Source organism: Eimeria tenella, genomic scaffold, assembly GCF_000499545.2.
Source record: "Eimeria tenella Houghton genomic scaffold, Eth_scaff71, whole genome shotgun sequence".
NCBI lineage: Eukaryota > Apicomplexa > Conoidasida > Eucoccidiorida > Eimeriidae > Eimeria > Eimeria tenella.
In genome coordinates, this window is record NW_013543441.1 from 1 (window position 1) to 144,179 (window position 144,179).

Consider the following 144,179-nt stretch of genomic DNA (forward strand, 5'->3'; position numbering starts at 1 on the left):
ACTACACGGACGTGTCGTTCTCCATTGTGGGCGCGTCTGCCCAAGTAGCGCGCCACAGACCAAAAAGACTAACCACTCTGCCCAGGACAACTGAAAGCAAGAATATGCACGCCACGCGCTCAAACCTGCCCGCCTCTCAAACGCATCGCTGCCCAACACTCATGACCCACCACAGCCCACGAAACCTCGCACTCCATCACTCCATAGCTCCACTGCCGACAAAACACCCATGCAAAGTCTCCACAACGGTCTTGCAGAAACATCACTGTTAAGACTTCACACAAGTACACCGCCAAACACGATCACCACAACGCCCTACTACTCATCTCAACATTCCCCTTACCCAAGCGCAACGCAGACCAAACTGCACCCGTAGCTTGCATTTGCTCCCGGAAAACACCCCCGCAACAAACAAATATACATTGGCACTAGCAGATACACACGTACACAAACACACTCTACGTGTGAATGTTATCGCGGCGAACGAAATAACAGACGCCGCCCGCGCTCTCGTTCGCGCAATGTCAAACACTCCTGCGCCACGCATGCGTCCCTGCTCTAACGCTCTCGCACAGCACGCTACGCATACATCCTGCATCGTAAAAGCGACGACCAACCAAGCGTTAGCATAGCGGAGATGCAGCCGTGTTGTGTTGTCACGATCACGAACTCAAAGCACTACACGGACGTGTCGCCATCCATTGTGGGCGCGTCTGCCCAAGCAGCGCGCCACAGACCAAAAAGACTAACCACCCTGCCCAGGACAAATGAATGCAAGAATCATCACAGAATGTCAGATACAATCCGAATTTGGAGGGACAAAAACCCGGCGATTCAGGAACCTCGGTGACACATTTAGGGCTCTTGGCCTGGCAGATATATGCATAGCAAAAGCGCAAGCCCATGAGAAGCGCTCACTTATTAGCGCCAGTTGTACCTATCCACAGCAGGCCAAGCATCCTTTGTCCCAGCAGCTGCATGAACGTCACTGCCACGCCGCACTATGACCACAGACCCCTTGAATCACTAACGCCCGCTCTCACCTCAACGCGAACAAAAGCCCTTCGACAAGGCGAGGAACATATGCTTATTCTACGGCGCGTCTGTTTGTGCTGTACATTGTATGCTGGTGCAGCATGCCGCCCAAGCCAGCTAACCACTCGGCAGGGAGTGTCACATGCAAGCATAAGCTCTCATCGAACGCACCGGCGCAGCCTGAGAAGCGGCTGTGTCCTTAGCAGGGAGACGCGATGCATCGTCACCATTATGCACGACTCTACATGGTCTACCGGTACATTAATCTCACCAACACTGCAGGCGCATTGAGACTGAAAGCCAGATTACCCACAAAGAGGATAAGCAAAAGACACTGCCCCAATTCCATGTGCGACACGCGCAGCCGTGCAAGCACATGATGAAGCCATAGGTATCAGTCCTTGTAGGAATCCGTCTCACTGAACAGAAAAGCAGACCGGCCTAGAGCTCGACAGAAAGAGGATACTCAAAACGCACTGGTGCGATCCCATGTGCTACATGCGCAGCCCTCGACGCACGACATGAAGTTGCAAACCTCAATCTCTCAAGACACCTTTTTCCAAAATAAACTGATACAACAATCACAGCCTCCACTGATGGCATGTCGCCGTAGCACGAATGCACAAGATCAGTGGCCATCTGGTACTAGTAACTATTGATGACCTAGCGCGTCGCGCCAGCGCGTCGTGCCAAAACGCCCTCACGTCACTCAGAAAACTGAAACTTACGAGGCAAGGGCTTTGCCCGCCTTCTGCCATATTGCGTTTTTGTTGTCCCGGCAGTCCGTTAGGACTGTGGCCCTTGATTGAACTGTAGCAACGAGCGCCAAGAAACCCGACAATTGTCGCGATCAGTAAGGCGAGGCTTGAGACTGCAGGCAACATGCCAGGCCGGCGTCTCGATGAGGGCAAAATATATTGGTGAATAGCTCGAGGTGTTCCTTCTGAAGAGCTTGCAGTCTCTGCTCCAAGAAGGGCGCCGGCCGTGATGGCAATTAAGATTAGAGAGTGTAGCGCGTGCATTTTTCACACAATAATTATGGGGTTGAAAAACTTGCGTGTTACCCGTGAGCTTTTTAATGCTGTCAGAGCAGAAACTTTGCTTGCCTCCGCCGTGTTTGCTTGCTGTGACCAGCAACAGGCCGATAGCACTCACGGGTGGTGCACTATTTGAGTCAATGTCAAGCTCTCAAAGTAGATAAACACCAGCTAAGAACATCTGCGAAAACTTGAGCTGTAACGTGAACAGTCTGCCTCGTCGTCGAGACTAGGGAGTTGTCTAGAACAGTTACACACATGCACTTTCCTGGAGTGCTCTGCCCCGTGCACCAGGTCTACTGATGGTAGTGCGCACAGGATTACGCACGAATTAGAGCAACTGGAAGATATCTTTATTAAAAGAACAGTGAATGTTTTGGTGTTCATTTTGGTATTCATTTACGTGGATATGAGACGGGCACAACACAATGTAGCAGCAGATTAGGAAGGGGGCCGACGGAACAGTAGGCCCGTGGCGAGCGGAGCAAAAGCTTCACCAATTCAAAACAGATTTGGCCAAAAACATTTATTTTTTCAGGCAAAGGCACATATGTGGTTGTTCGTGTGTTGTTTCGATGGAAACAGATCTGCAGCACGCGAACGCACCTGGCAATGGCTCGTGATTTTTGGAACATACTCACCAAATAATGAGCTGGCCGCTGCCAAGGTGGCAGGCGTTTCTTTTTGAAGGCGCTGCACGCGAGTAGATATTCGCCGACAAACAAAGGCGAACATGGCATTCCAACACTGGGTCAATGCTGATTTGAAAAGCGTTTTAGTTATTGCTTACACGTTCGGGCTTTTGCAGCGGTCGAGCAAGACACAGCCCCGTGAACTAGGGTTGATGTTTCCCTGATATGCCAGAATTAGTTCAGCAGCAAGCAGACGGCTGAGACTCACGAACGCAGCAGTTGGAACCTTGAGGTGCAGCGGTAATCCGGCATGATGGATTTGGTAGATAGAGTGTGGCAGGAGCTGGAGTCAGGCACTAGCTGGAGTGCAGCACCGCCAGACTGCAGCCGTTCCCTGTCCAGTTTCAGGTTTCCAAAGGTCAATTTTCGCAAGAAAAGGCCATTAGCATTCACCAGAGCTCTGCAGTTCCCTCACAAAAACCTCCAGATGAGCTCATTTCTGGGGAGGGTTTGGCTTCACAACCGCCAGGGAGCAGAACAGCCTACAGTCTTGAGAGCTGGAAGTCTGTGTCCTGCAGAGTGCAGCGGCAGGCAGATGTGCTGAAGGAAGAGTGCAGCAGCAGCCGCAGGTACGACGCTTGCGGCGCTGGAGCAGGTCTTTATGGACGCCTCAGTGCCCACCCTTTTTTACGAAAGATCATTTGCTTTGCTGTTTGATCAGCTGCCGCTGCGTCTTTCGCAGCCCGCCGAAAAGGTATGGCTCCTCGCAGCCAGTCTCCTCTTTAAGCTTCTCTGCGAAGCAGCAGCAGTGGACGAAGCGCCGGGCGAAGTGCTGCGGGCGCTGACTGCCAGCTTTGGCTCCGAAGACATTGAAAGAGTGTCCCCGGTGATGCGCCAAGACCCTGAGTAGAAGCCCCTGCAGCTGACGCCCATAGAAAAGAGCGGCAAAATGCGGCAGAGTCTGTTCAAGGTGCTGCAGCTGGCGCCGAACAGAAGTTCAGATGAAGCCGTTTTGAGCCACCTAGTCTTGGCCGTAGGCCTGCTGCGGGCCGACGAAATGGATGTGTGCCCTGAGGTGAAATCTTTGGCTCTGGATGTCGTCGTTGAGTTTTGCAGTCGGCACCAAACATGCTGCTGCACTTAACTGAGCCGCTGGCGAGGTCACTGCTTTCCTGTGTTGTGCACGAGCACTCGCAAATCCGAATGAGAGCTCTTCGCGCACTCACACTGGTGCTTTCTTGTGGCTTGTACAAGTACAACGGCGAAATCATTCACATGTTGGCTGGCTAGCGGGACTCCAACATAGTTCCGATCCAGAGTTTGTACGGAGTCACAGGGACCCCAGAGTTTGAATGAAGCAGCCGCGGTAGCCAAAAAACAGGCCGCCGTTGTCTTTCTAGAAACCCAAAGAGAACAGGCGATCGCTGCACTCACACAGCTTCTCAAACTCTTTGAAACTGTCTGCCCCAGCGCTCTTCAAGAGTGCCTTCGTCAGTATGAGGCTCCAGGCCACTTCAGCCGCTAGGAGCTCTTAAGCTGAATCTTTAAAGACACCAACAGCTCGCTTTCTGACAATTAATGGGGCCTTTTGCAGTCACAAATTGAATTTTCCCCCTGAAACCCTCAAAAGACCCTAGAAACTTAGCAATTTCAGCGTTTTGTCCTGCTCGCATTGTTCCTTTGGCTCTTAAAACCCGGCAAATGATTTTGAACTAAGAAGGTATTTCTGCTGCTAATGTGGGGACTTGCTCAAGTAGACACTATCAATGAGGTGAACTTTTGGCTCAGCTACGGATTACCTCTGCTGCATCCGCTCCGCAAACGTCAGGAGTGAATTTGAGTTGCTCTGGGGCTATAGGCTCAAGGTTATCATTCGAAACGTTAAAAGAAATATTTTTCTTGATAAATTCACGACATAGCCCTTGGCGGTTTGGGCTGGAAAGGCTTAATGGCTTTAACAAGGTTGTCGCAACTTTTTGAAAAATTGGCTGCTGGCCACCTAAATACTGTGAATACGTTTTACCTGCGCCTCCCGCCGCGCAGCAGATCTAGACCATTTTTGAGCGCCTGTGTCCTTCGATTTCCGTAAAGCCGCTGGAGCTGCTTGGTGGCATTAAACTCTTTTAACAATATCGCCCTAACGGGATCAGCCTAGAAGCGTGCGGAGGAAACAGTGCTGTGCATGCATGCCTCACTCTCTGCCAATGCGAAGCAGTGCGGGCTACTGGCGCGCCACTGCTTCCTGCTGCAGCAGTAAAAGCAAAAGGCTGCTCCAGCATAACGCTAGCTAGCCAGCTCAGACGAGCCCCGCGCTAACGCTGCGGGAAGCCTTCTGTGCTTGTTTTACTTTCATGCCTTGCAAGAAGGGCCTCTGGCGGCCTGAGAAGGGCGAAAACACCTACCACCAGGCCGCCAGAGACCCTTTTTGCATGCCATGAAGCTGAAGCAAACACGGAAGGGCTTTGCAATTTGCCACTTGAATATTGATTCTGGCCTCAGCTTACCCTTTGTTGCACATTATCAACCAATAATTAAAAAGACTTTCAGAAAGTCGCGGGAGCTGAGCTTTCGTGCTGAGAACAAAAAAATTGGGTTTTTTCAGGCAGCAGAAATAAAATGCATTTCGTCGTTTTTGACAACAGATATGCTTCGGTGTCTCAAAACATGCATGCAAATTGCAAACTTTAATCAATTTCAGTACTTCAACAGCTGAGAGCAGCTGCTGGCTGCGAAGCGCAATGCACCTAAAGCTAGCAGAAACGCCGCAAAGGCGACCTGCTTTTCTTTCCAAAAGGAAAGCTGCTGCTGCTGCTCTTGCTGTTGCTGTTGCTGTTGCTGCTGCTGTTCATAAAGTGGAGCCCAGAACTCAAAGAACAAAAGATTGCTTGACCAGCTGAAATACGGCTTCTGAGTTGCTCTTCCATTTCGTGCGCGTTTAAAGTTCAAATGCGGCGTTCTTCCCTCTTACGGAAAGAAACAGCAAATGTCCTGAATAAAACAAATTTTATAATAAGGGAATAAAACTTTGCCTCAGTTGATTCAAGCAGTTTGTCTTGTTGCTCAGTATGCATGCATGCGTTTCTGTTGGGAATGTCAAGAGCCGGGCTTATTTGCAGATTTTGGGTTTTTTCTGAACTCTTTCGCCGCGGTTTCTTGGCGTCGTGAGTTCCCTTTATGTCAATATTTAATGAGTTACCAATTTGAACCTCTTCTGTCACTAGTTTTTGGATTTGAATTCAAGTCCTAGTTGAAGATTCAAAGTTCCTCCTTGAAGGCTGCAGCAGCGAGGAGAAAGTCGCCGAACATTTCCACTATGGGGGGCCCCATGTAGATGCGCCTGAGGTAGAGGGCCTGCGGTCACTCGGGGTATAGCGCGACGGCGGGCAATTTGGACTTGGGATCGAAGTCAATGAGATCATGAAGTTCTGCGTTGAGCTGGGCAAAGAGGAGGCTGCCGCGGGGCTGCTACTGCTGGCTGAAGGCAGCAGCAACTTGCTTCCAGGCGTCGAGGAAGATTTCGCAGCCAGGGCAGCGGGGCTCGTAGTAAAGAACTGCGAAGGGGGTCATTGCTGATGCACGCAGAGTCTGGAGGAACTAGTGGTGACTCAGCTTCTTCACAAGATCCCCCGAATTCGCTGCACTTAGCCGGTGAGACCTGAAGTGCAGCTCTCGACCCCCTCGGGACCACTGCTCAAGAAAGGCCTGGAGGCTGCAGTAGCTAAGCGGCATGCCCAAGAAATACTGAGAAAAGGGGGTGGCCTCTCTTAAGAGCCCAGTGGCCAGCTGGCAAGCCCATGGGTTGGGCCTGGAGTTTTTGACGGCAGCCCCGCTCCAGCGGGTGCTGAAAGAGCGCCTCGGCCCTGGCGGCCTCTTTGAGGCTAGTGCAGGCAATCTGGAAGACCAGCAGGGATTTATATTCCTCGTAAAACTTCATCAGCGGCTCCGCACTGACTTGAAAGTTTTTAAAGCGTCTCACCTGTACAGACAGCAGCACCCGGTGGCCCAGCAAAAGGCCCGCAGGCACTTCGCTGTAAAACATACACAGCCTCCAGAAGCAGCACCAGCACTGCCTGCAGCCCCCAGAAGGGTTTGGGGGAGCTGAGAAAAGTTTTTTCGCCCAAGTCGAATGGCAGCAGCTATCGGTACATGTGGAGTTCTTCTTTCTCACTGCACTTTGAACAGAGTTGACTTTGACAGCAGCTACTGCCGCTGCTGCATCCGCTGTGCCAGTAGCAGCGCCCCCGCGCTGCCCGGGTGCACCCACGCGTGGACCACTGGTCCAATGGGCGAGGCCTGCGGCCCCCCTTCCTGGGCTTCGCCTCATCTTCTGCAGAAAACTCTGCTGCCCGGCCTTCCTAAGCCAACACCCAATAAGCAAATTCTGCAGCAGCCACGTCGGGGCCCCCGTAGCTGCTGAACGGAGCGCTGCTGCTGGCCTTGCCCCAGGGTACAGCTGCAGCACGGGGTCCTCCTTGGAAGCACCCCGGTAGGCCACCAGGGGGATGGGCAGCAAGAGTCCGGAATTCCTCGCGGAACTCCGGACTCTTGCTCAGCGGCAGTGCCACCACCCGCGCCAGGCTGCCCCAGTCCCGCAGCAGCCGCTGCGCCTTGGGGCTCTCCCGCATCGCCTCTTCAGACAGCGGGCTGCGGGCAGTCAGCAGCAGCAAAAACTGCCAATAGTGGGCTTCCTTTGGGCCTAACGGCCCCCACGTCCTCCACAGAGAGAGTCTCTAAAGGGGGCAGCTCTTCCTCTCTAAAGATTACCCTTCGGGAGCCTGTGCCTTCTCGAAGTGGGCTCTGGCGTCGGGGCAGCTCCAGCTCTCCAAGGGGTGTGCTGTAGCGGAGCACCTACTGTTTTTGCTCCTCTAGGGTTCGTGGCCTTCGCAGGGCTAATAAAGAAGCCTTTTGGGTGAAACACATCAAATAGATGCGCAAATACTCGGAAAAATGAAACAAACGCACTCGCACTGCCCCTTCCGCAGCCGTCGAGCAACAGGCAGCTCCAAGCCGCAGCACCCAAGAAAACTGAGCGGCATACTTAATTGTCGCCGAAGTTTGTACTGCCCTTTTCTTTTAGTTTTCATAAATGCAGTTGTATTTAAGAGAACTGCGCATTAGGCGGGCTTCGGCTGATGAGAGACACCTAAGAAGGTCGTCATGAGACGCTATGGGCGTGGAGCAGCTAGAAGATTGAACAGAAGAGAGCCTTCTAGAGATCAGAGACTGAATAAAAAGCTGTTTTGCGCTTTTTAAACAATAATGTATATTCGGAACATTAATGAACGGACTGAAAGCATTCAAAATCGCGGGAGGAGCCTGAAGCCGTAGTGCAAGGCTGGGATATCTGTCCGAGCAGGTGTTCCGTTTCCAAAGCAGCTTAGTCTGCCCCCGCTATAAAAGTCAAAAGCACATAAATGAAAAGTTGATTAAATTTACTTCTTTCAACGTTTCTGGCTCGCGAACAAAGCAGATACCACGAAGACACCAAAGTCACTGATGTGGGATACTACTCTTGGCGGCGCGGCTGCAGCGCTGCGAGCCCTCCACACAAGGCTGCTGAAATATTTCCAAGTTGTCCTATGTAATTTAAATGTATTTAAGGTTTAATTCCACATCTTAGAGGTAACTTTTGCAGATATCCGACACCGCTCCCCGCTCAATTGTGTGGATTCGAAGGATAGGTGCATCCTTGATTACCTCTGATTAACATGAATTGTTTTATCCTAAATAAACCTAAATAATTTATTGTTTCTAATATACAGCGGAAGCCCGAAAGTTTGCGACAGGAGCAGCAGCATCGTTCATCACCTGATGCAGCTATCGGCTCGATGCCGACCATCGTCCATGATGTCTTTGCATTTCCTTAACGCGATTTTTGCGAACTAAAACAAAAATCTTTAATTCTTTATTTTAAAATTGATTTTACGTCTCAAAGGACATTGAATGCAGTGGATGCAGAGCAGCCTGAACCTCCTTGCCATCTGATGAAATTCACGCCAGGATCGACCCAATCTAGGAGTGCACGCGGCGGTGCAGAACGGGCCCTTTTTGTTTGCCGTTGAATAACATTTTCTTGCATCATTCCCAAGAGTCATATCGTATGAAGGTGTGCTGGAGAATTGTTCAGCGTTGTGTTTCTTAGCGACGAATTTCGGGCTGAGCAAGGCCTGAAGCCGAAATTCACGTAACATTTGAAGCTTAAAAGTGCGTGGGAAGTGGTCTTCATTTTGGTCAGAAGAGCACATGTCACCTGAATATTCGTTAGCGGCGAAAAAGTACTTGGAATTACCCAGAATGATAGGTACGATTCTGTGCAAGTACACATAGTGGGATGATGTGAAGGCGGTAGATGAAAGTCATAAAGATGAGACCTTAAAACGTCAGGGTCCCGTCAGGGTTCGCGAATCTGCGCTCGACACTGTGAGGTCCTCGTTGCTGTCTCCCGGCTTGACGCCTCATGCGTATGAGGCTTCCGTGAATTTGATGCTGTTGAAGGGTTCGCAACGCAGTTGCAAGTAAGGTGCGGTTTTTCTTCGAGACGCACAGTTTGTGTAGGAGCACAATTGTTTTGCATTCCTGCCATTGCAGCCCACACGCAGGTAGAGCGATCATTTCGTGATGATTGGCATTCATGACGTAATCTCCATCACACAGGCCCTGGTTCCTAGTTTTGAGTCAGTGTATGTGATGCCGAGCTTTGCACTGTATCTGGAATACTTCTCAACGCAGACAAGTGCTAACGCGAAACTTGCACTTACTGACGGCGGGATGAGACTTTCTTCGGGAGGCGCAGACTGTGTGTGACAAGCAATGAGTTGCTTGCATACCTTGTGTTACCCTCATCACGGTAACTAGGCGGGCGTGTTTCCCCGATGTTAACAGTAAAACGCAGCACAAAAGTGAACTATCCCTGAGCAGTTTGATAAATGCGCGTGAAATGATTTGTGTGGAACACTTCTACGCTGGTTCTGCCTGAATACGCGCTGGTGGTGTACACCCTGCTTGGGCCAGGCACACGGCATGGATACCCGCCCTCCATGGCACACGGCTAGATCGAGTTTCACCGAAATACTAATGCATGGTTGCTGTCTGTATTTGCTCGCTTTTTCAAGATGTACAAGGGCAGCGATGGTTATTGCGTGCGGAGGTCATCATGGCACGAGCTTTGTTTCCCAACGCTACTGCTTTGCGACTATGCATGTGTTTTTACAGTGCTCTTTTAGCGTCGTGGAAAACACTTACATTCTTTCGTGCCATGAAGAGGCACGTGACAATATATTGCTTACTCACTTGCCGCGTCATCGGAACGTCAGCAACACAAACATCAGCGGCAATGAGGCGTAACCGTTTCTACAAAACAAGAGACGCTTCATTTTCACTCACGCCTGAACACGGTCTAGCCCACGTCTTTGAGCAATCTTCAGTACAGTTATCTGGCGCGTTGAGCACTTCGGTGCTTGTTCTTTTGGGGATATTATTTGGCGTTTGCAGTTTTGTAGGATGTTCGCCGTGCGAAACTGCCGCTCGATGGCGGCGAATTGAGACTTGGGTTCAAATCTTTTGAACGATTCACCGGAGTCGTCACATATATTTGCCCAAGAAGGCATAGCACTAGAGGTATGTATCCTTCGAACCATTCGCCGTTAGTTATGGCGGTTCTATGTTGTTGAGTGCGTCCATGTGCTGTGCCTGTCTCAGTAGCCCCAACAGCTGCCTTCATCTTGTTCTTTTGTTGGTGTTTAGAATTCCGCCCACAGGGCGAGAGCTTCCGCAGTGCGTACTGAAATGCGAGAGGACCTCCGTTCTTGTTGAGACCCAGTTTCATTAATCTACCTTGCTTCCGTGCTGTCCAGGCTGTACGTGGCATGTGAAGCCTGGCGACGGAACGCGTGTTTCTGAAGACTTCTGGAGCATGATGCTCGGTTGTGTTGGTTTTCGAAGCTCGATTTCACCTTTTACGTTCTTCCGTTTGCGAAGAAGAAGCATGCTTCTGGTTGTTAAATGCGGGGACGTTTCCAGTGGCTAATGCAGCTGTTTATGCCAATTTCAGGGTTCAAGGGCCTTTAAACCGAGCAGTTAGCGGTTTCATCGTTTCTTTTTCATGTAAGGATCCATCTAGTGCCTCGTGCGCCACGCTCAAACCCTGTCTAAAGTTCTGTGGTGCGCGGCATTGTTTGCATTGCTTGTATTGGGTGGGAAAGCTCTGTTTTTGCTACTTTGCGGTTGGCTTTTTGCGTATTGCCGAGGCCAGTAACTCAGCAGATCTAGGCTTTAGTTTTGTACCGTTGCTTTGTTTAGAGCCTGCCGAGTGCTGGGATTCTGTGAGGACCCACAACATTTATTGTGGTCTGCTGCTCACACCCAGTTGTTGAGGAGGCTCTGGTTGTTTTTCGAAAAGTTTATTTATTAGCCAACGTGCAGTGTATGCGTCAAGAATGCCATAACTCGTTGACCTGCTAAACCTATAAGAGAACGGACGTCACCTATTAGCGCAGTCTTGGGAATTACCCCGAAACATGATTCAGTCTGTTGAATGTTTGTGTCTGCTTGCCGACCTTTGAATCTAGTTGTCAAGTGCATGCTAGCCATAGTGTTAGGAGCAACAGCCTACTGATGGTGGTCGTAAGGGCGACGCCACCTATGCTGCTTCGTGTTTTTTGATAGCTGTAGAATCATGGCTTCAAGAGGCGCTGTATATGAATATGAAGGTTCGAGCTATTTGTTGCGCGCCGAAATGCAGGCTGTAAGTAGAACAAGATTATTTTCCATGCTGTGTTTTGCTTTTTAAGGCATTCGAGGGAGGTCGGCATTCACACTGTGGGTATCTGTGCTGCGCGACTTTTGGCTTTGCTTTCCTGGCTGTGTTGTTTACCGCAGGGCTCAGTTTTCTGTGCACTCGGGTGTTTCGGTGTTCATTGCTAGGTCGTCGTCTTATTTAGGTTATAGCACGTAATTGTTCTCGAAATGAGAACGCTACGCTTTCGCGCTGCACTCCAGTGTAAAGTGGTAGGAAGTGTGGATTACGATAACAAAGTTGCTGCGAGTGCGTCTTGAAGTCATCTTGTTTTGTTAATTGGTTAGGATGTTGAACAGTAGAACACCGCCTTGATGGCGCGATGTGCATTAAGGATTGATCGTCATGTTTTTTGGTGTCTCTCAGCGATAGAGAACTCTCTCTTGGGATTGGATTTTGCTGTGCATCTATGTTGCATTGTCCAGGGAGGTTCTTTTGAATGAAATGTACAGCTGTCCGCGACTGTCCGCCTGCAAGTTGAATTCTTCCTTGTAGGCAATGGGCGTTGCCCTGAAGGGCTTCATGAGAGCTATGCTGTATGCGCATGGCTGTGATTTCCATTCTGTTTTATTTGGGAGGTCCAACGTTGAGAGTTTACAGATTCTGAACGTTTGTGAATATGCATTGCTGCCATCGCCATGGTATATGCAGGAACTTTAGGAAATATTTTTTGAACCTACATGCAGCCTGTCAGTTGCATAGAATATCTCCCCACGCGTGCTTGGCATCTTTGTTCTTTGGAGGACAATCGGCATTCGCCTTCTAGATTTGCTGAGTGTTCTAGAATATGCGTTGCTTCCATTACACACGCTGCGCTGCGTGCGGTGGATAGAGATTTCTTTGCCGTGGTTGTTCCTGTTTCCACGTCCTTTGTCTTGCCACCGTGCGGAGTAGAGGCATTTTGTGGTACTTGGGATTAACATTTTATTTTGGTTGGGCTTGTGATGACCTGTTAAATGTATAGGAATTCATTCTAGAGGCACAGTACACATTTGTATTATATTCAGGCCATCGTGCACCGGCTTTCGAGTGCTATCCGTTTGCTTGTATACTAGCATCGCGGTCCCAGTGTGGATTGATTTCACGATATCCAGGATGTGTGTAAGACGTTAAATATTGAACAAACAAATGTGGTTTGTCAGCCTACAGCCTATGTTACGCTTCGATTAAACAGTCGAACTATTGCCGTCCGATCCAGCTCTGAAGCAGCAGTCCTGCTGATGCAGGCCAGAGGCTACAGCGCTACGATTCGACAGAATGCCCAATAAACACTGAGTTGGCAGCAACACGTCAACATTTTACCCAACAGCTGTAATTGCACTGATGCCGCCTTGCTCCAACAACACACCGGGGCTCCCGTTGTCTTTCACAGTTTCGAGGGAGGTGCTCACTGTGGAGTTTGACTAACGGTCATAGCTGTGGCCTCAAGCAGCAGTCTATTTTGGTTTCGCATTATGCAGGACGTACGTAGTGAGAGAAAATTTCGATTTAACCATTTTAGTTCTCCAGCGCCTGATTCATTCTTTGGCTTTGCAAGGCTTTTGCTGTTTCTAGTTAACGCCTAACCATATCCATTTCATGGCTTGAAAAGGATCTTTGTTCGTTGCCAACTAGAAGAACGATGGCGCTAACGAAAGCAATTAGGCTGCCCTGTATCCGGACGCCGACGGTCTACCGACAACGTTTTGTGCTAGTTGTGGTAAATGTGTGCTCAGCTGTACCGGCATGCTTTGCTTTGGCGATTCACAGCCAAGTTGCTGTATGCGGTGGTGGTGATGTTCGTCAAGAAGTGATTTTTGGTTGTGATAGATGTTTATGTGGCGGCTCCTAGATGCTTTGCTTCGGCAACTGGCAGCCTGTGAGGCATTTGAAGTGTTTCGTAGTGCGAGTTGTGGTCTCTACTGCCACAAGGTGAAAGTTGGAGTTCATTTGTGTGATCTGAAGAACGTTTCAGTGGCAGTGCGCCACACTCTAGAATGTGCTGACCGACGTAAATGGCACAGGCTCTGCCTTCTACGGTTGCGGAGCCTTGCTTTCGGCTCATTTTGTCAAGTATATTTGTGTAAGATTTGGTTCTGCTTGGAGTGTCGCGGCCTACAGTTGCCGTGCTGTTACCTTTGTGTGTTATCGACAGCCCGCCATGTACAGGGCTAATTGCAGCATGTGTACAGCTCTTGCCGATCTTCTGCACAGTTTAGACACTCCGTAATGAACATATGACCCCTTAGGATGTATCTTATGGATTGCTGAGTAAAGAGGCGAATGCCAGCGATATGTGATTGTCTTACCAACCTACGTAGACGGTGAGTCGTGGAGGATGTGGCACTGTGGCACTGTTTTCCTACGTCCAGCCAAGAAGGACAGACACGCATCAGGCGGTTTCATCGAAATTTGAATAGTGAATTACACCTTTATGCTTTGGTGTGTACTATAAAGTGGGGTTTATGTGTTCAACTCGATAGATGGATTCGTGGCGTTCCCCAGGAGCTTGACAACGGCATCAGCCTGAGGCACGGAATGCTGGGCGGCGTCTGTATCTGTAGAAAACGAAACTGTTTTGGTCGACTGGAAGCTCAAAGAAACGGTGGTGGCCAGGGTTGCCTTCTGCCAGATTGTGAGAATAAGGAGGCATATAACTGAATGCGCACTCGGTTCATCCTAACGGAATCGCAGTGAATACTCATTAACCTGGTTTACAGGATATTTCAGTGTGTACTCGGCACATCACGCGTTGAATATGTCCTGCAAAGCTACAGCATTCTGGTCGGGTTTTGAGTATTGGATCGAAGCGTTGCACTTGTCGTTACACGTACTCAAGGAGGCACCACGCTGAAGGAATCCTCCAAAACCATTCGGCTGTGGCTGTGACTGCACTGTGTTGTTGGCTGCGTGGACGTGGTATGTTCCGCGCTGTATTGACGACAGCTCGTGTTTCTTGGTCGTTTGTTAGTGTCTAGCACTATTAGTCAGCAGCATCGACCTTTCTTACAATCTCGCCGTGCAGAAGATACGCACATATGAAGCCTGGTAGCGCATTGCCCGGTTCTGAAAGCTGCAGAAGCATGATGCATATCTGTTGTCTCTTCACTTTTTCCAGCGTATTTAGGTCACCTTTTAACTTCTGCCCTTCGCCGTGCGAGTGCACAGTTCCACCTGCTAAGCGCGAAAAAGCCTCCAGTGTCTGGCGCAGCTGCCTTTGCGCACTGAAAGCAGCAGTGCTTCTTTCGCCAAGCATCTGATGGATTCTGTGTTGCTTATCTATGCGCGATGTTTATTTGTTGCCTCATGCGGCATTAGGACTGCAACGCTCTACGTTTGTTTTGGCGTTTCGCAGCCCGTGCGTTTTGCGTGGAGCGTGTGAACGCGAGTTCGGGTTGTTAAAGCTGCTGGATTGCATGCGACACGCTTTCATCAAACGTTCTCAACATGAGAGTTCCCGACCAATCCCATTTGAATCGTACGTCGTAATCTGAATTAGCTGAAGCTGTTTGCATTGAGGGTGAAATGCCTGCGTTTGCTATGTTGTTGCTCTCTATCCGCATATTTTCGGGAAGCGATAGACGTGAGCGAGCGAAACTGGGTTTCATGATGGAATGAGTGCGTTGTGGTAATGCCTTCCAGCTGCAGAGATGCTCGTATTAGCTGCGCTTTTACGCTAGTCTACTGGTAGCATGCAGTGGTTAACCAAGCTCTGGTTTGTTTTGGATTATTTCCACTATTAGCAATTGTGGCTTTTCAAGAGCTCAGGGTGGAGCGAAAGCTGCGCGAATTTATTTTTTTTCGCAACATGCAGGTTGTGCGTCAAGAAAAAGAGTTCCACAAGTTCTTGGCGTGGCACAACTGCAAGAGAATCGACGACACCTATTGGCCTAGTCTTCGAAATCATTCTGAGACATTGATTCATTGCGTTGGATGTTTGTGTCTGCTTGTAGATCTTTAGGTTTACTTGCCAAGTGCATGCTAGCCATAGTGTTAGAAGCAACCCCCCACTTCTGGTGGCCATAAGGACGGCGTCGCCTTTGCTGCTTCATGTTTTTTGGCGGTTGTAGAATCATGGCTGAGAGAGGCGCTGTATATGAATTTGAGGGTTTGAGGTATCTCCTGCTCGCCGTAATGCAGCCAGTGAGTAGCACAAGATTATTATTCATGCTTTGTTTTGCTTTTGAAAAGGCGTTCGAGGGAACTCGGCATCCACACTGTGGCTATCTGTGCTGTGCAAGTTTTGGCTTTGTTTTGCTGACTGTGTCGTTTGCCCCAGATGAAGCTGGAATCGTTGAGAAGTGGTATCGACGACTGTCCGCCTGCAAGCCGAGTGGTTGACTGTTCGTAGGCAATGGGCGTTGCCTCGAAAAGTCTCATGAGAGCCATGCTGCGTGCGCAAGACTTGTCTCTCTTGTAACCTTTTACTTGGGCTCTCCTGCGTTGAGCGTCTACTGACTTCAGTAGAGAATATGCATCACTGCTTTCGGCAGGGTATATGCATGAAACCTGCAGGAAGCACTTTCCATCATGCATGCCTCCTGTCAGTTGCACAGAATATCTCGCCATGCATGCTTGGCGTCTTTGTTCTTGAAGGGCTATCGGCATTCGCTAACTCTCTAAAGATGCTTAATTGCCCGAAGAGGCATTGGCGTGTGAAAGCTTTGGTGGGAATGTCGACAGTTGCTATGTTTGAAATTGTCAGTGGTATTTGGTGAGATTGTGGAGGTAATGGGGGTTCTGAGGAGTTTGCTGGTAGCTGTTTAGTGTGCACATTCATGGTTTATTTTTCGATTTGGGTCAATCATCATTGAGCCCTTGACGGATTATGATACCTGTGAAGTTGAGATATAAGCTGCAATGCACATACACTTTTAGACGGCAAGCAATATTTTGTAAACTTACGTGCAGACTGTGAGTGTAGCGAAACAGCTAGCCGTGTTTGCATAGGCTTCAAGAGTCTTCAAAACTCAGTCGGTATCTGCACATAGGGTTTTGCACTATTGTAGAGCTCGCGGGGTTCCCTCTATTTACGCTTTCCTCGGTGAAACAAGCTTCTTTTTCGCTGGCTGCTCGCGCGCGTTTGTGTATATTGCTTGGGTCTTGCTGTTTGCTGATTTTTGGATCGGCCAGTGCCTCATGAGGCGGATCTGTTATCAGTAGCTGTGCGATGGCCTATATGGCTCATCGGGTGTTTGGAATCGTTAAGGGTATTGTGCTTTCGGTTTTTGACGACATTGAGCTTACCGCCTATACTCAAGCCTGTAGTGCAACTTTAGGGGAGTGGAAATTCGCAATATGATATGTTTTTACAACAGCAGCCAGTAGGTAGCATTTGAAAGCTTTGAGCTGACAAATTCAGTTTAGCTGGAGTAGCTGCTATGCTCTTCTTTTGTGTGGATGTCGTCTGTATAGTTAATGTGACATACTCTCTCTCCGATTTCCAGCGTTCATCTTGAGAGCCTGTGTTTTTGCGTGCCAACTATGGTGATGATTGCGGTAACTGAAGCGAACAGTTTTGCCCGTGCTGAGCTTATACATTCTGCAGCCAGCATTTAGTGACTTTGTTGATGTTTGTCTAAAAAATTGCTTTGATAGCCTTACATGTATCCTTGGAGACAAGGAATTTCGCTTTGGAAAACGGCAGCCAGTACGGCATGCGTAGAATATGCGAGTGAGGGGCTGACATTGTTACGGTGCGGGTGTAGTCTCTACATTCTTGCTCTGGCAGTAAAATACAGAGACTTTCGTGTCAGGTTGCGCTGCTTGACGTAGATTTGGTATGTGTTGCCTGTGTGTCATGTGGAGTCCCCCACTTGTACTGTCTTGGCGGGACGTGTGCATGCTGGTTGTAATAAACGACATGAAGCTGCGTATTCGTATCTTGCACATACATTAATGCGCTATCGACAGCATGCCATCTCCACGCATTCTTTCCCGCCTGCGGCATTCCTTTTTGGTCTGTTGCCTTCAGGCAAATCAAAATGAGCGTGGGGTTTCATGCTTGTTAGGAAGGACTTACGCCTATTCAGTCCAAAGTTGATTTGAGGTTGCGTATCGTTCTTTCTTCGCAACTTTCAGGTTGTGCGTCATATTGAATTTCGTCAGGGATGGCGTGTTTCTGCTTTAGAGCCGCTGACCCAAGTTAGACCGTTCACCTGAATGTCCCGGTGCTATTATTCCTTTATGTATGGTGTTGTTCGTCGGAAGCAGTTCCGGATGCTCGCATGCAAACAGCGTGAGCATTTCTAGTGGTACGAGTAACTGCTTGGTCCACATATGGAACATTCTATTCCACTGTTTGATACCTTGTGACCTCTAAATTATGCCCTTCAGCGGCTTTTCACAAACAATCAGTCAATCCAAGATAGTTTATTGGCTATGTTCACAGGCAGTACGTAGCGTGGAGCATTCGGGTGCCTTGAAAACACAAATTGCATTCGCATTCTACTTTTGCGTTGTGCTCGAGTTGTCATGCATGTTTGTCTGTTGTCTCGCTTGGCGATGAGATTAGGCTCCCGCGTATGCCCTCTTGCACTTCGTGTCCACGGCTTCGAACTTGCCAGGTCGCTGATTCTGGAGCAGTTTGTGCCTCCTGTGAAAAACTTGTTTTGGCTGTGTTCTGGACATCCGGACATGTCTATTGTGGAAATGGTTTAGTCCGAGAGCTGTAGGTGAGATACTGTCAAGGTCCCAGGATATTTTGATTTCGCAACACACAGGTAGTATGTTGCGCGGGACGCCTTTGCATACGCGTTCAGAATCATTGAGTTTCTGACCGGCGCTCTGGAGGCGCACGCATCGCGTTTAAGAGTCTTAAATGCTACTTATTCAGTAGACAGTCTTTTTACTTGCTACCTATGGGCATTCCTGAAGTAAATGTGGTGACGACACTTGGTTATTGTAAAGATCAAACATTGCGCACTTCCGGTGTATCGGCTCTAGCCATGTCCGTCTGAATAATGGCTATGGCTGCTCCACTTACTTGGCGACATTGCAAAGCCTTGCTCAGCCTTGCTCTGGCAATTGATAGCAAGTGCGGCATACGCGTACGAGATGCTAGCGGTTGAAATTTAGACGATTAATTTCAGCATGCACCCTCTGGGTCTCTGGGAAGTTCCATTAGCCGTTATGTTTCTTGCATGAAGTGCAATTTGCCTACAGGCTGCTAAATGTTTTTGTGTTGCTTCTCAATCTTTTTTTAGCCTGCTTGTTCCGTACGCGCGATTGAGACTGCAACAGATTTGCGCAAGCAACCAGCCGTAGGCAAAATGCATGAGTCCTCAAGATTAACTCTGAAAGTTAAGTGGGCACAGCTTGTGTTCTTATAATGAAAGTTTATTGCAGTATTGCCCTTGTCCCATGTTTCTTTAGTGGCGCGCACAAGATCTGAAACTAGTTTGAGGCAAGTGAATGCACGCACTGAATATTGCGTACTTCGACATGTTTTCCTCAGTGTTGTATGTGACTCGAAGATTGTTTCATACATGAAGCATTCTCGATTCTCTTCTCGATCATCTGCGTCATTACAGGGTGGTTGGATACGTTATTCGGACAGATATTTCCTTACCGTCGTATGCCACGACGTATGCCATTTGGTAATACCATTGTACAATCGCACTTGTTTCACTGTTGAGCGGGCACCTGCTTTTAGAAAAACATTCTGCAAATGCCGCTACTTGTGTGTAAGTAAAATTTGCTGACGCATGTGCCTGGTGGTCTTGTTGCCTAGCATAAGACAATTTTTCCAAACAAGAAATGGTGTATAATGTTGCCTTTTGGGACCAAGGTGGTTGTTCCGCGGTTTCCCTGGCATAAGCAGTGGCAATCAACTTCATGTTTTATGCCAAGGATAAGGGAGATCTGGTGTAAACTCGCAGTAACTGCGGTATTTCATCGAACTATAGGGTTGTACCCGAAGTGGGTAAGCTATGACATACGTGCTTGACGTAGAAGGCAGCATCGTGTAGGCACAGCTGAGGCTTGCTAAGGAGAGGAGAGGAAGCCGGTAGATTAGCTTGGGCTGCGCAGTACGGTGCAGTGTCATGTTTTGCCGTGAATATCAAGGCAGCATATGATCCGTCGAGTTGCATGGCGCATGCTAACAACCAGGACATGGCGTCGTCTTTGATCCACATCTTACCTGCACTATGTGGAAAATAGTGTTCGACTGTGGCATGAAATTGCATGCGAGCGTTTGTAAGGAGAGGCTGCTTAGCCAGCAGCATACTGTGGCAGTACGTAGCGCTCCAACCTTGATTGGAGACGCCGTTTGTTCATATGCTGTGGATGTATCAGAAATGCATGGACATACTATCAGTGCTTGATGACAAAGGACGGAGTTTGTTGCTTACACCTTCAGTTGAATGAGAGCAGTAAAAGAGCTTCATTCATTGGGGAGTACTACTACCGTGTATCAAGTGCTCACAGTTTGTACGTGTTTCATGAATTGAATATGCTCTTGTGGAAGGGATAAATACATTGTATCCCTTCTGTCAGTGCAAGTGCTGTATACAGCACAACGCCGCTGTGGATTGAAGCGGTTCCAAACTGAAGTTCATTATTTTGGATGTGGGCAGCTGTAGGCAACTATGACTGACATCACAGCATGTCGTTGTTGTGTTGCTGTTACATGCAGACAGTGCGTCAGAGCATTGATCATGCGCCCTGTAGAGATGAGCTCATACCGTGGCATGCAACGAGGGTGCTTTGAATTCCCGGGATGCGTCATTTTGCTGACTCCCGCTGGCTTTTATCCTTTGGCTTACTCTGCGTTCAGACACTGTTCAACAAGCAAATGATGTCAGTGGAAGACCCATTTGGAAGTGCTTATATTTGCAGCTTAAGATGCTTCGGCACCTAGGTAAAGGTTGTGCTTGGATTTGTGTAGGACAGGGCTAGCGAAAAGTACCAGCTCTCTTTTTCTTTGCGTGTCCACAATTCTTGCTTCAAATTGTCGCTCCTTTGATGGAAGCGAACGTGCCATTGTGTCTGCCGCCTGAGTGACGCGGGGTGTTTTTCATTCCTTGCGGGTAGATAGTTTTTTGTCGAGTGCGGCAGGATTCCTTGGCTTTTACAGTTTGGTTCGGGTGTTTTCAGCGCACGTCAATGCTGTGCTGGCTCGTTACTCATGCCGTTCGATCTATGATGTGGCATTTCATATTTGAAAAGACGTTGCTTTCACTGCGTTAGGTAACCGAGACATGCATTTTGTAACGATTTGCCGCCCCAGTGCTTGCTGGAGCTCTCGCACCTGTCCAAGTCCATGTTGCACGGCGTTATTTTAGCGACAATGATAACTTCCGTTAGACTGAAGCTGAGAAATCGGCGCGTACGGTGCTGGGATGGCGAAGTTTTGCCGCGCGAGGTACTGCGTGTAGCGTGGAGGTCCGTGTTTAAGGGTGCGCCCTCAGACTTTGTGCTTGCCATAATACTTTGGAATAAAATTGCGAGGTCCCTTTCCCACTTATTGGGCTGCTCAGCAAAAGCTGCACCCCTTTTTCCTGGTTTCGTGGGCTGTTGATTTAATTTGCACCAGTGCGAATCGCGTTTCAAGCAATTCTTTGGACGCAGCAAAACAATTAGTTGACTTCACTGCACGGCGCGTCTGTTAATGCAGTGGAATGTTGGCGTTTTGCTGTCACCTCAGGTGGCCGTCAGACAATGATTCCTTGCAAACAGACGCTGCCAGTGCACCAATTTCATGCCTTTTCTTCAGCCACCATTTACAAAAAGTGTAGCGTATGGCTTGCAAATCGTGGGGTACATCTACGGCGCTCTGCGTCTGGAGGTAGTGTATGTGCATTCGCTTGAAATGCCGCGTGGTATGTTTATACCTCAGCACATTCTTGTGCTCAGAACTAGTACAGATGGTGTGCTTAGCGCGTATGAACCAGCGACGAATGCGCAGCCTGGCAAGAAAGCTTATGTTGCGCACACTATGTGCGGGCTGACCAGATCAGTACTTTGCTTTCGCGTCCTTTGGACACTGAGCACATTAAAAGCGCTTGAATATACTTTTGGTAGGGGCGACGTTGCGCCTTTATTTTGATGGTGACGAACACAGGCGCCGAAAGTTCCCGGTAACGCCTACGGCTGAAGCGAGCTGACGTTCAAACACCTCCCAGTTCGCGTGAATCTTCCGTTGCCTGTCGTAGATTCTATTCCGCTGATTCTGTTCTTTGGGAACGTAACGATTCATTTTGCTCCACTTCCTTACGAAGTAAATAATGCACAGCTAACGCTCATCAACGAGCCTGCATGTTCAAAAGCGCTATGCTGCCTGACGTGTTCAGGTTGTATGTTTCAACTTGGAGCATTGGCAACCCATATTTCCAGCGCTGCAGTGCTGTTGCTAAAACGGAGATGAGCAAAGAATTGCAGGTTTCGTGTCACTAAGTGTAGTGTGCGAGTGTAGAGTGCAAATTTCCATAAAGCCGCTGCACAAAAGCCGTTTTTCATACTGCGAATTTAGTGACCGGCGCTTCTAAAGGGGGGAGGCAAAAAGTTGCTTGGATAGTCGAGGAAGGATTTGGCATTTGATTTTGATTGAACAGTAAAGTATCTGAGCTTGCTAAATGCATGTTCCTAAGTTGGCGAACACGGTTAATTACAGTACAAGCTACATCTGATTCATCTGGGCAGAGTTGCGAGATGTGAACAAGAGATTCATATCAGAATAATCCAGACAGCACTGTACTTGCTGAAATTCCAATGTCAACTGCTTTACACCAACGCGATTAGAATGAAATTTGTCTGTCCACTACTAAAAGCTAGGCCACGCCTGCATGAAAGAGAAAAGAATGCTTTTCCCTGTGGAATTCAAGAATTTCGTACAGCAACTCGGCAGCTTCTGCATTCGCAGGCTGAGAGAACAAAAGCTCCACTCACATGGCAGCTCACAGTTAAAACAAATATGTTGACACAAAGTCCAAATAATGCGAACAACAGCATGGTGGTATTTGCTACGATCAGTAGAGTTTCGCAGCAAACAGCCGAAAAACCATGCTAAGTCCCGAATACGGATAACCATGCAGAAAACACCGTACGTGCTGAAATTCCAATGTCAACTGCTTTGAGGCTAGGACGATTAGAATGAAAGTCCTCTGTCCACTATCAAAACCTAGGCAGCCTGCATGACGGGGAAAAGAATCCTCTTCTTTGTCGAATTCAATAATTTCCTGCAGCTACTTGTGAGCTTTCGCATTGGCAGGCTAAGATAACAGGAGCCCCACTCACATAGCATATTCGAACTAAAACAAATATGCTGACACAAAGTCTTAACTTCGCGAACAACAGCATGGTGGTACTCCCTACAAGCACTAGGGTCTCGCAGCGAACCGGCGGAAAACCATGCTCAGTTCCGAATACGCATAATCGTGCAGAAAATAGCGTACCACCTGGAATTCCAATGTCAACTGCTTCGACGCTAGGACGATTAGAATGAACTCCTCTGTCCACTATCAAATACTAGAGCACTTCTGCATGACAGAGAAAAGAACACTTTTCCCTATGGAATTCAAGAATTTCGTGCAGCAACTCGTCAGCTCCTGCATTCGCAGGCTGAGAGAACAAAAGCCCCACTCATACAGCTCATTCAAGCTAAAATAAATATGCTGACACAAAGTCCTAATTATGCGAACAACAGCATGGTGATATACGCTACGAGCACTAGGGTCCCGCAGCAAACAGGCGGAAAACCATGCTCAGTTCCGAATACGCATAATTCTGCAGAAAACACCGTACTGTCTGAAATTCCAAAGTCAACTGCTTGGGGCTAAGGTGATTAGAATGAAACTCCCCTGTCCACTTTCAAAACCTAGGCCACCCCGTCATGTCAAAAACATGAATGCTTTTCTTGGTTGAATTCAAGATTTTCGTGCAGCTGCTTGTTAGCTTCTGCATTAGCAGGCTGAGATAAAAAAAGCCCAACTCACGTAGCAGCGCCAAACTAAAACAAATAAACTGAGACAGAGTCCTGATCATGCAAACAACAGCATGCTTGTACTCGCTACAAGCGCTAGGGTCTCGAAGCGAGCAGGCGACAGAATGGATTTAGAGTCGAATTGACAAACTCATGCAGGAAACAACGTACCCACTGAAATGCGAATGTCAACTGCTTGAGGCTGAGGTGATTAGAATGAAACTCTTTTGCGCATTATCGAAAACTAGGCCACCGCGGCATGTCAAAAGCATGAATGCTTTTCATTGTGGAATTTAAAAATTTCGTGCAGCTCCTCGTCAGCTTCTGTATCCGCAGGCTGAGAAGAAAAGCCTCACTCACATAGCATCTCCAAGCTAAAACAAATAAACTGGCACAGAGTCCTGAACGTGCAAACAACAGCATGCCGGTATTCGCTACGAGCACTAGGGTCTCGCAGCAAGCAGGCGAAAGAGCATCTTTGGGGTCGAAAAGACATACTCGTGCAGAAAATACCGTACCACCAGAAACTCCAATGTCAACTGCTTGACGCGAAGGCGATTAGAATGAAACTCCTATCTGCACTATCGAAAACAAGGCCACGCCTGCATGTCAAAAACATGAATGCTTTTCTTCGCGGAATTCATGAATTTCGTGCAGCTACTCGTCAGCTTCTGCATTCGCAGGCTGAGAGAACAAAAGCCCCACTCACATGGATGAAGGCAGAACTGTGAAGGCGTTTTGCCTATCCAGACTGTGAGCTGGATAAAGCATAGGTTCCAAGTACTAAAGAAATCGAAATGTGCACCTTTGTGTGTGGTGAAGCAAGTGTTGCTGATGTGACGCTACCTCGCTTTTTTTTTGTCAGTGTTGTATGAGGCTGCAGCTTCAAGAGAGTGGAAGTTGTTCAGAATGCGGGGAAACATAATGTTAATCTGCTTCGCCTCTTCAGTTGATGCTGTTGCACTAGGTTTGCTCTATGCCATCTGCAGTCACCCAGCTGCGAAACTACGCTGAGTGCGCAATAGAACGTTCGCTGCATGATACGCACTTCGGTTGTCTGTTGTCTCCTCAATGATTAGCATGTACGTCTCCCTTTTAGGTATAAGCAGACAAAAGTCAAGTCTGTTGACGATCCTGGAGACACTTGAGTTGTCCCGTAAACTGCATCAACCCGTGGTCGCATGTTACATGCCAAAAGTGCGAACAGAGCATTTTTCTTCTTGCAGCATTCGCACGATGTTGTTGTCCCGGAGCTTAAAAAATATGTACGTGTGAAGGAAGTGAGTTTAGCACGTTAATATCCGTAAGGATTCGCGAGAATATATGTTGAGCCCAATTCATATTGGGCACTGATCAAGGGCTTATTGTGCTGACTAAGGAGCGGCTTACTATCGGCTTTTACAAATTAGAACTGCTGCGCTGCGAGAGCACGCTCCATGACATTGCTTGCTGTGCACCAGAATGTGCGTGTCATCGAGCACCTAGTCTGTCGTGACCATCGTGACTATAGTTACTATAGAGCGTCACTCGCGTGTAAGTTTGAATTATTGGTCAGTAGATTTAACGCTTACACACCGTCTGGAGAGATGACTACGCCACATTTGCGAGGAATCTGTATGGGTTTTTTTGAATGTGTACCAGTATGTGAGCCTTCTAAATTGAAATATCTCACCAAGACTGTGCTCTTTAGACCCCCAAAAGTCGTTTTCTGTCGTATTTTACTGTAAATGTGCTATGCTTCAAGCATTCGTTCAAAGTACTGCCTAAGTCTCGTACTTATGCGACATCCCATCATGAATTCTTTACCTAATCAATACAGCGCTTGGGCCTTCGACAATTATTTGGCATGGGGCTCATACTCTCTTCTACTTGCCTGCTGTACTTTATTTTTAGTAAAGACTAGCTCGAGTATTGTCTTTGTTGCTGTGGCATTAGCGCGTGACAGGGCGCCGGCCTTGTTAGGAAGTGTGCGTTTCTACACTTGCTACTGATAGAGTCCTTTTTGTCTCAAATCGCGGATTGTTGGCGTAAAACTGTACGCACCATGGTCGTTTTTCGTGGTGAAAATAAAGCGCCCTCCAGAAATTAGATCTAAATTGCTATTATGGTCAAACAATAACAGTGCTTAGCTTGAGCACGCCAAGGTGTCACACAGAATGGACCCGTGCCCATTTAATAGACATGCGAATCTAGGTGTACTTTGCTGTAGGGGATTCTGAGCGCGCTTTGGCACGCCTGGTTGCTATCAAGGCTTTTGCAGCATTTTCAACTCATTGATATGTGTTAATAACTTTCAATATGTGCTCTCTCCCTGTTGCGTTTTTCATAGCTAATCAGGCGACAACAAAACGACTCGTATTGATGATGCGACATGCCGTTGATTGCCGAAAAATAATGTGGTGCTCAGTTACTTGAAAGAAAACCTTTGCGCGGGTAATTTGCCGAAACACTTTGGCGCTACGACTCAGCAGCAGGAAAACAAAGCGACTTATGGAAGGAAGCGTTTCCTAGTTCTTCTCAACCATTATATGGTGCGATTTTGGGACCACAGGTAAACCCTGGCTTACTTTCAGGGCCAGACCTGACTGAAGTACACGACATTTGATTACCCGCTGAGCCCTGCATCCACAATTTTGTGGCTTCCTAACCCATGGTGTAACACACTGTGGATTTTCTCCGTAGTGTGTTTGTTTCACCCACGTATCACAGCTTCGTATTATGGCTTGAAAACGCCGTAATATTAACAGTTTGCAGTTGCCAGTAGTTCTAGATGCTAGTATGCTGTTGGTGATTCCCGCTCAATACGTGGATCGCCACTTATTGCTGGCTCAGTCCTGGCAACACCGGTTGCTTGACGCATACTTCACGTAAGTTAGACACAGTGGCTCAATCAAGCGTTTAGATGCGTCTATACTTGTAACCTGCCTGATTTAAAAGTTGGAGGGAGATCTATTGAGTCTTGGAGACACAAAACACTTTTTCTGCTGGACAGAATGCCAAACATTTCAGTGCTGTCCATTAGCGCTGCAGGGAGTGCCTACACGCTGTAACTTGCTGCTATTGTCAGTGTGATGTCTCACGTGTTGTGATTGTGCATTATCGTAATCTCCACAAGATTTGTTTTCATAGATACACTTGGCGTTGTGTCATTCTTCCCGCCTCACACACTTGAAGAGTGTGACAGTACTGGTGGCAAATAAAGATGTCGCTGTGTGAGTTGTGATTTATGTTGCACTTCGACCAAAAGAGACATGTCTGAATGGCAGTAACGTTTGCGTTACTTCTTTTTCAAGGGTGAGATGCACCTGTTGGTTCGCAGTATGTGCGCAGCAGCTCAGACGCGTGCACGTAATGCATCGGGCAGCTACATCAGCTCAGACGGTTATGCTGGCCAGCTCGGCGAAATGCACTGTAGATTCCACGGTTAGGTTTGAATTATATCGACGCCAAGGAACCTTCTTTGTTGAAATGCTTGCAATACGCATGTTCACTTTAGCTAGTAGATTGATTTTTACCTTGGTCAGTGAGACGGGATTTCAATTTTTGTTGAATGTTTTGCTGCGCAAGAAGGCATTTGAGACTGTTTGTCACATAATCAAGGTTTTGCTTCGCCTCCATATGGAGACATATGAATTGTTCGAACCAAATGTCAGAGGTTTGTGGGCGCTTCTGGTGAGGGTAATACACTTAGTTTCTACGTATGAAGCAGCACTACTTTTGCATGCCAAAAAAGAGGCCAATAAGTCCACATTGTGGTGAAGACACGTTATGTTGTCTTTCACACAACATGATCATGTGCAATAAGTCCACATTATGATGAAGACACGTTACGTTGTCTTTCGTACAACATGAACATGTGTAAAGCACTTTTTGTGATTAAAACTTTATTTAAGACAAATATAACAGCTTGATGCATGAGTAGCCGCAGGTGTGCTCGCGTGTTGGAGAGTGTTGCCACGGTGTGCTTGCTCTGTGGTGATGCTCTTGCACCTGGGATGTTTTTTCACAATACAGCTTTAAATACTCATCATGCGTTCACCTTTGGACGTGTACGAGCCATTAGCAGCATTTCCCGCGTCTAGAATAACAAGGCAAAAAAATATGCATGCGGTTGGTATTGTTTGCCAGTGACATGCTTGTCTGTCAACTCGTGCGGCGATCGCCCGACAAGGACACAGATTTGAAACAGAGTTTTTACTATCAGTCTTCCGAAACTAGGCATGTAGGGATATATAATGCATTTCTCTTAACGTGTTCTGCACGATTCCCAGCTTGTGAGATTTGTCATGCCCCCGATAAAGGCCAGCTCGCTAATTTGTCAATTTCGTTGACCTAGACTGCATTTACACTATTCAAGAAAACACTCGTTTTATATGCTGGACGAGTGCAAAAGTGTGTCCGGAGAACCTATCCTGGACTTTTGGGTAGACGGCTGTGAGCTTTGTTCACCTATTACTAGCACGTAGGGAGCTTTTTCTGCAGGCAGACAAACCCTTTGGCCCCGTGCGTTTCTCACCGCTCTACACGCGAACTTACACGGTCATGCGTTTTGAAAGTCCCTGCTGTCATTTGAATCATTTGCATGATGAAAATGATACTGGACGCAAGTGCTTTTCAAGTGGTGTAAAGATCTGTAGGTGCATTTTGCGGCGAGTAGCTTCGCAACAACCAGAGCCACACTATCGTGAAGATGTTGTTCTCCTCTTTGTAAACTCTTAGCCTGGCTGCCGCTGTATGGACGTGTAGAAATTCCACAAACAAATGCAGAGACGCCGTTCTGAACATCGGCAGCAGCGGTGTGTGGCAACCCAGTATTTCGGATTTTGCCTTGACGCACTTGCGACACGTGACTTGCGAATGTTTAACGTTTCGTTGTTTAAATTAGTGATAAGTGTTTTATTTAATGAAATCGTGATGCGAAGATGATATGGGACGTGCTCGATTGAATTGCTGGATCTTTGAGTTTAACAGCATCCCATCAGCACTTTGCGGGCTATGCTTGGATATAAGACACAACAGTCTGAGTTTGCTTAATTCATTGCCTTTTCAGCCTAAACGTCTTATTTGTTTGGTGTGGCAAGTCAGAAGTGTGAGCTTATCCTTGCAGTCGCTGTTTCTCAGTATCTGCACGCCTCTCACGTTGTCGACCGCGTTTCGTTGTTGTGGAGCTTCGTAAGAGCCAGATAATTGAAAGGCCCTGTTTTTCATGGAGGCGCTATTTTTCGCATAAAGCCGAAACAGCGGCGGAAGTTACGTGGCGCATTCATGCCCTGGAAAGCGTGCGCGTTTTGAACAGTCCCAGTTTCGTACGCATGATGCGGACCAGCAGCCAAAGGGCAGCGACTCAGTAGCTTTACAATCAACGAAGACTGCATTGCACACTTTACATTTGGGATTGCAGTAGGTTGCTTGTTACGGAAGAAATTGCCCCAACAGACTTTGTCCAGGAACAAGAGAGTATCCTGAGAACAGAGGGCTGTACCGATAGGATTGTTAACCAGAACTTCAGTGTTGATGGCTGGTAGGAAAATTCTACCAAAAAAGTTGTTTACTGTTGATGGCTGGTGCGATGTGCCATTTTACTGGTTTCAGTAGAAAATGTTCACAAAGCCGCTCTCGCACCATGCCAAATGCAAGCATACAGCTTTCGCTGTGTAACGGAAATCTTGAAATAGCACATTTTCCGCAACAGCGTGATTTCTCAAACATATGAGAACTACGAAATTTTTCTCTGCAGTTTTCCCAAAGCATGCCAAAAGTAAGGCGTTCTGACTGCCTTGCTTTTGGCGTGTTTTCGGAAAGCTGCGGAGAAAAATTTCCTAGTTCTGAACTTGCTGATTTTTGGTGAAAAGGCGCAGATTGAACGTAGTATATGCACTATAGATACTGCTGATCGACAGCGTTTTGGGTTTTTCTGATGTAAAACCTATGATTGCAATTTTCTCTCCAGTGCAGCTGAGCTGCGACATCGATTTACAAATGGTGTAAGTGCACTAACCTGCTCCTTCGTTTCACGAGAGACGCATTCGTACGAAACGCTTTCAGGACGACTTTCTCAAATGAGATGCACGGCAGAACGTGTAGCAGCTTTAGAACCAAGTGTAGAAGAAAATTTTGGAGTCCAGATGCAGCAGCATAAAGCTGCGAAGGCAGTCGAACCTGCTTTGGGGGTAAAGTAAGAACTGTGCATTCGCCAGCGCGTAAGACATGCCAGGGAACGCTTGGAAAGCCCGCAGCTGCTTTGGCTTAATTGACTTGCAATCATGCGAAGGAATTGGCTTTCCCTCGTGATTGAGATGCCTCCTGGTGCAGCGTTTCGGAAGTTCGCTGCTGCCAGCTGTTTTTTCACTTTCATGCTTCTCGTTCTCCATGTACGAGCTTTCGCACCGTTAGCTTAACGGCAAATTTCGCACTGGCCTTTACAGTGGCCTAGACGGAGTGTTTCAGTGTTGCAGTCCACGACTCTACTACGATATGCACAACGGGCATCCGCAACATGGTCCAGCGCGTGCGTGATTAATTCTTATCAAGGCCGGATATTGTACTACAACCAATTAAATTGCATCTGAGGAAGCATCTGTTCTGCCGACCTTCTTAAACTTTGAAGCGGCTACAGTTAGAAGAGAAAATCTTTGCGGCGATCAGGAGGTATGCCGCATCATAGTCGTTTTAGAAAGAGCACAAGGCCACACAGGTCATAATTGTCGCTGTAAAACTGGGGTGCATTGCTTTAGCTCTGCTGAAGATTTTCATGCTCTGCGTTTCTGCCAGCTCACTTTACGTGCAAAAGAGCCAAAAGCGCTTTCCTTAGCGCTGACGGCTGGATTTCGGTGCACCGAAAAGCCAGCAGAAAGTTCAACGTTCCCTCAGGCTCCTAAAGGTCCCCGTCTTAGGCGAAAATATATTGTTTGCTGAAGGTCTGTTACAGGTGTCTTTTGTATGTGGGCGTCAACACAGTAAATTGTGCGTGAACAAAACAATAGCAAGGCGGTTATGATCTTAGAAATTGGGGGTGAGGGAGTGTCGCTACCTGGGTGTTCTCCGATATATAAAGTACGCTTCACACTCACAGCCAGCCCGTGTTTCGAGTTAACAAGTTGTTGCCACGTGATGCCGGGTTGCAGCGTTGCAGTCATCTCTTTTCCCCAAAGGCGCGTCTACTTCATTGTGGAGTTGCCATATTGTGGATCCAATATGTTCATTTTATTCGCAATCAGTCCGTTCCATCTTCGGTAAGGCGGTGGAACTGGAGCTTTTTCGCGCTCACTGGGGTAACTGTGGGGTCAAAAGATGGTTTGTTTTGAACTTTTCATAACGTGCGTGCGCTATAGCAGGCCCTCATCGACGACGTGTTTGTTTGGCAGTGCTGATGGCGGTCTCCATTTAGCAATTTCGAGCGCTCTCGTCTTGTGCCCTTGTAAACTTTGCGATCTATGGCTCAATTTTAATCTTTCATGAATGCCGTTGGGGAAAATTTTCAAGCAGGAGAGAGGCCACCCGTTTCTAAAGGATGCGTTATATCTGCTGTGCTGGCGATGACTGGCGGGCATCTTACCTGATACTTGGAGTGGCACTAGTAGCTTATGTCCCGTAGTTGTTGCGATGCGCTTTGTCTGCCGCCCACCAGGGTGTTAGTTCTGTATGACTTCCATTGCACGCTGCCGACAGCACGTTTTGACAGTCTCAGGTCCAATTTGTAATTGACTCAAGAGGCTTACAAAGCTAGGTCAACCGTGACCTGTTTTGCACCGTCGTGCTTTTCGTTTTGTCTCTCGAAAACATTTTCCTGTGAAAAGTAATGATTCCCTTATCTGTGCAGTTCAGTACCTGATGTGCAGTGAATTAAATGTCTACAGCGCTCTCACTGCGGCGAATCCAGTCCAAATTTTAATTCTAAACCCAGCTTGATGATCGTATCTCCTCGTTTCAGGTTACCGTGAGCAAGTTTGGAGGTCAGGCCCGAAAGAAGTATAACTCCTATATAGCTCTATGTAGTCTGCCTGAACGTTAACAAGGTGGTAACATCAGCGTTAATACTTTAAAGAAGCCGATTTGGAATAACATATGCACCAGGAAGATGCATACATATCACCTGCAGTGACGAAAAAATTAACGTACAATAAAATTGTAGCTGTTAATGTGAAGCCGCTGCCAATACAAAAGTGCCGCTGTGTGGCTCTTACATTGCAAAAACTCGGATATTTTTGCCCGTAGCAGGGCGATTCAAATGCAGAGGATGGCGAATATTCATGAATCCCTTCGGTCTGAATTTATTCTTTTTTCAAGTGTGTAAGATAATATTTAAAAAATCCTCAGTGTAGTTCTGTGCTTGCAGTCGTGTCTGTTTGTTTCTGGACTTGACATGTTTTATGTAGTGCGTCACCCGTGCAGCGAGCTGCAGTAGAAGGCATGCAGGGACATCGCTCATTCGACAGTCCTTGCATTCTCAGGTTGTGCGCCTCACAAGAATGGGTTTTGTAGAATGTACCAGTTCACAGCTGTGTTACGTCTTGTTCTGTTCCTCGTCGCAAATATTATGCAGGAGACGTGACACACTTGTTCCGTCTACAGTGTAATATGTGTTCTTGGTGGCGTTCTGTGAGCGCAGTCACACAAGAGATCTCATCTTTTCTGTACAGGTTGTGAGCGTCGTATTTTCCTTACTGGCGTGGGCGCTTGATTGCGTGTCGTATGTTCCCTTTAATCGCACTGGTTTAGTCCCCCTCAGTGCTAGTATTTGCTTATTTCGAAACTGTTTACCGATTTAATCGAGATCTACTCAAGAAGGAAGCAACGAATGAATTAGGGAGGTCCCTGCTGGGTTATCCTTATGATTCCAGAACAACCCTGTAGAGCCTGTAGCTGCACCATTCTATAGCCACATGGGTGCTCACTAGTACCAGGCAGCTGCGTGGAGCCTGCCACTAGTAACAGGCAGCCTGCGTGGAGCTCGTCCATACTTGTTTGCGCACAGTGATAAATACGAACTCTTGGACTTTGCCTAAGTGCTGGCGTCATTGGAAACTGCGTGCTTACCTTCATTTAAAGTTCGTACGTCTCGTGCACTCCGCAGAGTCATTTAGCAATGCCAGAGCCTGGCATGTTGCTTTCTGAAGAAGTATACTTACTTGTACTTGAACTACGTGCGTCTATTGATATTCTTCGAGCTGCAAAACGACACGTATCACTTCAGTGCTCCCTTTATCTTTTCCATTTGTGTTTGGGAACGTTTCTTTGTGGTAGGTTCCATTGTCTGTCTTGGCGACTGCTTTTATGTTCTTCGTGACACAATGAATAATACGAGATTTGGCGGTATTTCTTGGGTTACAAATGAGTTTAATACTCTCTAGGGCGTGCGGTTCTCTGACAACTTAAGATTCTCGGTAAAATGAAAGTGCCATTGGCCGTGCACTACGAGATAAATATCAACTTTTCCGACACATCTTGTTCTCGTGGGAGTGGTATGATCGAATATAGTTTTGTTTAGCTGCGTGCTGACGTGACATTCCGACGAAGACTGGCAGTAGCATACTCTCGTGCTTGCAATCAGTGGGTCTCAGGTGCATTGCCTTGGCGGCACAGGAAGCCGTGCGTTTCTTTTCATAACAGTGGAGACTAGACGTTGCACACGGCAGTATCAAATTGCGTATGATTTTGACGGAAGTAGGAATAACGTGATATGGGCAGTTGGTACGTCTCTTTTTTTTGAGAGGCACATAGACGCAGATCTCCTAAAAAGTGGCTGCGACTTCGCTATAGAAGAATCTACGATATCGCGTTATATACTGGGACAACTGATGCGTCCCTAGGAATACCTTGTTAATTTTGTAGCTCCACTTTCACAGACTAGCCTTTAGTTCCTTCGGGAAACTGTTTGTGAAGCTTTCCTTTTATTTGGTGGGAAACGTAAACAAGGTTTGCTGCAATTGATGAGCTCCCCTCGTCAATTACAGTACTGTTTCTGGTCTCCTTATGTCCACTTTTAGGTAGGTGCTGCACAGAATGACAGCAATTACAAAAGAACGGCTAGTGGTTGGTGCAATCCAGTACGATACAACAGCTTTTATTATCAGTTCGCCACACTTTCACAAGTGTTACATAAAAGACTGGAGCTGCACGCATGAAATCACGCCTTCAGAAACTTGCTTTTCAATGACTAGACTGTCCGTTCCGGCACTCATCATCAGGAAAGCGCACAAAAGCCTCTACATTGCCTTTTCGGAGATCTCAGCGCATACTAAAGAAGCTTTCAATATTATTGCTGTGTATGCAGTGCGTGAGTGTAATACGTGTGAAAAGAGTCTTTCATTGGCAACACAAAGAGTGCACTCAACGTTAGCCGCTCTTTCTTAAAACGCTCCTTTACGATAGTTGGAACCAGATATCCTGATATGTTGGGTGCGAACCCACATCTTCTGCATGGAGCATGGTTTTGAATTCAGGCATGACTTTGCATTCATCTGACAACTAGGCCGTATCCGCGCATCTGTTCTAGCAACTTGGGATACACTCAGGCGGATCGAAAGGGCATGTCACGTGAGTAACGGGAACGCTTTGCGTGTTCGTGGGGGATAATGTCTCAGATTGTCCGTTTTCTGAACGGCGGTTCTGAGAATTAACATTGCTCATCCGCAGTGCGTGTCTACTTCGCGACTGAGGACATCCTGGTGAGTTCATCTCATCAGGATAGTGCCACTGAATTCGAGCAATTATATGGACTCAGCATGATTTTACTGTGTTTGTCAGGTGCTACTATGAATCACGCGAACAACAAGCACGGTTAGGATTTTCCTGATAGTTAGGATTGGGTCTGTAGAGGAGATTAGAGGTTAGTGATCGAACGGAGCCCATCACGTTCAGGCGCTAGCTCCGCATTTCGATAACTTGTATTTACAAGCTGGTGCGCCTCACGGAGTATGAATACAACTGAACAGTATACCATAGGTCATCCTCAGAGCCAGATCAACATTTTGTGGCGCGTCGGCCTCTGAATCGCAAGTTCAAAACTGTGCGGCTTTCCCAGTGCTTAGGCTTTTGCGTGGTACGCTAGCAATCTGAGTGGTATATGCACGAAGAAGCCCGCGACTTTGTGTTTCGGCGTGCTCGTGGCGGATTCGCAAGTGCCGTGACTCTTATTCTGTACATCTGCACGCTCACTGTTTGAGGCAAGCATAGGCGCGGGCATGTGAGTGAGAAGGAGTTTTCTTTTTGTGCAAAGCTGTTCTGCGCAGACGCACGGGTGCACTGTCTTCTTCCTTCCACGTTCTAGTGCTCCCGTCTTTGACCCTCGCCAAAGTGACCCTGCGTGTGCGTTCTAATTGCCTAACTCTCGATACACTGTCCCGCCCTGTGTCACTCAGAACGTCCAAGAATAACACTGCACAGCAATATTCTGCCTTTAGATGTTGAACTGCGCGTTTGAACAAAGCTGCAGGAAGGATGTGGCAGTCTGCAGCCAGATGGGTATTTCTGGCAGGGAGCTGGCAGTAATGCTTGGAGTGACGTAGTATTCTAGAAGTGCGGTTTCTCGCTTCCATGCAGCGAATCGCTGCATGCTCAAGCAATTGCAGTCAGGAGCTTGTTGGAGTTTTGTGGTGAGTGGGAGAAATAGCGGCAGAGGAGAAGCTCTTGGTTATGTTCGTTTTGTTTGCTAGTATCATTTTGGCGTTTTCTGGCAGTGCTCATTTGTGTTTGAACGCGTAGTGCCTGCTCGGCAAGCGTGTGCTGTTAGGACCAAAAAACATGCCAGGTGGAGTGTTGGTTTGGCTCCTGCTGCGACGTGTATCGCGTGTCCGGAGAAAATAACGCTGCATATGCCTGTTGGTCGTTTTTTATTTTGATCCGTTTCTTCGTGGAGGTCGGAACTTCTAGCCGCCTGTGCAAGTCATTGACCGAACGACACCAAATTTGGCAACTGTGCATTAAGAGGACGGAGCAGTGCACATTTTGGTCTCCACGGCTTGCTATCATCCGCATTATTTGGCGAGACCTTGTGCTTGGAAGCTTGAGTTTGTTCGGATGCTAGAGAGAGAGAGTTTCGCCTTCAAGGGATTCTATGCTAGCATTCTTGACACCGAAATTGCTGTCGACAGCGGGTGCCGGGGAGCAAAAGTGTTGTTGCCATCGATAGTAAAAGATTCCGCAGCCGAGCTAGGTCCATCACGGACAATGGCAACATGGCAGATGCGGGCGGTATCGCCCGACCAAAAGCGGAGTGCAGCATGCATCATAAACATGAATTCCTCAAGATCTGATTACGTCTCACTGTTGGCATACGTCGCAGAAGCAGCTCCAAAGCCCGTTGCGTTGGCTGTAGTATCACGCGCGCTTTCACCTAATGGACATCGCTTTCGATGAGATTGTTTTCATGCTGTTGTTCGCATTATTAAAACTTTGTGTCAGCATATTTGTTTTAGCTTGGATCTGCGATGTGAGTGAGGCTTTTGTTCTCTCAGCCTGCGAACGCAGAAGCTGACGAGCAGCTGCACGAAATTCTTGAATTCCACAATAAAAAGCATTCCTGTTTCTGCCATGCAGGCATGGCCTAGGTTTTGATAGTGGACAAAGGAACTTCATTCTAATCACCCTGACCTCAAAGAAGTTGACATTGGAATTTCAGAACGTACGGTGCTTTCTGCACGATTATGTCTATTCGGCGGTAGAGCCGCTCTTTCGCCCGTTCGCTGCGAAGCCCTAGTACTCGTAGCGAATACCACGATGCTGTTTCTCGCATTATTAAGACTTTGTGCCAGCATATTTGCTTTAGCTCGAATCAGCTGTGTGAGTGGGGCATTTGTTTTCTTAGCCTGCGAATGCAGAAGCTGACGAGTAGCTGCACGAAATTATTGAATTCAACAAAGAAAAGCATTCCTTTCTCTGTCATACAGACGTGATCTAGTATTTGAAAGTGGGCAGAGAAGTTTCATTCTAATCACCTTGGCCTCAAGCAGTTGACATTGGAAGTTGCGTGGGCACGGTGTTTTTTGCATGAATTTGTCTATTCGGCGCTGATGCCGCTCTGTCGCCTGTTCGCTGCGAGACCCTAGTGCTCGTAGCGAATACTACCATGCTGTTGTTCGCATAATTAGGACTTTGTATCAGAATGTTTGTTTTAGCGCGAATAAGCTGTGTGAGTGGGGCTTTTGTGCTTTGCGAATGCAGTAGCCGGCGAGTAGCTGCACGAAATTATTGAACAGCATAAAGAAATGCATCGACGTTTCGGCGATGACTCTGTAAAGAGGTTATGGAGGCTGACGTGGTAGCGAACTCGCCATCACTGCATTCTACCGCGATTGTTTGAGTGGACAATGGTCCATTAGAACGGTCTAGAGTAACGGATCGTTCGTACGTGGCTCCAGATTCAGCATGCATTTTATGATGTCATTCGGGTTGTAGGCGTTCTGCTATGTACCGAAAATGTGCACGGGGTAAAAGCGCATCAATATGATGCTAAGCCGAAAACTAAAGAAAAGAGTACAGTGCCTTCCGCATGAAGTTCTCAAAATCATGACAAGATCGCTATTTTTGGTGGGTGACCGTGAGGAAACCCCCACTGGCCTTTACAGATCACAGTTGCATCTGATAGCTGCACATTGATGCACGCTGTTTATCTTTTTCACGCACATGCCTGTCAGGAATGGTAGTGCCATCCCATACAAAGCCTTCCTGGTCCGACTGGCCACAGATTAGTATTTTGTCAGTGGTCAGCTTTAGAGAATCGTTTTCTTAAAAGTCCTTACAGTGGCGGCATTTGAAGAAGGTATCTCGTATGTGTGTGGAAATTCCTTTTAGGAGAATGTTGATGCATTGTGTGGCTACAGTGCGCGGCATTCTACAGAGTGAGGTACGAACTTTTCCTGCGCGCCTCATGAGGCGTAAGCATTTCTTCCTCGGTCAAAGCGGTTTTGCGAACATTCGCTTACGGCGATATTTCTTGTCGCACGTGAGGAGAAAGTGTATGTGACGGGAAGTCACATGCGCAGTTGACTTTACAGGGCTAGGTAGATATGGATAAATCTTGCATTTTTCTGCTTTGTGATTAAATTCATTGTTTAATGCTTGCACAATTGCACGCTTATTGAAGCGGTCGTAGTATCGGGAGGCTTGGCAATGAGCTACCCGGCTTAGACTGCCTTTTATTCGCAATCCCGTTAAATGTGCTCAAGAGGAGCGTTATATTCTCGCGCTAATCACCTTAGCCAGTGCATTAATCGTTTAAATTAATGTCCTGCACTCATGATAGGCAATTTCTGCAGTTTCAGCTACCGCTACTTACAGCTCCGCTGGATGGGCGATTCTGATTCAAAAGAAGTAAGTAGCTGGAAATATTTCCAGTAGCGTTTTAACAACGCAACCGCAGTATTTACTGTTGAGAGCATTTGTTGTAGAACCATTTTTCTAAAGAAGTCTCTGCAAGGCGAAGGTCTAACTACCTAGTAAGATAATCTTCATACAGTCTGCACTGGTAGTTTATGCGTTTTCTTGCGTTAGCTGACTGGTTTGAACCGACTTGGGAACGGTGTGCCTCCACATTAGCGCATTGAATTGAGGCAAGCATAGCTCTTGAAATATACAAGTATGTGTATCTGTTTTGGACGGCCGTACCAGTGAACGTATGTAAGAGTCAGATTGCATATATCGCAGTTTGTGAGTAGATAAGAAGGTGCAGAAGGTATGACAGTAGGATGAGAGAACACAGAGTGCAAGGAGCGGATGGTTTTATGTATTTGTAGTCAAGTGATTTTTCCACATATGCGTTGCAGCTCCCTACACTCGTTGTAGCGGTCTGCACGCTCAGTAATGAACGATGGTGGTGTAAAGAATTCTTGCGTCGCCTGCCATGAAAGCGATAAATATGTCTACTGCTGATTAACAGTGAGGGCGCAGCCTCTGCAATTACAAAGCAAGCGTGTAAATAGTACTGTTTGGTGTTTGTAATGTGTGGCAGCGCGGGGCAGCTACCTCATGTTAGTGCTAATAAATATCTGTGCAACTCTTCTTTGATGGATACTTAGTATGTGGGTCTTTTTGAATCTACTGGGCTGCGTATCCTTTTTTCACCTTCTCCTAATTCTGCATAAGGCCTCGCAGGGCTTGTGGATTGTCACATACAGGTTGCTTTTTAATTCGTACTCATGCGTTTCTATGGCCACCGTGTTTATAATCACTTTTGATCTCAAAAAGGCACACGTGCGGCTATACTGATGCATCAGTATGATTCAGAATGCACCCTGCATTGGACATTCGACAAACCGTAAGCAGGACTCACAGGACGGACGACTGCCCTTTCGAATAGATAAACAGTCCATCACTACACCTACCTACATTTTGTCTGATGACGCCGATGCACTTCCCGTTATATAAACCAAATATTCGAATTTCAATGGTTTTCCGCGGTGTTTAGACAAGCAAGCAGACTTCGTATGTGCTGTGAGAGTGCATCGTGTTTTGTGTGATGGACAAATGAATCAATCAGAAACTCTCAACTTGCCTGCGACGCTTCGTTTCAACCTCTTTGGGCGCTGGGTTTGCTCAAACATGTCATTTTCACCCATCTAGTTACCTACCGCATAGCTTTGTAGACTTTGGGACATTATTAATCGTTTAAATTTATTTCCATGCAGCTTTCTGTGCAGTACAGCTTCAAACACAGGCTACAGTCTAAAGTGCCATCTTTCCGCTCTGTGCTTTTGTCGGCTATGTCTAAGAAATTACTATAGCCACTTACATATTCTGTTGTGCTGCTCACCACTATGATGCCGCTACGCTTAAATAATTGTTGGAGTTTGACATAAAATGAAGAATGCCGTCTGTGACCATGCTATACGCAACCACACGTGGTCTGTACAAGACGTAGTCGCTTCGCTTCGAACAGGGCAACTATTTTGCAAGACTACTGCTTTCGCTGTACTAGTTAGAGACTACAATTCTCTTCTACACGTTAGTGAAAATTAGTGAGGATGCTCTCCACACTCTGTTTTCTTAGGTGGTCAGAATGGATCATCGCTGTTCATGAAGCATTTACTGTAACTCACAGCGCAGTACAGCACCTTTGGCATCAAACCGCGGTGACGAAAACATGGCTACACAGCAGGTCAATATGCACTGCGTTCACTCATCGTCACAAAAGGCCTTCACCTTACATTAACTCAGCGTCGAATAGTTGAATTCGGAATTTCAGAGGCTACGCAGCCTTGAGCATGCCTGTGTCTATCCAGAATCGTGGATAGTGAATATGCTGCTTGTTTGGCGCAGATTCCTAGAGATTCTAGAGGGTAGCAGCTTGCTGTACACATTTGTTTTGGCGTTAATGCAGTTCAGAATGAAGGTGTGTTGAAGGCGTCCGTTGTGATGTTTTCATGAGTATACGGCAATACTCTGTAGTTATGTCAGACCATGGTGCGAAACGTATGGTGCACATTCAGCCGTGTCGTCGGTTTTCCATACTGCGGAGATGAGTTTTATTCTGATCGTCTTGGCGTCCAGCAGTTGACATTGGAATTTTAGGACGTACGGTGTTTTCTGCATGATTATGCGTGTTCGGAACTGAGCATGGTTTTCCGCCCTTTCACGGCGAGACCCTAGTGCTCGTAGTGAGTACCACCATGCTGTTACTCGCATTATTAAGACTTTGTGTCAGCATATTTACTTTAGCTTGGAGCTGCTAGATGAGTGGGGCTTCTGTTATCTCAGCCTGCGAATGCAGAAGCTGACGAGTTGCTGTACGAAATACTTGAATTCCACAAGGAAAAGTATTCATGCTTTTGGCATGCAGACGTGACCAGGTTTTGATAGTGGACGGAGAAGTTTCTTTCTAATCGCCTTGGCCTCAAAGCAGTTGACATTGGAATTTCAGAAAGTACGATGTTTTCTGCATGATTACGTCTACTCGGCCCTAAAGCCGCTCTGTCGCCTGTTTGCTGCGAGACCCTAGTGCTCGTAGCGAGTACCACCATGCTGTTGAGACTTTGTGTCAGCATATCTGCTTTAACTTGGAGCATCCATACAGAGAAGACTTAGGGAAGCTGTCATCATCTAAAAACACCATTTATTGAAGTGCTATGATTAGCACTAAGCCATGACGCCCACACGCCTTGTGTGATCAGTCTGCGCACCAAAACACATTGTAGTGTTGCCATATCCTCTAATGACATTGCCGTGGGGTCTTAGTACCATAATACTGATTACTTCATCTAGGCCAGCATTCGGACACAGCAGCTGCGTTATTTCTCAAGCTTTCAGTCTAGTGAGCTTCTTGTTAACAAATCGTTGCTCATATGGGCTCGACAATGCTACTAGCGGCGATGCACAAAGCGCACTTTCTGTTATTGGGAACCTTGTGGCATTTCAGGGCGGAATCGCTACCTATGCATTAATCACAAAAATGGCCAGAAACTCCAAATAGCTATGATGCCTAGCTCCTCGGCTAAACGCTCCGCGTGTGACATGAGACAAAAATAACACAATTCAAATTTTATGCTCTCTACGAACTCTGAATAACATTCGGGCTCCCATGAATTGGTTTTCGTCGTAATTCAGCACTTAAGGAAAATCAGAGCCGTCACTGAGTACTCTAGTGCGTGACACACTAGCTTTATAGAATGGCAGCAAGTTTTTAAATACGTTCATTTACGCAAGGACTACAAAGCGCTGCATTTTTGCTGGCGAGGTGAAACAGCCCTGAAGATCATTGCTTATTCATTCTAGCTAACCATCCAATTAACGTACATACTAGGTAATTAAAAAATGACTCCGCAACTCGAGTGCTCTCTGTCCTTGCCGTATAATCATAAGGCCGATAAAAAGCGATAATATGAAGGCCACTGTGCAATCTTCAACCGCGTTAGACGTAGCAGAAAGTTCAGATATCATGTAGTTTTGCTTCACGTTTTGCATGAGCTTCAAACACGGGATAGGTCACGCATCGCTGCGTGCAGCTGTCAAACGAATGCTTCAAAACGCAACTGTTTACATGGCTGGGAATTATACACAAACGCAGAACGACACTCAATCCTCAGAAAGTCTCAAACGTAACGACAGTCCCGTTATGCCCCATTTTCCTGGTATCACTCACTAACTGGTCGGGGAAAGAATTGTTGTAGAAGCCTGTGTCCTATTAAAAATAGAAAAAGTTCCCCGCGTGTCTTGTTTCTTCAGCAGATGCGTCACGCTTTTGCTCCTAACCTATTTGCGTCAATGTTCATGGAAAAGGAAAACTCCACTTAGCCTGTAGTTGCTGCAGATCTACCGGTTTGCAAATTCACACGATACCTGAGAGATTCACATTAACATTAGCATATTGCTGGACAAAAGCCAAAGGCTATGTTGTGAGAACCAAGCCCTGGATCAACTATGCAACCTTTCTTTGAGGCCTGCTTTTCTTTGATCCAGAACCTATTAGCGGTACCCGATTTGGAACGAAGGAATCTGCAACAAGCTCAAACCAACCATAATGTACTTCATGATATGTAGTAGAGTAAATTGGCTTGAGCCAATTTAGGTTTATTTGTTCAACACTCACGTGCATAATACGAAGTGTTGTTACAATTGTATTCCCCACAATCTAAAAAGGCAATTTTGGGTTCCTCATAATAGGCAAGGACACCCTTAATTAGGACATTTTCACAGAAAGTGGATACAGCACTTGTTTATACTACCAGCTTCAATGCATCTCTTCGCTTTCAGCAAAGCCATCATCCTGATGGAAAATTTGCGGCTCCTCATTGTAACTGACGCATGCAATTAGTATTGTTTTTGGCTCACACTGGTTTATCCAGGGCCTACATCTCTTTGCGTTATTTCCGTACACCTTGAAGGACACTAGCAGGCGAAAACTGCAAGAGCCTCTCTCAGCGGCGGTAAATGACTCAGAGGATTTGAAGCAGAATGTGCGTTTCGGGAGAATGTGGTGGCGACAGTGGCTGTCTTCAAAGTGCGATCTCTGCATAGTGCAAATTTGGCAGCTCTGGGCACACTTGCTTTGACTGCCAGGCAGCTTTGCCTCCAAAAATTGAGCTTTTTGATGACTGCTTATGTATAAAGTGTCTGGTGCGCAACAGAGTCTCAACAGATTGTTGGTGCCGACACTTTTCAAGTAGCGGCATGATCATAAAAGGTAGCCGGAGTCTGAACCGACACCGAGCTGTTTCCAAGGAGAGTAAAAGATTCTCGGCATTAAGAAGGAAGCTACATCAGGTCGGAAACTTTACCCACGTTTGCTATTCTGTTCTTGTGTGACACTCTGCTTGCTAATCAATGAAAAGAATCTCGAACTCGATAAAAGTACTATTCAAGCGTATGCTAGGGACAGATGAAGCGATTGGTTGTGTTTATTGCTCAAAAAGTTAGTGTGGGGCTCATGAGAGATTGTCGACCCTGAAAAGGGGTGGCGGCATTCATGAAGCGTGCTCGTGTGCTACAGGGATGTGCAGATGATATATCGAGATCTGTAGAAGTAGCCACTAACTTATACTATGTAGCAACGCATTAGGGCCTTTAGTTTGGCCAAACAAGTGAACTTGCGCTGTTTCGACGTTTTCGTGATGCTTTCTCTCCTGGGACAGTTTTGCTTTTACGTTTGCAGGGAGAGATAAATCAGCAACATAACATATCAGGAAGTAAAATTTTGCAGTTCATAAATACCAGCGCATATGACAAGTATACACCCTCAGGGAAGCGGTTTACTGAGATTCATTGCGAAGTTGTTTTTCAGAGTATTATTCGTTTGGCACGGAATTTTCGGTTGCGTTCGACGGATCTTGGTGTACCCCATTTCTACTTCGTTGTTATCACTCAGGAGTGCCAGTCCAGTTGCCGTGAAAAGGCACAATTGTTTTACGGCGTTCGGCAAAGAACGTACAGACTTTTGACTCACGCTTATGATTTTAAGGTTTAGGGCTTTGGGATGGGCTTTTCGGCTGTAGAGTGCAGGCTTCAGAGGTCTAAGCGTACAGTTAAGGGTTTATTGCTTCGCCACAATGCTTCTTTAGACCTTAATGCCAATGTCTGTGCTGGGGCCTAGGGTTTAGGGTTTAAAAGCGGAAACTCTAAATCCTAAACCCTAAACTCTAAACCCAAAACGGCGCGCGACCTTCTTCGCCGTTTGATTCGGATATGTAGCAAAACAGGACTCAGGAAAAACGTTCACTGCTGTACTTCTTTACCTGAAGAGGATTCACTTCTGCGCATCTAGGGTTTAGGGGTTAGGGTTAAGAGTTTAGGGGGATATAAATTTTGCCGAAAACTGGCTAGGCCTAGGGATTATGGGCTTGCAGAATATTGAACAGAAGCATGCAGCCTTGCACCCCAACTACTGAAAACTGGATCCTACACCCTAAACCCTAAACCGCAAACCTTAAACTGTAGTTGCTGAAGCCAATCAACCAGTACGGAGACAGAGGAGTGCAGCCTTGATTTACTTTGTGAATATTAAGCCCATATTTATTTCATTTTATGTGAAAATGAAATAAATATGTGCTTAATATTCACAGTTCAATGTTTGTTCAATGTTTACTACCTGGTTTCATCCGCAGGCAGGGAGGCTTAGGCAGCTCTGCACCCACCGCATTCAATGTATTTTGCGACAGAAAAACACTTTTACAATTAAAAAAATAAAACTTGTTGTTTTCTTTTACAAACAGCGTGTTTAGGAGATGCAAAGGCATCGTAGATGACGATTGGCAACGTTGGAGGCAGGAACGGCAGCAGCGCTCATCAAGTGATAAGCGCTGCTGCCGTTCCTGTCTCCAACTTTCAGGCTTCCGCTGTATATTTAAAATTAAAAATCGTTTAATTTTATTCACATTTTGGATAAAGCAATTTATTTCAATTTAGAGACACTCAAGGATGCACTTATCCTTCGGATCTGCAGAATTGAGCGGCTGCGGTGTCGCGCCATCGGCTCTCCTCCTGTCCTGCAGTACCCCGATTCGGATCTTTGCACAAATTGTCTCTAAGATGTGCAATTAAACGTTAAATTCATTCAAATTAAATACGACAAAGTGGAAATATTTCAGCAACCTTGTGTGGAGGGCTCGCAGTGCTGCCGCCGTGCTGCGAAGAGCAGTGTCGCGCTTCAATAACTTTGGTGTCTTTGTTGTATCTGCCGTGTTCGCGAGCCAGAAATAATGAAAAGAGTAAATTTACTCAATTTTTCATTCACTTGCTTTTGAATTTTCCAGATACGGGGGGAGGTGATTAAGCTGCTTCGAAGACGGAACAACCGGTCATACAGACATCCCAGCCTTGCACTACGGCCGCAGGCTCCTCCTGCGGTTTTGAATGCTTTCAGTTCGTTTATTAATGTTTTAAATAAACATTATTCTTTAAAAATCGCACAACAGCCGCTTATGGCATATCTGATATCTAGAAGCCTTTATTCTGTTCAATCTTCTAGCTGCTCCAACCCCATAGCGTCTCACGGCAGTTTTAGGTGTTTCTCAGCAGCCGAAGTTCCCCTAATGCGCAATTCTTTGAAATATAGCTGCATTTATCAAAGGTAGAAAAGCTGCAGTACAAACATTGGCGATAATTAAGTATGTTGCTGAGTTTCCTTTGGTGGTGGGGCCTGGAGCTGCTTGTGGCTCGACGGCGGCGTCGGGGGGCAGTGCGAGTGCGCTTGCTGCATGTTTTGGGGTATTTGTGCATTTGTTTGATATTGTTCTTTCCCCAAAGCTTCTTTATCTCCCCTGCGGAAGCTACAAGCCCCCGAGGAGTAGAAAAAAGTGGAGTTCCAGTGCAGCACCCGCTAGACGAGCTGGAGCTGCCTGGACGCCAGAGCCCCCTGCAAAAAGGCTCAGGCTCCCGGGGGGGAATATTTAGAGAAGAAGACCTTCCCCCCTTAGATACTCTTTCTGTGGAGGACCTGGGGACCACTGGGCCCCTAGGAAGCCCCCTATTGGCTGTTTTTGCTGCTGATTGCCCGCCGTCTGAAGAGGCGTTACGGGAGAGCCGCAAGGCGCAGCAGCTGCTGCGGGATTGGGGCAGCCTGACGAGGGTTGTGGCAGTGCCGCTGAGCAAGAGTCCAGAGTTTCGGGAGTTGCTGGAAGCTAAGGAGGCCCCCCAGGTGGTCTCCCAGGGGACCCCCAAGGAGGCCCCAGTGCTGCGGCTCTACCCTGGGGGCAGGGCCAGTAGCAGCGCGCTGTTCAGCAGCTACGGAGGCCCCGACGTGGCTGCTGCAGAAATTGCGTATTGGGTATTGGCTGAGGAGGGCCGGGCAGCAGAGTTTTCTTCAGAAGATGAGGCGAGGCCCCGGGAGGCGGCTCGGGAGTTGCAGGCCTCGCCCATTGGACCAGTGGTCCACGCGCGGGTCCACCGGGGAAGCGCGGGGGCGCTGTTGCTGGCGCAGCTGGCGCAGCAGCGGCAGCAGCTGCCGTCGAAGTCGACTTTGTTCAAAGTGCAGTTTGTGGAGGCGGCGGAGAAGGAAGAACTCCGGGTGTACAGACAGCTGCTGCCCTTCGACTTGGGCGAAGAAACTTTTCTCAGTTCCCCCGAACCCCTGTGGGAGCTGCGAGCAGTGCTGGCGCTGCTGCTGGAGGCTGAAAACAGGAAAGTGTTTTACGGCGAAGTGCCTACGGGCCCTTTGCTGGGCCGCCGCGCGCTGCTGTCCGTACAGGTGAGTCGTTTTGAAAACTTGCAAGACATTGCGGAGCTTCTGATGGAGTTTTACGAGAAATACAAATCCCAACTAGCCTTCCACATTGCCCGCACGAGCCTCAAAGAGGCCGCCAAGGCCGAGGCCCTCTTCAGTACCCCCTGGGGCGGGGCTGTCCTCGAAGACCCCAGGCCCAACCCCTGGGCCTACCAGCGGGCCTCTGGGGTCTTAAGAGAGGCTCCTCCCTTTTCGCAGTATTCCCTGGGCATGCCTCTTAGCTTCTACAGCCTCGAAGCCTTTCTTGAGCAGTGGGCCCGGGGTACTCGAGAGCTGCACTTCAGGTCTCACCGGCTAAGCGCTACGAGCCCGGGGGGACCTGTGAAGGAGGTGAGTCACCACCAGTTCCTCCAGACTCTGCATGGAGCACCAAGGGCTCCTCTCGCAGTTCTTTACTACGAGCCCCGCTGCCCTGGCTGCGAGCTGTTCCTCGACGCCTGGAAGCAAGTTGCTGCTGGCTTCAGCCAGCAGCAGCAGCTCCGCGGCCGCCTCCTCTTCGCCCAACTCAACGCAGAACTTAATGATCTCATTGACTTCGACCTCAAGTCCAAACTGCCCGCCGTCGTGCTATACCCTGAGGGGCCCCAGGCCCTCGACCGCAGGCGCCTCTACATGGGGCCCCCCATAGTGGAAATGATCGGCGACTTCCTCCTCGCGGCTGCAGCCCCCAAGGAGGAACTTTGAATCTTCGACTGGAACTTGAATTCAAATCCCAAAAGTAGTGAGAGAAGAGGTTTAAATTGAAAACTCATTAAAAAATTGACAAAAGGGAACTCACGACGCCAAGAAACCGCGGCGAAAGAGTTCGGAAAAGACCCAAAATCTGCAAATAAGGACGCCGGGCTCTTGGCTTTTCCAACAGAAACGCGTGCATGCATTCTGAGCAACAAGACAAAGTGCTTAAAGCAACTGAGACAAAGTATTATTCCTGTCTTATAAAAATTGTTTTATTCAGAGCATTTGCTGCTTCTTTTCGCAAGAGAGAAAGACGCCGTCTCTGAACTTTAAATGCGCACGAAATGGAAAAACAACTCAGAAACCGTGTTTCAGTTTGTCAAGCAATCTTTTGTCCTTTGAGTTCTTGCCTGCAAACGGGGCTTCACCTTATAAACAGCAGCAGCAGCAGCAGCAGCTTTCCTTTTGGAAAGAAACGCGGGTCGCCTTCGCGGCGCTGCTGCTAGCTTTAGGTGCATTTCGCGTCGCAGCCAGAAGCCGCTCTCAGCTGTTGAACTACTGAAATTGATTAAAGTTTGCAATTTGCATGCAAGTTTTGAGAAACCGAAGCATACCTGTTATCAAAAACCACGAAATGCATTTTATTTCTGCCGCTTGGAAAGCCCCAAATGTTTTGTTCTCAGCACAAAAGCTTAGCTCCTGCGACTTTCTGAAACTCTTTCTCCACTTATTTGCAGATGGTGTCCAACGAAGGCTAAGCTCAGGCCAGAATCAACATTCAAGTGGCAACTTGCACAGGTCTTCCGTGTTTGCTTCAGCTTCGTGGCATGCAAAAAGGGTCTCTGGCGGCCTGGTGGTAAGTGTTTTTGCCCTTCTCAGGCCGCCAGAGGCCCTTCTTGCAAGGCATGAAAGTGAAACAAGCACAGAAGGCTTTCCGCAGCGTTAGCACGGGACTCGGCTGAGCTAGCTAGCTAGCGTTTTGCTGCAGAAGTATTTTGCTTTTACTGCTGCAGCAGGAAGCAGTGGCGCCCCGGCAGCCCGCACTGCTTCGCATTGGCAGAGAGTGAGGCTTGCATGCACAGTACTGCTTTCTGCGCAGACTTCTAGGCTGATCCCGTTAGGGCAATCTTGTCAAAAAAGTTTAATGCCACCAAGCAGCTGCAGCGGCTTTACAGGTATCGAAAGACATAGGTGCTCAAAAATGATCTAGATCTGCTGCGCATCGGGAAGCGCAGGTAAAAAGTATTCACAGTATTCAGGTGGCCAGCAGCCAGTTTTTTAAAAAGTTGGAAAAACCTTGGTAAAGCCATTAAGCCTTTCCAGCCCAAACTGCCAAGGGCTATGCCGTGAATTTACCAAGAAAAATATTTCTTTTAACGCTTCGAATAATAACCTTCAGCCTACAGCCCCAGAGCAACTCAAATTCACTTCTGACATCTGCGGAGCGGATGCAGCAGGGCCAAAAGTTCACCTCATTAATACTGTCTACTTGGGCAAATTCCCCAATTAGCAGCAGACATACCTTCTTAGTTCAAAATCATTTGCTGGGTTTTAAGAGCCAATGGAATGATGCGAGCAGATTAAGCCGCCGAAACTGCATAGTTTCTAGGGTTTTTCAAGGGTTTCAAGGAACAAATTCAATTTGTGACTGCAAAAGGCCTCATTAATTGCCCGAAAGAGATCCATTGGTGTCTCTAAAGATTCGACTTAAGAGCTCCCAGCGGCTGAAGTGGCCTCGAGCCTCATACTGTCGAAGGCACTCTTGAAGAGCGCTGGGGCAGACAATTTCAAAGAATTTGAAAAGCTGTGTGAGTGCACTGATCGCCTGTTCTTTTTGGGTTTGTAGAGAGACAACAGTGACCTGTTTTTTGGTGGCTTTGGTGGCCCTGTGATTTCGTACAAACTCTGGATCGGCACTGTGTTGGAGTCCCGCTAGCCAGCCAACATGTGAATGGTTTCGCCGTTGTACTTGTACAAGCCACAAGAAAGCACCAGTGTGAGTGCGCAAAGAGCTCTCATTAGTATTCGCGAGTGCTGGTGCACAACACAGGAAAGAAGTGACCTCGCCAGCGGCTCAGTGAAGTGCAGCAGCATGCTTGGTGCCGACTGCAAAACTCAACGACGGTCTTCATAGCCAAAGACTTCACCTCAGGGCGCACATCCATTGCGCCGGTCCACAGCGGGTCTACGGCCAACAGTTGCTGGCTTAAAACGGCTTCATCTGAACTTATGTTCGGCACCAGCTGCAGCAACTTGAACTGCCGTATTTCGTCGCTCTTGCCTATGGGCGTCAGCAGCAAGGGCTTGTACTCAGGGTCCGGGCGCATCACTGGAGGCACTCTTTCAATGTCTTCGGAGCCAAAGCGGGCAGTCAGCGCCCGCAGCATTTCGCCCAGGGCTTCGTCCACTTCTGCTGCTTCGCAGAAAAAAATAGAACTGGCTGCGAGGCGCCGTGCCTTTTCAGCGGGCCCCGAAAGACACAGCATCAGCGGATCAACCAGCAAAGCAAACGCTCTTTTGTAAAAAAGGCTGGGCACTGAGGCGTCCATAAAGATCCCCTTCAGCGCCGCAAGAGCGTTGTACCTGCGGCTGCTGATGCACTCTTCATTCAGCACATTTGCCTGCCGCTGTACTGTGCAGGACACAGACTTCCAGCTCTCAAAACTTAAGACTTTAGACTGTTATGCTCCCTGGCAGCTGTGTAGCCAAGCCCTCCTCTGGGGCGCCAGCACTTTCTCTGTGTGAAGTGAGCCCATCTGCAGGTTTTTGTGAGGGAACTGCAGAGAACTGGTGAATGCTAATGGCCTTTTTTCCTGCGAAAGTTCATTTTTCTTGACCTTTGGAAACTGGAAACTGGACAGGGAACGGCTGCAGTCTGCAGTCTGGCGGTGCTGCACTCCAGCTAGTGCCTGACTCATTCAGCTCTTGCCACACTCTGTCTACCAATGCCATCGAGCTGCACCACCGCTGCACTACTTCAAGATTCCAACTGCTGTGTTCGTGAGCTTCAGTCGTCTGCTTGCTGCTGAACTAGTTCTGGCATCTCAGGGAAACATCCACCCTGGTTCAGGGGGCTGTGTGTGGCTCAGCCGCCGCAAAAGCCCGAATGTGTAAGCAATAACTCAAAAGCTTTTCAAATCAACATTGGCACAATGTTGAAATGCCATGTTCACTTATGTTTGTCGTTGAATATCTACTGGCGCGCAGCTCCTCCACAAAGAAATGCCTGCCACCCTGGCAGCAGCTAGCTCATTATTTGGTGAATATATTCCAAAAATTACGAGCGATTGCCGGGGGCGTTTGCGTGCTGCAGATCTGTTTCCATTGAAATAACACACTAACAGCCACATATGTGCCTTAGCCTGACAAAATAAAATTTTTCGTCCAAATCAGTTGTGACTTGGTCAAGCTTTTCCTCAGCTCGCCACAGGGCTACTGTTCCACCGGCCCGCTTCCTAAACTGCTGCCACATTGTGTTGTGCGCGTCTCATGTCCACGTAAATGAATACCAAAAGGAACAGCAAAACATCCACTGTTCTTTTAATAAAGATATCTTCCAGCTGGTCTAATTCTTGTGTGATGTTGTGCGCACTACCATCAGTAGTCCTGGAGCATGCGGCAGAGCACTCTACGGGAGTGCATGTGTGACAGCTGTAAACAACTCCATAGTCTCGACGACGAGGCAGACTGTTCACGTTACAGCTGACGTTTCGCATATTTTCTTAGCTGGTGTGTATATACTTTCAGAGCTTGACATTGGCTCCAATAGACCTTTCCAAATAGTTTCCCAGCGGTGTGTGCTGGCGGCCCGTTGCTGGCCACAGAAAGCAAACAGGGCAGATGCACGCAAAATTAATGCTCTGACGGCATTAGAAAACTCACGGGTAACAAAAAACGCGTCCCAACCCCATAATTATTACATAAAAAATGCGAGATGCCGGCCTGGCATGCTGCCTGCATTTTCAAGCCTCGCCTTAGTGATCGGGACGATTGTTGGGTTTCTTGGCATTCGTTGCTACACTGCAATCAAGGGCCATAAACCTAACGGATCTCCCGGACAACACAAACGCAATATGGCAGAAGGCGGGCGAAGTCCTTGCCTCGTAATCTTCAGTCTCATGCGTGACGTGAGGGCTTTTTGGCGCGACGCGCCGGCGCGACTCGCTAGGTCATCAGTAGTTTTTAGGATCAAATGGCCGCTCATTCTGAGTGTGACCTAGGCGCGAAGTTGATTAACTGCACTCGGAATGCTTTTCCTAGGCTCCTAAGTGTCCTGTCGGGTCCCGTGCATTCGCGCTACGGCGACATGCCGTTAGTGGAGTCTGTGATTATTGTGTTAATGTTTTTTGTAAAAGGTGTCATAGGAGACTGAGATTTGTGACCTCATGTCGTGCGTCGAGGGCTGCGCATGTAGCACATGGAATCGCGCCAGTACGTTTTGCGTTTCCTTTTTGGGTCGAGCTCTTGGCCGATCAGCTTTTCTATTCAGTGAGGATTCCGCCCAAGACTGACACTCGTTGCTTTATTGTGCGCTTCGACCGCTTTGCGTGTGGCGCATGGAATTGCGCCATTGTCTTGCGCTTATCCTCTTTGTGGACAATCTTGCTTACAGTTGCAATGCGCCCGCAGTGTTGGTGAGATTAGTGTACCAGAAGACCATGTACAGGCATGCATGGTGCTGACGATGCATAGCGTCTCCCTTCGAAGCGCAAAGCCGCGCCGCACGCTGCGCTGATGGGTTCGATGAGAGCACTTGCTTGCATGTGCGTGCCGTACACATGCTCTGCCAAGTTATTAGCGATTAGCTCGCCTGGGGGGCGTGTTGCACCCGCATACAATGTACAGCGTAAACAGACGTGCGGAGGAGTGAGCAAATGGTGGTTCCCTCGTCGGAGGGCTTTTTGTCTGCGTTTGAGGTGAGAACGGGCGTCAGTGACTCAACGGCGTTGTGTTCATAGTGTGGCGTGACAGTGACGTTCGTGCAGCTGCTGGGACCAAGGGTGCTTGGCGTGCTGTGGATAGCTACAACTTGCGCTCATAAGTGAGCACACCTCATGGGCTTCCGCCTTTGCTATGCATATATCAGAACCCTAATGATTTCACCGAGGTTCGTGAATTGGCGGGTTTCTATCCCTTCGAAGGTATCTGACATTCTGTTGCGTGCGTTGGGGAGCTCGAGTTCGCCAGTGGAGATCGCGGAAAAGCTTAAGTAAAGCCCGGACTTTATTGGTGTGTACCACTGCCAGGCTATACAGGGCGTCAGCGTCGCAGCAAAAGATATGCGATCTAATGAAAATGTGCTGCTCAGCACGGCCGTACCCTAGGCGTGCGGCTGTTGTTCAATAGTGGATGTACCAAGCTTCAGTTTTTTACCTAGTGCTCAAAAATGTAAACTTCCGACCGTCACGAACGTGGTGAACATACTTGCCTCATTCCCCCAACAGCCTTGCAGGCTGTGGTGGCAGGTGTCTGCATAGCAGTCACGTTCATGTGTTACCGTGGATGGAGCAAATGAACATGATGTGCATGCGTGCCGCATTCCCCCAGTAGCTTTGCATGATCGAGTTGCGGGTTTCTGCATGGCAGTCATGTCCACGTGTTACCGTGAATGGAGCAAATGAAGGAACGCCTTGTTGATTGCTAGTGCTTGCTTGTAAGCTTGCTTGTAAGGGGGGTGAGAGCTGTGGGCATTGGCAACGCGAAGGTAGCGCGACGTGCGTGTTCATGTGTTTGTCGTGCCGAGGCGGTTTGTACCGCCACGGGCAAATAGGCTGCTCTCTTCGACTGCATGAGAGTAGCTTTGGTGCATTTGCACTGGCGCTGTGGGCATCTTGTGCTCAAGCATTATTGAACGCCTATGGAGGATGGTGTTTGGTGGGTTGTGAGTAGAGTATCAGTACTGGGTTGAGAGCGCCCGACGGTGGAGCAGTGCTTGGGCGCTAGGTGCGCGGATTCTCACCAGGCGAAGTGCGAACAGTGCTTTGGCGCCTTTTTTCTGTGTTTACGCGGTGCAACAGAACCTGTGTACACCATGACTAAGAGCAGCATCCTGATGTTTCTGCTTTCAGTCATCCTTCGTTCGATTGCATCGCGTAGCTGCGTCAATTCGCCCGTGCACCTGCCTTTCAAAAACAGGACAATACTTTCTGCAGAAGAGACGCGGAGCAGCAGAGCGTGATGGCGCGGCGGGGTCGTTTCGTATCAAACAAACAACACTGCATGTGGAGATGACTGGTTAATACTGCTCCAACGATTTTACGTGTCCAAAGGACTAATGGCGACGCGTCGTTATTTGAGGCTCTAATCCTTTGCCACGCTAGTGACACATGGCAAAGTGCCTGTCAGTCTGTCACAACACAATGCAGCGCAGTGTCTTGTGTAGGTTGCGTGAGGCCTTCGACAGCTCCAAAAAACCTTGCTAAAAGGGCCATGCGCTGAAGCTTTTGTGGCCATATAGTGATGTACTGAGTTTTAGTTAGCTATGAGTAGAGTACAGGTCTTGGAAGGAAATGCGTTTGAGAGGCGGGCAGTTTGCAGAAGGGGGCGTGCATATTCTAACTTTAACTTATCCCGGGCAGAGTGGCTAGTCTTTTTGGTCTGTGGCGACTTTGCGGTGCTTGGGCAGACGCGCCCACGGTGGATGGCAGCATGTCCGTGTAGTGGTTTGCGTTCGTGATCGTGACAACACAGCACGGCTGCATCTCCGCTATGCTAGCGCTTGTATAGTCGCTGCTTTTACGTTGCAGGACGTATGCATAGCGTGCTGTGCGGGGGCGTTAGAGCAGCGCCGCATGCGTAGTACAGGAGTGTGAACGTGGGCGGGGCCGGCGGTTGTTGTTTCGGTCGTCGCGACAATGTTTCCTGAGTTATGTAGTGTGTGCTTGCGTACGTGCGTATTTGCTAGTGCCAATGTGTGTTTGTTTGTTGCGGGGATGTTTTCCGGGAGCACATTCAAGTCACGGGTAGCTTGCAGTGCGGTTTGTGTTCCTCTTGGGTAAGGAGAATGTGGAGATGAGTGGGACGTCTTGACGATAGCTTTTGACGGTGTGTTTGTGTGAGATCTTAACATTGATGTTTCTGCAGGAGTGTTGTGGAGACGTTGCGTGGGTGTCTTATCGATGGTGTAGGTGTGAAGCGATGAAGTGCGAGGTTGTGTGGGCTATGGTGAGCCATGAGTGTTAAGACGCGAAGCGTTTGACTGGCCAGCATGTGTGAGCGCGTGGCGTGCTTATTTAGTCGTTCGTTTTTCGTGGGCAGAGTGGTTAGTGTGTCTAGTCTGCGCCGCCTTTTTTGAACTCGGTGGACGCACTTATGTTACATTAAAAGACTCTTCGGACGCTTATGGCGTTATTTTGTGGTTATGATTGCATTTTATGATCCTAGTGTAATTAATCTTGATTCAATTTTTTTCCTACTGCACAGAATATAACTCTAACGTGGTTCGTTGCGCTCATGGAAAAGCGAAGCGTGCCTGGACTATGTTGGCTCCGTATCTGGGTAAATATGCTGGGTTTTGATTAGCATGTCACAGACGTGTTCACGTGTTACCACTAGCGAATGGACTCATTTTGTCGCTGCATCGCATTTGCCTAACTACAAGGAGGGGCTTGGAGAGGACCAATGCGGTGTGGATAAGGGGTTACTGGCGGCCCATTGTAGAGCAGTAATATTGGACCTGCTGCACAATTGTTGTTGCAAGTCGGCATTGAGGCCTGGGTGTTTGCCGGGCGATAAACTGTCCAGTTCGGTTGACTTTTTTATGGTTTGGGAGCTGAGTGGAAGAATTTTACACGCTCTGGCGCTGAGTGAAGCTCGAACCTTCGTTGCTGTTACGTTTTATTTCACGCAGGCACGCCGCAACGGGGGAAAGCGCAGATACTTGCAATATGTCGGCTGCGGCAGCCTGCAAGCTCTGCGATATTCACGTACGGCGCTGCGTTGTGGCGTAGTGGTAGCTCAATTTAGTGATGTGTAGGTTCTTCGAAATGATTCTGCGCTGTTATGGATGATTTTTAGTGTTAATGCCTGGAACAGCGCGGAGGGGGAAGTGTTGCGTCTGCGCCGTGATTTGTTTTGAAAACTGCATTTGCTTGCTACCCACGAACGGTACAGATGTCCGCTCCTACACTTAGGGTGCTGTGCAGAGCAGCGGAGTGTGGACATCTGGTTAGTTTGAAAGCGTGATGAGCTTGCATTAGCCAAGAAATAGTAGGCACTCGCCCTACGTGTTGTGCCACAGAAAATATGTTAGGATCATGTGTCAGAAGAGGTCTTGGTAGACTGAATAGCTTATTACGGCTCGAGCTGGAAAGGAGCCTTGTGCGACATCGGTATTAATGCAGCTTTTTTCCTTTCGAAGTTTTCTGGTAGCATTCCGACCTGAAGCAGGGGCACACGACGAAGCGTTTCAACAGAGCTGCAATTAAGTGCAAAAGGAAAGCTAAACCTAGTTTTGCTGTACCTTTTTTCTGCCTAGTTTCCTCGCGTTCCGATAATCCAGAAGGTAAGAATCAGCAGGTGCTGCTCGAGACACTCTTCTGCTGCGTGCAGAGGCTTGACGTGACTCAAGTTGATGTTTGCCTAAACTGCTTAGGATCTGGTTTGGCGACTTCGGTTTGTTTCTAAAATGTGGCGCTGTCGGCTCCACGCTATGGTTGGGGCAGTTTGTATGTCGCTCCTCTTCAGCGTCGAAGTGTGTTTCTGCAGGGTTCTGGGGTGTTTTCTAGTATGTCTTGCAGCTCGCTCAGTTCATTTTAACAGATTTTTCTGCTTTTTCCGATTGACGACTCAGGTGCTGTTTTTCGATGTATGACGCTATGTTATGCTCATTGCGACACTTGGAGCATCAACATTACGGCTGCTACGTTTAATTTCATAACTGTGATTGACGTTCTGATTTCTCAAAGCCGCTGCAATATATTTGATGTGCATTTTTCAGGTGTTTGAAATGCTCCAAAGTGTTGGAAAAATCCCGTCTTAAGTTTTGTGCTGTTTGGAATTGTCGGCATTGCGTGCATTGGTTAGAAGAGCTCTGTTCTCTCAGTAGGAAGCTAGAACGAATGCTGTAGGTATGAAAAGCACTTTTGCAGTTCATGGAGTTTTCAGCACTGTATTGGGCCGGCTGAAGTGAAGCATCAAAGCTAGGCCTTAGGGTCGTTAAGAGCATGAACTGCAAAAGTACTTTTCATACCTACAGCATTCGTTCTAGCTTCCTACTGAGAGCAGGTACTCAAAGCAAGCAGCTGAAGTCATGTGACGAAGGTAGGACCGCAACACTGTCTGGATCCGCCTGATAGCCGGCTAGTGCCAGCGTGCTTTGTCTAGGTAACTTGCAGAGTGTGAGACGTGGTAAACCTATTAATAAGTTGCTAGCTTCCGTGAGTCACTGGAAATCAACTGGCAGGCATCTGCCCTCTCCAGGTAGCATGTCGTTAGTTGACGTATCATCGATTGTACTGCAATTTTCTCTTGAGTGTACGTTTTGACTATTAAGGCTGACGTGGTGTCAGGATAACGCATTCTGGAATAAATGTTCGAAGCTTTTTGCTGCCACGTCTCGCCTGCGGCCAGTTGGTAAGTATGGAGAGACGCTTACGTCTACGTGATCGTGTGCCTTTAGACTCTTCAGAATATGGTTGGCATTCACTTAATTGCTGCGAAGGATTTTGTGATGGTTGCCATATTACAGGTGGAGAACCACCTTTGACAGCTGTGCGTTGTGGGTTAATGCTTTGGTAGTGGCCTATGTGCCATTGTAGTTTCATGCACTACTCAAGAGTGAGGAACATTCAAGAATGCCGCCAGATCATCCTTTTGCATCTTTTTGCACTAGTTATTGTGCTGCTTACTAATTTTTTACAAAAGGGGTGAAGCTCGTTGAAGCTGCTTTGTTGGCTTGTTGTGTTGTATCTTCAGCAGATAATTGTGTTCAGTGTGAGAAAGTATTTTTGATGCTCCTGCAGTGCGGTTTGTTGAGCGTTGTGAGAGCCGGACAGCTGCACTGGCCCGCCACCGGAGTCAAGCTTGAGGTGAACGTAAAGGGTTTCCTGTGCATACTATCGCTGTGGAGAAAATGTTTTGGCACTTGTCCTAATATGCGTTTGTGTAGGAAGTGGGGACATGCATAACGGATGAGAACAACGCCCAGTAGATTGGGCTGCGGTTCTGGCACAGGCCAGTGCATCTTCTAACCACAGTCTGTGTCGCCAAGTGGGCGGCGGCTGTATTTTAAGAGGAATTTCCACATAGGTACAAGATACCTCATTCAAATGCAGCCACTGTAAGGACTGTTTTAAAATGTCCACTGATGGAATGCTAATATGTGACTAGTCGGACCAGGAAGGCTTTGTAGGGGATGGCACTACCGAAACAAGTTCCCGGCAGGCATGTGCGTGAAAAAGATAAACAGGATGCTTCAATGCGCAGCCATCAGATGCAATTGTGATCCGTAAAGGCCAGTGGGGGTTTTCTGACAGTCACCCATCAAAAATAGCGGTCTTGTCATGATTTTGAGAGCTTCATTCCATGCGGAAGGCACTGTACACTGGTCATCGGCAAAACATTAATCCATTTCTTTGTGGCGTTCACCAATTTCATGCAGCTACTCGTCAGCATCTGCATTCGCAGAGAACAAAAGCCCCACTCAAATAGCAGATTTAAGCTAAAACAAATATGCTGACACAAAGTTCTAATTATGCAAACAGCAGCATCATGGTACTCGCTACAAGCACTAGGGTCCCGCAGCGAACAGGCGAAATACAATGCTTAGTTCTGAATAGACACAACCATGCAGAAACATCGTACCGGCTGAAATTCCAATGTCAGCTGCTTGACCCCAAGGAGATTAGAACGAAACACCTCTGTCCACTTTCAAAACCTAGGCCACCCCGTCATGTCGAAAACATGAATGCTTTTCTTTGTGGAATTCATGATCTTCGTGTAGCTGTTTGTCAGCATTAGCAGGCTGAGATAACAAAAGCCCAACTCACGCAGCCAATTCGAGCTAAAACCCATATGCTGGGACAAAGTCCTAATTATGCGAACAACTGCATGGTGGTACTCGTTATGAGCACTGGGGTCTAGCAGCAAACAGGCGAAAGAGCGGCTTTACCGCCGAATACACATAATAATCCAGACAGCACTGTACTTGCTGAAATTCCAATGTCAACTGCTTCACACTAACGCGATTAGAATGAAAGTCCACTACTAAAAACTAGGCCACGCCTGCATGACAGAGAAAAGAATGCTTTTCCCTGTGGAATTCAAGAATTTCGTACAGCAACTCGGCAGCTCCTGCATTCGCAGGCTGAGAGAACAAAAGCTCCACTCACATGGCAGCTCACAGTTAAAACAAATATGTTGACACAAAGTCTAAATAATGCGAACAACAGCATGGTGGTATTTGCTGCGATCAGTAGAGTTTCGCAGCAAACAGCCGAAAAACCATGCTAAGTCCCGAATACGGATAACCATGCAGAAAACACCGTACGTGCTGAAATTCCAATGTCAACTGCTTTGAGGCTAGGACGATTAGAATGAAAGTCCTCTGTCCACTATCAAAACCTAGGCAGCCTGCATGACAGGGAAAAGAATCCTCTTCTTTGTCGAATTCAATAATTTCCTGCAGCTACTTGTGAGCTTTCGCATTGGCAGGCTAAGATAACAGGAGCCCCACTCACATAGCATATTCGAACTAAAACAAATATGCTGACACAAAGTCTTAACTTCGCGAACAACAGCATGGTGGTACTCCCTACAAGCACTAGGGTCTCGCAGCGAACCGGCGGAAAACCATGCTCAGTTCCGAATACGCATAATCGTGCAGAAAATAGCGTACCACCTGGAATTCCAATGTCAACTGCTTCGACGCTAGGACGATTAGAATGAACTCCTCTGTCCACTATCAAATACTAGAGCACTTCTGCATGACAGAGAAAAGAACACTTTTCCCTATGGAATTCAAGAATTTCGTGCAGCAACTCGTCAGCTCCTGCATTCGCAGGCTGAGAGAACAAAAGCCCCACTCATACAGCTCATTCAAGCTAAAATAAATATGCTGACACAAAGTCCTAATTATGCGAACAACAGCATGGTGATATACGCTACGAGCACTAGGGTCCCGCAGCAAACAGGCGGAAAACCATGCTCAGTTCCGAATACGCATAATTCTGCAGAAAACACCGTACTGTCTGAAATTCCAAAGTCAACTGCTTGGGGCTAAGGTGATTAGAATGAAACTCCCCTGTCCACTTTCAAAACCTAGGCCACCCCGTCATGTCAAAAACATGAATGCTTTTCTTGGTTGAATTCAAGATTTTCGTGCAGCTGCTTGTTAGCTTCTGCATTAGTAGGCTGAGATAAAAAAAGCCCAACTCACGTAGCAGCGCCAAACTAAAACAAATAAACTGAGACAGAGTCCTGATCATGCAAACAACAGCATGCTTGTACTCGCTACAAGCGCTAGGGTCTCGAAGCGAGCAGGCGACAGAATGGATTTAGAGTCGAATTGACAAACTCATGCAGGAAACAACGTACCCACTGAAATGCGAATGTCAACTGCTTGAGGCTGAGGTGATTAGAATGAAACTCTTTTGCGCATTATCGAAAACTAGGCCACCGCGGCATGTCAAAAGCATGAATGCTTTTCATTGTGGAATTTAAAAATTTCGTGCAGCTCCTCGTCAGCTTCTGTATCCGCAGGCTGAGAAGAAAAGCCTCACTCACATAGCATCTCCAAGCTAAAACAAATAAACTGGCACAGAGTCCTGAACGTGCAAACAACAGCATGCCGGTATTCGCTACGAGCACTAGGGTCTCGCAGCAAGCAGGCGACAGAGCTGCTTTATGGCCGAATTGACACAATCATGCAGGAACACCGTACCGGCTGAATTTCCAGTGTCAACTCCTTGAGGCCAGGGTGATTAGGATGAAACTGCTTTGTGCACTTTTAAAACCTAGGCCATCCCCCATGTCAAAAAAAAAGAATGCTTTTCCTTGTGATATTCAAAAATTCCGTGCAGCTACTTCCAAGCTTTTGCATTCGCAGGCTGAGAGAACAAAAGCTCCAGTCACATAGCACATTTAAGCTAAAACAAATATGCTGACACAAAGTCCTAATTATGCGAACACCAGCATGGTGGTATCCGCTGCGAGCGCTAGGGTCTCGCAGCGAACAGGCGAAAAGCCATGCTCAATTTCGGATACGCATATCCTGAGAAAACACCTTACGTGCTGAAATTCCAATGTCGACTGTTTCGAGGCTTAGGTGATTAGAAAGAAAATCCTCTGTTCACTATCATATACTGGAGCACGCCTCCATATCAAAAACATGAATGCTTTTCTTTGTGGAATTCAAGAAATTCGTGCAGCTACTCGTCAGCTTCTGCATTCGCAGGCTGAGATAAAAAAAGCCCAGCTCACATAGTAGCGCCAAGCTAAAACAAATAAACTGAGACAGAGTCCTGATCATGCAAACAACAGCATGCCGGTATTCACTACGAGCAATAGGGTCTCGCAGCAAACAGGCGAAAGAGCATCTTTGGGGTCGAAAAGACATACTCGTGCAGAAAATACCGTACCACCTGAAATTCCAATGTCAACTGCTTGACGCGAAGGCGATTAGAATGAAACTCCTATGTGCACTATCGAAAACAAGGCCACGCCTGCATGTCAAAAACATGAATGCTTTTCTTCGCGGAATTCATGAATTTCGTGCAGCTACTCGTCAGCTTCTGCATTCGCAGGCTGAGAGAACAAAAGCCCCACTCACATGGCAGCTCCAAGTTAAAGCAGATATGCTGACACAAAGTCTCAACAGCATGGTGGTACTCGCTACGAGCACTAGGGTCTCGCAGCAAACAGGCGACAGAGCGGCTTTAGGGCCGAGTAGACGTAATCATGCAGAAAACATCGTACTTTCTGAAATTCCAATGTCAACTGCTTTGAGGCCAAGGCGATTAGAATGAAACTTCTCCGTCCACTATCAAAACCTGGTCACGCCTGCATGCCAAAAGCATGAATACTTTTCCTTGTGGAATTCAAGTATTTCGTACAGCAACTCGTCAGCTTCTGCATTCGCAGGCTGAGATAACAGAAGCCCCACTCATCTAGCAGCTCCAAGCTAAAGTAAATATGCTGACACAAAGTCTTAATAATGCGAGTAACAGCATGGTGGTACTCACTACGAGCACTAGGGTCTCGCCGTGAAAGGGCGGAAAACCATGCTCAGTTCCGAACACGCATAATCATGCAGAAAACACCGTACGTCCTAAAATTCCAATGTCAACTGCTGGACGCCAAGACGATCAGAATAAAACTCATCTCCGCAGTATGGAAAACCGACGACACGGCTGAATGTGCACCATACGTTTCGCACCATGTTCTGACATAACTACAGAGTATTGCCGTATACTCATGAAAACATCACAACGGACGCCTTCAACACACCTTCATTCTGAACTGCATTAACGCCAAAACAAATGTGTACAGCAAGCTGCTACCCTCTAGAATCTCTAGGAATCTGCGCCAAACAAGCAGCATATTCACTATCCACGATTCTGGATAGACACAGGCATGCTCAAGGCTGCGTAGCCTCTGAAATTCCGAATTCAACTATTCGACGCTGAGTTAATGTAAGGTGAAGGCCTTTTGTGACGATGAGTGAACGCAGTGCATATTGACCTGCTGTGTAGCCATGTTTTCGTCACCGCGGTTTGATGCCAAAGGTGCTGTACTGCGCTGTGAGTTACAGTAAATGCTTCATGAACAGCGATGATCCATTCTGACCACCTAAGAAAACAGAGTGTGGAGAGCATCCTCACTAATTTTCACTAACGTGTAGAAGAGAATTGTAGTCTCTAACTAGTACAGCGAAAGCAGTAGTCTTGCAAAATAGTTGCCCTGTTCGAAGCAAAGCGACTACGTCTTGTACAGACCACGTGTGGTTGCGTATAGCATGGTCACAGACGGCATTCTTCATTTTATGTCAAACTCCAACAATTATTTAAGCGTAGCGGCATCATAGTGGTGAGCAGCATATGTAAGTGGCTATAGTAATTTCTTAGACATAGCCGACAAAAGCACAGAGCGGAAAGATGGCACTTTAGACTGTAGCCTGTGTTTGAAGCTGTACTGCACAGAAAGCTGCATGGAAATAAATTTAAACGATTAATAATGTCCCAAAGTCTACAAAGCTATGCGGTAGGTAACTAGATGGGTGAAAATGACATGTTTGAGCAAACCCAGCGCCCAAAGAGGTTGAAACGAAGCGTCGCAGGCAAGTTGAGAGTTTCTGATTGATTCATTTGTCCATCACACAAAACACAATGCACTCTCAAAGCACATACGAAATCTGCTTGCTTGTCTAAACATCGCGAAAAACCATTGAAATTCGAATATTTGGTATATATAACGGGGAGTGGACGGAAGAAACATCGGCGTCATCAGAGCAAATTGTAGGTAGGTGTAGTGATGGACTGTTTATCTATTCGAAAGTGCAGTCGTCCGTCCTGTGAGTCCCGCTTACGGTTTGTCGAATGTCCAATGCAGGGTGCATTCTGAATTATACTGATGCATCAGTATAGCCGCACGTGTGCCTTTTTGAGATCAAAAGTGATTATAAACACGGTGGCCATAGAAACGCATGAGTACAAATTAAAAAGCAACCTGCATGTGACAATCCACAAGCCCTGCGAGGCCTTATGCAGAAAGGATGACTGACTGCTCTGTCTACTGAGTATGCTTTCAGAGCCTTCAAAGTCTTCAAGTCAAATACGGCGTTGATTCTTCGAACCAGATGCGCCCGATTGTACAGTCGGCTCCCTCACCTAGATGTTAGCAATTTTAGTTAAGATCAAGGGGAGGCTTCAGCTGCCGGCTCCATGGAGTGAGGCGAATCAAGGTGTAAGACGGAATCTGCTTAGAAAGATAATTCTGTAACACAACACAGACATGCAAGCGCCCGAGTCAATATTTAATACCGTGTGCTTTGGGCTGACTCGCGCAGCATCAGTTTCAAATGTTCTCCTGATAAGTGAATACAGGACTACAGAATGCTCGCTGTAGAACGGCCTCGAAGGAATGCTGCCACAACATATGCTACAAAATTTCCAGCGACTCCCTTTTCTGCTTCTTTATGCATCAAAGGGCTCACCAACTGGATGTTGTGCATGTCACGAAATTGATACGATGTTCTGCTATTCAAAGATGCGATCACGAACACAACTCTACGCCGAACTCATCGATGTGCTGCCCGTTAATGTTCAAAGCCACGGATACAGAAACATCTCTACCTTCCTTTTTCTTGTAGCTTGAGGCTTCACACTGGTAAAACGTGCACTGCTATGTTTGGTCTTCGAGCTGACCACGTCGTGGCGCGGCGCAAGTTGAATGCTAATGAAGTAGAATAGCTTTCGCGGTAGAGGCGCAGCTAAGTCGTGGTGAACAGATATCGGTAAGCAGAAGTCATGCACTTTCAAATTACGTTGGACACTCCAACATCGGCAGAAAGAAGACTTCAAATACAGATTTTCGGTGCAAACTAGGAAAATCGCAAAACAATGACGGGCACGAGACGTGAAGAGGGCGATTGGCGACAGTTCTGCTATGGCCGAGGGGACGTGTCCCGCAAGTCCGTCTATACATTTCAACACATTTCAGCAGAAAAAGCGCAATGCGCTTAGCAAGATTTCTATCAGAAGGACTCACCGACTGCAGATGAATACACCGTAAACTAGCGGTTTATCATCCTCATTGCACCTGATAAAACATTTACCACAACGTGACGGCTTCTTTGATGCGCGACTGCTACGAATGCACGATCTGCAAGATTCGTATTCTTCGAAATTATGAATTGCTTTATTTCTTGTCAATTAATCTCTGCATGGGCACAGCAGTGACTGGTTCCTGAAGGCGCAGAATCAAGGTAAAAGCATACCAAAAGTATAGGTGTGCCATGATTCCACGTAGTACTGCCGCTCCAGAAAAACGTATGGGAATGTGAAAGCGGTGGCTGTTTCTAGTTTTTCGCACCTTTTATTGCAACGGGTATAACAAGCAACAAACGTGGAAAGAGGCTGCCGAGTGCTTGACAACTGCAAGACAACTCGCGTGCTTGTACAGTGCTCTTCACTAACCAGCTGTGCTTAGGTTGGGACTGATTTCCGTTCTGTGGTTGCTAAGAAGTAGAATATTCTTGTGGATCGGACGTGCGCTTGCCCCTGGTATCTCACAATCTGACGTTGTCTCGGATCGCCACGTCCGTTTTGTTCCCAGAGATGTGCAGAATTGCCTTGCCTTTCGCGTTTATGTTTGCCGTGCTCCAACTTCGCTCACACCATCGAGTGCAAAGTACTCGCCTGTGCAAAACTCGACTAAAAGATACTTCAAAGTACCTTGATGCATACGAATGCGTACATGGCAGATACAATGGAAAATGATTCGCGACTGCAATCCGCTGATGAGTGTGTTCAGTCTTGATGAACAGGGACATCCCAACTGCCTGTCATGCAAAGTAGGAACGAGGTGCGCGACCAGGAAGCACTTTCCGGTAGCTACGCCGAATAGCTGGTGACTTGTTTTGCGGGACGCACAACCTGGTTCGGAAAATACGTTTCCGCAAGTGTTTGATACATTGTATTAAATCTGTGCTTCAAAGTACGGCGTTTACGCAGGTACGACAAAACAACATATCGCACATGAAGCGGCTCTTGTAGATGCACCTTTGTTGAAGCCACGGTTATAATGCCGTTTCAAGGTCATGAAACGAACGTGATTGTATTTGCTAGGCAATTGATGCTTGCTAAAGAAAAAATTACCACCACTTTTGAAAGATTAATTTCAGACAAAACCACGCAAGAATCGTCAAGCGAAGTAGAACCAGCTTTGGGTCGTCAATGCAAGTCAGCTTATAATTTCACCAGACACGAAGCGCACCTCCTGCACATTACCAAGTACACACAAATGATTAAACCCTTGTTTTCACTTGCTAAAGCCTAAATATCGAAATTTACGTATCACGCAAGAGAAACACACATTTTTTGCTAAACGTACCCTCTAAAACACCATAAACACACCAGAGGCTCGAAAAGATGCATGAGTGTACTGAAAAAGTTGAAATGTGGCTGGGTCTTCGTCTTTTCGCTCCAGGGAGAGAAACATTTCTGAAACCATTTGTGAAAAACATGCGCTCCCACAAAAGCATTCTTTACATGATTCAAATATTCTAATGCTACAGCTGCCCTTTTGAGCTACAGTGGCAAACGTTATCGTCCCTCAGATAAGGTGCTAGTGGAAACTTGTGGGAGCTACTCAGTGATGCTTAGCGCCCGCCAGTAAGGGCTGTGGCTGCTCAGCATCTTGACAGTGCCACAGATTTTTTTCACATAGCACAAGAAACCTTTCAGGGAAAACTCATCCACTGATAATATGCAACTGAACGCCATAAAATTTCTTTTAGCAGGAATGCTAACACAGGTATGTTACTCATGGCCTCGAATAAGCGAGAATGCTGGATACAAAAAGCGCCCACAGGCAACGTGATCCATCAAACTGCAAACCGTTCCGATGGAAAGTGTCGCACTGCATGAACTACCAAGCCAAAGTGTGTGTATAAGCTGTATTTACCAATGTTCTGGTGGTGCGGTTCTTTAACCTTATCGAGGCTGTTGCGGAGGATGATTTTTCAAGGCAGCTCAAGTAACCCTGAAAGGTCAGCTGCATGCCAGCTATTGTTTTAGATGACGAATCGCCTGTGCATTATTGAACAAGGCTTTGCACAATTCTCAGTTCTATTGAGATCATTAGTACGGCTTTCACGCCTTTGACAAAGCTTCAGAAATTTCAAGATTGCTGAAGTGCGGGTGTAAAAAGCATAGTTTCTCAAACAAACGGCACATGGCTTACGGCTTCATTGTGAAGGCACATATAAAACGTACCTTCTTGGTAGCAAGAAAATTTCATAGTGCTAGGCAATTCTGTTTGTCTTTCATAAAATATCGCAACGTTTTCTTGTCTCTGTCCGTTAGAAAGATGGAACCATAGCGTCCGTTGAGTTGCTTTCGACAGTGGCGTTCCAGCCCCCGACAAGAGCGCTGTTATGAGCTTAGCAACTGGGCTTTCGCAGGTGGCTCTTTGCGTGACATCACAAACCTGCGAATGCTTCAAAGAGTAGCACTGGTTATATATTTACTGTATCCCACAACCGCAGTTCAACTAAAATCGCGCGGATAGATTGTTTTTCATATTTGTTGCATGAGCCTCACCAGCTTTCCATAAATCCATGATTCGGGTACCTTGTGAATATGAATTCCACAATTTGCAACGACCTCCTCGCAAAGACAGCTTGCTATGGCTGCACCTGTTGTCTAAGCAGACATGTGACCGGAAACAAGCAAACAAGAAGTCACATGCGCGTCAAACCCACCCAACTGAAACATGCCAACATTCGGAAACTAAGAAACCAGTGACATCACAGCATCAACTCAGAAGACGCCTTCGGTTGTTCGCAAAAGCGTTTTCGTCTGCCAGCATAAAAGACAGCGCTATAGACACATGCTTTACGAATATCGTGCTTATTTGTGGAACGCACCCACTAGAGTGGATGCGATAAACACCTAAAAGCACCTGTTTGATAGCCATATTTCCTAAAGGCTTGGACAGAATATTAGCTATGGCGAAGTGTACCTGAATCTCGACAGCGTAGGGGAGATTGAAGTGATACAACAGATCTGGAAGCATCACTTCATACGACTAACATCAGCCGGGTACATTTGCACAGCACGAAGCCAGCTCGTATGCATGATTTGAGACCCCGCACATGCGCAGTAAGACACTGTTCGCATATGCCAGGCCACCAAGGCACCTTCGGTGTGGGAAATCTGTGCGTAGGTCTGGAGACATTTCTGCGGCGACGCTTCAATGAGGATGCCAAATGTCACGCGGTTTCAGCTGTGCCGTCTCAGTCTAAGCAAAAACGAGCTTCTTCACGATGCCGCATGAAACACACCGGCTGTAAAATTACACTGTAGCTATGGGGTCTTCAGAAAGGAGGCAAAAGTGGAAGTTTTTACAATGCTACACACGCTCACGCGTAGACTGCGAGGCTGAGTGTTGTTCGAGTCAACGTTGCCAAAGCGTTACTTCAGCGGGAAACGTACTTCCTAGATACGCAGAATGAGAAAATTATCATCCACCGCTTCCAAATTACAGTAAAGACTGCAAAAACCTTTTTATGGCCCATCTCCCCCAACCACCAGGCGATATTATTGGTGTCTGCTTGCACATTAATAGGCACAGCAAGCACAGAAAAACAGGTAATAATAGTTCGCATTCATTTTGCATTTGTGCCTAAATCATCTTACTCTACGAAGCATCACGGGAAAAAAGCCCGTTTGTGCAGTGCGCTTCATGCCCGGCCACCAATCTTACAAGAAATGATTCAGTTGCCAGCAATAGTATTAGTTAGTCATCGTCTAGTCCCTCTTGTGATGTACTGGTGATTTGTAAAACTAACATGGCTGCTTCATGTATCATGTTCGCATTAGATATAAATCACATCGTTTAGGGACCACAGGACATATAGGGCAATAACAAGTTCCAACACAAACCGCGGTAGTCTTGAATGCATCCCAGGGTAGTACTGCCTGCTTCCCTACGTGGAAACAGTCGTCAGAACTCCACTGAGTGCAAAGGTTCAAGCCAAATTCAACGTGATGGTGATGTAGCCACACCTTCGGCTGTGTGCTTAGCTGTTTACCAGTGTCTTTGGAGATCTCCGCAATGCTTCTATAGACAGGTGCTTCGGTGATCAATTGACTTTTACACTTAACGTAACTCCTTGAAGGCACATCCTGCTGGTTCCAAGTGCTCATCAGTGCCGACAATCCGTGGAACCCGTAAACGCATTTTTTTGCATACGATCATGAGATAGGGGGGAGGGATATAAACAATACGACGCAGAAGTGTATACGAAAGCCCTGTGGCACGCACAACGTTCTTGCTGACAGTACTTGCGAATACAAGCAAACGTGCGCTCTCGCAGCTAGTAAGTTTGGCTTGACGAAAGTCTAGCACCACGCCCCCTTTTCCAATAGCATGGAAAGCTTGCCGTCGTCATATGAATCGATTAAATAGCAACAGCCTGAAACCTGGGAGCATCATTAGAGAAACAGATAACAATGATTGCGTTCCACGTTTGAGGAACGCCATCGATGTATCATATCATCCGAAAGTGACACAAGAGACGCACCACCTCCAAAACGCCGTGGCACGCTGCTGCGCAAAATTCGAATCACATGAAAAATGGCACAAAAAAGTGCTTCAAAATTTTGAAGCGCACTGCAGTAAAAATCGCAAGAAACGGAAAGCGTTTAGGCGATAAAGACAGCGGTGCTAGCAACGGGAGGTCCTTGGCTGACGGAAGTGACCTGGAGAGCCGATGCCTACTTCCTGGAGATTCAACGATGCGGCAAGCAAAACGTCATGTGCAGGGTTGACCATGCCAGGACAATAAACGCCACCAGTTTATGCCTGCGTTTGTAAACGGTCGGCGACAAAAACGGCCCTTACCATGATTACATAACTGCTTCCTCCTGATTAGCGCCAATGTTTCATGCGTCTTCGAAAATTACCAAGCGTTTTAATATTACTTGTTCTATAGTTCTGTTCCGTATTACCCATTTTGCTTGGCTTGATCGCTGGAAAGTGCTTCCACAAGGAACTAAAAGGCGCCACGAGACATTTGGGGCAGCTTGCAGTTGCATATGGCGCAGCACCCTCAGCCAGCATACACGGACAGGGGAGATCGCCTCGGCTTCTACAATTACGTGAAGACATTCACAGCATTCACTCAAACGGCAAAAACCGTAATGCACATCCGCCGGATCCCTGAAGCGCCTAGGAAGTCAATAAAAATGGGCAATACACTGTTGGCGTACTCTGGCGTCGAAAAGCATACAAATGAGAACAAATGCAACGACACAAGCGTGCGTTTGACAGAAAAACGTCCTGCTTCATGCGTATACTGTCTACAAGGGCTTCAACAATAATTCACACTCGCAACCCTGCGGTACCGCGTCCAGGCACAACCTGTAAATCAGATTTTTTGCAGGCTAAACAACCCAAGCGGCTCACGGGCTGAACAAAAATCGAGTTCCGGATCTTCAGTGATGGCGATAGATAGACCGCAACGCGGATACGATAGAACGCCAAATAATACATCTCAGTAGCAATGCTGACCCATTATCTTTCCTTCACAGTAAGTGAACCAATTTGAAGGCACTGCATGACGAAATAACTTCAGAGATAATAGTGTTGGGCGTTGTATCAATGCTCGCGACTTCCTTCATTAGGCCTTTTCGAAACGTACTATCTAAACACAGAGCAATGTAGCGTACCATGACATTGAGCAAAAGAAAGTACAGCGAACCACCAATCTTGGAATGCCACTTCAAGATTGCTGTAAATATTTTCGGCGTCCAGATAAGATGGCGCAGCCTCCAGCTACAAGCGCAACGACCCCATGAATCTTAGCGTTCACGCATTAATACCAGCAGTACACTACACTTTGTTATCTGCAAGTAAGCAAGCGATCACTTTGCGACCCTCTCTCGGAGATCAAAAGTGTCACTGTTGCTATTGCGCAAAGTGGATACGTGCTTTACCTTTGAGCTGGCACTTACCCCTCAGTGCCTGCATCACATGTATCTATGCAAAAATTTCAATACTTCTAGACATTTTTCGTACTGTGCATTACACTATACTAGAAGTATTGCGAGCTGCACGCTTTCGCTCTCTATTCGCGCTTAAGTATAGCCATCACAACGAGCCATCACGACACAGTCAGATGCCTTATTGGCTCCCGCCAGCAACCAGCAGATGCTACATTGCCATTTGTCATACACTGATGCGCTCATATGTGACGATGCGCATTTTCGAAAGACTGATGGGAGAATATCGAACCAATTGTAGGCGAGATGACCTCCACACCTTTCGGTGAGCTGATGCATCAGGTTACTACAAATTTTAGCGAAAAGCGCAGTGAGATATTCAGAACTGACAACCTGGTGAGCACGGAAAATTGCAAACATGAGTCTTCTGAAAATAGCTATTTTATGACGCATTGCAAAGCACTCGCGTGATCCCCTCAACGCATTGCTGAAATGTGGCAATGAAAGAATTATGCTGAATTGTGATAGCTTGACACAAACCGAAATACTGATCATTCCAAGAATCATGCAAAGAATCCAGACAAAAAAAGGCGAGCCAAATGCGCAGCGAAACAGGCGTTAAATTGTTAGCTTTTGAAAAGAGGTAATATGAAACTAAGCTACAAACTAGCAGCTCTTCTAAAAGGACAAATTGTCAACTACAGTCTGTAAAAGCGCACGTGCTAGACGCAATAATAACAATATGCTATTTCAGCGTCAAATTCAGTGGCGATGCGTCAGGAGTTCTCTCTTCCGCCGTTTCATGAAGAAAAAACGTACTGACTGCAGGTCGTGTAGACGCCATGGATCGGCACACGAAAAATACAGTTCAGGAAAACGATATTCGCAAGAAATGCCGGTTTGCAGTATTGGAAAGTCGTTCTGCAGCTGTGTGTAATAACAAGAAAGCTTCTGAAGTAGCGCCGCATTGCGGTAGCACTCTTGCTTTCTCTCCATTGCGAATACTTAACGCATGGTACATTAAATCAGGCGGCAGCTCAGCATTCCCATGACTTCCAACTACAAGGTCGTAGGTCTCATAAAGTATGAAAAGAATCAAACGTTGCACCATAGGTTATTCATTCTCAGAGGAGAATCGACATTTAATCAGGCGCCAGCCTTGCCGACATCTCAAGTTCAGAAGTCTGCGAGTTTCCTAGCATTTAGGAATATGCGTGGTACGTTTCGGAATGTGCGCGGTACATACATAGGGAATCCTTAGGGAAGCCGGCATTTTTGTTTTTCGGTGTGCTCGTGGCGGATTCGCGAGTGCGATGATTGTTCTTCTGTGCATCTGCGCGCTCACTGTTTGAGGCATGCAGAAGCGCGGGCATGTGAGTGAGAAGCAATTTCCTTTTCGTGCAACTTTGTTCTACGCAGAAGCACGGGTGCACTATCCTGTGCCTTCCACGCGCTGGTGCTGCCATCACTGATCACCGCCAATGTGACGTCACGCGTGCGTTTCAATCGCATGCCCACGCGATGCAGAGGCCCGGCTTGTATCATTCGAAGCGCCAAATAGGAACAGAGCACAGCAATGCTCCGACTTCAGATGTTGAACAGCGCATTTGAACAAAGCTGCACGGAGAATATGGCGGTATGCAGGTACATTGTAGGTCACTGGCAGTCATGCTTAGAGTGACGTGGCATCTAAACGTGCGGTTTCCCAGTTTCCATGCTGCGAATTGCTTCATGTTCAAGCTACTGCATTGGGGAACTTGCTGGAGATTCGTGGTGACTGGAAAAAGTAGTGAAAGACGAGAAGGTCTCGGTTGTGTTTGTGTTCGTTTGTTAATGGCATTTTGGCATTATTTGGCAGTGGTTATTTATGGTTTAAGGCGTAGAACCTGCTAGGGAGGCGTGTGCTGTTACGGCAACAAAAATGCCAGGTGGCATGTTCGGTTGGCTCGTGCTGGCACGTGTATCGTGTGTCGGAAGAACCTAATGCTGAATATGCCAGTTTGGCGCTTTCTATTTTGGCGCATTTTACTTCGTGGTCGGACCTTCTAGCCGGCAGTGCGAGTCATTGGCCGGACGCCTCAAACTTTGGCGAATATACTGTTGCATGACGGTGCACTTCACGTTCTGTTTCCCTGGGATTGCTGTCATTCGAGGCCTTGTGGTTGGAGGCTTGTGTTTGTTCGGTTCGTTTGTTGGGATGCTAGAAAGAAAGAGTTTCTGTTTCAAGGGATTCTACGCTAGCATTCATGACACCAAATTTTCCTGTCGACAACGGATGTCGAGGAGCGGAAGTGTTGCTGTTGTCGATAATAAATAGAAGACGACGGAGCCACGCACGGTGCACGCCTCAAACTTTGGCGAATATACTGTTGCATGACGGTGCACTTCACGTTCTGTTTCCCTGGGATTGCTGTCATTCGAGGCCTTGTGGTTGGAGGCTTGTGTTTGTTCGGTTCGTTTGTTGGGATGCTAGAAAGAAAGAGTTTCTGTTTCAAGGGATTCTACGCTAGCATTCATGACACCAAATTTTCCTGTCGACAACGGATGTCGAGGAGCGGAAGTGTTGCTGTTGTCGATAATAAATAGAAGACGACGGAGCCACGCACGGTGCATGACGGACAATGGCAAGATAACAGGTACGGGGTCTATTGCTCAGGAAAAGCGGAGAGCAGCATTTCTCAAAGAAGCATGGATTCCTCAAGGCGTTATTACGTGTCATTGTTATCGCGCGTTGCAAAGGCAAAGCTAGAGCTGGCTGTTATGTTTTTTAGTGTCAAGTGCACGTTCATCGCGTGCACAGCGCTTACGATGAAATTTGCGATGTGGCATGCACATGGATGGGCTTCTGGGTGGACGCGTCGGGGCGTTTCATTTTCGACAGCTAATAAGCTTAAGAAGGCACGAATTTGCATAGGTTATACATAATTCACACTTCTTCTACTTCGCAGTTTTGCATGTTTGGCTGTTCGATAGAGCCGTGGCCCAGTGCGGAGTCATGATTTTGAAGCCGAGACATATTTGTTTGTTTAATGCTCTTTGTTCTAGCAAGTGCCCTTGCAAATAGGGTTTAGTACTAGCTGACGAGTTTTGTCGGGAAGTGTAATTTATCTCGATTATCCGATCAAAATTAGTCACGTGAGCCGGAATATGAGGGGTTCTTACTCAGAAGAGTGTTTTGCTTTTTTTTGGGATATCACATTGTAACTGACGTTCAGTAATTATAATTGCGTCCTCCCGCAGTGGGTGAGTTAGCTAAGAAGTCACACCCAGGTTGTTTGGTAGCCTGAGTTGCAAAAGAACGTTATCTGGAAAGTGGGAGAAATGTGAGCTAATAACCCTACCTGGAAAGTGAGGGAAGCGTGAACTCTTCATCGGTGCGAATGGCAACGTGGCAGCTAGTGCGTGAATGAACTTGATTGCAATACAAGAAATGCACCGCAAAGATTGAGCTGTGTGGATACTTGACACTACAGCGTTTGCGGGAATTCTTTTTACAAGTGTGAATTGTAGCGAACAATCCCAAATTACCTTTTCCAGCGGGTGCATGCCTCCTCAACTGTTTTCCTGCAAGTGTACTGAACTAATAGGCTACTTATATTGCTTCGCATAGGCCAAACCTAATGCTTACCTACGCGATTTGACCATATTATTTATCCCTCAATGGCGAAGAATGCTATGCACACGAGCTTTGCCTTAGTGTGGAGTTTGACACTACCCGTACTGCTGTGCGTCTCCCTGGAGGGCGTCGTCTTGAGGACGTTTCGAACGAATGTGTTACTTGTGATTTGGAAGATCATATAAGTGCATTTACGTAATTTGTTCATCGAGGCAACGGCTCAATCGAACAGGACAAAAAACTGTAATTATATCTTTTGCATCAAAGGGACCCAACACGCATTATTGGATAGGATTAGTTGTAGTGCATATATTGCGTTCAATCTGCGCCTTTACCACCAAATGACAGCATATTCAGAGCTAGAATATTCTCCTCTGCAGCTATCGCAAAGCATGCCAAAAGTAAGGCGTCCCGACTGCATCAACACAAATGTGTTTCAAAAGCTCCGCTGTTGCGAGAAAAACGCTATTTCAAGAATTCCGCTAGGCAACGGAGGCTGCATGCTTGCATTCGACACGGTGCAAGAGCGGCACCGTGAATTTGTTCTGGAATCAGTGACACTGCACCTCGCACCAGCCATCAACAGCAAGCAATGGCTTCTGTTTACCACACATCGCATCCTGTCGACGTTCAGGGACAGCTTTTCTGCATTTGTTTGTGGAATGCCTACACGTCCATACAGCGGCAGCCAGGAGAAGAGTTTACAAGAAGGTGAGCAAAGTCTTCACGACAGCATGGCTCGGCGTTGCGAAGCTATGCGCTGCAAAATACACAACTTGAAAAGCATTTGTGTCCAGCATCATTTTAATCATGCCATGATTCAAATTGCAGCAAGGACTTTCGAATTGCGTGACCGAGTAAATTCGCGTACACAGCAGTGAGAAACGTACGGGGCCAAAGCGTTCGTTTGCCCGCAGAATATGTTCCCTACGTGCTAGCAGCAGGAGGTTAGCGGACACAGCTCACAACCGTCTAGTCACAATTCACACCCGGATAGGTTCTCCGGACACACTTTTGCACTCGTCCAGAGTATAAGACCAGTGCTTTCTCTTTCCAGTGTGAACGCAGTCCAGGTCAAAGAAATTGACAAATCAGCGAGCTGTCCTTCGTCGGGGACGTGAAAAATCTCACATACTGGGGTTCATGTAGAACACGTTAAGAGAAGTAAACTATACATCCCTGCATGCCTAGTTTCGGAAGGATGATCGTAAAAATTGTATTTCAAATCTCTGTCCTTGTCGGGCAATCGCTGCATGAGTTGACAGACAGGCATATCACTGGCAAACAGTAGGAACCGCTTCTATATTTTTTGGTTCTGAACGCGCAAATAATGCTAATGATTCGTACACATCCAAAGGTGTACGTACGATGAGTATACAAAGTTGCATTGAAAAATAACCATCCCAGGTGCAAGCGCATCACCACAAAGCAAGCTCACCTTGGCAATACTTCCCAACACGCGAGCACGCCTGCGACTCCTCATGCATTAAGCTGTCCAAAATAAAGGTATAATCACAAAATGTGCTTTACCCATGATCACGTTGTATGATAGACAACGTAACGTGTCTTCAGCACAATGTGGACTTAGAAAATTAAGTCCACATTGTGAAGAGGACACGTTACAATGGCCTTTTTTGGTATGCAGAAGTAGAGCTGCTTCATAAATAGAAACAATGTGTACTACCGGCAACAAAAGCGCCCACAAGCCTCTGATATTTTGTTGAAGGAATCTATATGTCTCCCATATGCGGCCCGTGCCGGAGACTATGTGACAAGCAGTCTCAAACGCCATCTTGCCCAGAAAAACATTCGACAAAAATTAAAATGCACTCTCACTGAACAAGCTAAAAATCAACTTGTTGGCGAATGTGAACCTGCGCTTTGCAAACATTTTAACAAAGTTGTTTGACTTTGTCAAATTGGCCGAACCCGCAAGCACAACCCTCTGAGCTGATGTAGCTGCCCGACGCATTACGTGCCCGCGACTGAGCTGCTACGCACATGCTGCGAACCGACAAATGTATCTCACAATTATAAATGATGTAACGCAAACGCCACTAGAAGTCAAACACGTCTCTTCTGACCAAAATGCAAAATAAAGTACAACTCACACAGCGACGAAACGGCATCCCTATCTGTCACCAATGCTGTCAAGAACTATTAACAACATACACGTTTCAAGTGTGTAAAGCGGGAAGAATGACACAACGGCAAGCGTACCTCCGCAAACACACCTTGTGGATATTACGAGAATGCATAATCATGTCACGCCACGCGAGACATCACACACACAAAAGCAACAAGTTACAGCATGGAGGCACTCCCTGCCGCGCTAATGGACAGCACTGAAATGAATGGCATTCTGTCCAGGTCCGGAAAAAATTTCCTGTCTCCCCAAGACTCAATGAATCTCCAGCCAACTTTTAAATCAGGCAGGTTACTAGGATGCACGCACTTAAATGCTTGATTGCGCCATTGTGTCTAACTTACGCGAAGTACGCGTCGAGCAACCGCTGTGGCCAGGGCGTGAGCCAGCAACAAGTGAAGAGCTACGTATTGAGCGGGGATTACCAACAGCATACCAGTCTCTAGGACCGCTGGCAACTACAAACAGTCCATATTACGGCGTCGTCACGCCATAATACAAAGTCGTAATATTTGGGTGAAACAAACACACTACGCAGAAAACCCGTCTGTGTTACCCCATGGGTTAGGAAGCCGCAAAATTGTGAATGCAGGGTCCAGCAGGTGGTCAAATGTCGTGTACTTCAGCCAGATCTGTCCCTGAAAATAATCCGGGGTTTATCTGTGGTCCCAAAATCGTACCATCTGATGATTTAGAACTAGGAAACGCTTACCTGCTGTCAGTCGCTCTGTTTTCTTGCTGCTCTGTCGTAGCGCTTGAGTATTACGGCAAATTACCCGCTCACAGGTTTTCTCGTACGTATCTGAGCGCCAGGACATATTTTTCGCCAAACAACGACACGCCATGCCATCATCACTACAAGTCGTTTTGTTGCCGCCTGATTAGCAGTGAAGAACGCAATACTGAGAGAGCACGTATTGCAAGTAACACATATCAATAAGTAGAAAATATTGCAAAAGCCTTGACAGCATCCAGGCGAGCGAGCGCTCAAAATCCCCTACAGCAAAGTACTCCTAGATCTACATGTCTATTAAGTAGGCACGGGTCTATTCTGTGTGACATCTTGGCGTGTTCACGCTACGTACTGTAATGATTTGACCAGGAAAGCAATCCATGTATCATTCCTGGAATTCGCTTAATTTTCACCATGAATAAAACTATAGTGCAAGTGTGCTGCGTACTAACTTACGTCAATAATTCGGGATTTGAGACGAAAAGGACTCTACGAGCATACCAGAAGCGAGTGTTGAAGCGCGCACTTCCTAACAAGACCGGCGCTCTGTCACGCGCCAATGACTCAGCAACAAGGACAACACTCAAGCTTGTACTCAGTAAACATAGTGCAGCAAGCAGGTAGAAGAAAGTGTGAGCTCCATGCGCACACATAATCGAAGGCCCATGAAGTGCGTACGTGCTGTTCACCGCAAAACAGCGCATGGGCCCTTCACAGAGATAAATCATTAAATACATCACAACAAAGAGCCCCATACGCCGTACAACACGCACTGGCCAGACAAAATATCCCCACAAACCTTTGAGCTCAAAAACGTTCTTGAATACCACCTCTGGAGCAGCCCACAAATAGGATGAATGGATGCAATTTTTCATGCCAGATTAGTCAACTTCCTGCCAGCTCTCAGCAGCGTGCCAACGAACTGTCAAAAAACAACTGGACAACTGCACAAAACAGCACTATTGGCTGCTGATTGAATCGCCTTCGCGACTTTTTATATTCACAACATATCCCTCGAACTAACGAGCCAGCTATTGAGAGCCGGTTGCATGCCAACTTTTGTGTGGACGCGAAAGTTAACGAGCCGACGGCGCATTCAGTTCCAAAAGCAAGCTCTGCGAGAGCCCAAGTGCAGGCGCGTAATGTGTGACTCCACTGGAGCGTTTAGCAAGGCATCATCAATATGAATGAAAGTCTGAAATCCTCCAACATGAATTAGAAAGGTTCCACGGACCCTAGGCATAGTTAAACAGAGCGACAGCGTCGGCAAATTCGACCAATATACAGAAGCTCAATGCAACCGAGAAGTACTGGAAAACGCATCTGAATACGCATTGAGGAACCTGCACATGAAGTTTTCTCTGTGGGCAAAACATAGCCGTTCGCCATTTCAGGTGGGGAGACCAGGACAAACCTATAAAGCTACTATAGAGCATTTTCCCATTTTGAAGCACAACTAAAGCATCAGAAGTTGCTTGAGCATGCGCTGCCCTCAAGATTCGAAAGAAAACACAAAATATTTTGTGTTTCAGTAAGACATACACAGCACAAATACATACACATGTGGATACGAAAACTTTCGCACCGAATCGAAACGCTAAGCCGCTTCGCAAATGTTTGCAGACGTCTAATGAGGATTCACTGCCTCAAAACAGCTTCAAAGTTCATTCTACACCCATCGGCGATGGCGATGGGTCCTCTATACGCACTTGCAGTCGATCACCAAAGTTGCATGTTGCCACGTTTCAAGCTGCGCAACGTCGTTGACCTGCATCTGGGAAGCCAAGCACGACCAATTATTCTCTGGTATCACGGAATCACGGTGTCAAGCTGTCACGCATGCTCTGTGCGGCAAAAAGCTAGTGGCACAAAACACGCGAGAGCAAAGTAAAATCTAAAGCGGCCCACCGCTTGAGCAGCTCATCAGAGCTCACCATAAATTCCCGTGCTGTTGACGCAAAAGCAAACAACGTCGCAGGCATCTGCCTATAGCGTACACACGATACACAGAAGTCAAAGCGGGAGCTTGTGATACTGTTCAATGCGTCAGCTACCTCATTGGAGTTCGCACCATCTGCTCGGCATCGAAGAGCCGCGTAGCATTCCACACGCAGATGTCCATAATCAGCCAGAAGCCCACCTGTTGAACACTTCACAGTGGCGTTCTGCTCCCCCAGGGCACCTCAAAGCGTGACTTATTTTCGGGCCAGCAAAGCAATATACAGCCAATCATGTTCAGGCGTCACGCAGTCAAGCTGCCAAGGATGCTCGGTGAGTCGAAAAACTAATCGTACAAAAATGCTGCATGCCAAGTAGAACCTAAAGCGCCGAATTGCGTGAGCAGCTCATCCAGATCCCGTCGAGAATTCGCGTGCCGCTGATGCAAGAACAAGCAACGTAACAAGCATGCACTATGAATGTACACATGACACACGAACGTCGGATTGGCAGTATGCGATATGCTGTTTAATTGTTCCACTGTCTCGCTAAAGGGCGTACGACCTGTTGGGCATCGAAAGGCCTCTTGGCACTCCACACGCAGATGACCATAACCAGTCAAACGCCTACCAGCCGCGCCGTCCGCATAGCCATTCTGGTACTCCATGTGTGTCCAGAGCATTGTCTTCTGCGTACCAGAAAGCGCAGTCACGGCAGGGATCACATAGGGCTGTGGGAGAAACAAGCAACTCGTAGATCGTCGAATCATCCCGCAATGTCGCAGCGACAAACGGCAAGCTGACCAATAAAACATTGGCATTTTCAGTGCGACAGTAGAATTAAACTGCATATGGGACACTCTTGCGGAAGGCTGCTCAGAATCTCAATCTGTTCCCTTTGATATTTCCTCTCCAGCAAGAGACGCTAGAAACCAAAATATCTTGAGGTCAGCAGAAACCATGAGAGCACCGCCATAATGTTGCAGACTAGTGGATTTACGTTTTCTCAATGAAAGCATATTGTCTCCGTAGCCCTGTATTCTGTTATAGTTTCAGCTCCAGCTTTAAGCACCCCTTCACTACTTTCATTGCCAGGTGCGATGTGTGAGACGTGCATCTATTGATGCGGGAACGGTGGCAGGTTTGTTGGTGCTGCTCCATTTCTACTGGTTTCGAAAACGCTGTCGCTAAACATGTAGCATATCCCCGTATTTCCATGCGTGCACTGCATTCACACCTAAAGGCCGAGTCACTGCACATGAAGAAAAGCAAGGCAAGCGTTGTAGATCGCTGTTTCTGTGACGGACTCCAGATCGCAGAATTCTACCGAAGTGTCAAGTTTACCACACTGCACACCATAAAAACGTATAAGCATGCATACGATGCCCCATTACCATACCCAGCTGTTGTTGCACCTTCTGGAGGGAAGCCGATTTGGTACCGGGCAAAATGTCGAAACGGAACACAAACCAATGGTCACACGAATATGCTTCAATTGGGCAATCGCAGGACGTTGATCTTGCAACTAAAAGGCACTGTATGCCTACAACTACACCTGCGAGTTTCCGAGGCCTGTGCAAAGCGCGACTCACCTTCTCCATCTGTTCAGTATAGCTGCGGATCACACGACAGCAGGTGCAGCACAGATAAACCACACGGCTGCTGCAAAATTTTTCAAAAGCTACTAACTACTGCAGCTGTATTCAGGTCACTTAGCGGACTGCGTAATATGTCAAACGCATCGTGGTCCCAGTACTCAACAAAGAAGCAAGCACGCGATTCAGAAGATATGCCTCTTACCAGTTACCGGCGTCTTTGTGCAAGTGCTGCCCATTCCATAGCTGCAATGAGCGACTGCCTTGAAAGATTCCAGCACAATTTAAATTTTATCTGGCCACTGCAACAGCACAATGCACAACAGCACAATGCATATCCTTGCTCTGGAATGCAGTAATCGATTCTTTCATTAGGTCATTCTAGTGTGGAGTCGAACCACCACGTAAAACACCAAGCCAATCCCTAACCGCAGCTTGGCCCTCTTCTAAAGCAAAGACGCTATCTTGCCTTTGACCCCACTGCAGCACACGATGCTTACAACCTAAATGCGCATCAAGCCATAAGTGATCTTCCAAAACGTTTCCAAGGCATTTCATAATCAATTATCCTTGAATCTGAAATGTTCCTTTACGCTTACCGCATTCCGGCCTGTCCTTTTGACTTCTTCATAGGTGAAAAAGCTTCCTGCATCACTCGTTTGTGATGTTGAAAAGCAAGCACTCGAGTATCGGCTGTAGACGTCGCATTTATATCAATTATACTTCTGCACGTAATGCAACGCTGCGAAGCGTAATTGACAACTATTCAGCAGCGTCGCCTCAGTCAAAGAAATGACCCAACAGTGGTCCATTAGTCAGGTAAAGGTAATCATCACCGCCTACAGTCTGACGATTGCACAATTTTGGGTTGAACGACAAGGACGAACACGCCTGCAGATTGACTTTCATCTTACCCACCTTCTGTACTTGCTAGAGCTGAAGTAAAGAGCCTGGACGCATGCTCGTCACGCGATTTCCAGGCCTCTATTGCCTTTGCACTGATTGGAAAGTATGTTGCTGCCCATGAAACAGTAAAGCAGACGTCACAGCCAATACTTTCGCGTTCACTTCATGAAATAACCTGTTTGTTGTCGCGCTTTGCTCAGACAAATGAATGGAGCTCTTACAATGCATCACGCAATAAGGGAAACCGCACATTATGATCACTCGTTCTCACCTAGAACGCACCGGACATTCGCATGGCCACTGAAACAAGCTGACTTTCAGAGCATTAATAAAATCAAGCTCTTGCACGAAGTGTTCAACAAGCTATGCCCGCGATGGCTCATCACAACTTCAATATTTAATTTTGCACAGAAAGTGAGTCCTCTTCGGCTTTTGAGTTTTCCACTGATACCGCCTGCGTGCTTCTTGTATTTTGGAGGCTCACCGGCTGGGGCACAAAGATTACAATCTCTGCGTGGCTCATAAATACAAACAAAAAACCGCAAAGGATTCGCTAACGGAGTTTGCTTTGGGAGTGTGTTCCATTGGCTGATAAAAGCACAATGCATAAAACAATCCACACCACTTAGCAGAAGCCTGTGCACAGGCACAAATGAGGTTATTCTGAGAATTAATATGACACCAATCACGACTGCCTGCCTTAAAATAAAGGAGACACCAACAAGCTTCTTCGAGATTATAAAAATGAAAATGCTACACGACTTCAGCCCTTGAAGCAACTATTACGGAACACTAATCACTGTCGGCAATGCCCCCTCACTTTCTACATTCACAGTGCCAACACACCAGACAAAGCATTGGTTGATGCGCGCCAAGCGTACGTTTGGCGCGCATCAACCAATGCTTATGTGAGAAAAGGCGGTACTCCAGAATATCTGTTCTACAGATTACCTGTAACTAGCTAGGAGATGCAGCGAAGTTTGAGAACATGGATTTCACCCTAAAACGTCACGCTATCTTGCCGCAAGAAACCGGAAAATGACCTTCATCTCCAACCAACGCATAGCCACGCAAATATAGCATGTGTGTAGCAAACGAATGATGCGCACTACCATTAAAAATCTTCAGCACCCGTGCCGAGTTAATGTCCGCTATTAAGCTCGTGCTTTTTGCGCGTTTGCAGGCCGCCTGGGTTTCGAACAGCTTACAACCTGGCGTGACAGAACGCACCTGTGTATTTCAATTCTTTGAAGCGTTCAATAGGATAGCTCTTTGGTGTGGCTAAGCTGAGTGAGCTGCCATCCAAAAGCAACGCTTGGGAACAGTGTTGAGCCCGATTAGTCAAGGCTCACACTTAGGCACGAGCAATAGGAGCGACAAACTTGGAAAAGAGCAGTCCTTCGCCACAAACTTTCAGGCATAAAAACTGATGCTGCGTATTTGATCTCAAAGCGAAAGGTGACCTCGGTCTAAAGAAAATGCCAGCGCAGCAACAGGAGGTGCGCTTAACAATGGCAGTGCTACAGAGCTACTGAGCCCGCAGATGGCACGTCCTTGTAGAACCTTACTAATCAACACGCACTGCAGTTGTGAAAGCCTATGGGCCTGCACCAGCCTGCACTCACTGCAAACTTGAAGTCACACACAGCTCGGTAATCGCAAAAGACGCAGCATGAACTGCATATCATCATCAGCACATGAGAGTGATGTTTGATAAATTGTTCTCTGTGCTTCCAAGTGATAGGGCTGCGTTTTCAGAAAAAATCGTCCACAAAGTTCCAGTAGAGTGGAGCCGGAACCTCTAAGACCTTGTAAGTAGCTGCACGCACAAGCTTCACCACCAGAGCATTTTGGCCTTGCGCAAAACGTAAGTCGGACTACTCTGAGGCAATGACCTACGACGTTTACCAGTGAATGAAGCCATGTTTTAAGCAACCTATGCTTACTCTGTAGAACAGGTCAATTGTGGATCTCGTGCCGCATTCAGGGTTGATGCCTGAAGCAACGAAGCTGGTTTGCGTGCGTTTAAGTGCAGATTTTCGGAAGTGAGCTAGAACGTCACATCCCCCAAAACAAGGATTTCTAGCTCTACACCAAAAATCTTTTTGGAAGCAAAGCGTGCTTTCGGCAGATCATTTTAGAGAAAGCGCACTCTCTTCCCATTAGCAAACACTCTCGAAATTAGTCAGTCCCTGAATGCGGGGGAAAAGTCTATATATTCATTCACGGTGTCAGGTGTTTAGAATGCAGATTTCGTGACAGATGACGCAGCAGCACACTTACCAGTTGGAGTTTCAATGCTCTTTGCAGCTACGCCAGCAGTCCACATGGTGGTACAACCACTCTGTATGGCCGAGAACCATTATATATGCCCGTGAATGTCACTTGCCTGGAAGCGCATGAAAGAGCTAAGTGGAGAAGCGAAACTCTATTTCCGGCTTAAAATCTCGAGTAAACGTTGCAACTACTTCACATCTCCAAACGTGAAGCTTAGTCGGGTGGTTGGAGTCACTCAATGTTTCAAGAGGTGCAGCTGCGGCTGGCCAAATAGAACATATCAGATGGTATGTTGATACGCACACTGGACAGTGCATTGAGCAATCAAACGACAGCAAACAAGGATGGCCACTAGAACTGGAATACTTTGAACGCATCAAGAGCCAGTCATATATGAACACAAAACGGCCCTCCAGAAATTCTTATGCTCGCAAAAATTGAGGCCTCGTAAAGTGCTGCACGAAACGGCTCCGCCGTAGGAACATCCTGGCTCCACACAAGGCGTAGGTCCGCAGGTGCGACAAGACAAAAGCAGTGACCTACAAACTGTTTAGTTCGTAGGATGTTGTGAGCTGCTCTTGATATGGCCTCTCCTTATCCTGGTCTACAATCACTCCGTTGCATGGCTGATTACCAAAAACGTGCCCGATGCGTCATGAATGCGCTCAAATCATTCGAACGTGGCAGCGAAAGCCTTGCAAAACCAAATTAAGACGTACGAGGAGTTGTCCACTTCGGCTGTAGCCATGTCGTACAGAATCATTAATCCGTGATTAGTTGTGTCGGGAGTGTGTTCACTTCCGGTACACTTGCCGATGATGCATGCAGGTACGACCATGCACCACCATACAAAGCATAGTCGTCCGAACAGCCACACATTTACGGAGCACATGCTTTGCATCTCTAACAGATATGCAGAGCAGACGTGCCGAACACATTCTTTCAGCACAGCCAGGTGTAAACTCCTCGAGTCATAGATGCCCAAGCACAAATGATTCTCCGTCTTAACAACGCACTGCCTAATTGGCGATTAAGCATTGTCAAATATTTTGTGATGTGAATGGAGGTATGTGTGGGGATGGTCGCCTCGTCAGCAATCAGGTTGGTTCGCCCTGCGTGCTCCTATCAATGACATGGAAATCTCAAGAAGTGACACACTCCGCGGTCCCTTCAAGCGCTTCCGCTACCAAGAGTCGTACCTTTCTCCAGTGCACGTTGAAGAGAGCTATCTGATGCAAATATCACAAAACACGCAAGTGGAAGTAGCAAATATTTGCATCTTGCTCCCTGCGGGTTCGGTAAACATAAATTTCTTCAAGTAGTACTCCAACGAACTTACGACCTGCATTGAACTAAAGGGAACATGTTACTCAACGCTTGACCCGAACATAGCGTAAAAAAACGTTATTTTATCTCAGAAAAACTTTCTGGCTTTATGGGACATTTATGTCATCTGTGGTGCCATCAATATGTGGCATCCAGATTCCCATTCCCTGCGTAAGTATCTAAGGGCTTTCTCTTCACAGAGTTGCGCAATCACCTAAAACATACTCTCTACATGCTTGAAAAGTACAGTAAAAAGGAGGTGTCGAGGGCAAGCCGCATGCTGTCACCAAAACTACCCTTACAACAAGAGCCAACAACAGCTACATCTTGCAATGTCTGCTCTGCCAACGTTTCCCGTGTGCTTTAACAATTACGCATTGACAGCATGTAGGACCTTTCCTCGGTGACCAGCAGAATGTGTTACCGGTCATCACTACAAACTAGGGTTGCAATGATTCACAAGCAAGCATGCAGCGAAGGCAAGCTATGCCTTGGCAGTGCTCCTCAGGTCAAGTTCAAGAACGTCTCCTGCTTCTCTACAGATTCATCTCGGCCACGATGCGGCTCACCATCTGCGTAGCATTGAAAAACCTAAATGGGATGGTCTTAATCATGCACCTGGCAGTTGTGCCGTGCTAGGGTTCTGAGAAAGAGCATTTACGTGGACAATTGCTGTGGCAGCTATTCTTACAGCAACCCTTTCAACTCAGGGATGAGAACTTTAAGACCACGTGAACAGTGCAGGTGCAAATGACTGCACAGCAAAGTTCTCACGCCATGCATGTCATACATAGAAACACCACCTGGTAGCTTTCCTGCAGAAAATGCCTCCCTCAATTATCTTAAACCCACCCTCTTTTGCAAGGCTAAAGGCACCTGTGTAACAGGCCCTAAACTAAGCTCTACTGCATGCAAGGAAGAAATCAAGTAAATGCGCAGAGAAACGAAGATTGATGGATCGAAGAACACCCCTGAACGCTCCAGGAAACGCAACATTGAGTAACCTTGATCCTACAGTAACTTTGTACAATGAAGACAGTTAACTGCAGAACTATTGGGATGCCGATGGGGATTCTCGCGCAGAAGGTCGGAGTATGATATCAGTGAGTGCGTGCCGTCAGAAACATTGGTGCCAAATTACAAAGCCCTCGTCTAACTAGCATTTGCCCTGCCACATGCACCGACTACATGGCAGTTAGCAAAAGTATCGGAAGGCTTTTCTTTAATGGCTTCCAGTGAAGCCCTACTGAAGTGTTGACAGCAATGGAGGTAATACATGTCATCGTTGACAGAGCAAAAGCCTCTTTTGGAACACTGCGAGCACCTTGCATTTGTGCTAAGGGCTCAGAAACACACTCAGAAGGAACGTACTTCCTTGATGCCAAGCAGGCAGCTATGAACCGCGTGCCATGAAACAATTATCTCAATTTGGCAAAGTATACTTCCAATATTCTGCAATGTTTCCAAATCTAATCGCAAACTCGCCAGCACGCTACAAACTGTAATGACAGCAAACCCTCCTCTAAACGACCAGGCGGCATAATAACGCGAGAAGTCGCATTGCTATGAAAACATACAGTGCTAATTATTGGCTTCAACAGTATCTAAACGGTACTGAAGACGTCAAATATCGGCACATTTCACTCCAAACTCTTACGTAACACCATATTGCACAAATACCAGTTTCGCGACCAGCAAAAATATTTCTTGTTGAGACTGTGATCATGTATATTGATACTCACCACCGTGTAACAAGACCCAGTAAAGCGATCGCGATTGCATACCATGCGTTTTGCAATAGGAGTAACCCTTCTTAAAGGCCCACGAGCATGCGCTCAACGCACTCGCATGAGCTGCCTCGGCGGTAATAGGAGCGCCAAGCTTTCCTTCCCTTGTACTTCTACATTGGACCAAATCATCAACGACAACATAAACTATTACAGCTTGTGTAGGCATGCTACACATAGGAAGATTAGACGCTATACAAAATGGACGAAACGGACCCGAGAGGCTGCCAAGCCAAACGTAATGGTTATTCCGCAGCACCAAACGCTCAAGTGCACGCACTGCCTGATAAGCAGGATGGAGCGAAATGTTCAACCCTTCAGGCGCTATTACCAGGTCCATAATACTTTGACAGATGCCTCTTGAAGGACACCAGATGTCAGGAGAAGCTTAGCACAGTCACTGTAGCTACGGAACATTGGCGACAAAACCGCATGTGCGAAGTAATAGATATCAAGTCGAGACAGGAAACGCTCTACGTCTTAAGGCGGAAAACGTCTACAATATCATTTTCAGTGGGGCACAAGAGTGCCAAACGTGTATCAACCATTGTTTGAAGCCTAGGACGCCTAACCCTACAAAACGCACTTCCTAAAACGTTATGCGCGTTTTATTGCAAGTTGATACCATCTGTATCTCAAGACAAACTGGTTGCTCGGGCCGCTGCACTGTTGAGCTTGCTGAATCGATCGACCCCTGAACGGGCATCACACGCGTTGCGCTAAACGCCTAATCCCTGAACAACTGCCTAGATATATGCTGCAAAATACGCCCTGGATTTTTTGTTATATTCGACACTGCATTCTGTGACCCTGGAGAAGGGGGATATAGCCTGAGTGGTGGGTTAGAAAATGAACAAGTATCCCTTTTTGCAATGGTCTACCTTCGCACTATCCTCCAAACGTGTCTGGCCTTTCCTTCCACTACTCAAAGCTCACTAGCTGTCCCGTGACATTCATTATGCTATAAAGCTTTGCCGACTGATTAGCACCGTAGACTTCCCCCTACTACGCTTGCCTTCCGGTAAAGACTGCTGAAAAATCGGGAAAGCCTGCAATGGCAGTTAGCGTCAGAACCTCGCTATTGCAACAAAACATAATGACTTGGTTTTGAAGAAGATGAGAGTTCACAAAAGTATTATACGGGATGCAGGAGCCCTTATCTGTAAAGGATACAACGCAGTGCACAAAGAGAGCCGCCGAGCACGTTTAGTTAAACGGACTGAAACCATGTAGTCGACTTTTGAAAACCATGCAAGTAGTAAACAAATAACATGTTCCACGTGCTGCTGCGCCGTACTCCTACGAACAAAAAAACAAACGCTTGTCTAGTCAACAGATGAGCTGGCCAGACAGAGAATGCCTGAAGCCAAAAAGAAACAGGTCCATCTGTCCATATTTCAAAAAAGATTTCGCTGTTGACTACACACTGGGAGGTCCTGATTTTCTCAACCTCATTCAATCGCGTTCGGCTGAACGTACGTCCTACGAGCGACAAAACTATGCTCTTTGGCGATCTGTGTCTCAACAAGATTAAAAGCAAGGCTGTTTTAGGCTGCTATTAAATATATTGGCATTTGATTCAGGGTCACCGCAATAAGCAGTGCATCTCATACAAGGTCAAGAACAAGGGGCCCTAATAAATTTTGCGTTTGCCAACTTGGACATTGAAATAGCGCGTACGAGCTAGAACCCAACTGCCTCACTGGCAGTGTTCGTAATTGTCACAGAATGATGAATGCGCTTCAGTGCTCTTACCCCTTGGCCACTGATCCAGTCACAAAACAAGCGCTACCACCGTACGGCCACGTCTTCTCAAATTAGTCCTGCAGACTGACTAGGTACTGGAAACCGGCAAAACGCATGTTTCTCCTCAGACGTTAATGAGTTCTCTGGAAGTGCTGTGTACTGCTCGCGTGTGCATACAGGAGAGCTTTGTGCTACCCAGCATACTGCTTACGTTCACGCTTCTCAAAACGCATGTCGCTGTGTCCTTACCATCTGCTCGTTTGGCAGGCTGCGCCCGTGCCCTCTTTGCGTGTTGCATATGGCGTGCTGCAATGAACTACATGGCAAGGCATTGTTCTCACTATGACTGTGCCCACTACGCTGCTACGTAAAGCCTCGGATTATCGAACCACAGATACATTTCTTGGAGGCATCCAATATCATCAAAACATTGATGGCTACCTACTACCAGGCCAAAACTTGAAAAATGATGCTGTACCGTTAGGGTCCTCTAATTATATATCGACCCCTAGTTGGGCTGGTACATACCACTTCCTGCCAAGCCTTTTCGCGCTCTGGATAACACAGAATACAGTCTGAAACATCACAAAGCACTTTTGGATTTACTTGACGCACGAACTTGTCTCCGTCATCGTGCAACGTAGCCATGCGTAAATGTAATCGGCTCCTTAAAGTGTGAATGCTTGCGCCGATAAATTTTGGTTTTGACGTTTCGAAAGCGTCAACTCATGCTCAACGCAAGCGCTACCCGACGTAATGCTTCCGTGTTCGTTGGATCTCAGACATGAAGTGCACGATTAAAAACATATCACAGCGATTCGAAGCTCCCATGCAGATAATCAGGCGAAAACCCTTGGCAGACCGAAACCGAGGTTGCATGCAAATATTTTTGATGGTATTGTTTCCAAGCCGTGCACAGATCATACTGCGTACTTTCTGAGATATGTCAGACGTACCGAAGAAGAGTCGGCTACTACTGAGGATAATGGAATCAACGAGGCTTCCGACGAGGTAAGCTAAATAAAATCATTGAAAATTCTTGCAGTAGCTGCTGTAAACAAATAGCAGAAGAGTTGCTGGAAAACATCCTTCAATGAAACTCACGGACTAGGGAGGCAGAAACCTCGGGATTAGTCTGCCAGACGCAAATACTCACTACGGCGAACTAGGTGTACCTGCCACGCTATCTGGCATCAATATCAAACCTAAGCGCACTTCCATTTTTCAAAGGTCTGTTGGCACTGCGGACTTATATCTGTGCTGATGGTCGCATTCTTCGCTAATGTCGTATGCTGCACTATAAGGGCTTTACCGTCCTCACCGGCACCTTTGCTGCCGCATCGGGCTCACTGTCTAGTGAAGACCCGTTTATTTAGAGCTAACTAGAAGTGTCCCACAGCAAGATAAACTTTAACAGTCTGCGACAAATACTACAAATTTGCAAGTTGTAGCTACACAACATCTGGTGTCCATCATAAATTCCAAACGCCTTTACGGCATAAATCATTTACAAAGAGACAAACACGGCAAGTAGCAGGCTGAAAAGGAACTGATCGGGGCCCAGGTATGTGCGCCGCTAATAGTAAAACGCGCTTGCAGTTTTCCTGAGCACTGATTTCGATCAAATTCTGGACGTAACAACTGCAAAGACGAACGCACGATGGACACGTAACAGCTGGTGACGTGCATGATAAACAATTGCCCTCTTCCTTGCCGTTCTTGTTAGCCAGTAACAGCTAGCCCCAAAACTTGCAGCATGCATTGACATGTGGTACGTCCATTTAAACGATTATACACGCAGTACCATAGGATTCGAGTCCCCCAAATTCACGCATACTGTAGCGTTCACTACATTACTCACGCAGAAGGTTTGAGAATGAGCACAAAAAGCGGTCAAAGGTCTTTTTCTACTCGAATATTCGAAAATGAAAGCAAAAGATAATTAATTAAGCCTTGTTCCCGAATTTTCACATAGCTTGCCGAAGCGCAAAATACTGCAGCATGAAAATGTTTAGGCGCAGTGAGCTGCACGAGGCGTTGCCTTAGTTACCGAAACATCGTCATCGTAAGGCGCTGGAGATAAGAGCAATTAGTATTGTTGCGGTCAAACGCACGGCTTCTTGTGAGCAAGTCCCGCTGGGAATTCCGTATATCGTATCGTGACGTCCTTCGTCGCCCGCTGTTTCTACGCGAAATCAACTTTACGTACCTTCTTTTGCCCACAATACCGGTCCGTTGTAGTAGCGTTTTCGCTACGGATATCTTCTTCGTAATGGCACTATGCTCAAAAGAACTTTGCTTCGCGAATAATTGAATGGAAGCGATAATTAGGGCAGCCTGACTAACAACAGGCCCAATGGGAGCATCTTTTTTTCTGATCCACGCACTACCTAGCCCGGATTACACAAAGACAGGCCCATGTAGCTCACTCTGCATTTCAGCAGATCGCAATCAGCGATAAACCCACTTTTGATTCGAAAAAAAATATAAGAGGAAAAACATTTAGAACCAGCACAAAAGTCATCGGCTGTTTGGATGGCGGGAAAACCACTTGTTCTGAGCGAAAGCTTGAAACCTCACTGGGTTGCACACAAAACAAGAATCTGATAGTTATGCAATGCTCTAGAAGGGCCTTACTACATTTGTATATCCGTGGAAGCTAAAACTCTGAGAGACAGCACACTTCCTTCGGGGTACAAGGCAAAGTTCTATTTCTACAAGAATCCCTACAAACTAGAATCCGTACAAACGCTGTTCCGAACTGTCTAAGAGCAGAGCGGCAACCGGCAGAGATATTGATGCACTGATAATACTATAAGTCACCGAAACTAAAGACGCACTTTCTGGCATTTCGCCAAGCACCAGAGACTCACCTATTTAACACACTTTTCTGAAGACATACACACTTCTGCATCTGGCTCCTTGCTGTGATAGCTCTATCATTAGACACACGATCTAGGTGATCAAACCGCTCCTCAGAACCACTTGGATGCTGTTAGAAATACACAAAAGTAACGGTTGGCTAATCAATGCTAACGTGAGTCCTGCAAAATATATCTTGCGATGGACGACTGCGCAGCACTCTCAAAGGTGAGACTGCAAAATAATGTCCGAAAAATGACACAAAGCCTCACCCAGGACCTATCACCAACCTCCAACCGAGGTAACAGTTTTTTCGATGCCCCGCATATTATGCACAATGTTCACGAGCAGAATCCTCCGCATTCAGGCTTCCTGACAGTGAGAGCCAGCATACGCGTGAACAGCGGCCATTTCTAAAGGTGGCTTGATTCCAGTTCAGGAGTTTTCGGGCTATGGCATGGAGTTCCAACAAAAGCCTATTGGAACGCTCGAACTGAAGAAGCTTCCTTTCAGCCCATGAGGCGTACGAGCTGCCCAAGGATCTGCTCGCACAGGCAGCGACCCCGTTCCACAAAGCATGTCACAAAATACACAGTTATCATCACAAGCGTACAGTTGTTAGGCCCACAATATTGTGACCCCACTGTGTTGAGAACACGGTATGGCATTCTCTGTGATTTCGTGCGCTCATACTGCTTCCACATCAGCATGAGCAACAAGTGACCTGCCTGTGGGGTCAGACGACAAGAGACTGAAGAAACGCAATGATGATTCCCCCTGAAAATACATAATAGCAATCGACAAGCGCTTTTCAAATGCCCTTTGACGTTGTTGGGTAATCTCAGAGAACGCAACTTCTGGTAACCGTTTTAAAAGCAAATGACTAATCTAAGCTCCCGGCGGCCTCATCAAAATATTACTCATCCTGACTCTGGCTACTTCATCTTTGTAGCGAAAGCACAAGCATTCGTTTTACCGGTAATTACGTTCGATGTCGGTTTAACACGACTGCTGTGAACCTACAAAGAGCTTTTGTATTTACATTGCAAACTAACAGTTTCTCTTGTGCCAAATGAAACGTAACTGGGAGCAAGTAGAATACTCCTGCACCCGCTCATGGATCGGGATGAAAAACGTCGTTTTGAGCCACAGAAAACGCAGGAAAAACTCTACAATAGTGGTTTAAGAAACGCACCCACTGTGCGGAAGAAAAGCACAACTATCATAGGAGGAACCAGTAAAATATTCAAAATGAGATCCAGACTCCAAACAGAAATAAAAGTTGTTTCTGCAGTGTGTCTGTAGTGCTGTTGTTTGTCGAAGCCTTCACAGATTTTATTTGCGTGGCGGGCCGCTTCTCAAGTTAATTTAGCGCAGCACTTACTGCCTAAGATTGCAGTCATCTATCTGTAGGACACCTTGAAATCGAATAGTGCGCTCCACGCACAGATGCACAGGTTTGCAAGTACATCTTGACGAGGAAACTACAGGACACTCTTTTAATCTTTAACAATGGCTCCTGGCAATGATCTGCAAGCATAACAATCTCGAAGAAAGCCTTGAGAATGACCGTGCACAATCTTTGAAAGATACGTAGCGGCTGCGCCATATGCCACGCACCACTTGAAAAGCCTGAAAAAATCTCAGAGAAAATGCAGCTTGTACATACTGCCTGCTAGTTGTTTGCCTGGGCCTTCTGCGGACGCTTTAATCTTAAGCATTCATAAGCACACATCAGCATTACCATAACAGACTCCAATCAGAAGTCCATTCACGTTTCTGGTTTTTTTCTGTGCACTTAGATACACTAATATGCGAACGCTGCATTAGCAGGGTCCCGCATTACTTGCCTCTATAGTTCTATTTTGCCATGTCATCTGACGGCATCCTGAGGTTAAAAGCTTCAAACAGACGAATATAATTCAGAATAATATCGGTTTCACAGCCCCAGTGCCAAATGAATCGTACCGTCTTGCACAGTGACACGCTGGATTACAGTGCGTATGCAGGCGTGCGTAAAGAACCACGCATCTCTCTATGCAGCACTTACAGCTAGATTACATTGCCATTTTATGGCCTACTGCTCAGGGCCTAAGTGATCTAATTATGAGCAACACTGAGTAGCTGAATCATGTATTCACACACTTGCTATTCATATGTAACTGTGCTCTAATCGATAAATTTTCCAACACACACGCGTTTTGAACACACTTTCAAAGGCCCCAATATGCTCTTAAGCAGCTAATCGTTCTAGACACTTACTGTGATAAAGATATACAAAAGTGGTTGAATACTTTAGTAAAAGGCTGATGAAGAGAAGTAAACACCGCTGTCTTCCCTTGTCCCTCAAAGACTCGCAGGCGATGGTGCCCAACAACAAGAAAGAGTGTGGTCCCCTTTCACGCCACAAATGACGGCAGCATCTTCACAGTCAAAGCTTCGTCCGTTTACTGTCTAGGCAATATGCTACATGCGCTGGACTTTCCACAGCTTTGAATCGCTGTTTGAAATTGCTGCGTACGACCCTTGGAAGTAAGAACTGCTTGCATCCGCGTCTATTCTACAGCTTAAAAGCGGCTCATATACGTTGTTTGCTCCTACAATCTTGTAATTGCAAAGTAAATTTTCTTTCTCATTTTGGTTTAAGAAAAGCCAAAAGAAAAACAATTTCCCGGAAACGTCACGCTGACTGAGGTGCTGCAGTGTAACTTGAATACTTTGGCGCGTTAGCGAGCAAATGAAACGTATCTTAGGCTTGCATGCCTTTGACCTATAAAAGACGTTGAGCTGTTAAGCGTACTGCTCCAGAAAAAGCTGCATTGTAAAGCTCTATTCTGTGAAGCCACGGGAGTGCGAAGCGGCTACTGAGTGGGCGCGCCACAGTGGGTTTCTCAAAAGCAGCTCCGTGACCTAATTTTCTACTAAGGAATCGAACGCTCATAGGATACATGTAATGCATTTTCCTGCTCTAAACAGCTCCACTATAGCGTTGGTAATCGCAGATGCAGGCAATGAATGCATAAGGCATGTTAGAGCCATCAAATTCTTCAGACATGGACGCTTACTCTTGCCGCTGCATACACAACTTCGATTCGACTGTCATGAGCATTACGGCTGCTCGATAACAATGTGTCAAATCTACTAGATTTGCCGCAGGTTTTCACTTCAAAGCTCATGCCAAGGCTTAAAACATTTAAGGGTGCCAAGCAGAAGCAATGAGCAACATTTATTGCTGCAAAAGCAAAAGGACGGCTTTTAGAGGCGGCACAGTGGCTTGTAACTCATAGGATGATGTTTTTTGATTACTGACGGCCTGAAAATGTGCAAACCAAGGAACCTTGGGAATTTAGGCCCGCGACAAAAACGCTTTTGTGTTCGAAGGCAAACGGGAAGTTTTGGATGGAACGGAGCAACAGCAAGCTCACAAGAATGGTAGGATCCCAAGATCATACACCGTACGTCCTTAAAGGGAAATGATTATCTATGAAAATTCCAGGATGTGTCTCGAAGGGCGCAATAAAACCATTGCTATGCTAATGGCAAAGAATGCCCGATTCAGCACAACAGGCATTTCTGGAAGCACCATTAAGCGTTGTACTGCTGCCACGCAGGTGAGAAGGCTGCTGGTCTGGATGCATGGGTTTAGAAAAAAAATTCATTCTGTTGAAGGGACACCCTCTACTGAATAATCACATATCACACGTTTGATTTCTCCGATCTTCGACATTCTTTTGTTTGTAGACTTTTCAATAAGTCTCACTGGCTAATTTTGCACAAGTTAAATAATGTTCAAATGCCCCTCTTTATCTTTGCAAAGACTACATTCAACGAGTCAAATGAACGTCGAAACGTTCATACGTACCTGAAGGCTTCTTTGCCGCATATTCAGGTCGGGTTTTTTGGAGAAAGCAAATAGTGCATTGTTACTCGAAAGCGCAAGACGATGGCTGCTCCTCTTGTTTGTAAAGTGCAACGTTCGCTCCAGTCAACCTACAATCCGGTATGGTCCGCGTGGAAAAATAACAGATAAGCCGTCCCGCACCCTGATAACAGCTGTGTATACCCATTCTGGAAAAACACCAAATATAAATTACAGGACCGCATGGTATGAAGTTACCGAGAGTACGGTAAGCACATAAAACGGCAACGTGTGCAAAAACAACGTGAGTCAACCAGAATAACGCACGTTCTACATTTTTATGAAGCGAATGTACTTACGGATTTCCACATTGTTGAATGTTCTAGGAGTTCTCCCAGTGGAGCCCTTGAAGAAATCTCATTCGTTTAAGAAATACCGTATAATCAGTGCATGCGTCAACCCAGAGCTCTTCAAAACGAGCGCATATGACATACTGCCTACGAAATCACGCCATCACGTCTCATGGAATTCATCTGGACAAGCCGCAGAATGCACTGGACCCTTCTACTGCAGCATATCCATCGGACGGTGGCAACTACGAACACGCAGCCTGTGACAGAAAAAAGCACAAGCGTTCGCTCTGGCAAACGCTGTGGAACTTTTATTGCGCGCAATATCACCTGTAGAGTAAAGACGCAATTTCAAATACAAGGCTAAGGCATCCATTTTTCGGCCCTGTTGGCGAGGAGCTAGCAGAATTATGGGGTAGTGTAAACAACAGAACGTTCAGGCCAGGGTCGCTCCTGAGAAAGTGGGTTTGATGACTTCACCTAGGACACCCTTATACAATGGCAGACGGCTTTGCAGCAGAAAGGAAAACTGCAACAAGTATTGTATATTGAACACAATAAGCCCTTGATCAGTGCCCGATATGAATTGTGCTCAACATATATTCTCGCGAATCCTTACGGATATTAATATCGTGCTAAACTCACTTCCTTCACACATACACATTTTTTAAGCTCCGGGACAACAACATCGTGCGAATGCTGCAAGAAGAAAAATGCTCTGTTCGCACTTTTGGCATGTAACATGCGACCACGAGTTGATGCAGTTTACGGGACAACTCAAGTGTCTCCAGGATCGTCAACAGACTTGACTTTTGTCTGCTTATACCTAAAAAGGAGACGTACATGCTAATTATTGAGGAGACAACAGACAACCGAAGTGCGAATCATGCAGCTGACGTTCTATTGCGCACTCAGCGTAGTTTCGCAGCTGGGTGACTGCAGATGGCATAGAACAAACCTAGTGCAACAGCATCAACTGAAGAGGCGAAGCAGATTGACATTATGTTTCCCCGCATTCTGAACAACTTCCACTCTCTTGAAGGTGCAGCCTCATACAACATTGACAAGAAAAAAGTGAGGTAGCGTCACATCAGCAATACTTGCTTCACCACACACAAAGGTGCACATTTCGATTTCTTTAGTACTTGGAACCTATGCTTTATCCAGCTCACAGTCTGGATAGGCAAAACGCCTTCACAGTTCTGCCTTCATCCATACAGAGAAGACTTAGGGAAGCTGTCATCATCTAAAAACACCATTTATTGAAGTGCTATGATTAGCACTAAGCCATGACGCCCACACGCCTTGTGTGATCAGTCTGCGCACCAAAACACATTGTAGTGTTGCCATATCCTCTAATGACATTGCCGTGGGGTCTTAGTACCATAATACTGATTACTTCATCTAGGCCAGCATTCGGACACAGCAGCTGCCTTATTTCTCAAGCTTTCAGTCTAGTGAGCTTCTTGTTAACAAATCGTTGCTCATATGGGCTCGACAATGCTACTAGCGGCGATGCACAAAGCGCACTTTCTGTTATTGGGAACCTTGTGGCATTTCAGGGCGGAATCGCTATCTATGCATTAATCACAAAAATGGCCAGAAACTCCAAATAGCTATGATGCCTAGCTCCTCGGCTAAACGCTCCGCGTGTGACATGAGACAAAAATAACACGACTCAAATTTTATGCTCTCTACGAATTCTGAATAACATTCGGGCTCCCATGAATTGGTTTTCATCGTAATTCAGCACTTAAGGAAAGTCAGAGCCGTCACTGAGTACTGTAGTGCGTGACGCACTAGCTTTGTAGAATGGCAGCAAGTTTTTAAATACGTTCATTTACGCAAGGACTACGAAGCGTTGCATTTTTGCTGGCGAGATGAAACAGCCCTGAAGATCATTGCTTATCCATTCTAGCTAACCATCCAATTAACGTACATACTAGGTAATTAAAAAATGACTCCGCAACTCGAGTGCTCTCTGTCCTTGCTGTATAATTATAAGGCCGATAAAAAACGATAATACGAAGGCCACTGTGCAATCTTCAACTGCGTTAGACGCAGCAGAAAGTTCAGATATCATGTAGTTTTGCTTCACGTTTTGTATGAGCTTCAAACACGGGATAAGTCACGCATCGCTGCGTGCAGCTGCCAAACGAACGCTTCAAAACGCAACTGTTTACATGGCTGGGAATTATACACAAACGCAGAACGGCACTCAATCCTCAGAAAGTCTCAAACGTAACGACAGGCTTTGGTCCTCCCGTTATGCCCCATTTTCCTGGTATCACTCACTAACTGGTCGGGGAAAGAATTGCCGTAAAAGCCTGTGTCCTATTGAAAATAGAAAAAGTTCCCCGCGTGTCTTGTTTCTTCAGCAGATGCGTCACGCTTTTGCTCCTAACCTATTTGCGTCAATGTTCATGGAAAAGGAAAACTCCACTTAGCCTGTAATTGCTGCAGATCTACCGGTTTGCAAATTCACACGATACCTGAGAGATTCACATTAACATTAGCATATTGCTGGACAAAAGCCAAAGGCTATGTTGTGAGAACCAAGCCCTGGATCAACTATGCGACCTTTTTTTGAGGCCTGCTTTTCTTTGACCCAGAACCTATTAGCGGCACCCGATTTGGAACGAAGGAATCTATAATAAGCTCAAACTAACTATAATGTACTTCATGATATGTAGCAGATTAAAATTGGCGTGAGCCAATTTAGGTTTATTTGTTCAACACACACGAGCATAATGCCACTTACACAAAGAGCAAAGAAATTAGCTTGGTTACCAAACGCAGAGCCAAACAGAAGTCAAGAGAACGACCGTCACATACCGGCACTGCCATGAAACTGCGAATTGCAATAATGCTACTTGCAGGTACATCTCAGCGAAACTACTAACGCGACCCACAGCCTTCATGTTATCAAAAGAAGCAATGGAATCCTAAAGCCCATGCATTCCTTATGGGTTTTCATCTATATGCAGCGCAACATCGTTTCGTGGTAAACACAGAATACGACTTAGCGCTCGCATTGATGCGCGCTCCCCAAAGACGCACTGCCTAGAACTTGAGTACAGTTGTGCAGAAATTGGGTCAAATTATGTGCTGGCCCGATCGAAGGGACAATCCATCTGAAAAAGGAAGCAGAAGCTGCCTCTTTCAATGCATATTTCAGCTGGCTGTCTCAGCCATAAGCTAAAGAACAGGAAACCAATCCCTGGAGGCAGCTTTACCTTCGGTAAAAGGAACCGTCCACCTATTCAGCCAGCATACATGTTTTTCAGGAAAGGAAGTTGCCATAGGCCAGCACTACTTCCCAAATGTGCAAATGATGCTGTACCAAGATGCTTACAAGCCTCAGTTCAAGAATTCACAGCGACCAGCAGTACTTTGTTCGATTCGGTACACAAGAACCCCTATGTACCTGCCATGCGGCCGTCTGCACTAGTGTGTCCGTTTTCCAAGTAATCTTTGTTGCCTACAAGCTGCATGTACGGTTTGCCGTGCACAAAACTCCACTATTCCTACACATCACGACAGTAGACGCAGGCACTGTTTCAGCAAGCGTGTTCCCGCACCATCACCTCAGTTCTAATCCAACGACGCTCTGGTAGGCAAAAGCACAGTTTCAGGCAAAAGCACGGCTTAATGAAAGATATTACAGGCCAGCGACGCTGCTGTGTTAGACTTTCCTTCCAAACTGAAAAGGGGGTCCAAATGAAGTCATAAACAATGAAATTCTTTTCAAGCACTTGGTGCGCCGGGTGCAGGAATGCGACATGTTCAAGCGTCCAGCCGAATGCGATAGCCATAAAGAAGCAAAGGCACATATTAGGGTGAAATACTACTTTAGATTTATTCTCCTCAATAGAAGCAACGGCCAACAAAAGGCACTCAACTTGAAATTCGGTCATCAGTACAACTTTCACTTTGATAGTCCCCACAAAATGCATGGCGCGGGCATAAAGCACACAGCAATATGCTTGTCGCAATGATGAATGGCCAGATATCATGAATACAAGAAATTTGTCTCTACTTACCAAATAAAGGTTTCTCAATTAGTGATAACATTACTCCTTTAGTTTGCAGATGCACATTATATCGCAGCAAGCCAGTGCCCAGCAAGACGGTTTAAGACGTCAAATAAAGCGTTTTAGGTCAGTAATCTCCACAAATAATGAAGACATGCGCGAGAAGAAGTTATTTCGTTTTTGTTTTAAACGGAGCAAATCCAATCACACTTTGCAAAAACAAGCTACGCAACGACTGCGAAAGGTGCAGAACAAGTGGACACGCATCTCGAAGAAAATTTGCGCTCATCGTGGAAAGCCTTTCTTGAATTCAATGCACGCATTCTGCACCGCTATTAAGACCGTTGAGAACGAATTTCCTCGACAAGATCTAGAAAAATCTTGCTGATGGCGAATAAAGGCGCATGGGCGTGTCCATGCGTGGCATACATGCCTGCATATGTGCTCTCATAGGCGTGATTGTAACGGCGCTAGCAGTGAGTCCTTACGTAAGGCATTCAGTCGTTGCAATGAAGTGACACTGCCGTTCCTCAGATCTGAAAAACGTTCATATTCATGCAAATAGCGCCAGATTTGTGAAAGGCTCTGTGTTCAACAGAATAAGTGCAAAACTGTCAACAACATAATCAACTAAATTACTGCCTTGATGTTTTCTATGCGGAGTTCCCAAGGTCACCTGGTGGCGCCAAAGACAAGTAAACAGGGAGGCAAGAGCAACGCTAACTATGGCAGGCGCATATGCTTCACTAGCTTTGAATGAAAATTAAAAGAAATTCAACAGAGAATTACGGCAGAGCTAGGAAGGAAAGAAATGTGCTGCTCGAGAACAGAATAATGCATAATCTCAATGACGCTCCAGAGGCAAACGATGTCTTACGCGCGCATTCCGGCTCATTATTATTATTGCTTTCATTATTAATTAATTATATGGTGAGTTGACACTGCTAAGAGGGTGCCATGCAAAGGCGTCGACGACATTTTGCAACACAGTGTACGAAAGGCCAACGTATTCAAAAATGACAGGTATGTTCTGCAACGAACATTTCTATTAATAGTTATAACAGGTTGTACCTTTTTAATGCAAGTGGCGCATGACCCTAGGTACCTCAGCATAGACACATGCCGCAAGCTATGAATTCGCAACACGTGGGACAACAGTACAGGTACCCAACCACTCCAACTTTTCCCGCACTAAGCCATGTACCCCACGGACCCCAGTAGCATAAACAGCACCAAGCATCACTACGTCGCACATAGGAGCCTGGTCCTATTTATGAAATAATATATGCATAACAGGCACGCGCGATGAATAATATCTACATTTCCAGAATACGGTATCACTCAATAAATACAAAGCAACTCTAACACCGAACGCCGCTATCCAAGCGTGTATGGTGTGTTTGCCACGCCAATGACGTGCATCCCTCCCAGGGCATTTGAGCAGTCGCCCATAAGGCGTATTGTATAAATGAGCGTGCGCAGAGCGCGGTTGCCATCTAAGCGCGATTCTTTTTCGCATGAATGGCATTTACAATGCCCTGTGACGTACCCACTATCCATAACAGGGTACCGTTCATGTGCACAATCCAGCGTCGAACGCATGAATCGTACTTCTGCATGTATGTCAATCTTTATCCATGCGCAAATACAAAGCACTGATGAGACAAACTGGGAACCGCAAAGCGCGCCAGCATTCGAGAGGGACACGTTTTTGGAATACAGATATAAGAAAAGAGCTGAATTAAGCGATATCGTTTCTACAAAGTTGCCGTATCCATGTCATCAAAATACAGCACATTCCAGGAGGAGCCAGCTGCATCCAAGATTGCGCCAGAGCTCCTCATGTGAAGTTCTTAATTTGCCCACAACTCCTATAGCAGACATTTTTTCGTCACAACGTAAGCATCAAACAAGCGATATTGCAGCAGGAAAGCAAACAACAACAGATATTTCTTAACAAGCACAACGCGGAACGTAGTGAAAAATGCAGTTATCACGGTAACACAAGCTCACTGCTAGTCACTGCTTTGCTATGCAGTCGAGAACGCAAATGTGCAGGGTGGCTACGTCGGCTCCATCACAGTGCAACTGTGATGCAGCCGACGCAGACTAGCAGCGTTGATGTCTTTTCCTGTGCTGCGCTTGCTGGGAGTTGCCGATAGCACTTTCCAGCTCCGTATTTCGCATCTTCCACGAAGCATGCTCGATAATCTGCTCGGAGCGTGCAGCAGTGCAACACTCTGGATTGTTCCCTTTTAAAAAGCTGAGGCAACCCTCTCACTCTTTCAGTTCTACGCGAACAGACATAAAGTGCAACAGAAGTTAGTAGAGGCGTTAATGCTGAAAGTACAGCGCTGCAAACATCGGCACGTGACAAATAAGGTGTCATAAGGTGGTTTTCTATGATAGGGAACTGCGTACATGCGCTGGTCTCCTGCAAACGTGTCGTGATGGCGTATAACCCTCATGAAAGTCTTTTTGGGAACCAATCCTCACGGTCTTCGCAGAGCCCAACGCAGCGCAAGAGAATGATGCAATATCCAGCGCCCAGTTCACATTTCCAATAGTCTGTTTGCTATTCTGAACTCTGCCCTGCGAAGTTCAGTCTGTGTTTCCATTCCTGCTTCATGTCAGGAACAAGTAGCGCTGCAGTAGATGTGCACCTTCGACCAACAGCGCCTACATTAGAAGTACGCCAATCGGAGTTGAGCGAAGGAACCCTGGCAGAACTGAGCTAAGTGGCCAACGTCGGCACCACGTACCTTAGGATTCTCACAAGAATTCTGGATAAGATATCCTTCGCAGGGACAAAGCTAACACACTTACTGACTTTGTTGCAGGCTTCTACTGCAAAGTTCCTTCTTTACCTGCGACTCTCACAGCACGTTTTCTCCCTCGTCGCGATTTCTCCCTCGCACAAACAAAACCACGATAAAAAAGCAATTCAAAGCGAAAACTTTTTGGCACGCTCAACGTGGAGGATAATAACGGCTGCAGCTATCACTGTCAGACGTACGTTGACATTTATCGATTTGCTCTGCAATCGAATACTCACATTCACAGAATCACAACGATTTGATGATACGATGCCCTATTTTGCGTGCTCGATAACACTCATGCTGTGTGGAAAAGTATGCTACTAGCGGTGCCGGCAATCTGGACGACAGCTTTGCCGAAGGCAAAGCTGAAAGCAGGTGCTGCTTAACAACACAATCTACACCAGTTAGAAGGATGATGACACAAACTGCAATACTGAAGAAACGCTACTTTGTCACGTACGCAGCCACAAGTGATAAAACTGCTCAATGGGCGGAATGAAACAAAGCCAAGGGCTGAGTTGCATTTGACGGCAGACACGGACTTTACAAAGGCACTGTGACCCTTCACTGTGCCTGTACTCCAGCCTCATCATCCGAATAAAATAAGTGATTTCGGCTTTTTCACAATAGCTTGCCAACACAGGCCTCCCGGCAAAGATTTGGCAGACTCATACATCAGTTGGCTCCCACTCATGTGGAGTTTTATTGTGAAACAAACATGATGCCTGATGCTATCTCCGAAAGCGAGACTTACATTTGCCAACACGAGGAGACCTGTAGACCACGAAGTCTCTGTGGTTCCAATCATAGCCCACAATAGCCTGTTATTGTCACCACAGTAGCTTGTCATAATCTAAAAATGTGAAACTCCTGACAAAAACATTCACTTTTCTAAGGAGAAACAAGAAATATAAGCTTGGAGATGACACATTTTTGTTGTCCATTTGCACACGGACACGTGGAAAGCAAAATAAAATTCAAGACTGTCGGAAGGAATGCCTTTAGTGCGCTCGCTAGCGAAAATATTTTTCACGTAGCGGAACGATATGAGCATGCTCCACTTGCACTTACTTCCTGAACATTACGTGTGATTTCTTTGTTCCACACTGCCCAGCGCTAGGTACAAGTGATGGGACATCAAGCTGACGCACCTCTGCCGACTGCGTCGAAAGTGAGAAGGGACTCAACAGAGTAAACAGCTGACAAAACCAAAAATTCAACCTAGGGAGTAAGCACCGCAAAATCTCCACTCATTACTGCGCCGAACATCTTGACTACAGACTAAGGATGATTTGAAGCAAAAGGCACAGTGGTTTGCCGCCATCTGTAAGCATGAACCACCTCCGAACAACGTTCACTCGCCCTACGAGAATTGACGTCTAGAGCAAAAGAGGTGTTCATGCTGACACAGATACAATGCAAATACCCAAAATGTATACACAAAATGAGGCGGTTGCTGATGGGAACTGTGGAGCGACGTTTGCTAATCGATAGACTGAGTCGTAACAACCTTCGAGGGACACGACAGTGCACGAATTTCAAACCGATACTCACGTCCTTCGTATTGCATGAAGCACAGCAATAAAAAATACACTAAAAGCTTCCAGATTTTTTCAAATCTCCCACACCCAGCCATTAATGTGTCCCTCTAACTCTCGGAAATGCGCAATGATCTTCACTATCCTGCATGTCAATCCATGCATTCACTGCGTGTACCATCGTTCTGCTGCCTAACAAGCAAACCGTGCGCACTCGCCCTTTCTAACAGAGCGGACGGCACAAGTACACTACCCTCCTCACCTCCCCTCCTCCCATCTCGCAAAACCCATTCCAATTACTGCTTTATTGTTTATGAAAATACGCCGTTTGCCGGCACCCTGGGTAGCAGTAATGCTACCTACAACACTGCCTACGCGCGAAATATGTATAGCAGAAAACAGAAAGTGTTATTCGTTACACATGTACTTCCACATACTGCAAAACATAACAGGTGGTAAACACAGCATATTGAGGGATCCAGATATCCGAATACCTGCTGATGCTGCCAGCGTAACACTGCACACAAAAAAACGAGTAAACCAACCCAGTAATCGCTCACTGGTGGACCTAGGGCAGCTTTTCCTTTTGAACAGCAGCTTGTGTCCTGAGAGTCAATCGAGAATTAAATAATGCAAGCATCCCCGCCCACGCGCCCACGCACTTCCTTCGCATTGTACGAGACAGTGGATGTAATATTTTTAATGTAAAGAGGCAAAATTGCATCATCAACCAAGAATTTGCCCTCCTGAGCTCACGCCCTTTATCTGCAGTTTGGGCTGCCAGCACGTAGCAACCTAGTCATCAGTGATACAACTGCGGAATGGCACCTTTGACCTGCCGCGTCAATATTGTTGACTGATTCCCTGAGACGTTATTTCTTCTGTGTGCAATAGGCATTAACCGAAATAAATATAGAATCCGCCTCAACAAATGGCTGCGCGGCCAGTGCTGCTACCACATACCTGCAACCATACTGCCGAAATACAGAATAGCATTCAGACAACGGCAACCACTGAATTAACAAGTGTTTCGCAAACTCCAAGTAACAGGATCTTCACACACGATTGCTACAGTGCATTTGGTGTTATACTATCGGTTAACGCTCATAACCAAAACACTGCAAGAGAACTCTACGACAAAAACAGCCTTTCAGGCACAGCAACACGGAAACACGAAATAGTGAGCCGCGTACTTATCAAAAGCGGACTTAGCTGGACTGCTGCATTTAAAACCGCTTGAGCATCGCTTAAAAACAACTGCATTTTCGCTGTAGCTGCAGCCTAGTATAGGTCTGTTGGTTTGAGTGCCTAACTACGTATTTTGCCACTACGGTGACTCAGTTTGTCATCACGATTACACAAAAAATGTGTCCAGCAGTTCGCGAGAAGCGGTGAGCTCAGCTTGAAGTACACCATAAGGTACACCCGGTTACTTTCACATTAAAAATGAAGTGAAAACAATCAAAGCCTGTCTCACCACATCACCAAAACACAGAAATTTAAACAGGAAAATGCTTGGTGTGAACATGGTCACCAGCAGATTAGCACTCTACAAAAACAACGATCACTAAACTTCTCACGTTTTCTATAGGCCAACTCAATCAGGGAGAACAAGTGCTTGCCTTTGTTCATTTCAGCTTCTTGAAATGATTTGCATTCTTGGAGACTAAGCGTAACGGCTTTGTATGCTGATGCTGGACTCTAGCGGTACAGACTATGGCTACCCGTGTGAATGCCGCGGTAATTTCTGCCGGCTCACATGTGTTGTGCTGAGCACAGGACGGTTTCTTACGATGAGCTGACTGCGTAGTCGTGCGTGGGAAGAGAACGATGATAGTTGTGCACGAGAGCACGGGATGGCTTCATACCATGAGCTAACTGCCTAATCGTGCGCGGGAGCAGAATGATGATAGTTGTGCACGAGATTCAGACACGCTGCCATTTAGTATTTGGAATCGCCACATCCTGGGGAAAATTCAGTGGTCTGCTATATTTCAGCAGGGCTTACGACCTTATCCTAAAAAATATAATTTTCAAGAGTAGCCGACAGCATTATACATGCATGCATCACAGCTTTACAACAAAGAAGCATATACGCGGAACACACATGTGTTTCTGGTTAGATGCTGTTGCAAGTGACTTGTCATAACTCGACTCTCCAGAGCATTGTGCCTTCCAATGTTGACTACACCTTACCATGCTTCCGCCAAAAAGGAAAATATTTACCTGCAATTTATCGCCTCGATTACTGGGGAAGAAAGGTCTAAACACGCCAAGCTGCTGATACAGAAAAAACGCCAATTGCGAACATCCAGCCATATCTGAAAAGACAGTTGTCAACTTCCATCAAGGTAGAGCACGCTGTTGACTTCGCTTTGGCAAAATGACACAACAGTGTCACATAGTGCTCCACAGCGACTGCACAGCCGCTCATAGGGAGGCTACAGTTTGAAATGAAAGTTGGTGAAGCTGAAACGTCTCGCTGGAACACCAAATGCTGCCTCCAGGCTTGCTAAAAGAGTCAATGCTGGCTCCGACCACTACAGCGTCCCTCCTCTATTATGCAACTGTTCACCATGCGCGCACTTACACGAAAGCGGCACGTTGCCATGCTCGAACTCGCCATACACGCCAATTCGTTCAGTGCAACGGCGACCGTGGCCTTGTTAATTAGTTTGAAGAGACAGATGGCTCGAAATCGCCCGACGAGAAAATTTACGCTGTGGGGAGAGCGACACTCACCTTCTGATCGTTTATCGGACTTCGTGAAATGTCTCTATGTGCTTTCTTGCCTTGAATGTAGGCGACGTGCAGATGTAGAGGAGAGCTATATCGCTGAGGAAACACGTTTGCGCCGAGGCAATGAATACTCCAGAGAACACACGAAAAGCCTCCTCATTCCCTGAGTTTCAGCTGCGCAGAAGTTATGCTCAGGCCACTAAAAACAGTGTTTCGTGTCGAAGATTACAAATATTTGTCGAATGCTGGCAATGCTCAACAAAGACGACGCTTCGTGACGTTGATTGCCGAGCCAATAAAATAGAAGCGTTGGTTTTCTGGAGCGAAGCAGCTCTTCGTCTTCTTGGAGGAAAGTGAGTCTTAAAATTTCAACTATTGCAGTTACCTCATTACTCTTCTATATCGGGTTTTCCTCATGAGGAGTTACCATGGAACTTACTAGCTATATCCGTGGTATTTTTACCTAGAATAAACTGTTAGATACGTATGGTAACAATCGCACCTACAGCTTTAGCGACACTTCGCTCTAAGACATTGTGCGCCTTTTTACAAGAATATCCTGTGAGGGCTGCCGTACACATAAAACGGCCTCAACTTAGATGGATTATGTTGGTCACAGATAATAGCGCAGAACGCAAGCGACCCCGGGCACAGTGAGCTTGAATCAATGACCCCAAACACGTTTTCCGCGATCAATTGGCCACAGACGATGTCCTCTACAGAAATCACTATTTAGCGGCTTCACGATTCAATAAGAAAGCAATGAAGTGGCTGTTTCAGACTTTAGCAGCTACCATCCCCATGGATAGCCCATCATCTAACGTACAACCTGACCGGAAAACGAGATGATGAAACAAAAAGATTTCATTGTCTTTTAAGGCATGACGCATCTGCGTGTGGTACCGCATACGATAGATCAGAGCGTGCTATGGTGCGCATCTCTCGGGATGTTTGTTAATGTGGTTTTCCAGCTGCTACAAACTGCAACAATGCAAGTACAAGAGCACTCCCAGTCTATTAGAGCTCGGCTGATAATGATTGTCTCTGTGTCACTGTTTAGATTCCAACCGCCACTCGATGATCATCCACCAGACTAACGTTCTGCGCAGAATCGAGGCAAGTCGTACTAATGCTTTTTCTGCGACGAACAGTGTAACAAAAGCATGGCCCCTCAATACCGAAGGCACAGACGCAGACAGGCGCAGCATGCACACTTATTCTCAGCTGTCAATGACTCCTAATCAGATTCATCCAACCAAACATTGTGGCAATATGAAAAAATCCCTCAATTATATTTAAAGCCCTGTAAATATCTTTTGTCATTGTGTTTTCCCAATTATCTGACTTATTTTCTGTTTATGCAGGAACTTAAGTTTGTAGGTACCCGATGCTGGCAGACAGAGAATCCTATGTGTACACTTAATCGACCTCAGAATATTTTTGTCTGCTCCGGAATATTTAGGTCTCATAACGGCCAACTGAACAGGAAAACAATTTTCAAAACCAGCAGTCAGAAAACGCAGGATCACCGAACAGATATTGCGATCAGAAAACTAGTGCAGACACATTGACACAAAAATGTGCTAGGGATCAGCAACACCAGACTTTTTGAATGGCCGATTAAAAAAATGAAGCCTTATAATGGTTGCCCTAAGAACATGAAACAAGCCATTATTTTCTAGCAAGAATTTATTATCTTGCTACATGGAGCTCACCGATATTTTACATATGCATCGAAAAGCTCAGTATTCCACCAGATGGCTGAGTGGCTGGCAAAGTCACTTGAAATAGTGCCTCTATAAATTTGAAAAGCAAGCAGTACTGTAGCAGCACCATGCTCGCATGTGCGCAAAAGTTAAACAGCTCCTTTATGTTGGGCGTAATCAAGAACACCTGAGTAAAACTACTGGGTCGAAAAACGCACAAGCTGATGCAGATACAAAAAATGCCAGAAGCATATTTTTGTGGGACACATATACTAAATCAGCTACACGCCAAAGCAGTAAGAGCCAGGAACGCAAGAAGGTGATGTCAAAACCCGTGTTCCTGAAGTAGACCCTCAAGCCTAAAAGCCCCAGCTGCGCGTTTTCAATAGCTGAACTTTCCAAGCGACTATAATCTACGAAGAAACCACAAAGAAGGAAAGCTGCATGGCTGAATGAGGGGAATAAACCTGCAAGTATTTACGAAAAGAAAAGAACCACAAAATTAGCCTCAGAGGTCAAACGCCGCAGCCAACTTAGAAGAAGAAATTTGGTTTGATGTGCTCTCTTTGCATTTTGAAAACATAGCACTGGAAATACGCAGTTCTATCTCAACAGAGAAAAAACGTTCACCTTGCAGAGACTAACCGGCCATCAATCCGACACCCTTTTCTGAAGAGGGCACGCAAACGTTTGGCACTTGTTTTAGGGCAAAACGTCGAAAAGCGCACTTCCTAGAAATTTAGATGCAGCTGGTGGAGGGGTCTAGAGTGGGTTACAAGTCACCTCTTCGTGCTTTCTGAGTGCCTAGCAGCACTTGGCTTCGATCCACTTCGCACGAGCAAGCTATATGCCGGGAATGTGACCTTTTGCACTGAAGCGCTGTGCAAGTTTTTATGCTGCTCACAAACTGCTCGTGCCAGATGTCGTCGAAACGCGACTCCTGTATAAACCATGCAAGCCCGCAGGGGCAATTGAACGTGGAAAGCTGCCATGTAACTTCTCCGTAATCCAGCCTTACCAAAGTGCCGGTAGGCAACCATTCCGACGCGAAATCACAAGTCTGGAGTTGTTTTGGAGGGAAAAAAAAGGTTCCTGGCGAGGCTGCAATTGCTGCCATAGGCCTCTCTATAAATCCAGCGAATATCTAAATGACCAATATTGGCTTTGTCCACTCCGTCGCTGTTTAACGAGAAAAAGGTTCACTTAACAAATGTTTTGAAGCACTTGCAAATGCATGTGTGGGGGCTCACCAATATGCCTCTGAAACTCACACCCTTGAACATGGGGAACCATGTTACTCCTTGAATCACTCTTTGTGCTGCACTGCTTCATCCAAAGTGCATCTGCAGTATATTCAAGACATCTCGTTAGATAAATCGTTGGAATGAAATAGGAAATGCATCAAAGCACGGCTGTGCACATTAGACACATCGCGTTCATATCGTTTGCAACGAGCACATTCATTATGATAATACGTGCATGTAAAAACAACGAACATGCATTCAAAATGCAACCTCTTCATTTATGCTGCCTTGGAGAATAGGGAGAGCGCATTCATTGGCATTCATCCTGGTGCACGTACTTCCTGATCATCATGTGGGTCATTCAGGTGCAACGCTTCACTTTCCTGCCGAATGGCACTTGAAATCGGCACAATGTCAGATGTATTTTGCGCCTTACCATGGTATTCTCAGAGCGGCAACACTTTTAGCTTTCGGTGTGACTGCTGCGTGAAGCATACTTTCTTGTGACAAAGTGAGTCTCCTGGTGGCCGGGACACTAAATTTTTGCCAGAAACGTTCAAATAATTGCCAGGATCGCACAGCAAAGCTCAGACAAAAGCTGATCTCGTGTTAACCAGCGGCCACTCATCTACTACAAGCAAAACTTCAGGGGAAAGACGGGCGGACTGTACTGTCGTCGACAAGTCACTTGTACTGCTCACCTACGCAGAAACGTCTTGCTGTGCGGAAGGCTCACCGCCTGCAAGGCCGCTTACTTACATATTCTTGATCGCACTGCCCGAAACTGCAACTTGTCAATCAAACATACGTACCGTTTCACCCGATTTGTCAACACGACATCATGACGATAAGTGCCAGTAGTTATGATCTGGCGTGTTCCTCTCCAGCAGACACTATTGCTGACAAACAATACTTTTCTAGTCATCTTGTATACAGTGGCAAATGCCTTACATACTGATGTGCAGCCAATGAATCAAACAGAGCATTATGCTTGAGAATGTCTACAGAGCATCTGTAATCCTCGGAGAACACCCATATAAGTTGCCATAAAATGAAAAGTCAGCAAACTCCCAAGGCCACTTCAGAACCACAAACATTTTTCGTCGTCACCTGTACACGTGGACGCAAGCGGCATGATAAATATCATGTGTATCTCGTACACTGGCCGTTTAGTGGTTTGTAAAATACGATACGCACTTTATACAGTGCATCAAAAATTAAATCCCTCATTGCCAGAAAAATAAAATGACGCGAGACATGGTTTCACGCATTCGTTTGGTTATTCCACGTACCAACTGGCAAAGAACGTTTTGTTAAGTCCCTAGAAAAATGATGTCTTTTGGCTGCAGGAGCAATGCGTTTGTTAGGTGCGAGCTCTCTGCAGTCTCATACGCCTATTGCATACCTTTCACGATAACGTGCCACAGGCGTTCCATGCGTATCACTTATAACGTAGCACTGTAGAAAATGTTCTGGGCACACAACCCTCTGAAGATTTTAAATACGCACAATCTAGAAAACTACTCCAATAAAGCAGCATCTGGATGCTATGGTGAGCATCTGCCAATTTCAAGAAAAAGCTGCAGCAGTTTGCTGCACTGCAAGAAAGCCAAAAATGGCATTGCAAGAATCACGACAAAAACAGCGCATACTCCTACTGCTCAGGGCGCATCATTTTAGTGAAGATCTACATAGAAATGACCCCCACGCTCTACTGCGCGACAGTGGCACTACACCGTTTGACTTGGAAAGTAAGTAAGTCTGAATAATCACATCCCAAGGTCATAATCCACTATACGGCATACTTCCTGGTAGTAACCCAATAACCCAATGCACACAGTCTAACGGACTGCAGCTAGAACTGTCGTTCAAATTTGTGTACTGTTGGTGCAATAAGCACCAATTGGCTAGGCTTCTGAAAATGCCTGATTGTGGAACGGAAGAAATCCTACGCTAAACCCAAATGCGTGGACCTCGCGATGTCCAGGGTCGCATACCAACTATTGTTTCGCATTTTGGTAACTTCATGCGTGGCAACAAACTGTTCAGTATGCCGCTGGCAGGCCGGCGTTGACCCTAATCGAATGATTTGTCATGCAAGCATTACATCGCGCACTTACTCTTACGAGATTAAGCATTTTTACAGCACTCACGCGCTATCAAAAACGTAAAAACTGGATTCAAACATGCTTCTCACGCCAGTTGTATGCCCAGTGTTTCCACATATGGATCATGGATCCTGTAAAGAATACGGTAAAAGCTATACGTGCCTATTCGAAATACGCCTGGAAACAAGACCTTTTCATATCTGAACCTTTGCTGTGAAATGATTCATTTACTTGCTCTCCCCACTGCACGCTAAATAAGCGTCGCGAAATGGAAATTATGTATCCGTAATCTGTTTATACACACGGCTGCAAAATACAAAGATGAATTCTTAGAAATCAGACGGATGCGCCCCACGCTGAATTGCTAGATGCTACGCTGGGTAAGGTGGCCAAGCAATTCCATACTTGTGCAAAAAAACAACAAGCTGGCGAGTCAATAGGCTTTCAAACGAAACGCACTCGATCCTTTCCAGACAACATGGCATGCTTCCAAATAGCTTTCTTTTCTTCCTTATCCATGCTGTACGGCAAAGTGAGGTAGCAAACAAGTGTAAGCTCGCAGAAAGCGCATCTCGCTGTTTGTTGACCTTGTTCAGGAACCGGAAATGCTAACTGTGATATATATTAACTCCCTGTCCAAAACTGCCGGGACTGTTTTTTCGAGCACACAAAAAGCATGCACGATGCACAGAAAAGGTAAAATCGATGGCAGTCGCGTTTGCATGCAGACGACTCCTTTAGCCTTTAGGTGACACCACAAGGCAAACACAATTGGCATCTTAGAAGAACCAGTAACGACGCTCGGCAACAAGCGACCAGTATCGTATTGAACTTACAAAAATATCTAGACAAATAGCACATATTTGTCAGTATCGGCTCATGATCAACTAACAATGTCAACTGCAGGACGGCCTGCATCGTAAGCAGAGCCCAGAACATGATACAAACGTGATGCATGAGCTCCCTTAACAAACTCCGCCTTTCTATCTGCAACTAAACAGCCTAACAAGGTCAGCATTAGCCTCTGTTGCTCACTGCCTGTGTATCATGAAAGACAACAAACAACAGCAACGCGAAAACTCAAGTACACCCCAAAGTCCAAGCGTCTTCCTCTCAATAGATACAACCCGCAAGCGCCGATAATCTAGGAATGAACAACAAAAATGCGAAACAGTACGGCCCAAAAAACATAATGTTTCTCAACGATTTTTTACAAAAATAACAGCAGACAGCAGAAAGCAAAAGATGCAATGCACAGTCTTCGCAGTTTTGAAACACAGCACGGCTGAATGAGCAATTCCGCTCAAAAGGGAAAGGCAACATTCCCCTGCAAGTGTTAGCTGGTCTTTAAATGCAACTTCATATTCTCAGGTGCACATGAAAAAGTATTCGCGCTCGCTCTTGCATGGAACCTCCAGAAACTGACCTTCTAAAAGTCAAAAAATATATTAGAGTGAGACGCCCATAATACCCAAGAAATGCTTCTTGTGTGAAGGAAAACTGACGCGACCTCTTTTCACATATAATTTTTGTTGCACGCGCTCATCTACTTGTTTTGTGTGCAGAAACGTTCGCGTCTCGAAAAGCGACTCATCAAGCGACTAACCGTGCTGCTGGCGACACACGATGAATGATACGACTGCGAGAAGCGCATGTTTGATCTTGCAGTCCTCTAGATCCGTCGACGCAAGCAAAGACTAGATGATCATGCACAGCAATGAAGGAAAGCTAAATTTGAAACCCCTGGAATACTCTCGCAAAAGGCATAATGGCAGGAAAATGAGCTGCAATACGTAGAAAGGATGTGCTTTCAGCTTTTCCTACACGAATAGCACACATGCATAGATAGCGCCGATTTCATGCTGGCGCATCTTTTATCTTCAACGAATGCCTGGTCAGAACAACATCACAAGTGCGTGCGATGACACGTAGTGGACATTTCCTAGATAAAAATATTAATGAAGTGAAGACCTCAACTTGCATAGCAACAGCACAAGAGTTTAAGCCACTGATGAGCTGCATCATGAATACATTTCACCCCCTAACTTCTGCCAAGCAGCAGGCCCATGCATAAGTTGTGCTCTGTAACGGACTTCCTAAGCATAAAACAACGCTGGGTAACAGATCACTGCTGCTGCACTGCACCTAAGCAACAATCCTATTGGGCACACGTCATCTGTTGAATCCTTCGAGCTTTCACAAAGAAAAGACTTGGGGTCATAAGGTATCCACAAACATGTCTTGGTTGCCCATCACTCTCTCTCACAGCACATTGAGCTGCAGCTGTTTTCTGCGTACTGAGGAAACAAAGGAACGTGCAGACAGTAGCCTGCAGACGATATAGAGTCCTCAACCCTATAGTAAGCAAAACTTAATGAATTCACAGAGTCTCCTTGTTCGACAAGCTAGAGCAGCAACAAAACTTCACTTCCATTAACACGTTATGCCGATAGGCAGCGCATCTAAAATGCAGCAGATTTTAAATGACGGGGAACCAATCTTACTGAAGCATGTCACAGGTCATACGCCAGAGTCTTGTAACCGGCGTCCCTCTTTCTAATTTTGGACGATTCCATACAAAGTTCCCCAGGTGCAAAAGTATGCGGAAGGCAGAACATTAGTGGCAGTATGCCGCCATCAGTTCGAGGCGTCCCTTCAGGACATGACACGAAAAATAGCTGAACCTATCTTATCACAAGCCTCTAGGCTTAGCCTCAAACTTTCACGCATTGTATTGCACAGAGCAGGCCATCTGCGAGCAGCGACTAAATGCGAGCAAAACCAAAGTATAGGCTAGGTAGTACCGTAAAACAGCCGATATTGAAACATTGTGAGCTGAGTTTGTTATGTGGAAACTAAGCTGTCTTCGAACTCACTGCCTCAGGCTGAAAGCATTTTCAGGTTTAGCCACCTACAAAAATCCATAAGCCAGAGCCACAGCTGGCGGCCCGGTGTATTGTGTTAGCAGCGGCAGGCGGGAAACACGAAGAACTAGCTTATACCAACGACATACGATCTTGAAGCAGATAATTCCCATGAGCATACAGCTAGGAAGCACCCATCAGTAACAAAGTACTACTGTGTGCGCGCAGGTTGAAGTGAACTGTTCGAATAGTATGTATCGCTTTTTAACCCGCTGGTGTAATTAGCTGACAGCATCATACCACGTTTGGAAATATGGCACTGCGGGTATACCTGATGTACGTCTATTTCAAGGCCTTGTGAATTGACGAAATCGCCATTCGGCAAAGATACATAATAGCTTTATTTTTGCCCAACAGATCTTCAGCAGAAGCAATGATGAAATAATATATGCATTCACGAATACCATGCCACAAAACATTTGCGAAAGCAAATTCGACAACCCAAAGACACTACCGTTAAAAAGGTAGTAGCGCTCCAGAGGGCGTCGTCTGAGGCCATGTTGTACTCTTTGACATGCAGTCTCCTCATTTTCCATAAGCAACGCTCCCGCACAGCGAATGGTATTACTTACGATCCGTAAGGCTCACCCACTAGTAACATAACAGAGCTGTCTTTTATCGACACATCCAAACCAAAAGGAACCTGCAGATGGTGCTGCCTTTGTCTAAGGCACTGCAGTCTGAAATTGTTTTATGCTTTTGGAGTCAAATAACTATTTCAAGCAACATCAAATAACTATTTCAAGCAATACCACTTTCAAAGCCCGAATCAATGAAACTAACTGACACGATGTCTGAAGCAGCGCTGAATTTTTGCCTGCAGAAAAAACACAGTCTAGATCCGCTGGGCCACAGGGCGCCAAAAAGGCCAAATAATGCATCATAAGTTTCGACGCAGTCACTTGTAAGGTGCACAGTAGAACGCTATCATCAAAAATGCCGTTGTGTAGAGCTCTCTTGAAACAAACAACTGTGAATATAGCGACCCACGGCAGCGTCCCCTTTAAAAAGTCTTGCTGCCGCTCTCACTGCTTAAGGAACTGCTACCTCGGCTACTGTCACTTCTTCAAAATTACTCTGAAAGCAGACCACCGGCATCGGTAGACGCTGAAGTGGAGGACTAGCATGACATCTTCAACCTGTGGATTTTTATTTGGTTGGGGTTTTGTGAACTTCGTTATTCCGTTTGGCTGTGCAGCCGTTGCTTGGAAATTCCAAAGCAAAAGACAGGTGCAAGAGCAGCAGCAGCAGCAAACGCAACAGAGCAGTCTTTAGTAATAACCAGCACTGAACGGCTAACGCGACGTCAGCTACGTTTTTTGCCACGCCGCATCGTGTCACGGCAAATATTTGATAAAATCAGCTGTATCGGCATGTCGAGAGTAAATGAGTTCGTTCGACACCCGCTTTTCCTATATTCTCAACGCTTTAAAGATAAGTGTCATTGCATGCAGTCGCAGAGTCTGAAGTACGGACTTTCTGACGTCACGAGGTAGGTATCCGGAATGTTAGCACTTTTGCATATAACACCTAGTGAACACGACTCGAATTACAACACGCAGTTAATGTTGATTCCGAAAATCTGGGGAACAGCCCCATCTCACGACTGTATGTAGAAGAGCAACCATCCCTGCTTCTGCGGCTTATCTCTATCCTAACACGGCTCACTATGAAAACAGCGCCCTTGGTTTTGGTTTCTTTCAATATATATCTTTAAATGCAAGGACGAATGCTTGTTGCAAACAGGTCAGCAGGTGTCTCCGTAAATGAAACAAACGCCTGTTGAGCATTCTAAAATGCATATTATTCAGAAAATGTACACAATAATAGTAGCGATGGTGAAAATCCGGAATCCTTCCTAAAAACGCGCGTACCAGTTTTCGCAAAGTTCCTGATCTTCCACAAACCTGTAGTCAAGCTATTCTTTGATATGAAGCAGTGCATGCTCACACCTCACTTAGCAGAGGGCTAAATGCTACCCGCACTTTACGCGCTCCTGAAAATTAAAATTGTTTACGGCGCATGCAGTCTGATTTTATGCTTATCACTTGGCATTACAAGGAAAGATAAACGCTTCCCCATGAGCAGCGAAAACGAGAAACTTTGTGAAGCCTCCACGTGTTCATTTATGAACTGCTGTTTCATCGTGTTGAGCTGCTGTGAGATATTCATGAACGGAAAACTACAAAAAAGAACGGTGATGAAACATACACAAGCTTTGCCGGTGTTTATCAAAAAACGAAGCAAGAGCCTGAAGTAGCTGGTGACACCAAAACAACACCGAACAGTAAGCCACCGAAGCATAAAGGACGCCCTTACAGAGTGCAAACAGCACTCTGTTTCGAAGTGTAAGTACGAACTGCAATGTTCCTGTGTACTCGCTTCCTGTACAGCCCCCACCGGCTTCCCTTCCTGCAGACAGGAATTTTCCAATACTGAATATGAAAACAATGCACACGGTATCACAGATGCTACATATGCTTTTCTTAGTCCCTTTATATTTAAACTGTTTTAAAGTGCATGCACAGGCACATAATGAACCTTTCAACAACCAAGCACGCTTTACCGCTTTTAACGCAGTCGTTGGCAAGCTTAGTAAGGCCGCCAAGCCTGCTAGACGCCAAGTTTGGCCTTCACGTTTTGATCATGGCGACAACATCAGTCTACTAACGTATGCCCAACCGCGATGTTATTGTATGTTTCCCCTTTAAAAGTCTATAAATGATGCTAAGCAAAACACACAAAACAATCCACTGCACACTCCACAAAATATTTTACTCACAGTTAGATCCTGCTTCGTTTAATTGGCTTGCACCTTAGTGCGACGCCGATTCTTGTACGTATTTGCAGTCACAATGAGCTGGTCGCCACGTTGTATCTCCCGGCTGCACGAAGGTTCGCGACATGGCTGAGCAGCAGCTGGTCCCATAGCGTTTAAGATAACGTACCTTCTTTTCCACGCCCAACCCATTCAAAGTCAGCACTCTTGTGCATTTGAAGGTCAACCTGGATTTCGCAAAAGTGCAGGAGCGCCGCCTATCCGGTTCGTAATTCGCTACAACAGATGTGCATTATGCCAAGAAAGCCTCGTTCCCAATTTCTTCGTACGTTTTCGTCAAAAGCATGTGCGCCAAACTGAAATAAATAGCCTTCCATTAGCCGGCTTTGCAGTGTTGGGAACGCGTTGTCAACACAGTAGTCAAGGGAGATGCTTCAACGTGCGCACTGGGATTGAAGCATGGGCAGCAAAGAAGCATGCACATCTACGAGCCACAAAGGAATTGCACCTCCTCAGCAGATATACAAAGTATATAGAAGGCTAGTGCGAAATAATCGGTTTGCCTGCTATTTGTCTGGCAGGCAAATATGCACGACGGTAAAGAATCAATGCACTGTCTTGTGCATCAAAAGCGCCCCACCTTGTGAGTTTGACGCCATTCTGCTGCAGCGGGGGCCTACTTTGCACTTGAAATCGCGCTTCTGGCTACTCACAAACATGAATATACAATCTCTGGAGGCAAAACGAAATACCTGCAAACACAGCACCACGTTCCTTGCCCACATCCAGTGGAAGAGCAGAGCTCTTCGTATTCACAATGCGCTAAAACCTATATATCAGCTGCTTCGTCAACAACAACAGGACCCATGAAACGCAGTTGCCCTGCATACGATGAGTGACTAAATGAGGGCTGGAGACAATGATGGTTAAGCAAAATGTAGCTTTCGGAAAACTGGCACAGTCGCGCCACAGCCACTTGTGTGCAACAACAATATAATCACATTCGCCTTTTTGTGCTTCCTCTAACCCGTCAATTATTTTAAACAGCGCAGGCTCCATGCGACCCAAGAAACCATCAATGCATGGCACACAACACCGCTCGTTTAACTTGCTCAGTTATCACAATAGAAAAGACGTATCACTCTATACTGAGGCACCGTCGATCACACCACGAAGCACCACTAGAGATAAGCTAGACAGCATGCAAGCTACGTTGCACAAATATCAGCTGCAGAGCAGAGCAACAGCTGGCTCGTACCGTTCCAGGCAACGTACAGTCTTATTCATCTCGTTGATTTTTATGTCCTGCATTCTTGTGCACTAAGGAGCCTTTCTGCGCTTTGCAACAATGCAACGGCATCGCACGACGGGTCCTTAATTGGCCAGGGCCAAGGGCTAAACACAAAGAGTGCCTTGGTCCTGATTCTTCGTAAGGTTCCACCAAACTGCAGATCAACAGCAATCCTGGGGCTTATGTGTTCCTGACACGACAGCCAAGAGAAGTACAGCCATGCTCACGGTGCGCCCAAATCATGAGCAGCATGCCGAGGAACGCACGGGCTTGAGGGAGCAGCCCGTACGCGCACACGTGCAAGCATTTGGAAAACATAAATCAGGCTAACTAAGATTCAACGAGAGCTTATAACAGCGTAGGTAATCTGCCTTAGCGAGTAGCCGCGTTGATTTCATCTTGAGCTGGAACTGGAACAAAAATCTTCAGAGCGGCAAACACGTCCAACACAAGATATCAAAATGTCACATGTGTAATTTTTAACGACAGCCAGCAACGTGAACTGCTCCTGCTTAGATTTACGTTGTACTCTTCTTGTCACATATGTCAGAGAGAACGCACTTTCTGTGACATGACGTGAGCCAGCTCACGTCATGTTCTCTGTCGTGTACAAGCGCAGTTTCGGAGAGGGTAAAAATATCCGCTGAAGCCTGTATTTGGAAAAAGCTCTTGAAACGCTGGCTCGTCTCCGATTGCACCTTTGCGATTCTAGCTCCACGATGTCCCCATTCAAAACGCTCTGCGTGTGCAAAATGCGAAATGGAAAGCAAGGCCCAGGGGATCATCAAAAATACGGATGGAATTCACAGAACGCACTTGCTATCGAGGAAAATCCAACGATAGAAATACACCTATGCGATTTACCAGTCGCCTTTCCACAAATTTTCAAAGGCGCTGCTGGTGAGGTAACTTCTAGTCTGCATCACGTCAACCAACCTGCGCATGAGCGCGCAAAAATAGTTCAGAGCAAAGTCAGTATCAAGTTTCGTGAAAGCAGAAAAATACTGCCAACACGTGCTCTGCGTTAAGATGCGTCGACTGCAAAGCATCAGATCCGACGGTCACAAATAATTTCACAAAATAGACGCAAATATTTACCGGACTTATCGTTAAAAGTTGAACAGCTCAGACCACCAAGTACCCTACACGAGCGGATTCTCATAGATCAAATTTCCAGCCGGCGCACTAACTTCACTTAGTGAAACGGGCTTTAAATACCACGAACCTCTCAGCTAAGTTCAAGTGAATCGCAGCAAAGCACCACCTTATCAAGCCTATAAAAATGCTTCAAATACGTGGCTCGGGGCACGTAACACCCACAACAAAGCAAGAAGCATTGCCCTTATCAAAGGCTGGTGAATAAATATCAGGCTTGCGGAGGCAACACACTTCCTATAGGACCCGAAAATATTTATAGCGCTTGCACTTTTAAATGTTAAAGCAGCGTTTGGCAAGTATGAAGCCAGCCTCTGCTAATCTGCATGTCACAAATGCCATCAAGAAACCCTGCAGGTTCCCAACACTAGTGACTGCATCGACCTTTCCCATTTTCATCACTGCTGATATCTACAGCCCCACTGCTTCGCAGAAGGCCAGATGCAGAAGTTCATACGATGTAGTCAAAGGAGACTCCTTACAAACCCTGACATAACGGCAAATCACTCGGTCATGCTCACATGTTAAAAGGTGTGTCGGGAGGCAGCAATATCGACCAATACGGAATAAAAATAGACCCCATAAAATTATGCTTTTTGACGTAGTGCACCCATTTTCTTGCTGAACCGATGACCACCGTATAAGTTTCATTGTGCCATGCAGCTTCAAAACACCCCAGATTTCGTGGTGTACCTGGGGCAGATCGTTATGACATGCATGGTCATCTGCAAAAGGGACCGTTCGCCAGTCGCTTGAGCGCGCAGATAGAAGTCAGCTCACCAAGTTAACAGTTTGGGACCAACTATTCAACGTCTCAACTGTCGAAAGCTTTTTCCAAGCAGTAAATGCATCTTCTGGTTCCCACTGTGCCTCGAAACAAGCGTCCGCAGTGCACAAAATTTCTGTTCATTAGAGCGTGACGTACAAAATGCGGAAATAGCATCACACAACCACCTACTCTGAGAAGATGGGCACCTGGTGGGGGCTCCCGGGGCCCTGGGGCTTCGGGCGGCCCCAGCACTTGCCGCCACCACTCCTCCATCGGGTTCTATAGTCTTGCAGCGACAATGTAACGCACAATCTTATGCATTGAAACGCGAGAAAACCGAGCACGTGAATATGGCACCTTTCCGGAGTAGTTCTTTTTGATTGGGTTCACTTTGCATTTGACACAACTAGCGGCTCGCAAAATGTTTACGTACGAACCAAAATTCCGGAAAGCGCAAGGTCGCGCTTTTCGCTGTTATTCAGCGCAAGAACATAGCTTTTGTATTAACCGCGCGCCGCAGTCTACAGACAGGGCGGCTAATCAAACATGAATTGGATGCTACCTCTACACAAGAGTGACCAATTAAAAACACAAAACACTGGGAGTCAAGCAAAATGTGTAAGGTCGAAAAAAGATGCAATCGTGACAATCTTTAACAGTGACTATGATGTATACATACATATATATATATGTGGGCGGTATGTTCGTTGTGCAGTCCGTCAACTGAACAGCGTCGGCACCCAGCGACCCATGATGCTGTGCTATCATAATGAAATCGGAAAAACTCCATACACATTGTACTTTACAATTTAGCAAGCCGGCACAATACTGACAGTTTGAAGTACGCAGCTTCTACGACAACAGAAGCTTAAACTGAACTCAGAAATGAAGAAAGTCCCAACGCGTATGATAGCGTACTGAGCTGTTTGCCTACTCTGCCTTTTCACGAATAAGAAGCCGGAGTCCTTGCAGACATTAATGTTTAAAACAAAATTAAAGGACAAATTGACTGCCACCCGCCACCACATGATTCCCGCCACCATATGAATTCCATTCATGCTCAACACAAAGAGCATCTAAGACTTGGACGCGCTCGCCAAGGAGAAAAAGCATATCGATTCCAACTGCATGGAGATACTATTGGCGTCTCTTGAAGCTCCAGGTAAACTTATCCTTCACTCTGACGAGAAAAAAAAGCTAAAGTCGGTAATACTTAAGCACAAAACTGCCAATTTATCAACGCCCGCCCAAAGCGTACTTTCTGAAAACTCAAGCTCGAGTAGCGTTAAGTCATTTATGCTCAACTACTGCATGCTCTGTTGTGGCCACAACACTGCCCTGCCGCATTTACAAGGCAATATAAGCTCTACCGCCCACACACAGAACGCAGTAGGCAGCTGGAGATGCTGACAGGCAATAAGAGCTTTCCACCTGAGCATCATTCGCATCATCGATCTACCGCCACATTGTTTGCGCCTTTCCGTAATGAGCCTTGAAGTTTCAAATAAAAAGCCTGCAGTAATCGTACCTTCTGTGAAATCAAAGGCTCGAAAACTTCGATGTAAGCTGGCAAGTTGTGTTGAGACGTCTAGAGTAGTCTGTCTCATCCCGGTGAAGTAGACACAATTCCGCTACTCGTACGAATAGTACCTCGTTTTGCCTCGGGAAATGCAGACACGCACCGACGAAACTAAGCTAGGGGGATCCTTTGCTTGTGATGAAGGAATTTGGCACGCCATTCATTTTACACCTCACATGAAATGCCTTTTCCTGTGTTCTACGATCCTATAAAACATCTCAGGCTAAGTGTATTTTCAAAATTTGTGGATCTCGGAACAACTTCTTCATAGACGAGAAGGGTCTGCAGGTACCACGAGCTACTTCTTGCTACCCATATCTGCGATGGATTTTTTTCTTCCCTGAGGCTCACCAGCTGAGGAACAACAGGGGAGCCCGTACGCAAATATTAGCTTGCAGATACACGAAACCGTGGGAAACCTACTTGGCTTGATCACGTGCCTAAATGTCCTTCACCATACCAATTTTGTGAGGAAAGTAACACGCCAATCAGTGTCGCCTTCTGTCTTCAAGCTCGCGTAAAGCTCGTTTCCACATGAACCGGGACCTTTTGGAACGCTGCCTCGCCAAAAATCCTGCCATAGATAGAAACCCACATTCAGAAATGCCTACGATCCTGAGCACCGAACAATTCTTCGAGCGCCGTCGCAATGCAGCTGTTCATTTAAGGAGCGTACACGCAGAAACGCGATATCCAAATAAAATCCATCAGCATTCATCTGAAGGGTGTCCTCGGCTGTACTCTGAGTCTCACGATAAACAGGTAGCACACGAAAAACAAACAGCACGTAGCTCCTTCACATTTCTCATTGAATGTGCGCGTGAAAGTGCAGACTGCCCCAAAGGACAACAGCCAGAGCAGCTCCGCTCGCCATAGCTACAGTGTCCAATTCTAGTACAAGCTGAGGGCGCTCGTTCTTTGGCGGAGAGGATTGATGTGTTTAAGAGAAAGCATACCCATGCAGGTGACATCATATTGAAGGCGCACCCTCTGGTAAAATGGAAGAGCTAATTGGGTGATCCTTTCGTGCATTCTGTAAGAAGCTGGTAATGCGTTGGCTGCAAAAGGTAAACGTGGCAATGAGCACTTGCCCATCTGTCTACAGCGACAATAGAATTTCTCGCTTCAACGTGAAAGCTCTGCAGTAACGATTCGTATTACTGGAACATGCACCGGGCGTCAAGCGCTGACAGTCTATTAAGGGTGTGTGCTAATCTTGTACACTGATGCTCATTAGCATGCAGAAAGTCTCCGCTCACTCCGACATATGTGGGTGAAGGAGTGCAACAAAGTTCTTAGAAAACCTGTTGAGATTACGCCGACTGGATCAACAATCTTTTCATGTTAGTTTATAGTGTATACTGTGTCAGGTTAAACTCGACCTTCCATAGGCCCAAGCTATTTCAAATGTGCTTCTACCAGACAGTCACTTTAACCAGGCTAAATGCACCACGCCACGCAGCATGCTCACGGCCTGGAGACATCCGCCAGATAAATCAACGGGCGTATACCTCAATGCTCTTTCCTTACCAGTCAACTTCGAGGGGAGACTCGGCCTTCCACAGAGTTTCGGATCAGAACATAAGAATCGACGTCCACTCAGTCATAGGCAACGTTGTCAAAGGACAAGTAGACCCACTGTGGAGCGCCTAGATTCGAGCTGACCTGGCTTCCAACGCACGCAGACTGGGAGTATTAACCAGAGAGAATATAGGCAAAAAGTGACTCAAGACCAGAAATAAGCTGGTGACAGCAGCAAGGGCCGCAGCAGGTACCCCAGGGGGCGATTTCATCAATAAGTATGGAATATATGCTGGACATTAGCCGCTTGCTGCAAACGTAAACCCTGCCAACGGCAGTGGATAGCATTGTACTGCTGCAATTCATTCGACATGGCTATATCAAGACTTACCAGCTAAGCAAAACGGATATGAATTCGACAGTTGCTCGAGGCGGCGCCCAAAGCCAGCGCCCACTCCGCCGTAGAAGAACGGACTCAGCATTTCAGGCAGAAACAGTTGCATTGACTTAAACGTCAACGACAGCTTGCCAGTGGCATACTCGCACGACACATACTAGCTGAACATGTTACGTGCGAAACAGAAGCTTACAATGAGAAGTTGAATCATGCCTCCTGTTACACTGACCACCATAGAAAAAATTGTGCCACTGTTTAGTCCTCACCTAGTGCTTTCCTGCGCAGATCAATAAGAAAGTATGCCCAAATGAATCCAGAGCTTAAGAGTGGCGGCTGCTAATTGAGCGCAAGGTAGACTGAGCCATGGAGAAGGTAATGCTAGCTGTTTTCTGCGGAACGCCAGTATAGCACCCTACATCACCAGTCATTCGCCCGCCTCATATTTAAGGCCAGGAACTCACTCTATCAGTGCGATTCAAACGCACGTCCTTACCAAGCACTGCTGTGCCTCACGCGGACTGTGCTGACGCCGTATGGACTTCTCTTCTCACCGGCAGCTTACAACCTTGTAACGCACACAGATATTTACCCTGATTCATAATATGCTGCAACTGTTGACTGCACGCGTTTCTCACTGGGGTCTTCCATCTGACAGGAGCTTTTCCACCATGCAGAAGGGCTGCTATCTTGCAACCCTCTATAACCAATCCTTCAAACGAAAAAGTTTTTTAAACCTGAATGCTTAGCATATCCACATGCCAAAGCAAACGTATGCACGAAGTAGCTTCAACCAATAATTTAAGAGTGAGACTAGTGCAACACATTAGGAGTGATATTCCTGCTTTGCAATTAGTTCTGCTGGATCAAAACTAGCACACACGTCACCCATGCACTATGTCGAACCAAGCACTTCAGCACATACTATGCCATCTATGGAACGCACAACCTTAATTAAAATTGCACAATAGCTCTCAACAAGACAAAACGCCGGTCACGTCCATATGGTCTCTCCTCTAAATTAACGAAAACACAGCTTTCACAATCGGAATGTTTATTTTCCTTGCCTTCAGCGAGCAAGGCATGTAAGGCACGGCATTACCTTCACATGCATAAGCCCTGCCTCCCCTGCGTATATTTTTAAAAGCAGACAAGTTAGTGACCACACACCACAAATTGTAAAGGTCACAAAATATGTGAGAGCTAGAAGCGCGCTGTGCCGGAAAAACACGCCGCGGCTCTGCAAACCAGCCAGCTATGCAAGTAAGTTCGATTTGAGGGCAGTTTATTTGTAACGGACTGCCTGCAGTTTATCATTGCCAGTCATACAACAACCAGAAAATGCCGACGAGAAAGGAAAGGCGGAATGCTCCTCTTTTTTGAGCTGAGCATTAAGCGCACATGCTGAAAGTAATCAAGACGTTCCACTTTCTCCTCATGCTAGCTTTTAATGCATAGCAACACCACAAACCCTCAATAGCGCAACTTATTGCGCCAGCAAAAAGAGACTACTCAAGAAAGCGAGGCACTGCTGACCGGAAAAACGGACTTCCCTCGGTTAATTTCATAAATCCATGTGCATACAACCTCGTGGTACGAGAAATCTGAGTCCACCACTGCCGTTTGAAGCTTGTGCCGAGAAAGAGAATCGCTGTTTCCGCACTCTCTTAGTATTTACGCACTTTTGCATATATATCGCGTAAGCAGGAAAACCGCAAACGGCAAGATGACGGTCCTGACCATAAGCATTCACCAACGCATCTGTGCCATGGAAAGGAATGCCAACGGTTCGTCTTTTAAAAGTAAACGAAAGTTCGGCCTCCAACCGTTAGACATCTCTGGCACGCTACGAAAGATTCACCGATTATACAAAAAGTGATTCTTTTGGCCAACACTTCCGGTGGCACTGGGAACATTCACGCTTCATTGCACGGCGATAGTGCAAAGCAGTTGAGCAGACAACAAGCGAACACTAAACCAGCCGAATATCCATGCAACACACACGAAGCGCTTCCTACAGACCTGGATTCATCGCTCTCCACAGGTCTTGATTCCTCGATAAACACCTAGAATATCAAAAGGCGGACAGAAAAAAAATTATTTCCGTGCGTCCAGACATACATTCCGACTAGCCAGTTCAAGATGTTTCTCTCATCGTACTCAGTGGTAAAGCACCAGGCAAAGAAAATTCCTAATGACAGAAAGAGATGGCAGAACTCGTTTGAGGTAGTGCTGTATACTTGCTGACATGCCGATTTTGCTCGTGTTACACGCTTGCAGCTAATCAGGCGTTATGGTATGGATTTTACGCAGGACTGCATACTCTCTGCCATTCGCAATAACCATGTGGCGATATTTGAGTTTTACAGCTCCTTCTCAGCAGAACGTGTTCACTAACGAATTAAAATTACCAGCATGTCACTGCCACGGACGAAAACTGTTTCGCCCAACACCAGAATTCACCGCAAAACACCTGATCATAGGAAACACTGGAAGCCTCGATCATCAGCACACTAAAAGCACCTAAGTTCTATCACGTACTGCTTGATTAAGGCGCGACAGTACCATGTCTAAACCAGGCCCAAATCCAATCTAGGAAGAAGCGCCATGCCACACATCTTCCTTGTTGCAATCCATTAACAACACCTTCTCAACATCGCCATTGTCAAACATGCGGCGCAGCGTGAACATCCAAGACCAGCCTAGCGTGCTCTGCGCTGATATACCTATCCTCATCTGTTAAAAACAGTGCGCAAAAGGCAATTATGGAACGCTAAAGAAGGCATCATTAATACTAGTTAGATACAAAAGCTCTGACAGTGGCACACGCGCGAAGTGCCACAATTGAAAATAACGCCTCCAGGACAGCCAAATTCCCAACGTACGCATTCCCTTGTCTTCAATGCTTTCCCTCAAGGCCCTGAAACATCGCTATCACCCATGAGCGAGCCCTCGATAAACACCATCAAATGCATTCTTTTGCAGACACTCGCCGACGCTGCGCGTTCTTGCAGCACACAGTGGCTGGAAAGAATCAAAAACTGGCTTTTACCAAAGCGTGAAGGCTGCTGCAAAACTCAACAAGCCTTCTACCTACATTCCAAGGACACGAAAGACACGGGCATAACATCCTCATGCACCCAAGACAGCACGATATATAGTACAAATGCACGCACAACCAGAGCACTCATTAGCTGTGTGGACCGCTGTAGAGTATTCCAACGTACCGGTGCAACAAACGAACAAAACAAGAGATACGTGCAATGCCCCATTAGAAACGTTGACGCCGTCTCTACGCGCGTACGGCATTTGATTTCTACGGTATTGCATCTACTATTGGTCCCGAAGACCGCAGCCACCTCCACGGCATCCTTCTCTACTTCGCAACTGAAAGGAATAACCTACGCCGTCCATCTAGCGATACCACCCCTGCACCTAAGCCTTCGAAATACCAGAGAACCCCAAGCGCCAGCAAGCAGTACTGAAGACAAACTGCTTGTAAAACAAACGTAAGGCGTACGGTCCCTTTACCAAATACGCTCGCAACCATCAATAAGCAAAAAAACGCCCACAGGCTCATTCTAACAGGAACCTCTTGTTCACACCTGGCAAGTTGACCCAGACGTATTAGGTGCAGCCTGTGCTACAATCAAGCATGTTCAACAATTTAGAAATCCACAATTCGCAAGCTGGAAGATTTCACTGTACAATGGAAATCGAATGCCAAATTCACTTTGGACTATCCATGCAGCCTTTTACCGTGCATCTTTAGAAACGCCAGTCAGTAAGTTCACAAAATATAACGGGAGGGCTCTGTAGCGACAATTTCAAAATCTGTGCTCCACACTAAGGCAAGCGGTGCCTGCGCTGGGCGGTTCAAGAAGCGTCTCAATCAAGATGCACTGAGACCCTCGATATGCTCCAACACACAACGCACTTTCTTCGTGGCATTGGCAATGGCGCATAATAATTCGTCATTCCATTCCACGTGTATGGCTTTCCATTTGCAACAGCATGCAGCGGTACAATATCAGGACCTAAATAGGACCAGATGATCTGAGTAAGGTTTCACATGAAGAATTACCTTCGACAGATTTACAATACTTCTGGCGATGAGCCAAATATCCAGCCCACTTTTTAAGGTGCAAACATTACATTCATATGCCCTCGGTTCGCAGCGAAAGCATGCCCTTTGTCTGGAGCTGCCAAGTTATCACCCAGGCCTTCCAAAAGAATAAAGACAGCGTCGAACTTCAGCCATCAGTACTGAAGACCAACTGCTTGCGAAGCAAACCCAACGCGTCCATTCCATTCAGCAAATACGCACGCAAGCACCAACAGACAAAACGAACATCTACAGGACCATTCTAAGAAAACCGTCGTCTGCATACCTCAAAACTAGAGCCGGACATATTCGCGGTAACCTACACCGCAATCAAACGTGTTCCTCACACTAGAAACCCACACTTCACAAGTTCGAATACTTCACAGTTTAATATAAAAATAAATATCGGCTGCCAAATTCTTCCTCTGATTTTCTATATCGAAGAATGGACCATCTGCCGTTGGAAATTGCAAGTAGACGTAGGTATGCTCTCACAAAAGCCGCATAGGGATGGCTTACTAGTAAACACTGTACATTCCAGTAGTCGAGAAAAAGTATAGCGGTGAGCCACGGAGCAAGTGCTTCGGCTGCATTCAGCTATGCAAGCACAGTTTTACTTTTCACAAAGCAGCAGCGCCGATCAGGACATTCCCACCACATAAGTGGACAGCTGAGAAGCCGCAAATTCGACTCAGCGAAGCAGTGCCTGCACTCCTCAATATCGTCCTAGCAACACCGCTGTGACCCATGCAAGATGAGTTGCTAATGCCCCGAGTTGCCGTAACACACCTCCTGCATACGCAATAAACATCGCGCTTTTCAACATGCAGATAGATTGATGAGCGTTGCTTCCTCACTTCCAACTTGGGACTCTGCTGGACCAGAAGGAATCGTTACGCGATGCAACGAAATAATTGGCTGAATGCTATCTACTGCAGGCGGCACAAATTTCGCGTAAACTAGAAAGAGTTTGAATGTTCGTCCGCTTCAGCCCGAGGCGTTACCAGAAGATCTCAGCGCCTGCCTTCGGCACTCCAAAAATATTCACAACGGCACTGCGCAGGAAGAATCACCTCGACACTATTTAAAGAACACGTAAACGCTCCGGCTTCCGCCTAGTGCTCGTTATACGCGATAGCAAATTTTCAGTTTTATCTGGATGCGTATTTCGTGCCAAACACCGAGACGCATGGAAGAAAAAACTACGGCTTGCTCGCATCGTTGGCGTCGCTGCAGTTCTACAACGGCCTCACTCCTTGTGCAAACTAGCACCTGCGAGGTACTCGCAATAGCTTTTGCAGTCTCAAAAGGAACCGAATGCCAGCTTACCGGACAGTATCGTTAGGTTCAAACAGAATGTTAAATCTAGACAGATCCTCGACTGTGCCTTTTGCGCAACACCAGCCGCGCCAAAGCGACTCGTTTCTTCCACCTCTGTGAACAACTAAGGCCTGTCATCAGATCAGTCCACAGTTCAAACGTGCACACGCACGCTGCCAAACAGCGCGGCGCTTCAGATATGTAGTCTACAGTGTACTTAAAGTGTCCACTTTTAGTCACCTGCTTGTAGTCACCTGTACAAGTCGCCACCAAGGACCAGATGTAGGAAAAGAGCATTCTACCTGTCAAACGGCAAGCAGTGCAATCTCAACACCGCACCTTGAAAGGCAGAGCGGCCCAGGCTGTGGGCTGAAGTCCTTGCTATGTGTCTGCTGAGGGCTATGTAATAACATAGGAACAAGGAATCCACGGGCTGTCCAAGAAGAATTCGGGTGCCCGCCAGCTCAGTTCGCACCTTCCAGCTTTGGCTACTGACCAGATTACTGTTTAAACAGACAACCCTTGGATCCGCTAAAAACAAAATCGCAACATGGGCGTGAATATTACGGTGCGGACTGTGCGTGAAACACAGCTCAACCAACACTTCTGGCGCCGCGGCAGATAGTCATATCTTAGTGCACAATACTAATGAGAGGGATTCACTACGAAACATGGAAATGTCCAACTACTCGAACACGCATTCAACGCTCAAACAACGCTCCCAACATATTTTCATTTCTCAATTACCAATCTGGGTGCAAAAAACGACGAGTCGCCGAGAGAAAACAACTAATTCCGCCCAAGCTGCCGGCTCCCATCCACTAACATTCATTCACTCAGCAGTCCCCCTGTAGGCGGCTTGCAACCGCAAACGTTAACTTGCCGAAATTTCACCAATCAGGCGTTAAAAACAGGGGCAAATGTTTACGTTGTCTCTCAAAGCATGCTTGAGTCTTGAGCGCGACGCAGGAACGACCCCGACCCTCCGAGACAGCAGACGTCACGTCAGGTAACGTTCTGCATCTGCCGGCCTGCTTCTGCCACGTCTGTGACACGTTTGCATACGGGCTTTGCGCAAGAAAACATACCATCTGCCGGCAACAATAGTCACTTGGTGATGCTTGAGGACGTTTTGACACTCTTGGCAGCTGAGTACGTTTGTGGCACCTCCAAAGCATTTGCATGTGACTTCCAAAGACGTAACTTTCTACATTCAGTACCAGCATTCAACAAAAGTGCGCATGCCACTATAACATGATGGAAAGTTAAACCCTAAGTACTTGATGCATCAGGCTAATTAATGCAGCCCATGTCAACTTCTGTCACATACTTTCTGATTCGCCTAATCAATGGACTCTCAAATAGTGCGAAACATGCTTTAACAAACAGCACCTACGCGCAGCTGCAGTCCATCTTCCTCGCTCGAAACTGCTGACATGTAATTCCTGGATTTTTCAGTGTCATGAGCGTGATCAAATCTGAAGCTGCTCAAACACACTACCCCATTCATGCGCCGTCATGCGGTAAAAAACAGTGAGGAAAAAGCAATTACAGAACGCTGATCTAGGCATCATCAATACTAGTCAGATAACAAATTGTGATAGAGACAGACGCGCGCAGCGCCATAATCGAAAATAACGCCACTTTATTTTCGTTGTCTCCAGGGCAGCCAAATTCCCAACGCGTACATTCCCTTGTCTTGAATGCTTCCCTGCACGGCCCTGAAACATCGCTATCACGCATACGCGAGCTTACAATAAGCACCACTAAATGCATTCTTGAGCAAGCACTTGCCGATGCTGCGCGTTCTGGTGTTTGGGGTTGCTGGACACAGTGGCAGAAAAGAATCAAAAACTGGCTTTTACCAAAGCGTGAATCCTGTCACAAAACAAAGCAAACCATCCAACTATTTTCCAAGGACACGAGATGCGCGGGCACAACATCCTTATGTACCGAAGACAGCACGATATAAAGGACAAATGCACACACAACCAGGGCAGTCATTAGCTGTATGAACCGCTGGGAGTATTCCAACTTCCCGGTGTAACAAATAAGCAAAACAAGAGATACGTTCAATCTCCCATTAGAAATTTTGATGCCGTCATACTGCATTAGCTTTCTACGGAATTGCATCCGCTGCCTATTGTGGAACGTGCTGCCACAATGTGTTGGCTATTCCGCAGTGAGTGGTGTTTGAAGCTTTAGAAACCCTCACTTGGCAAGCTTGAAGACTGCAATCGAAGTCAAATGCCAAGTTCTGTCTGAAGCATCCAAGCACGTCTTCACATCACATCACATCTTTGGATAGGATTGCAGAATACAACGGGACGGCTATGCACTGCCAAATTTGAAATGCGCTTTCATAAATAATTGTAGTCTTGGCTGCTAGATTGCTAACCATAGTCCTACCGAGAGCATTGAGACCCTTAAAATATCTGTTGCAAGTGCTCAGTGTTACGACACACGTCCTTTGCATTTAACGATTGTAGCAATAGTACGGACAAATGAAAAATTGTGCAGATGCGTTAACAAAGCCTTCGCTGATGTACTTGCAGCAACACATTGCAACGCATTTTAAGGGCGTTGGCAAACAATTTGTGTCGTTTTTCACAATGGCCACACACCTACAGAGCTACAGTAAACTAAAGGTAGCCTCCAATTCCAAATGTGCAACCGTTCAATCCATATGCTTCTGGTTGAAAGATAAGCAAATGGCCAACGCCGGCTGTCTGGTGCTCCTAAGTTTTTACCCGAGCCTTGCAAAAGAATATAAAGGAGCCCCAAGCGCCAGCAAGCAGAACTGAAGACGAACCGCTTAACAAACAACCTAATACGTTCCTGCCTTCTAGAAAGTATGCACACAGCCACCAACAAACAAAACGTACGCCCATGGGCCCATTATGTGTATTCGGCGGTAAAGCCGCTCTTTAGCGTGTTTGCTGCTAGACCCTAGTGCTCATAACGAGTACCACCATGCTGTTGTTCGCATAATTAGGACTTTGTCCCAGCATATGGGTTTTAGCTCGAATCGGCTGCGTGAGTTGGGCTTTTGTTATCTCAGCCTGCTAATGCAGAAGCTGACAAGCAGCTGCACGAAAATCATGAATTCCACAAAGAAAAGCATTCATGTTTTCGACATGACGGGGTGGCCTAAGTTTTGAAAGTGGACAGAGGTGTTTCGTTCTAATCTCCTTGGCGTCAAGCAGCTGACATTGGAATTTCAGCCAGTATGATATTTCTGCATGGTTGTGTCTATTCGGAACTAAGCATTGTATTTCGTCTGTTTGCTGCGGGACCCTAGTGTTTGTAGCGAGTACCATCATGCTGCTGTTTGCATAATTAGAACTTTGCGTCAGCATATTTGTTTTAGCTTAAATCTGCTATTTGAGTGGGGCTTTTGTTCTTTGCGAATGCAGATGCTGACGAGTAGCTGCATGAAATTGGTGAACGCCACAAAGAAATGGATTAACGTTTTGCCGATGACTCAGTGTACAGTGACTTCCGCATGGAATGAAATTCTCAAAATCATGACAAGACCGCTATTTTTGATGGGTGACTGTCAGAAAACCCCCACTGGCCTTTACGGATCACAATTGCATCTGATGGCTGCGCATTGAAGCATCTTGTTTATCTTTTTCACGCACATGCCTGCCGGGAACTTGTTTCGGTAGTGCCATCCCCTACAAAGCCTTCCTGGTCCGACTAGTCACATATTAGCATTCCATCAGTGGACATTTTAAAACAGTCCTTACAGTGGCTGCATTTGAATGAGGTATCTTGTACCTATGTGGAAATTCCTCTTAAAATACAGCCGCCGCCCACTTGGCGACACAGACTGTGGTTAGAAGATGCACTGGCCTGTGCCAGAACCGCAGCCCAATCTACTGGGCGTTGTTCTCATCCGTTATGCATGTCCCCACTTCCTACACAAACGCATATTAGGACAAGTGCCAAAACATTTTCTCCACAGCGATAGTACTACTGGGATGCGTACCCTTTTTTCACCTTCTCTTAACCCTGCAGGCTTGTTCTTATTTTGCTCCAGACAACCTCCTGGCTGCATGAAGCTTTTGAGCCTTCCTGCCTGTTGCCTGTGTAGAAGGGCGTCTTTAAGGTGCTCTGTCTGCCCACAGAGATTTCAATGCACCTTAAAATTTTGGCAGAAAGTACATGACATGAAACATGAAGGTATAAGTGCTCAGAGCTTTATGCCTGCCAGCTTGCAGTACAAACATTGAACGTATTCACTGCAGTATCAGGCGGAGCCGGCCAGACTGCAAGGTTTTGCACGCAGCACACTGATTATTTACACACAGTTCAAGTCCCTGCGCGTAAGCCGATTGCCTGATACAACACAGCTGCACATATTGAGTACAATTCTTACATTTGGGTGGAACATGCTTTGGTTCTCATTAAACATACTTGTGCACTCCTCGCTCGCCCTGCATCAGATCGTATGTTAAAGATATCCAATTGTTCGCTCGACAATAGCGGTATCTCCGTAGAGGGCTTACCAAGTGCAGATATTGTAGATTGTGAAACAGCTTCCGTGAAGCCTGAGCACATTTTGCGGCGACAGTATGAATTCTCGCAGCGGTTGAACGTGAGGATGCTCTTGGCATTTCGTCGGGTTCGTCCTCAAGCGACGAACAAGTAGGCGTTGCTTAAGGGTCAGAGTCCTTAAGATCCTGAAAGACAAGCACCTTCACGCTTTTCCCATCATAAACTGTCTTCAGGTGGTCTTGCGCATGCAATGGCAAGAATATAAAAGATGAATTGATGCTTGAAAAGATGGTTAGCTGCCGCACTACCAGCAAACGAGCACCCATTAAACTGCACAATTAGTTGGCGGTCCAGAATCTCCACGGGTTTGCAATGAAGGGAACGATAGTCTCCAGTGCCTGGCTCCTAAATACCCATTGGTCGTCTTCTGTCTTTGATGAAATGAATTTGGGCCTAGCATTACCGAGAAACTCCATCTACGCCATGTCGGAGTCCTTTGTATTTCTTTGTGTTTACAAGTAGAGCATTTATCAAGGTTTAAAGAAGAGGGGGAAACCTCACATTGACTAAATACGGTTGAGGTAAGTGAGTGGCTCAGTGTGTGTGCCGTTAAAGATGATGGTCCTACCGTTAATGAGGCCATGAGTAGGATGTACGTTTGGCAAGCGTTCCATTCCAGATCTGTATAGATGGGAAACACATAAGTTCTTCCATCGACGCCTTGCTTTATTGCTAAGCGCTGTGAAATTTTGGAGCGGCCGCGCTTTGCTCTGGCAGACAGTGCGCCCCCTAGTACTTCAGATGACAAGAACGCTAATTTCATATTGCTTTCTGGCTGCGAATTGCATCCGCCAGTTTCAATGCATTTATTTAGAGGAATTTACATTTTATTTTGGAAATATGAATGGCTCGGATCTGTTCTTTGTGGGCACTTTTTGATAGTTCGCGTGCGTATGTGGTTGGGTTCATGTTGGCCTCTGTGTAAAGCCGAACATGAAATTTGCGCAGAGGCCTAGCGGCATATTCTTCAGTTACAATCGCGTCAAATTTAACAGCGCATCAGAAAAATGCACTAAAGTTCTGCAGTTAGTTGCCACCCCTTGCACTAGTACGTGCGTCCCGTAACCACAGTGTGTCCGCTCCTTACCGCACTTTTTAGGAACGGCAGCCCATTTGGCTTTTCTGACTGTTTTCTTTTCCAACTATGTCTATTCATGAACGCCTTCACGGAACGCTACCGTGGCTGGCCCTGTGGAATTTCCAATGTTGTAGCTTGTTGCGATGAACAAACTGTGCACCAGTGAGCTCCAAGCATTCCTGATCTCGTGAGTCTTTGAAACATCACTTAAGCTGTGTCATTCTGCCTGCAGTAAGAGTCTGCGGAACAGCTACGTGCTCCGTTGCTAATAACAGAAAGTGCGTTTCACAAATTATACGCAAGCCTCAATGTATGCAGTCATGATTAGGTGCTTGCATCTCGTATGCTTACAAATGATCTGCTGGTTAGGAACCCTGCACTATTTTTCTATGCTGAATACTGGCTGCTTGATTTGAACTGTCGATAGTGTTCAAGTTGCGATATTTATAGTTTGGCCTTCAAGCACTTTCCCCACTTCTTCCGCTATTCATCGCTGAGCTTGTGCAAAGTACGATCAAGGCACGCCCTTGTAGCTGGTTCAGTTTCCTCGCATGTAAGCGATTTTCCTGTTGGAATTTTGGCCTTTTGGTGAGGTTGAATTTAGTTCGAGTTATCGGAGCTGCGAAATATTGCTGGGTACCTAGAAAGTAGGCTTTGCTCCAGTGCGCCTTTGCCGCATGCTGCTGTGTTATGATTGTAGTGCTGTGTTATTGTGGCAGCTTTTTCTCACGTTTGGTATGAAACTGACGTACCCACGTATGTCGTATTGTTAATGCACAGGAAGTGTGTTTAAGAAGTTGCCAACCGAGTATTATTGCTGCTGAAGTCTTTGTATTCCACTGTATGTGTTTTGGGAGGCCTAATGCTTGCCATCTGCGAGTTACGCGTGTTGTTTTATTAATCATATGAGTGCCCTTGACTACTGGCACGTAATGCCGCCTCCGTATAGCTTACCGCTTGTTCTGCACTGTGTAGATGCCGGCAAAGCAACCACGTTTTTTGCTAACGCTTGGTGAAGTGAGGCCGCCCAGGAATTTATATGCAGTGTTATTAAGAAAAGTCCAGACACTTCCTACACTAGAAAGAGGTGACGCCAGCTATGTGTTTATCATTTTGTCACATCTTTGGCCAGCTTTTACGTTGCTTGAGTGGATGGTTCGAAAGGACAGTGGCCACAGTGGTTCTTACTTACGGTGCTCGCTGCAGCAGTGGCAGTTTGGTCTGTTCGGAATTTACCCCTGCAAGGAGGTAGCTATGTAATCTGCACCGCAAACCCAACGTCAATTCCATACGGGTTAGTTTTTGCCCTCTGTAGACCATGCATTTACTAGTTTGTGGCGTTGCCGCATGATTACCGGTTAACGCTTTTCCATGCAGTGCAAGTGCTCGCTCGTGTGTTGTGATAGAGGAAGCCAGTTCTTGACTTGTGAGTAGTCAGATAGTAAGCTTCACACAGTACAGGGAAGACGTAAAATTGCACTAGGAGAAATAAGACAATGGATGTGCGGTGGCCCATCAATGAAGTGCGATTTACTGATTTAAAGGAGGCGTTCAATGGCTGCTAGAGCCCGGCATCATAGTGCGTGCGCGTCTGTAAGAGGCCTACAGTGCAGATATTCTGTGACAAAACACATACAGCTTGTTACTTCCCCAAAACTCCCTGAAGTTGTCCTTTTCGCTGCAGCTGATGAAATAGATGGAGAAGCTTTGTCATTAATTCTTAAGAATTTTGTGCGCGGCTACTCGTGATGCTGGGGGGGGAAAATGCTTTGTTAGAGTCTCTTCGCCAATTAGCAACCGTCCTCAAAGGCTTTTCACCTCTTCAAAAACTTGCTTGGCGTCTAAAGGACGTGCGTCCCCCCTGTTTTTGCTCTTGAAGGTGTCAGGCAGTTGACTTGTTCCAATAGGTACAGCTGCTTGTCACAATGCGCATGCATTGGTCACTGACCTTATGCTCCTTTTTACTTTTCGAGACGACCGCCGTCTTTCTACCCGCCAAACAGAGTATGCTTGAGCTTGGAATTGGACGACGGAGGCTTCCTCGTCTTTTTCGAGTAAAGGTTGGGAAACAGATGTTTTTCTGTCTTAAGGTGCAGCATGTGCTCTGTAGGAGCTTACCATTGGGTATTTTTCACAAAAAATATCGTCTGTAGAATCCTAGTTGTATGTGTCTTTTTGACTCGATTTGCATCAGCTCGTGAGTCCCGCTAGCAGTGAATCGGGTAATGATAGTTGTACCTGTAACGTTTCTTTAGCAGATGCGAGTTGCAGCACCTGTTGCAACCGTGACAGCTTAACTGATAAAGCAGCAGAGAATTAGGGCTGTATTAACACGCAGTGTCTGCATTTGTTTTCGCCCGTGCACTGGTGTACAAAACGGCATATCACGGGATTTTGTTTCAGTGCGCGTCATTCTGTAGACGCCTAATGCAAAAGAAAGTGACCCAGTCGGGCAGTATGGAAGTGTGTGCCCAATATCGAATATCAGCAACACAGGAATTAAACACAAACTCGCTGCTGGAGTGTTTATACTGTGGCGTAATCAACCATTGAAAAGCGTTGCTTTGCGCCAACAGCTGGTAAGCTCCTCCAGGAACAAAACGATCTCGTGACGTAAGTCAGAAGAATAAGCTTGAAGTAGCGCAGCGTGCCTTTGCGGTACAGATTACTCTAGAGTTATTACCTCTATTCTGTTAAAACTCTTATACCTAGCAAAGCGTGCCAAAATATTGGATGATGCGGGCGTAGAGCATAACAGAATGTCAGCAGACCGTGGAAGCCGACGAATCCTTCCTTTTACCCTGTCTGTTGGAAGAACTGTTCACGCCAAGGTAGGCTCTACGAACTTTGATTGCGGGTATGAAGAAACGTCGTTGGATCGGAGACGTTTCCCCTTTCGTTGTTCTTGCGTGACTCCGTGTTTGCTTATCTTGTTCTAGCAGTTGCCAAGTGTGTAATCTTTCCTTCCTCGCAGTAAGACGGGTCGTAACAGTTGTGTGTCTCGCCATCATTAGATGGCATCATTAGTAACACGTAGGTAAATTGGGACTGTGGGTTTTGCTATAACCCATTCAATAAAGCGTTATCTCAGCCGAGGCGGCAAACACCTTTAGGAAACTAGCACGAAAAGAAATCCCCCTTAAACTTGACTTTCCGGAACGACTTGGGGAAGAAGCAAAGGTGAGAGCATTTACGTGTCACTACCCTTAGTGTCAACGTACTCCTTCCTTGCTATGATCGGATCGCCGTTTTCTCTTGGCGTGCCTTGTGTGGCCTGGAGACTTTACGAGGCGACTTTAGGTTGCACAGAATATGGATGTTACCAGACACCCATAATTAGGACCTTTCCACAGCTAGTAGGTGCAGCATTTGTTCGTACTGCCAGCTCCAAGGGACATCCGATGCCGCACCACGCTTTCAGAAAAACTGTCAGCCTGCTGGAGCATTTGTGGCTCGTCATTCTAGAAATCTAATTTACCGACGCATGCTGAATCTTCGATGGTGCAGACGTAGTGCGTAACAGAATGCCAGCAGATCGTGGATGCGGACACCTTTTTCTTTCACCCAGCCTTTTGAAAGTAAGTTTTCACACCAATGAACAGCTTCGCTTTACTCCCGCAATTTTTTTGGCCTCCATGGATGCATGCAGCAAGAAGCTGATCAGTAAGGGCAGCCGGAGTCCTAATCTGCACCAGGCTGTTTCTAACAAGAGTAAAGGATTGCGTGCATCAAGAAGCGTCGTCGAATCGGAGGCTTTTTTCAGGTTCGCTGTATTGACTATGTGTTTGCTTATCTTGGTCTAGCAGTTGCCACGTAACTAATGCTTCCTGCCTTGGAATACAAAGTGTTGTTACCGTGGTGTGCCCCACCATCTAAGGAGGCAATTTTTGGTTGCTTAGAATAGGCACGGACACCTTCAATTAGGACATTTCCACAGAAAGTGGGTACACGATTTGCTCATACTAGCAGCTTCAGTGCATCTCTTCGTTTTCAAAGATGCCATCATCCTGATGGAAAATTTGCGGCTCCTCATTGTACCTGACACATACAATTAATATTGTTTCTGATCCACATTGATTTATCCAGGTTCTATACTGTGTTGCGTTATTTCCGTACACCGTGAAACACACTAGCAGCCAGAGACAAACTGCAACAGGCTCTCTCAGCGGCGGCAAATGACTCAGATGATTTGAGGCAGGAAGTGCGTTTCTGGACAATGTGGCGGCGACAGTGGCTGCTTTCAAAGTGCGACCTCTGCATAGGGCAAATTTGGCAGCTCTGGGCACACTTGCTTTGACTGCCAGGCAACTTTGCCTCCAAATATTGGGCTTTCTGATGACTGCCTATGTGTAAAGTGTCATTTGTTCTTACTAACAGCTTCAGTGCATTTCTTCGTTTTCAGGAATGCCATCATCCTGATGGAAACTCTTTGGAGGCTCATTGTAAATGACACACGCAAATAGTATTTTTTTTTACCTACATTGATTTATCCAGGTCTACATCTCATTGCGTTGCTGCCGTCCACCTTGACGCACACTAGCAGCCAGAGACAAACTGCAACAGGCTCTCTCAGCGGCGGCAAATGACTCAGATGATTTGAGGCAGGAAGTGCGTTTCTGGACAATGTGGCGGCGACAGTGGCTGCTTTCAAAGTGCGACCTCTGCATAGGGCAAATTTGGCAGCTCTGGGCACACTTGCTTTGACTGCCAGGCAACTTTGCCTCCAAATATTGAGCTTTCTGGTGACTGCCTATGTGTGAAGTGTCATTTGTTCATACTACCAGCTTCGGTGTATCTCTTCATTTTCAGGAATGCTATCATCCTGATGGAACGTATATGTCTCCTCACTGCAACGGACGCATGGAATTAGTACCGTTTTTGACCTACATTGATTTATGCAGGGTCTACATCTCGTTGCGCTGCTGCCGTACAGGTTGGAGCATCTTAGCAGGCAGAGACTAGTTGCAACACGTTATCTCAGTGGCAGTAGATGACTCAGATGATTTGAGGCAGGAAGTGCGTTTCGGGACAATGCGGTGGCGAAAGTGGTGGCTTTCAAAGTTCTGTCTCTGCATAGTGCAAATTTAGTTGCTCTGGGCACACTTGCTTGCCAGGCAACGTTGCCTCCAAATATTGGGCTCTGATGACTGCCTATGTGTGAAGTGTCATTTGTCCATATTACCAGCTTCAGTGCATCTCTTCGACTTCAGGAATGCCATCATCCTGATAAAAAATTTGCGCCTCCTCACTGTAACTAACGCATGCAATTAGTACCGTTTTTGACCTACATTGATTTATCCCGGGTCTTCATCTCGTTGCCTTATTCTCCACACCTTTAAGCAGAATAGCAGGCAGAGACAAGCTGCAACAGGCTCTCTCAGCGGCGGCAAATGACTCAGATGATTTGAGGCAGATTGTGCGTGTCGGGACAATGTGGCGGCGACAGTGGCTGTCTTCAAAGTGCGATCCCTGCGTAGTGCAAATTTGGCAGCTCCAGTCACACTTGCTTTGACTGCCAGGCAACTTTGCCTCCAAATATTGAGCTTTCTGATGACTGCTTATGTGTGAAGTGTCAGTTGTTCATACTAACAGCTTCAGTGCATCTCTTCGTTTTCAGGAATGCCATCATCCTGATAGAGAAATTGCGACTCCCAGTGTAACCGACGCATGCAATTAGTACTGCTTTTGACCTACATTGATTCATCCAGGGTCTACATCTCGCTGAGTTGCTTCTGTACAGTTTGAAGCACACTAGCACGCGGAGACAAGCTGTAACAGCCTCTCTCAGCGGCGGCAAATGACTCAGATGATTTGAGGCAGCATGTGCGTTTCTGGACAATGTGGTGGCGACAGTGGCTGCTTTTAAAGTGTGATCTCTGCATAGTGCGATTTTGGCAGCTCTGGGCGCACTTGCTTTGACTTCCAGGCATGTCCGCCATTGTAAAAGGCTTTTTTCACGTTTGGTATGAAACTGACGTACCCACGTATGTCGTATTGTTAATGCACAGGAAGTGCGTTGAAGGGGACGCCAACCGAGTGTTCTTGCTCCTGAAGTCTTTGCATTTCACTGTATGTGTTTTGGGAGGCCCAGTGCTTGCCATCTGCGAGTTATGCGTGCTTTTTTATGAATCATATGAGTGCCCTTGACTACTGGCACGTAATGCCGCTTGCGTATAGCTTACCGCTTCAAAGCATCTCATCGATTTCAGGGATGCCATAATCCTGATGGAAACTCTTTGGAGATTCATTGTAGCAAACGCATGCAATTAGTATTGATTTCGACCTACATTGATTTATCCAGCGCCTACATTTCGCTGCGTTGCTTCCGTACAGGTTGAAGCACACTAGCAGGCAGAGACAAACTGCAACAGTCTATCTCAGCGGTGGTGAATGACTCAGATGATTTGAGGCAGATTGTGCGTGTCGGGACAATGTGGTGGCGACAGTGGCTGCCTTCAATGTGCGATCTCTGCATGATGCAAATTTGGCAGCTCTGGACACACTTGCTTTGACTGCCAGGCAACTTTGCCTCCAAATATTGGGCTTTCTGATGACTGCCTATGTGTGATGTGTTATTTGTTCCTATTACCAGCTTCAGTGCATCTCTGCGGTTTCAGGTAGCCATCGTCCTGATGGAACATTCTTTGGCGGCTCATTGTAACTGACGCATGCAATTAGTATCGCTTTCACCCTACATTGATTTATCCAGGTTATACATTTCGTTGGGTTGCTTCTGTACAGTTTGAAGCACACTAGCAAGCAGAGACAAGCTACAACAGCCTCTCTCAGCGGCGGTGAATGAGTCAGATGATTTGAGGCAGTAGGTGCGTTTCTGGACAATGTGGCGGCGACATGGCTGCCTTCAAAGTGCGATCTCTGCATAGTGCAAATTTGGCAGCTCTGGGCACACTTTCTTTGACTGCGAGGCAACTTTGACTCCAAACTTTGAGCTTCCTGATGACTGCTTATGTGTGAAGTGTCTAGTGCGTAACAGAATGTCCACAGATCGTGGACGCCGACACTTTTCAAGTAGCTGCGTGATCATAAAAGATAGCCGGAGTCCGAATCGACACCAAGCTGTTTCTCATGAAAGTAAAGGATTCTGGGCATTAAGAAGGAAGCTACGTCGGATTGGAGAGTTTACCCAATTTTGCTGTTCTGTCCTTGTGTGACGCTGTCTTTGCTAAGCAATGAAGAAAATGCAGAGTTCGATAAAAATTTATGCATGTGCTACGGACCGATGCAGCAATTTGTTGTGTTTGTTGCTCAAAAAGTTAGTGTGGGTCTCACGAGAGACAGTAACCCAAAGATGGGGCGGTAACACTCAGGAAGCGTGCTCGTGTACTACAGGAATGTGCAGTTGATATATCCAGATGTGTAGAAGTACTCATAAACTAACTTATGCTATATAGCAACGCTTGAGGGCCTTTAGTTTGGCTAAACAAATGAACTTGCGTTGCTTTGATGTTTTCGTGATGCTTTCTCTCCTGCAGCCAGAACAAATAAGGCGAGTGTCAGGATAACCACATAGCAAAAGCGTACGGAATACGGGACACCGAAAACGTATGAGAGACAGCTTTGCTTTTACGTTTGCAGGGAGAGAGAGAATTTCAGCGGCATGATATATCAGGAAGAAACACTTTTGCAGTTGATAAGTACCAGCGCATATGAGAAGTGTGCACCCTCAGGAAAACGATTTACTGAGATTCGTTACTGCGTTGTTTTTTAGAGTATTATTCCTCTAACGGAACTGGCACGGAGCTTTCGAGCACCGCCACCTGCTGTCTCTGTTGCGGTCGGCTTCTGTGTGCAAGTTGCTGCTGCTCCTGCTGTCCCTGCTCCCCTTGGTGATGTCGTTGCTGCTGCTACCACGGCTCAAACAGCTGGCTTCAGCAGCTGTTTGAGCAGAAGGCCCAGCAATGGTCAGCCTTTGAGGGCGCCGCCGGCAGCAGCGCCAGCTGCTGCGTGCTACTGCTGCTGCTGCAACTGCAGCTGCAGGGACCTCTTCTGCCTCGCATTAGCAGCTCGGGCCTCTATCTTCTGCTGCGGAGCATCAGGAACCCCCACACCCAAAGCAGGGCAGCCCAGCCGAGGGCCTGTGTGAAAATTAAATTAAGTCGGCTTTGTTTTGCTTCCCCTCTGGGAGCCCCTGCGTTGCACAGATTTAGCTAAGCCTCTGGGGGAACCTGCGAAAGATGGGAAGGGGCCCCCGGCCCGCCGCAGCCACGAGGGGTGCCACCCCGGGGGCCACCCTGGGGGGCCCCCCAGGGTGGCCCTGCGGAGAGGCCCCCGGGGGGCTTCTCCCCAAAGCACTGCGGCCTGTACAGCGCGACACGCTTTGCTGCTGCACGCAGGAGGCCGACATAGCAGTATGCCTAAGGCAGTAGTCCTGAGCCACAAAGCCCACACAGCAACAAAACATGAAAGGTCATGTCGCGAGGCCGCAATATTGCGCGCGAAGCTGCAGGAGCAGCAGCAGCAGCAGCAGCAGTAGTAGTAGTAGTAGTAGTTGTACCAGCAGCAGTAGCAGGCAGCACAAGCAATACGCGAAACGGATGTGGCACGCTAGACCGTTGAATACGACCATCGAGAAATACCAAGAGTAACGCCGCCCGTTGCAAAAGCAGCAGCAGCAGCAGCAGCGGCAGCAGCACGGGCGCTGCCAAAGCAGTTTCAGGCGTTAAAGCAATAGCAGCGGCAGGAGCCCAACCAGATGCAGCCGCAAGGCAACAACAGCAACAACAGCAGCAACTCGCTTGGCCGCTGCTTCACTCCTGCACCCGCAGCAGGAGCATCAGCAGCAGAAGGGAATGGCTCATTGAGTTTATGGAAAAGATGGCGTTGCTGTTGATTTACATGTAGTAGACCAGAGCAACAGCACAGGAGACAGCCTGAGCTGCGAAAATTACTGCAGGAAGGCGGGTGGTGTGTGCTTCTCTGACGGCCCTTCTTGCTGCTGCTCCGGGGGAAAGGAATAGCCGCACAGAAGCAGAAGGAGTGGCAACATGCAGCACTTTAATCGACCCCGCGGGCTTAATCTGCGGCAGCGACGCCACAGTGAGCAGCAAACAGAACAAGGTGGCGAGGGCCCACAGCAGCAGCTCGTTGCCCGGAACCCTAGAACCCTAAACCCTAAACACTAAACCCTAAAACCACAATGCTTTGATTCCTTTTCGTGTACTTTTTGTTTTTGCAGACAGCTCTTACAGTGCAGTTTCCCCGCAATTATTGAGTTGATGGCTCACTCTGGCGTCTTAGCACGAATTAAAAAGGTCCCATTTCGCACTGCCCCATGCCCTCCTAGATTGGGTCGATCCTGTCGTGAATTCTACTAAGAAACGCATCTCGTTGAAACCAATGAACTACCCAGTTTTGCGCACACATGTGGAACAGTTCTTCCCTATTATTAGCTTCTCTACACTCTAGAAGTAACTGCAGCGCTATTCGGCTAACTCTTTGTCCGCAGCCCTAACACATTTTCGGCAGGCAGCCATGGAGAAACGTTCTTGAAAAAAACGTACTCCCTTGTGTGCAGAAGATATTGAGAGAGGAAATTATTTTGTCAAAAGGTTGGAATGCGCTCCCGAGCAGCTGAGAAGCATGCTTTACACGTTACAAGCGGGGAAAAGAAGAACACCGAAGCAGTCAACTGCATTTGTGCGGCGCGGTACATCCCATAGCACCACTGTGAGCCACGAATGCATCGGCAGAGGCACGAAATAGTGTCTGGATTGGCGACATCCCTGAGGTAGCAGCACGCTACGTCAGCAATAAGCAGGCCGCCAGCTATGACAGGAACATTCATGGTATCAGCAGCAAACGCACCTTTCAAGCTACGAACTCCTTGTGACCAAAATCCTTTCAAATCCTCACAACGCCGGTGCAGAAACACCAGGGCTACTTCCTAATGCTCCGGCAAAGAAATCGCTGTTCGCGCGTCAGAATATACATTTTCACTGTGTCTTCCATAAGAACGTGTATGCAGC

The 144,179-nt window shown here is 46.7% G+C and overlaps 5 protein-coding genes across 5 annotated transcripts; 2 read left to right on the forward strand and 3 right to left on the reverse strand.

The window, feature by feature from the left end:
* Window positions 1-3,365: 3,365 nt before the first annotated feature.
* Window positions 3,366-3,614, forward strand: ETH_00002390 (uncharacterized protein; the record flags this gene model as incomplete). The annotated part of the gene is made up of 1 exon (XM_013378028.1): window positions 3,366-3,614. One exon carries the CDS (start codon window positions 3,366-3,368, stop codon window positions 3,612-3,614), a length of 249 nt encoding a protein of 82 aa, XP_013233482.1.
* A 2,808-nt stretch (window positions 3,615-6,422) lies between these two features.
* Window positions 6,423-7,028, reverse strand: ETH_00002395 (uncharacterized protein; the record flags this gene model as incomplete). The annotated part of the gene is made up of 1 exon (XM_013378029.1): window positions 6,423-7,028. The coding sequence occupies one exon, from the start codon at window positions 7,026-7,028 to the stop codon at window positions 6,423-6,425; it is 606 nt and encodes a 201-aa protein (XP_013233483.1).
* A 31-nt stretch (window positions 7,029-7,059) lies between these two features.
* Window positions 7,060-7,329, reverse strand: ETH_00002400 (uncharacterized protein; the record flags this gene model as incomplete). Its single annotated transcript, XM_013378030.1, has 1 exon — window positions 7,060-7,329. One exon carries the CDS (start codon window positions 7,327-7,329, stop codon window positions 7,060-7,062), a length of 270 nt encoding a protein of 89 aa, XP_013233484.1.
* Window positions 7,330-44,935: 37,606 nt separating this feature from the next.
* Window positions 44,936-46,732, forward strand: ETH_00002405 (protein disulfide isomerase, putative; the record flags this gene model as incomplete). The annotated part of the gene is made up of 1 exon (XM_013378031.1): window positions 44,936-46,732. One exon carries the CDS (start codon window positions 44,936-44,938, stop codon window positions 46,730-46,732), a length of 1,797 nt encoding a protein of 598 aa, XP_013233485.1.
* Window positions 46,733-48,741: 2,009 nt separating this feature from the next.
* Window positions 48,742-49,272, reverse strand: ETH_00002410 (uncharacterized protein; the record flags this gene model as incomplete). The annotated part of the gene is made up of 1 exon (XM_013378032.1): window positions 48,742-49,272. One exon carries the CDS (start codon window positions 49,270-49,272, stop codon window positions 48,742-48,744), a length of 531 nt encoding a protein of 176 aa, XP_013233486.1.
* Between the last annotated feature and the right edge of the window lie 94,907 nt (window positions 49,273-144,179).